This window comes from Anolis sagrei, chromosome Y, assembly GCF_037176765.1.
Source record: "Anolis sagrei isolate rAnoSag1 chromosome Y, rAnoSag1.mat, whole genome shotgun sequence".
NCBI classification, from domain to species: domain Eukaryota; kingdom Metazoa; phylum Chordata; class Lepidosauria; order Squamata; family Dactyloidae; genus Anolis; species Anolis sagrei.
The window spans coordinates 14273193-14382991 of NC_090035.1; the positions used below are offsets into that span (position 1 = coordinate 14273193).

The following is a 109799-nucleotide window of genomic DNA, read 5'->3' on the forward strand; positions in this document are numbered from 1 at the left end:
ATAGATGTAGGCCAAACATCAGGAGAGAGTGCTTCTGGAACATGGCCATACAGCCCAGAAAACTTATACCAACCCAAATCACTTAATTTTTTTCCCAACCTTTTTCCCCTATAGAGGGACTCTGATCGAGAGGCACAGCTTCTCATTTATTTATTTTATTGTGGGTGTTGTTTTAAATTATTATTTTACTTAACATATATTTACGTTTTACTGGGTTGTTGTAGGTTTTTTCAGGCTATATGGCCATGGTCTAGAGGCATTCTCTCCTGACGTTTCGCCTGCATCTGTGGCAAGCATCCTCAGAGGTAGTGAGGTCTGTTAGAACTAAGGAAAAGGGGTTTATATATCTGTGGAATGACCAGGGTGAGACAAAGGACTCTTTTCTGCTGGAGCTAGGTGTGAATGTTTCAACTGACCACCTTGATTAGCATACAATGGGCTGACTGTGCCTGGAGCAAACTTTTGTTGAGAGGTAATTAGATGTCTCTGCCTGCTTCCTCTCTGTTGTGCTTTTGCAATTTTAGAGTTTTTTTAATACTGGTAGCCAGATTTTGTTCATTTTCAGGATTTCCTCCTTTCTGTTGAAATTGTCCACATGCTTGTGTATTTCAATGGCTTCTCGGTGTAGTCTGACATGGCTGTGTAGTCTGACTATCAACCTCAGGCCCCTTCGACAATACATTTACGTTTTACTTACATTTACATTTCATATGCAATCCAATCATCTTATCGCATCACCTATATTATTACCGTTAAGGTAAAGGCTGTCCCCTGACATTAAGTCCAGTCAGTCTGACGCTGGGGTGTGGTGCTCATCTCCATTTCTAAGCCGAAGAGCCGGTGTTGTCCATAGACACCTCCAAGGTCATGTGGCTGGCATGATTGCATGGAGCGGCGTTAGGCATATGTCTATTTTTGTCCTGCCTTCATATCTGCAATGGAGAGGCAAAGTGCATCACAGCAGTTTAAGAAAAAACACCTTATTTATTATTATTCAAATCTCTAGCGTATAAATATTATTATTATTATTATTATTATTATTATAGTTGTTGTTGTTGTGTCAGGAGCAACCACTCCTGTTGTGAGAGAATTGGCCATCTGCAAGGATGTTGCCCAGGGGACGCCTGGATGATTTTTGAGGTTTTATCAACCTTGTGGGAGGCTTCTCTCATGTCCCCGCATGAGGAGCTGGAGCTAATAGAGGGAGCTCATCCACCTCTCTCCAGATTCGAACCTGCGACCTGTCGGTCTTCAGTCCTGCCGGCACAGGGCTTTAGCCCACTGCGCCACTGGGGGCTCCTAATATTAAAATAGAGATTGAGCATACAAGGTGGTTAAAATCCCTTGAAGGACGATTTCCCTGGCTGAGTGCTATGGGATCCTGGGAGTTATAGTTTTGTAGCCTCCACTGTGGGAGAGGGCCAAAGTATAGATCCCAGTTTAATGTGTAGATCAGGCATGTGTAAACTTGGGCCCTCCAGGTGTTTTGGACTTCAACTCCCATCATTCCTATCAGCCTCAGGCCCTTTCCTTTTCCCCCTCAGCCGCTTAAGCTGAGGGGGGAAAGGAAAGGGCCTGAGGCTGATAGGAATGATGAGAGTTGAAGTCCAAAACACCTGGAGGGCCCAAGTTTGCCCATGCCTAGTGTAGCTGCATCCTCAGTTTACAAAAACATGCTTTAAGCCTCCAAGGGGAAATAGAGCACTCTTGAGCATGCGCAGAAGAGAGACGCCTTTACCTCTCGCAGGGTCATGTGACTGCCACCTTCGGCTGGATCAACATGGCGGCCAGACGTCTCGCGTCGGTCATGTGACGCTCCGCCAGCCAATGGGGAGACGCCTTGTTGCGAGAGAGGCCTGTCACCGCTGCTGAGGGCAGAAAGAGAGAGAGAGACGAGCTGCTGTTCAGGCCGCCTCAGAAGTCTTCCTCTTCCGCCGGGCCTGCTTCTCTCCTCTGCTTCCTCCCCGGGATGTTCTGAAGGGGCCCCGGCCTTTCGTCGCGCTCCCAGGCCGGCCTCGCGCTGGGGCAGCCGCCGCCTCACCTCAGGTAAAGAAGGCCGACCAAGAAGGCCTCTCTTTCCAGGAAACATACAGGGGCCCAAGTATATATGCGTGTGTCTGTGTATGAACATGTTTTTGTGTGCCTGTAGATGTTTATACACACGTATATATCTGCATAGGCCTATAGATAGATCATTAACAATATGTAATCCTGGTATTATGATTATTACACAGAGGCCTATAGATAGATCATTAACTATGTATAATCCTAGTATTGTTGTTATTACACAGAGGCCCATAGCTAGATAGAATCCTAGAGTTGGAAGAGACCTCATGGGCCATCCAGTCCAACCCCCTGCCGAGAAGCAAGAAAATTGCATTCAAAGCACCCCCAAAATAATAATAATATTATAATAATACTTTATTTATACCCCGCCACCATCTCCTCTCTGACCTACAAGAAGCACTACCTGAACATCAAACAAAAAGTGGGTGCTAGAAACAATATCATACGAAAGCTGACTGGCACAACCTGGGGATCACAACCAGATACAGTGAAGACATCTGCCCTTGCGCTATGCTACTCTGCTGCTGAGTACGCATGCCCAGTGTGAAACACATCTCGCCACACTAAAACAGTGGATGTGGCTCTTAATGAGAACAGACTGCGTTCTGGCACCACGAGATGCAGAGCCAATCTTAAGAAATGGGGCTACAAAGTTGAATCCACGACATCCGAGTGTGGAGAAGAGCAAACCATGCTACTCTGCTGCTGAGTACGCATGCCCAGTGTGGAACACATCTCACCACACTAAAACCGTGGATGTGGCTCTTAATGAGACATGCTGCATTATCACAGGGTGTCTGCGTCCTACACCACTGGAGAAATTACACTGCTTAGCCCAGGGGTCCTCAAACTGAGGCCCGGTACCCGGCTCTTGCTCAGGGTCAACCTTAGTCTGAAATGACTTGAAAGCACACAACAATAACAACAACAACAATCCTATCTCACAAGCCAAAAGCAGCCCCACGCTTTCTATTGAAATACTAATATGTTTATATTTGTTAACATTGTTCTTCATTTCATTATATTGTTTTTAAGTGTATTTTGCACTACAAATAAGACATGTACAGTGTGCATAGGAATTCATGTTTTTTTTCCAAATTATAATCTGGCCCTCCAACACTTTGAGAAACTGTGACCTGGCCCTCTGTTTAAAAAGTTTGAGGACCCCTGGCTTAGCCGGTATTGCACCACCTGACATCCGCCGGGAAGTAGCAGCCAATAGTGAAAGGACCAAGGCAGAGACATCTCCAGCTCATCCCCTGTTTGGGTATCAGCCAGCACGTCAACGACTTAAATCAAGAAATAGTTTTCTTAGATCTACAGAGACACTCGCTGGAACACCTCAGCAAGCAAGAGTTCAAAAGTGGCAGGCTCAAACCCAGCACCTCAATCCGTGGGTGATACCAGATGAGAGACTCCCCCCTGGGCACACAGAAGACTGGGCGACTTGGAAGGCGCTGAACAGACTGCGCTCTCGCACCACGAGATTCAGAGCCAACCTCAAGAAATGGGGCTACAAAGTGGAATCCACGACATGCGAGTGTGGAGAGGAGCAAACCACTGACCACCTGCTGCAATGTAACCTGAGCCCTGCCACATGCACGATGGAGGATGTTCTTGCAGCAACACCAGAGGCACTCCAAGTGGCCAGATACTGGTCAAAGGACATTTAATCAGCTACCAAGTTTGCAAAATTTGTGTTGTTGTTTTTTTATATATATCTGATTGTTTGTTTTGTTCTGTTAGAAATGTAATACAATGTTCTGGTTGCGGATGACACGATAAATAAATAAAAAATCTCCTCAAGGGACTCGGAGCGGCTTACGTGAGGCCAAGCCCAACAACACATCAATAAAACAAAAAGCAATAAACAAAAACAATAAATACAATACAATTCAAGGAGCTATATTGGCTGCCGTTCATTTTCCGGTCCCAATTCAAGGTGCAGGTGCTTACCTACAAAGCCCTAAACGGTTTGGGACCCGCCCACCTGCGTGACCACATCTCTGTATATGAACCCACACAATCACTCCGTTCATCTGGAGAGGCCCTTCTCACGATCCCTCCTGCGTTGCAAGCGCATTTGGTGGGGACGAGGGACAGGGCCTTCTCTGTGGTAGCCCCCCGACTCTGGAACTCTCTCCCCAAGGACATCAGACAAGCTCCAATGTTGGCAGTCTTTAGGAAGAACTTGAAGACCTGGCTGTTTCAGTGTGCCTTTCCAGAATAGGAAACCCCCAGCATCATGTCCCAAACACACTTTGTTAGAGATTTAAGATTGCCTGCACATCACATCTACCCTAAAATCCTTACATTTTACCTGTCATGTCCAGCACTTTTAATTTTTATTCATTACATTTGGCCCGGCCCTAGTTTTAACTGTGTCATGATGTTATTGTTTAATGTTTTATTGTTATTGCTTAATGTTTTGGTTTGCTTGAGTTTTATTGTGTATTTGTTATGCTGTTGTTTTATTGAGGGCCTTGGCCTTCGTAAGCCACACCGAGTCCTTCGGGAGATGTTAGCGGGGTACAAATGAAGTTAATAAATAAATAAATAAATCACATATAAACAATAACCAATAAACAGTAACACACAAGGAATTGAAAACCTATGGCCGGGTCAAATGTAATAGTTTAAAAATAAAAAAAAATAAACTCTAGGCATGAACAAGGTAGGATATATCTGGTATAGGTTTTTAAAAGAGAGATGAGGGAGTGCAGTCAATCCTAAACCAGTAGTAAAGTGCATTCTGAGGACATATTGCTGGGAATGATGGCCATCCAGCCTCTGCTTAAAAGCTTCCAAAGAAGGAGCCTCCATCACACTCTGGGGCAGAGAGTTCCACTGCTGAACGGCTCTCACAGTCAGGAAGTTCTTCCTAATGTTCAAATAGAATCGGGATTAACCATTTGTAATCCTGATATTATTACACTTGTGAGTACATACATGTACCTATAGACACAAGAAGAATTGTGAATCCAAAGCATAAATGTAATCATAAATGCACACGTGAGTGCAAACACATACATGCAGAAAAATAGCAATAGGGGCATGTGGGCACAAACACACCAGTGTACACAATAATATTAATAATAAATGCACATGTGAGTCCAAACACACACACACACACACACACACACACATATATATTATACATACACACACAGAATAATAACAATAACAATACAGACATAGAATCAGAGTTGGAAGAGACCCCATGGGCCATCCAGTCCAATCCCCTGCCAAGAAGCAGGAAAATCGCATTCAAAGCACCCCCAACAGATGGCTGTCTAGCCTCTGTTTAAAAGCTTCCAAAGAAGGAGCCTTCACCACACTCAGGGGCAGAGAGTACCACTGCTGAACAGCTCTCACAGTCAGGAAGTTCTTCCTAATTTTCAAATGGAATCTCCTTCCTTGTAGTTTGAAGCCATTGTTCCGTGTCCTGGTCTCCAGGGCAGCAGAAAACAAGTTCGCTCCCTCCTCCCTATGACTTCCTCTCACATCTTGATCCATGGCTATCATGTCTCCACTCAGCCTTCTCTTCTTCATGCTAAACATGTCCAGCTTTTTAAGCTGCTCCTCATAGGGTTTGTTCTCCAAACCTTTGATCATTTTAATCGCCCTCCTCTGGACACATTCCAGCTTGTCAATATCTCCCTTCAATTGTGTTGCCCAGAATTGGACACAATATGTATGACTACAAACACATATATACGGTAAAGGTTTCCCCTTGACCTTAAGTCTTGTGGTGTCCAGCTCTGGGTGGTGGTGCTCATCTCCAATTCTAAGCCGAAAAGTCAGCATTGTCCATAAGACACCTCCAAGGTCATGTGGCTGGCATGACTGCATGGAACGCCATTACCTTCCCACAGAAGGTGGGATCTACTCACATGTTTTTGAACTGCTTGGTTGGCAGAAACTGGAGCTAACAGTGGGAGCTCACCCTTCTTCCTGTATTTGAACTACCAACCTTTCAGTCAGCAAATTCAGCAGCTCAGCAGTTTAACCCACCGTGCCATCTAGGGACCCAAACGCATATATTTGTAATAATAAATACACATGTGAGTACACATAAATATATACACAAGAAGAAAGTGTTTTAAAGTGTTATTTCCTGTTTCATTGGACAGTCCTTAATTTGAAAGTAGTTGTTCATCTCTAGAAACTTCGTTTTTGTGGCTGCCTCAAACTAGGTTGAATTGGTTGAGGCTCTGTGAGATATTTATTGAAAAGCTAGAGTAAAGTGTGCTGCAAGATGTCCCCCACCACAAAAACAAGGTTTATGCAGTTCAATAAACTTTTTCCATGTTTTTTATGATAGAACAAATTAGCACATAACATTTATAACCCAGGAACAAAAATCGTGTTACATGGTGTAATCCATATATTTGTACTCACAAAATGTATATGAACAAGCTGAAAGATTGCGACAGTAAAGGGGTATCCTGAAATGACCAGAATACGTTGAAGGGAGATTTGCAGCAACATGAAATGCACAGGGCATTGGCCTATTGATCCATTGTGGCTTAGTCCCATTCTTTTCCCTTCCGGAGGCCAAGATTCAGGTTTAGCCATCCAGGGCCGTGTTGTTAGAGGCAGAACTCAGGCCCCTCTTCTCTGTTTCTTGCAATGCTGCTACTATGTACCATTTAAAAGTGTAGAATCAGTAGGAGTCTAGGTCCTACATGGAGGGAGGACATAGTCCCTCTCTACTGTGCTTTGGTCAGGCCTCACTTGGAATAATAAACCTGGTCAAAGCAATTCAAGGAGGAGAAGGACAAGGTGGAAGGTCAATCAAAAATGGTCAAAGAAAACCAAGACCTATGAGGAGACGCTGAGGAAGCTGAGTAGGTTTTGCTTGGAGAAAAGAAGGCTGAAAGAAAGGGACATGAGAGCTGTGTGTAAATATTGGAAAGGATGTTATATTGAGGAGGGAGACTAGGACACAATGGAGACTAGAACGTAATGGAACAGTGGATACAAATTGCAGGAAAAAAGATTCCACCTAAAGGAACTTTAGGTAGAATCTAAAGCTGTTTCACAGCAGAGTATACTACCTTTGAGTACAATGAAGGCGCCTTCTCTGGAGGTTTTGGCCATCTGTCCGGGGGGCTTAGACGCTGTCTGACTGCATGGCTGGGTGGCTCTTGGGGTCTCTTCCAACTCTACAGTTCTGTTCTTTCACCATTAATGCTGCTTTGGCAGTTGGGAACACAAGAAGCGGTTTTGCAGTGAGATTAAAGCAGGCAGTGGCAGATGAAGGATTATGGCATCTCCTGAAGACTCTTGAGCAGTGGTTCTCAACCTGTGGGTCCCCAGGTGTTTTGGCCTACAACTCCCAGAAATCCCAGCCAGTTTACCAGCTGATAGGATTTCTGGGAGCTGAAGGCCAAAACATCTGGGGACCCACAGGTTGAGAACCGCTGCTCTTGAAAATTGGCATCTTTGTTGGGACAGGAGTCCTTCATGGAGAATCAGAGCTCTTTTGAAAGCCATAGCAGTTGCAGTTGACTTCTGCTCCAAAGCCAAAAGAGATCTGGTCAGAGCATAGCCAAGTAGTGGTCAGGATATCAGGAGGCGGTGCCCATTCCTTAGTGTGACCACCTTCTTCTTGAACACATTAATCTAATATTAGAATCCAACTGGCCACATCGGATACCAGAGGAATTGGGTTCAGCCTATTGCTTCAGACCTCTACAAAACACAGGGAGCCTGAGCAACAAGGTGGCGAGCAAAGTGATCACAAAGAGGCAAATGAGGAATAGAACTACTAATTAATTTAACCAAATGCTGAGCCTAAAGACTGGAAGAAGGTGTCATTAATGGGTTAAGCAAGAAGGTGGCATGGATAAAGTAGAAAATGGAGGAGGCCTTTGTGCTCCTTAACAGCAGTGCTTCCCGTACTCTTAGGCTTCTGCGGCCACTGTTTGTGTTACTCTTCTTGCCCAAAGACATTAAGTTTTGATAGGGAGATACTGGTTTGTCAATATATTTGCTGTATCTGATGGTATTCTATCCCAGAGTTAATTGTCCTCATTCCTTAAATAATTAAAAGGTTGGCTTCTTTTTTCCAGCTTGAACTTTGGACCTTGAACAGTTAGACATCTGCATGTCTGTCGAGCCTTTTAGTATCGAGTGTCATACATTCTTAAGTGTTTGAGGTGTTTGTGTTGAGAGCAAAAAAGTTTTCACAGCTGCGAGTTTGGAAAGACCCTCAACTCCTCGGGGAGGGAACTTATCAATGAAAGTACGATCAAAATGTGTAAGGAGCAGCGCTGGTTTATATACAAGGAAGCATGGCTAGGATGTGAGGGTTGCTCTGCTTGGGGATTTTAGATTAAAATAAATCCACAGCAGATGGTCCGGCAATTAATTGAAGTTCCTAGAAACGAGTCAAGATGAGGAGCACTGTTAGCTCTCTTCCTGTGCCCTGGGGAAACTGGTCCCAGAGAGACTCTGTGCCCTTTGCTTTTCTCAGATCTGTCCATCTTGAGTTAAACTTTTCTAGAGCAAGGAAGACTGAAACACAGATGGGAAAACATTCTGCTGCTCTCTGTCTCAACACTGTGAACTTGTCTGTTGCTTGCCATGCTTAAAATGGTAGCAAAATGATCCTGTTATTTAGCTCCATCAGTAGTACATGGGTCAGAAGTGTTCCCTCATTTAGTGGGAGCTCTGGAGCAGGGATGGGAAGGGTTTTGTGTTTTCTTTCCCCAAAGTATGCAGTTAGGTTTGGCCTCCTGCTTTTCCTCATCTAGCTGGATGGCTCTTATTTTCTGGTCTCCTCTGCAGGTGTGAATGACCGAAGAGGTGCCTCCGACGGCACTCAGTGAGATCTACCTTCGCCTCCTGTGCCATGATGACATAGATACTGTCAAACAGCTCTGTGGCGACTGGTTCCCAATAGAGTAAGTGACTCTTAGGGCTCCCGCAGCTTTGCAGTGGCCCCTTTTGCATCCATAGAATTAATTTGAAAGAGACCCTAAGGGCTGGCCAGTCCAACCCTCTTTTGCCATTTTGCCAAAGACACCATCCAAGCCCTCCCAACAGACAGCCACCCAGCCTCTGCTTAAAAATCTCCAGAGAAAGAGAGTCCACCACATCCATATAGCATCTTATGAGTTCCCTTTGTGAGTGATATATTTTGAAAAATTGAGAGATTTCTATAGAAAAAAGAACGTAACTGAAAACATTGGCCTCTGTCATTGGCATAAGTCTGGCTGATATATTCCTGTGTTTTTCTTCCCAGGTACCCTGACTCATGGTACCGAGACATCACCTCCAACAAGAAGTTCTTTTCCCTGGCAGCCACCTATCGGGGCACGATTGTGGGGATGATAGTTGCTGAGATCAAGAGCCGGACAAAAGTACACAAAGAGGTAGGTGGAAAGCCCTCACCCCGTCCTCAGCTTCATCAGGAGCCTGGATTGAGCAGCTTTGCCTTGGTTTTGGGGGTGTTAAGCCTGGTAGGTAGATGCCCCCCACCCCAAGTGCTGTGTATTGACTACATCCTTTTCTGCTGGTTTCCCCCCTTTAGGATGGTGACATTTTAGCCTCTGGTTTTCCAGTGGATACTCAGGTTGCTTATATTTTAAGTCTAGGAGTGGTAAAGGAATTCCGGAAACATGGCATAGGTAAGAGTCTGTTCAGTACTTTTATCTCACCTTCAGACAGACAATGTAAACAAGAGGCTGTGGCAACGGCATTCTTTGCAAATGCAACACTTGCTGTGATGTTAATACTTGGTTCTAAGGGTGGTTCAATCTTTGCTGGCTGGGAAGAACACGTTAGCGAAACATAACTATCCACCTGCCATTCCTTCTTCCCTCCCTGCGCCAGGTTCCCTCTTACTTGAGAGCTTGAAAGAGCACATATCGACCACTTCCCAGGACCACTGCAAAGCCATCTACCTGCATGTCCTCACCACTAACAACACTGCGATAAACTTCTATGAAAACAGAGACTTTAAGCAGCACCACTACCTTCCCTATTACTATTCCATAAGAGGTGTTCTCAAAGATGGCTTCACCTATGTCCTGTACATCAATGGCGGGCACCCTCCCTGGACAATCTTATATCCTTTGCTGGCAGTCTGGGAGGGTTTTGCAAGTGCCAAAGTGGGGGGTATCCATTGGTCAGAACTGTCCCCAGATTAGTGCCCTGTGCAGCAGGCCCATTGTTGTGTATATAAAGGAAGGGCTGTAATGGGAACTCCACTACTAGCCATAGGAGGCCTTTCTGTGTTCATCCTGTGGCTCCTTAACAGCAGTGCACCGATTACCTCCAGCACATCGGTTCGACCCTGGCCAGTCTGAGTCCCTGCAGCATTCCCCAGAGGATCTACCGTCATGCCCAGGGCCTCCTCTGCAGCCTTCTGCCCTGGTCGGGCATTACGGCAAAGAGCGGCATCGAATACAGCCGGACCATGTGACACCAAGGTAAGGTTGCAGTGGATTCCTGAATTCATAAATAATAGTAATCCATTGCCCCTGCCAACACTCTGATTTTGTGGTCACTAAAATGACCCCAAATGGGATTCATTGTTCAATGTGGAAACAATCTCATGGGGCAGAAATCGGTGCAGGTTCATGAGGGGTGGAACAGGTGCAGCAATGTCTTCCTCCCTCTAAGGCATTTGGTTAAGAGGAGGAACCATTTCTATCTTTTGGGGTTGTTTGCTTGGTCTGTGGGACAGAATGTGGGGTTTGAAATGGGAGGCACTGATTGGTGGGGAGAGGAGCGGCTTGTCTGCCTGTGGTACCAAAGAGTGGTTCCTTTGCAGGTGGATTATTCCCAGCATTGCTGCAGCTGCTGCATCACTCTGGGGCTCTGCACACTGTAAACATGCCCTGCGACTCCAGATGCCCCCCACCGACCGACCAGGATGCTGCCTCCCGCTGCGCCACCCCAACTCCCCCATTGCGATGGTGTTCCTCAAGGGCCGCCATCCCACGCGGTCAGTCCCTGAGCCGGCCATTCTGCAGGCCTGAGCTTGGGCTGAGGACATGTGTGGTGGAAGGAGAAGGACTGAGTCTGTGGACAAGAAGGAGAGTGGCAGAGTGGCCACAAGAAATGCATCTTCTTTCTGACTTTCTGTCTCTCCTTCTGTCTTTCTGTCATCTTCCCTTTCTTTCTTTCTTGGCATAGAAGTTGTCGCAGGGCCTCCAACAGCTCCCCGTGTTTCTTTTTGCTGCTGAGAGGCCGGGAGGCTCTCCCCTTCCACCTCTCCACCTACTTCTGCAAATCAAGCCCCTGATGCCCAGGGAATGAAATTGCTGTTTCATAGTGAAATACGTTATGTGTGTGTATATGCATCGGTATACACAGTGTACAGGGTATCCTGCCTTTGCTCTGGGCTGGAAGGGGAAGTGCCGGGTAGGCACCCATGTCTCTGAATGGCCTTGGGCTCCCCGTCATCCTGTGGAACACCCCCCTCCACCCAAACTGGGAAGTCACACAGGGCAACCCTGGGCTGGCTGTGGCTCCACTGGCCTTTAGGAGGCCCCTTCCTCCAGCCCTCCAGGTTTGCAGTAATGCTCTGGATGTGGTTTGCCTTTTGCTAAACAGACCACGCACAGATTGAAGAATGGCTGAGCCTGAATCCCATGTGCAAGCAGGACAAGCATAGCATTTAAAGGTCTTATCATGGCAGGAGGAGGCCAGGTAACAGGGGAACCCCTCCTTCTCACCGTCAGGCTGGCCTTGTTTTCCTCCCTGTATTGGTGGTCCTCCTCCAAGTCCTGCACCTTTCTCTTTTGAAAGCAGCTCTGTTTTTCCCTAGTAGATCTAGAGACTTCTCTTTCTGGTGGGAATGAGGGATCCTGCCATTGTATGGCTTAGGAAAAAGGGCTCTTATGGTCCTTAAAAGGAAGGAAGCCAGCAAAGGGCAGTAGAAGCATAAACTAGAACTGACTCAACTGAATAGTGCTGGTCAGAGCAAGGGGTACATCCCAGGTGATCTCGCTCCCTCTCCAAAGAGGGCCTTTAGAGGATGATCATCGTGGCCAGGTTCCTCCGCTGTTGTCCCTTTGAGCTGCCTCATTTAGGACAGAGCAAGGCTGTTGCAAGCCCCCACCCCTCCCCAAATGCCCTGAGACCCCCTTCCCTGCCTGCATTTGAGTCTCCTTTTTGCTTGGGAGTGTCTCGAGTCTGATCAGTGCACCCTGCTCTTTGGGTGGCTTTGATCACTCGATGCCCCTTCTCCTCGCTGCCTCTTGCCCTTTGGACCCCTTCCAACAAGAAGAGAATGGTGGCTTCAGGAGGAAAAAGGGGGCAGACACCCCTTTCGGAGGAAAGGCCCCCTTCTCCCTGGTGCCACCTGCACGCCTGCTGTATCCCCCCCCCCCCCTATTTATTGACGAGCGACCGTCATCCAGTCACTTTACATGTCTTTGATTAAAAGGTTTTGTTTTGTTTGGGATGTTGCTCTGGTCTCATTCTTCCGCCTCGCACGGCGTGTCTGCCTTTGGGAGGTGTGGCCTGGTAGCCAAAGGAGCCTCGTGTTCTCCATCAAAAGAGGGTGCTCCTGGGCATGTGCAGAGCTTTTCTCCAGGGGTTGAGTGACAGATCCCACCAGCCCCGAGAAGTACACAGCAGCAGTGAGGAACACTGGGGGATGTAGTCCAAGGACATCTCGACGAAAGGATTCCCAAACACAAGGAACAAACATTGCAAGGATTCAACCTATGTAGTTTTTTGAGGAAAGAGCAGAAGGAGCTGAGCTGTATCCTGAGAAGGGCAGCTAAGATGGCCAACCGTTTGGACACTTCGAGGCCTTGTGAGGAAAAGAACAGTGGAGGAATGTTGAGTTTGGAGAAGAAAAGATGGAGGAAGGACCGAAGGCAGAGGGAGCTTATCCTCAGGTGAGACCTTGAGCCAAGGCAGTCCGATTGCAAGGAAAGATGTGAGGAAGGACTTTTGGGCTGTGAGATTCACCAGAGAGTGGTGGGCTCCATCTTTGAGGGTCTTTCAGCAGAGTAGCTAGGCAGGTGCTTTTAGCATCTCCTGCTCCCTGGCCAAATCAATAATGTCAACAGCAAGGGGAACAGGCCTCCTAACGCGGCAGGTGGTAGCTGGCGCAGTCTCTTTCTAATGCCCCCCTTGCCTTGCATGCCAGGAGAGGAGCCAGCTGGCAGCTGAGGCAAATGGGTCCCAGGACGGCCAATGAAAGGAAAGGGGGGTGGGGCATGGGGGCCATGCTTTGTTGCCTGTCGCCACCTCCTTCAGAGCCTTCCAGGCGAGGAGGAGGACACACACCTTCCTCAGCAAGAGCTACCCAGGCAGGCAGGGAGAGAGGTAAGCTCTGCAGAGGGGAAGTACTTTGCAGTTGAGGGGAAGAAGAGGGTGTGTTGCAAGAGTTCAGTGCTGGAGTCTTGGCTAGCAGGGCCACCCTGTCCCATAGTGCAGCCTTCCCTCCTTGTCCAGTTAGTCATGGGGTTTATTTGTGTGTTGTGGTCAGACTGGGAGAAGAGGGGCCTTCAGTTAACCATCCCTGCCAGAGGGTGCAAATGGGTCACGCAGAGATGGCACCCAAAGAGTGTCTTTGTGTAGGGTTCCCTGGGGTTCTCTGTCACATGCTGTTGTCTTTCTCTCCCTAAAGGCCCTCTCTGCCTTTTCTGTCAGAGGCCGTGGGCCTCCCCCAGGTGGGCTCAGGTTGCTCCTCTGCCATAGGGAGTGTAAATATGACCCCCAGCGGCTGCCACCTGGATACTCTCTGAAAGAGGATCACAGGGGACCCTGGGGGCCTGTCACCCGAGATGCCTGCAAGGGCTGCTTGATGAAAGCCAGAAGGGTCTTTTTGTTGTCTCTGGCCCTTGGAGCAGGGGGGCCGCTCACGGAGCCCCTTCCTCTTTGCTGCAGCTGGAGAGGAAGCCAAAAAGGGCAAGATGTCTCTGCCCATCTCCCCTATGCTCTGGAGGAAAGAGCCTCAACGGAGGAGACAGAGGAGGCGGAGGCCACAACGAGACCTGCACCCAAAGCCTTGGAGGGACACAGCAGTAGATGACAGCCTGACCAGCCTGCAATGGCTCCAGGAGTTCTCCATCCTGACGGCTGACCCAGAGAAACCCACCATGTCTGAGGGAAAGGGGCCCCCAAGACGGCAGCAGCAGCAGGAGGCCCCTGAGGCTCCGTCCAGCCTTCCGGAAGGGTCCCCAACCTCCCCTGGGACAGGCCCCCCTGCCTTCTGTGGCCCTCATCCCCCTCCACAGGCCCCCCTGGACTTCCGGACAGACGGACGAGCCAAGCCCCCCTACTCTTATGCCACCCTCATCTGCATGGCCATGCGGGCCAGCAAGGGCTCCAGGCTCACCCTGGCCGCCATCTACGCCTGGATCTCTGAGAACTTTGCCTTCTATCGCCTGGCAGAGCCCAGCTGGCAGGTGAGGGAAGCAATGGGGTTCTCCCAGGGGGTTCTGGTATCCCTGGGCTGCCAGGAGGGTCCCTGGGGGACAATTTGGGGTTGGGAGGGGACCCCGTGCCCCGAAGGAGAAAACTGCCCTCAAACTGTGAACCTGTCCCCTCTTCTATGTTCTCCTTTCCTGCCTTCCCTTCCTTTTCTTTTCCCCCTTCTTCCTCTTCCCCTCTCCCTCCCTCCTTCCTTCCCTTTCTCCTTCCCATTTTACTTCCTCCTCCCTCTTTATTTTCTAAGCTCCCTCCTTTTCCTTCTCTTCCTTCCACTGCTTTCTTCGCATTCTATTTCCCCTCCTTCCTTTCTGTCCTTCCCTTTCTTCTTCCCATTTTACTTTTTCTCCTTCATTTCCTAAGTTTCCTTCCTTCTCTTCCTTGTCTTGCATCCTTCCTCTGCCTTCTTTCCATTTTTATTTTCCTACATCTCTCCTTTCCTGTCCTTCCCTTCTTCCCATTTTACTTTTTCTCCCTTTATTTCCAGTTTCCTTCCTTCTCTTCCTCCCACTTCCTTCTTCCCATTCTATTTCCACTCCTTCCTTCCCTCCCTCTTTCCTTTCTGTCCTGCCCTTTCTTCCCATTTTACTTTTTCACTCTCTTCATTTCCTAAGTTTCCTTCCTTCTCTTCCTCAAATCCTTGTCTTGCATCCTTCTGCTGTCTTTCCATTTTTATTTTCCCTACATCCTTCTTCTTTGTCTTTCCCTTCTTCCCATTTTACTTTTTCTCCCTTTGTTTCATTCCTTCTCTTCCTCCATTCCTTCCCTTACATCCTGTCTGCCTTCTTTCCATTTTTACTTTCCCTACAGCCCTCCTTCCCTCCCTTCCTCCTTCTGTCCTTCCCTTTCTTCCCATTTTACATTTGCTCCCTCCTTCCTATTGATTTCCTAAGTTTCCGTCCTTCTTTTCCTCCATCTCTTCCCTTCCTTCTTTCCTTCCCCTGCCTTCTTTTATTCTGCTTCCCTTGCCTCCTGCATTTTCTATAGTTCTTTCCCTCTTTTCCTCCCTTCTTTCCTACCTTCTGTCCCCTTTGAAGGTAGCCATCCTTCTTCCCTTTCCATTCTTTCTTCTTCACAGAACTCCATCCGCCACAACCTCTCCCTCAACAAGTGCTTCCAGAAGGTTCCGCGGAGGAAGGACGAGCCGGGCAAAGGGGGCTTCTGGCAGATCCACCCGCAGTTTGCCCACCTTTTTGCCGATGACGGGGTTTTCCATCGCAGGCACCGCATGCCGGCCCTGCCTTCGTCCGGCGACCCCTCGAACCTAGCGCCCAAGCCTCCCTTGGTGGCCCCTTGCCCTCAAGCCAGGCCCCCTTCCCCTCCGGAGGCCCCCGCTCTCGCCAGGGACCTTGGCTGGGGGGCTGTGTTGGAGCCCACCAAAGAGGCAGGCAGCTTGGAGGACCTGGAGCTGGCCGCTGCCCTGGACTCACTGGCCGAAGAAGAGGACAACCACGGCCAAGAAGAAGAAAGGGGCCTGGCCCAAGCCTTGACTCTGTGTCCCGAAGTTTGGGGGGCAGAGGAGGAGGAGAGGGCCACAGAGCAAGGGTCCCGGTGGGCTTTCGAGGTGGGCGCCTGCTTCTCCGAGGGGTTCCTTTCTGGGATCCAGCCCTGGGAAGGGTGAGCACTGTCTCTCCCCAGAGAAGGGGACAGGGGCCCAGAGCTAAAGCATTTCTGCCTGAGAAGACAGCCCTTGAATCATGCCAGGGCATGGAAACAGACCCAGCCTCTTTCACTCAATGCAGAAGACACTCACGTCCTATCTACACTGCCATATAAAATCCAGATTATCTTCTTTGAACTGGATCATATGGCAATGTAGAGTCATTTAATCAAAGCAAACAATGTGAATGGTCTCTGCTTTGATAATCTGGATTATATGGAAGTATAGAAGGGGCGTCAGTAGCCAGCGCTTGCAGCTTTAATGAAACCTGGAGGAGGCATGGGCTTCTAAATGGGTCAAGGATCCAGAAGCCTGGGGCAGCTCAAGGCACAAGCTGAAAGAGGCAGCAATCACCCCGAGGGAGCTACCTTGACTTCTCCTTCTCTCCCTTCCATCTCCAATTCGCTTTCCAAATCTGGATTTCAGCAGAAAACTCTGAATAAACATAGGCAAGGTTCAGTCTGAGTGTACTGTTTGAGTTTCTTTGGCATTTCATGAGCTCCCTTGAATGGATACTGCAAATTGAATTGGATGCAAGATTGTACAAGATTGTACTGGCAGGTGAGCAAGGAGACGCTCTCCCCACAATGCCAGGCAAGTTTGGGCCTGTAAAGCCTTGGGCAAGGCCAAAAAGGACCAACGGCTGGAGCGGTCGCATTGTCCTCCACAACCGTTTTGTCCCTTTGAGGAAGCCAGGTGCCTCAAAGGAGGGAGACTGGCTTGCCCATTCCCAGTGTAAATGGAAACAAGAGATACAGACTCCGGCCCGTAATAATACTTAGTACTTTATACGTAGCACATTTCAAATGTCCAGAGCACTTTACAAACATCACCAAAATATCCCCTTGCTATATAATAGGTCAGTTATGGCCCCTAAAGGGAAGACAGGAGGCTGGAAAGAGGCTGGTGCCAACCCCAAAGGGCCCAAGGCAGCTGTGGGACTGCGGAGCATCTCGGTTCAGGGGTCAACCCTGCAGCCTTCTCTGACTTGAGTGAAAAGCCTGTGACCCCCAGATGGGAAGTATGGGAGCTGTAATCCAAGAGAGGGGCTGCCTGGTTTTGCAATGAGGAGAGACACCTGCCTTCGGAGGAGAAAAATCGGGGAACGAACAAGGCACCAGGCAAAGGACTCAAGTCATGGAGCAGGGCTTTCTGCCAAAGGGGTAATAGATTTGCCCCAAGCTGCCTTGTGCTGCCCCATAGCCATAAAAGGGCACCGGTTTGGTCAGACAGGCACCTGGTTATTTGGGGGGGGGGGGGAGGGTTCTGGCACAGAAAAGGCAGCCCCACAGGAGCAAAGGGGTTGTTGCCCCGTGGGTTGCTTGTGGGTTAGGGAGGAATGCTGAGTGCTGCAGCAGCAAACCCAACACTTTTGCAAAGTTGGAGGGCAGGGCGGGCATTGAAAAGGGAGGTCTATTTACAAAGGGATTTTCACTGCATCGACCCCCACCTCTACCAAGGAATGGGGAGAGGAAGCAGCGCATTTGGAGCATGCAAAACTGTCAAAAGAAAGGCAAGGAGAGAGATGGAGCCCACCAAATGGAAAGGGAACAAGGTCTGTCTTTGAGTATCTGGGAAGAATTCTTCTTCATTGGTAGAATGGAAAGAAGGAAGGAGGGCCCATCCAGGGCAGCAGAGAAGGAGGTTTGGCATTGCGCCCACCCCCCCTCCTAAACCAGGTGCTCAGGAGGAGGACGAGGAGGAAGGCTGTCCGAAGAGGAAAGGCTGCCCAGGATGGCCACTGGTCCCACGGCCAGAGAGAGTGCCGGCGAAGTCGGAGGACCCTGGAGGGAGGGAGGGAGGAAAGAGGGCAGGAGGGGTCAAACTTCCTGGTGAATGCCCCCCCCCCCAACATACACACACACTTGACCCTCCTGCTCTCAGTGTTGCCCATGTGAGGCAAGGCAGGGTTGCAGAGATTGCAGGATTTAGAAAGGGGTTTAGAAAGAGGAGAGTTTGTCCTGACAAAGCAAGACACAGTGCCCACCCCCAAAGGGAACCTTTGCACACCAGAAAGGGAGACCTACCAGCTTATTCCTCTATGCCAACAGAGCAGGAGTCCGGTCCGAGGGCTGCCCAGGCCGGGCAGAGAGAGAGAGGTGGGGGGGAAGGAAGGAAGGAGGACAGGGAGAGAGTCAAGAGAGGGAGAGCATTTAGAAGAGACAGACACCTCATACACAAAGAGACAGAAGCACAGACACAGGGCAGTGCTTGGAAGCAGAGGGGCTGCCGTTGGGGTGACACTCACCCACCCCATAATTCCTTTGAGTGAGCCCTTTCCAGGGCCTTGCGAGGGAATCTCCCCATGTCTGGTCAAAGCAAGGTAAACCAGCTGTGAATAGGGGTCCTTGATGACCACAGCAGGATGTGAATCTGAGGGTTCAGTCTGTGCCCCGAAAGCTCTGTGTGTGTGTGATGGGGAAGAAGAATGGGAGCTGCTGGAGTATGAGGGACAGAGAAAGTAAGGCCCCATCTAAAGGTAAAGGTTTCCCCTGACATTAAGTCTAGTTTTGTCCGACTCGGGGGTGGTGTTCATCTCCATTTCTAAGCCGAAGAGCCGGCATTGTCCGTAGACACCTCCAAGGTCATGTGGGCAGCATGACTACATGGAGAGCCAGATTGGTACCTATTGATCTACTCACATCTGCATGTTTTTGGACTGCTCAATTGGCAGAAGCTAATAGCGGGAGCTCACCCCTCTCCCAGGATTTGAACCGCCAACCTTATAGAATCATAGAATCGGAAGAGACCTCATGGGCCATCCAGTCCAACCCTCAGCCAAGAAGCAGGAATATTGCATTCAAAGCACCCCTGACAGATGGCCATCCAGTCTCTGTTTAAAAGCTTCCAAAAAAGGAGCCTCCACCACACTCCGGGGCAGAGAGTTCCACTGCTGAATGGCTCTCACAGTCAGGAAGTTCTTCCTCGTGTTCAGATGGAATCTCCTTTCAATCAGCAAGTTCAGCAGCTCAGCAGTTTAACCCACTGCATCTCTAGGGAGCCCAAGGCCCTATCTATACTGCAGTATAAAATCCAAATTATCTACTTTGAACTGGATTATGTAGCAGTGTAGACTCATATAATCCAGTTCAAACCAGATTGATCTGGATTATTTGATTTGATACTCTGGATTATATGGCTGTGTAGATCCATCGTAAGAGAGCAAAGGGGGGGGGGGGGGGAACAGCCTGGTGACTGGCCCTCCAAGCCACACACGAGCCCCTGCCTTCCCAGGCTGTCCCCTTTCCTCATTACCTGGCAGGTAGACCTCGGTGGGCAGCTCACTCTCCATCCGGGGGAGGCTCCTGGCCTCAGAGGCGGTACTGATGCTGACGCTGCTGCTACTGCTGCTCTCCTGGATGATGTCCTCCACAGAGGGGGGCTGGCTCTCTGAGATGCAACATGGCAATGCTCAGCGCTTTCGGATGCACAGGAGCCCTCCAAACATCAACCCGCTTCAAAAGGGCATCAGTTGCAACTCCTCCCTTTGCCCCAGGGACCGGGATTTGCTCCTTGCTCACTCCGCTGCCCAAGCTCTCCTGCCCCATTGGGCCTGATGCAGGTAGGGGGCTTTCTGTGCCATAAAGGGAGAGGAGCACCACCCCAAACACCCCGGAAAGGACATGCAGGATGGAGGACCCTCCTGCCCCCTCTGCACCCCTCCAACAGGCGGGTCTCACCTTGCTGCAGCGAGTGCATCTCCTCTGAGTCGTCCAAGGTCAGGCTCTGGAAAATGGATTCTGAGAGTTATGCCCCCCTTTCGGATACAGAACAGAATTCACAACAGCTGGCAAATCCACAAGCACACGGCAAGAACCGCTCAAACCACATTTTAAAAAATGCCCAAAACAAGGAAAATGGCAAAATACACGGAGGGAACACCTGGAGACATTGGCCCAGAGAAACTGCCCCTTTAGGCCATTCTACACTGCCATAAAATCCAGATTATCAAAACAGATAATCTTGATTTTATATGGCAGCGTAGAAGGGTCCTTAGACATGGGAGAAGTGGAGCAAATGGGCGACTGGGGCAGAGGGGAAGTGGTGTGCCAGACAGCTGAGGGGGGAACATACCTCCGGGGAGCTGCCTTCGCGCAGAACCAGTTCTGTCCCTGTGGCAAGAAGAGGAGGAGGCTGGAGGTCCGAGTCTTCGGAGAGCTTCTCCTCCTCATCCTCCTCATGGATTGGCGAAGAGGGGGAGCGGAGGGTGCTAAGGAAGAAGACAACAGGGAGAGCATTGTACTGCTGCGGATCTCATGCAGACACCCCAAAAGCCTTTCTTTCCAGGAGTCAAGGCATCCCTTATGGAGAAACACTCTCATCTTAGCTGCTTAAGACTCAACCTGGGCCCTTGCTGAACTCAGCTGTTTCCCCAGCACATCTGGTAGCACATCTGATTAATCACTAGCAGCAATAAATAACTGATGACCAAAAGGTGGCAAGTTCGAAGCCTGAGTCAGGGTTGAGCTCCTGACTGTTAAATAGCCCAGCTTACTGTTCACCTAAAACAGTTGTGCGGTGAGTAGAGAAATTAGGGATCGCTTAAAGCTGGGAGGTTAATTTATGACACCATAAAAATGCCGGAGAGCAAGGTGGAAATGCCACGATGAAAAGTGGCAGGGTGGATGAAGCGACAGCTCCCCCCTGTGGCCAGAATTGAGCAACATCCAGGATCCGAAGTGGAAGAACTGCTCTTGTATGTCAAAAACGGCACTGAATGTGTGCATTGTGATCCGCACTGAGTCCCCTTTGGGGCGAGAAGGGCGGAATATAAATACTGTAAATATATAATAAATAAATAAATGTGGCCACCGCCCAGCCCTACAGAATCCCATCTGACAGAGGGGTGAAGGGAGTGAGCCCAAAGCCTCCAGTGCAGAGCCAGATACTGGGTTCAGGGGGGTGGGGGAGAGCGGGCTGACCTGTCAGGGGACTTGCTGCGCTTGCTCTTCTGGTGGCCGCCCTCTGGGGCCCGGTCCAGTGACCCCAGAGGCCTCCCGGAGAGGGGCAGCCCATCCAGGACCCCTGTGTATGTGATCTCCTCATAAAGCGGGGCCGAGGGGATGGAGGGTGAGGCCGAGCGCAGGCCATTCAGGGCTTCCAGAAGAGAGATGGGCTCATAGCCCGGAGGGATGTTGTCTGAACACTGCAGAGGGAAGGAAAGAGGAAGATGGTATTGGGCAAGTGGGCTTATAAATGGACAGCAGAGTAGCTTATCAGCAGAAGTGTGAGCTAGCACCAGTAGCCCAAAGTGGTAAAAAGAACAAAAACACAGAAACCAATGTTACCTCTTCCATAGGAGGCTTTCCTTTGTAGTAAAATAATATAGTTGCACTATTTACAATAACAAGGTTTCCGCAACACAAATAAAGTCCTTTATACTTCCTTCTTTGCTTCCATGCTGGGCTCTCACAGAGCTTCCTCTCAGACCAAAGTTACACAGCTTATCACACAGTAGCCTTTTACATACAGCAGCCTTTATACTGGAGCTTTCTCACATGAGGCATCTCTCACACAGAGGTTTACCTCACACTCCTCAGGATGACACTAGGGACCTCATCACACTAGAGAATTAATCCACTTTAAATCTGATTTCTGCTTCCTGCAGAATTCTGGGGTTTGTAATTTAGGGAGGAGCCTTTAACAGCCTCACTAAGCTACAAACTTTAGAATTCTGCAGGAGGCAGAAACCCGATTTAAAGTGGATTCATTCTCTAGTGGGAAGAGGTCCTAGCTTTGGCCCACTAATTCTAACAGGCTTCGGCCTACTCACTCTCCTCATGACAACGCTAGCTTTTGCCCACTAACGCTAACAGGCTTCGGCCTACTCCTTCTCAGGACGACACTAGCTTTGGCCCACTTACTCTAACAGGCCTCGGCCGATTCATTCTCCTCAAGATGACACTAGCTTTGGCCCACTTACTCTAACAGGCTTCGGCCTACTCATTCTCCTCAGGACGACGCTAGCTTTGGCCCACTTACTCTCAGGCTTCGGCCTACTCACTCTCCTCAGGACAACGCTAGCTTTGGCCCACTTACTCTAACAGGCTTCGGCCTACTCACTCTCCTCAGGACAACGCTAGCTTTGGCCCACTTACTCTAACAGGCTTCGGCCTACTCACTCTCCTCAGGACAACGCTAGCTTTGGCCCACTTACTCTAACAGGCTTCGGCCTACTCACTCTCCTCAGGACGATGCTAGCTTTGGCCCCCTTACTCTAACAGGCTTCCGCCTACTCATTCTCCTCAGGACGACGCTAGCTTTGGCCCACTGACTCTAACAGGCTTCGGCCTACTCATTCTCCTCAGGACGACACTAGCTTTGCTCCACTAACTCTAACAGGCTTCGGCCTACTCATTCTCCTCAGGACAACGCTAGCTTTGGCCCCCTTACTCTAACATGCTTTGGCCTACTGACTCTTTCAGTGCTTGACTCACACATTTGTAATCAAAAATACCCAATTAATTTTTAATATTTCTGACAGATGGCTGGGCTCAGCACCAACTGGAGGCACCAGGGAGCCCCAGGATGAAGCCCTGCTCCGCCTCGCCAAGGCCCCTTACTGACCGAATGCTCATCATGGTCCAGGGTCTGCGCCAAGACGGGGCTGAAGGAGAGTGGGGAGAGGGCCCCTGGCTTCTTCCGGACCGCACGGATCTGTAGAAGGGCCCGGAAGGCTGTAAAAGGAAAACCAAGAGAAAAGGTCCCCTTTGAGACCCAAACTTTTCCCTGGAGAATCGCAATAGGAGGCAAGGAATGGCACCCCAAATTGATGGTCTTAGGTGTCAGGGCAAAGGGATAGGGACCTGATAGGAGCACAAGGTTTGCAGGGCCGTTTTCCTCGAAGCAACATAAAAGGGGGCCAACTCCAAACACCCGTCCCACCGTTATGCCAAGATTCTGCATCCCTTTGGCAACAGGAATGGGACCAACGTAGCAAAGGTTTCTTTCCTCAGTTTACCAAGGAGTAACTCTGGACCCTTCCACTAGTGCTAGGCCCTGCAGGGATGGGCTGCTAATCCCAGGCAGAAGGGGCTTTGGGGGCAGACCAGAGCCCCACAGCAGCCGCACTTACGTAGGCGGCAGATGGGGCAGTTGTTGGCCTGGTAGCGCAGGGTGTCCGCACAGGAGTTGCAGAGGCAGAGGTGCCGGCAAGGCAGGATGAGGGTGTCCCGCAGGTCTGAGAGGCAAACCACGCACTCATTGCTGTTGTCGCTGTTCTCGTCGTCACAGGGCTGCAGAGAGGAAGGGAGGTCACTGAACCGGCTGGCCTTTGGAGACCGCTCAGACCTTGGTAGGCCGAGAAAAGGGCGGCCGACCTCTCCTCCTCCTCACCTTCGTTTCCTGGTTGTTCTTATTCTCGATGCCATAGATCTCCTGAAGGAGGTAACTGACCCTGTCCACCTAGAGAAAGCAGGAGAGGGGAAGCCAACACTGGAGGCGATCCTTCCTATCTTCATGCATTGAGGAAAGGATTCAGGGTGAGGAAACTAAGCATCCCTACCCACCATGGTCAAGCCCGGGATTTCATCCAGGGCAAAGCATTTTCCCATCCAAGGGAAAAGTCAGAGGCATACAGGCCCAGCTGAGGCTCCCAGTTGCAGGGACTGGGAACTTTAAACAATGGCCTAAATCTAGCACTGAAACAAGAAGAAATGGAGCTCCTGTGGAAATGGCTGCCAGGATTCGGGGAAACGAAGCCAGGACTTACAATCTGCTTCTGCTTCAGGGGCTTCACAGAGAAACTTCCATCGACATGCTAGTGAATGTGGGGAGAAGGATGAAGAAGATTAGCTCTTCTGTAAGGAGACATGTAAATGCCATCGATGTGTTGGGACCTGATGCTGTGTCCCTTTAAAAGGCAACCCCAGAACCCTTAGGGTCTCTTTCTAATTAGGCACTAAGAGACGAGGAGATCAAAATACAATGGATTTTTTTTGTACAGATCTTTCTGCTGGATCAGAAAAAGAAGTGCCACACCTGAGATTGCCTTACCTTCTCAAAGGCCGCCAAGAGGATGTGAGCATGGCCGGTCACTTCCACAACCACTGAAAGAGAAGCAAAGGCCCCTAAGCAAAGGACTGGGCAACCTCTGAGAGAAGAGTCGGCACTGCCAAATGCAGGGATGCCCACCCAAGAGCTAAAGGCAGAAGGCCAGCCGCTTACCATCACCTTCGTCCACCACAGCCTGGATAACCACAGGGAAAATGCCCCGGTCCAGGTCGAAGTTCAGCTAGAAGGAAGAGTGGGCAAACAGTCACATAAGCCAAGCTCCTTCCCTCCTTTTTTCCAGTGAGGCAAACTGGTGCTTTGCTCAAGAAAAGGGAGAGGATTCTGAGAAGAATGCAGAGCCCTTAACAGGGTGCAAACTGCATATACAGGGGAGGAAGCATAACTTCCTTTTTTAAAATGAAGAGTATAAGGTTTTGTCCTGACACAGTTCAGTTGCCATCATGCGCTGGAACAGTGAGGAGCATGCTTTTGCTGTTGCGGCCTACTTTTCGAGCGGATTTGGAGTGGCCAGCCCATTCTCCAGATTTGGCCCCTTGTGATTTTTTTCTATGGGGTTTTTTGAAATCCTGTGTTTATGTGAACCGTCCAAGGACCCTACAAGATTTGAAGACCAACATCCAGGAAGAAATTGAAGACCAACATCCAGGAAGAAATTGCCAACATAACGCCTGCTATGCTGGCAAGAGTCATGACAAACGCCAGAAATCGGTTTACTCAGTGTATGGAGAATGGAGAATGGGGGATGTCACCTACCTAATTTGATCTTCAAAACTACGTAAAACAAAACTTTAGGTATGCGCCTACATTATTAAAAAAAAATCTGATTCATATAATGGGTTTTATTAAGTTTTGAAAAAAGAAAGTTATGCTGCCTCACCCTGTATATGGGCCTTACCCACTCAAGATAAACCCCAGCTTCACCTGTGAGCAACTTCCCCCCAAGCGCTTCTGCATTAAAACTCTCTCAGAGGAATCATATTTGAGACACCCTGAACCCATAGTGTGAAAGAACAATTATCAGAAGGGTCTGAGATAAAGGCCATAATGAAGCAAGAACAGTTCAGAGTCCCAAGGGGGGGGGGGGGGGTCTTACCTCGTCGTCTTTCCAATCAGAGAAGTCGATCTTGAAGGAGGGCAGGGAGAACTGCTGGCTGACCCCGCGCTTGTAGTGGACTGTCTCAGACTGCAGGGAGGGGTTCTTGGTGCTGTAGCTGGAGAATGGAACGGAGAGAGAGGAGGGAGTAAATGAGGGAGAAGGGAGGGAGGGAGGAAAAGGGGGAGGGAGGGAGGAAGGAGGAAAGAAAGGAGAAAGGGAGAGAAGGGAGGGAGGAAGGAAGGAAGGAAAAGGGGGAGGGAGGGGGAGGATGGAAGGAAAGAAGGAAGGAAAACAAGAGGAAGGAAGGAAGGAAGGAAGGAAGGAAGGAAGGAAGGAAGGAAGAAATGAAGGAGGGAGGGAGGGGGAAGGAAGGGAGGAAGGAAGGAAGGAAGGAAGGAAGGAAGGAAGGAAGGAAGGAAAAAGGGGAGGGAGGGAGGAAGAAAGAAGGAAAGGAAAGAGGGAGAGAGGGAGAAGAGGGGGAAGGAAGGGAGGGAGGAAGGAAAGAAAAGGGGCAGGGAGGAAGAAGGAGGGAGGGAGGGAGAGGAGGGAGTGAATGAGGGGGAAGGAAGGGAGGAAAGAAGGAAGGAAAACGGGACGGAGGGGGTTAGGAAGGAAGACAATCTCCATCACCAAGATGCAACCTCCACAGACTCCCTTCAGTCCCTCTATATTGCCTTGACCAAGTGTGAACCCTGGCCAACCCACTATGAAGACTTACACGGCCATCCCACTCACAAACTCCTCTGTTGCCTGGCAGTAGATGGTAATGGCAACTCTAGCATCAGCATCGAAGGTGAACTCCAGGCTGTAGAGGGCCTTCTGCTTTCCGTTTTCTTCAATGGGCCGATCTGTGTCTTCCTTGTACCTGCCCAGGACAAGACAGGCTCAGGATCAACACATAGATCCATTTAAATTAAAAGTCCATATAAGCAATGTCTCTGTCCTGAGCAACTTGGAGCAATATCAGCTTTCAAAACCTGTTACAATATAAAATCACACATCACTCAGACAACACATATTTTACGGAATAAGGCTGGTGTCGGTTGATGGAACTATTCAAAAGAATATTTGGAAGGCAGATGTGTTTATGTACACAGTCATTTTAGCAATACTGTATTTTTCTGATCCTAAGAATCACCTTTTGCCTCATATAAACATCTCTAAAAATGTGGTGCGTCTTAGAATTGCAGGTGTATCTCATATCTTTCTGTTGGCGAATTGGGGTGCACCTTACAATCGAGTCATCTTACAATGGATGAAATGTGGTATTTCTATAGAAGTGATTCCTGACCTTTGGTCTTCCAGGCATTTTGGATTTCAACTACCAGAATTCCTGACAGTCTCTGGGAGATGAAATCCCAAAGGACCAATGTTAACTTGTTCCACAGCAACCAAGCCAAAGCCTCCTGTGCGGAAAAGCCCCAAATGCCCCCTCGGTTGCCCCCAAAATGACCCAAAGAGCCCAAAGCTGTACCTGACCAGGCGAAGGGAGTCCTTGCGGATGTTGACCAAACTGCGCAGGGTCTTCACTGGTTCGTGAGGTGCAGGGGTCACATAGGGAAACTGGAAGGGAAGAGGCCCTTGAATTCGAAGGTCATGGCAGACAGGAAGAGGACCCAGGGAGGAGAGGGAACTCAGCCCTAAGGACCTGAAGCTGGCACCACCTCAATGCTCTCTCTGTAATTTGCCCTTCCCTAAATTTGTCTTCCCTAAATGTGTTGGACTACAACTCACACCAGACCTACCCAAGACAAATCTTATTGTTATTATTATTATTATTATTATTATTATTATATTAAGTATTTATTCCATGCCTCTCATTTTGGCTCAAGGCAGGGCACAACACAGCTAGATATACCTATATAACCACATATTAGAACATAGTTAAAACACAATAATAAAACATGCAGATATTGAAATGCATGTGACTAAAGTTAAAACACCATCAGCAGTGGATGTGATTTAAGAGACATTGGCTGGATCTACATCGCCATGTAATCCAGTTTCTGAATCTAGATTATCTGCTTTGAACTGGATGATAAGAGTCTACACTACCATATAATCCAGTCCAAAGACAATAACACAAGATGGTCACTGAAAAACTAGAGCAAAATGTGCTACAGAATGTCCCTCCTGCAAAGACATGTGATAGAACCACTTAGGAAATGACATAACCCCGGGGAAAAAATTGTATTACATAGCGTAATCCAGATTCAGAAACTAGGTTATATGGCAGTGTAGATTAAGCCATAGTTGCAAATGATTGGGGCAGGCCTTCCAGAAGAGAGAGGCCTTTGATTGTGGGCAGGAGGGCCATTGGGATCCAACACACTTGAGAGGAGGCTGCTATTAAACTGAGACCCAACAGGAAGTACCTGCTCCATAATTTCTGCTGCATTTAAAGACTTGCAGGGCTCCATACCCAGTGCCATATTCCCCCCGCCCCACAATCCAGAGGAAGGAGGTGATCAGTGTGAACAGAGGCTCATGCTCTTGCCTGGACAGGGCGGTTCCCCAGGAAGTTCAGGTCCATGTTTTCCCCAAAAAGGTACCCCTCTGGATGTGGCGTGTCAAACTTCTCTCCCCCCATGAAGAAGTGGCTGGCAAAGTAGTTCCCTGCAGAAAAAGACCCCCCAAAAAAGAAAGTCTCCTATATTGCTTTTAAAGGAACATTTTAAATAACAGATTTATGCAAGAATAACCTCATGACATTTATATATAGCTTGATTCCTCTCCAAGGAATACAAGAAATAGTATGTTATTGTGATACTAGCCGTCCCCTGTCACATGTTGCTGTGGCCCAGTCTGTGTATATGTGTTTTGTGTGTGTGTGTATGTTTGCGTGATATATATATGGTTTTGCACATGCATTGTAATGTAATTTTTGTTTTTTGGCTTTTTAAGTCTCTTCTGCTATATTTTCAGTGTTTTTGTGAGTGATAGTCATTCCTTGGCCTGATAGGTGTATTGTGTCCAAATTTGGTGTCTGTTCGTCCAGTGGTTTTTGAGTTATGTTTATCCCACAAACGAACATTATATTTTGTTTATATAAAAATTGTCATCATTGGGTTGTTAGGTGTATTCTGTCCAAATGTGGTGTCAATTGGTCCAGTGGTTTTTTAATTATGTTAATCCCACAAACGAACATTACATTTTTATTTATATAGAAGTACTAGCCATCCCCTGTCATGCGTTGCTGTGGCCCAGTCTGTGTATATGTGTTTTGTGTGTGTATATATGTGTATGAACACATCATGCGATGTGCGGGGCTTGATGAATGCAAGGCTGGGGTGAAAATTGCTGGAAGAAACATTAACAATCTTAGATATGAAGATTACACCACTTTGATGGCCAAAAGCGAGGAGGAGCTGAGGAGCCTTCTAACCAAGGTGAAAGAAAAAAGTGCAAAAGCCGGGTTGCAGTTAAACATCAAAAACACCAAGATTATGGCAACAAGAATGATTGACAACTGGAAAATAGAGGGAGAAAACTTGGAGGCAGTGACAGACTTTGTATTTCTAGGTGCAAAGATGACGGCAGACGCCGACTGCAGCCAGGAAATCAGGAGACGCTTACTTCTTGGGAGGAGAGCAATGACCCATCTCGATAAAATAGTGAAGAGTGGAGACATCAGACTGGCAATGAAGATCTGCATAGTTAAAGCAATGGTATTCCCCATAATCACCTACAGATGTGAGAGCTGGACTATATGAAAGACTGAGTAAAGGAAGATAGATGCTTTTGAACTGTGGTGCTGGAGGAAGGTTCTGAGAGTGTCTTGGACCATGAGAAGATCCAACCAGTCCATACTTCAGGAAATAGAGCCCGACTGCTCATTGGAGGGAAGGATAGTAGAGGCCAAGATGAAGTCCTTTGGCCACATCATGAGAAGAAACGAAAGCTTAGAGGAGACAATGATGCTGAGGGAAATGGTAGGAAAAAAGAAGAGAGGCCGACCAAGGGCAAGATGGATGGGTGGCATCCTTGAAGTGACTGGCTTGACCTTGAAAGAGCTGGGGGTGGTGACGGCTGACAGGTACCTCTGGCGTGGGCTGGTCCATGAGGTCACGAAGAGTCGGAAACGACTGAACGAATGAACAACAACATATGTGTATATGTGTGTGTATATGTGTGTGTGTGTAGTTTTGCGCATCTGTTGTAATGTATTTTTGGGGTTTTTTTTGGCTTTTTAAGTCTTTTCTGTTGTGTTTTCAGTGTTTTTATGAGTGATGGTCACTCGTTGGCTTGATACGTGTATTGTGTCCAAATTTGCCCTGTGGTTTTTTAGTTATGTTTATCCCATTACATTTTTATTTATATAGATATAAGAACTAACTACATTTCTTTCGAGTAAAGAACTGGAGCTACTCTAACACCCATCTCTTCTAAGGTTTCAAAGAGGGGGAAAAATACCAATCACTACATCTCTCCGGACACACAAGCAGAGAGAGAATTTAAAGCACACATCACATACTTTCCATACTAAAGAAGTGTCAGAAGGCAGATACAAAATACTTGCAGTGGATAAGTCTCCATTTCTAAACAAGCAATCAGAATGAGAGCAGGAACAGAGACGAGAGCAAATAGATACATTCCCTTTACTGTCATACAGGAGATTGTATTGTCGAAGGCTTTCATGGCCGGAATCACTGGGTTGTTGTAGGTTTTTCTGGGCTATATGGCCATGTTCTGGAGGCAATTTTTCTCCTGACGTTTCGCCTGCATCTATGGCAAGCATCCTCAGAGGTAGTGAGGTCTGTTGGAAGTAGGAAAAATGGGTTTATATATCTGTGGAATGACCAGAGTGAGACCAAGGACTCTTGTCTGCTGGGGCTAGCTGTGAATGTTTCAGCTGATCACCTTGATTAGCATTCAATGGCTTGGAAGGGCCTGGGGGGAATCTCTTGTTGAGAGTGATTTTATGTGCCTGTTTGTTTCCTCTCTGTTGTTTTGCTGTTGTAATTTTTGAGTTTTTTAATACTGGTAGCCAGATTTTGTTCATTTTCATGGTTTCTTCCTTTCTGTTGAAATTGTCCACATGCTTGTGGATTTCAATGGCTTCTCTGTGTAGTCCGACATGGTGGTTGTGAGAGTGGTCCAGCACTTCTGTGTTCTCAAATAATATGCTGTGTCCAGGTTGGTTCATCAGGTGCTCTGCTATGGCTGATTTCTCTGGTTAGAGTAGTTTGCAGTGCCTTTCATGTTCCTTGATGCGTGTCTGGGCGCTGCGTTTGGTGGTCCCTAGAACACAACCACCATGTCAGACTACACAGAGAAGCCATTGAAATCCACAAGCATGTGGACAATTTCAACAGAAAGGAAGAAACCATGAAAATGAACAAAATCTGGCTACCAGTATCAAAAAACTCAAAAATTACAACAGCAAAACAACAGAGAGGAAACAAACAGGCACATAAATCACTCTCAACAAGAGATTCCCCCCAGGCCCTTCCAAGCCATTGAATGCTAATCAAGGTGATCAGCTGAAACATTCACAGCTAGCCCCAGCAGACAAGAGTCCTTGGTCTCACTCTGGTCATTCCACAGATATATAAACCCATTTTTCCTACTTCCAACAGACCTCACTACCTCTGAGGATGCTTGCCGTAGATGCAGGCGAAACGTCAGGAGAAAAATTGCCTCCAGAACATGGCCATATAGCCCGGAAAAACCTACAACAATACAGGAGATTATTTGAATACTAACTTCTCCTCATTGAGGACTTGAAACTTGGGAGAGTGTGGGGTTGAATTCCAACAGTTATCACAATACATTTTGCAACTGGAATGTCCATAGGCATTTATTGTCATGGCATTTCGACTTAAACAATTTGCACGCAGGCTTCTGCACCATCACATTTTTTGTATATGGAATTTGCATATGCAATTCTTCATTAAGATAGGGGATAGAGCAGGAATGGGCAAACTTGGGCCCTCCAGGTGTTTTGGACTTCAACTCCCACAATTCCTAACAGCCTACCGGCTGTTAGGAATTGTGGGAGTTGAAGTCCAAAACACCTGGAGGGCCCAAGTTTGCCCATTCCTGCTCTATCCCCACCTTTTTAAAATATCAAAATGCACATTTCTGCACCTGAGATTTGCATATGCAAATCTGCCCCGCACAGATTTGCATACGCAACGCCTTCTGGGTGTCCTGTCAGTTGGGGAGGGGGGAGGGGGTGCTTGTCCACTCAAGACAAATAAAGCCTCACCGGACTTGGGCGGGTACCGATAGGCCGAGTTGGCCTGGATGTCGATGTCCTCCACGCCGGCGATGCGGCGGCTGAGTAAGGAGCCCATGGCCGACGACGACGAAGAAGGCAAAGCGGCGGAGAAGGAGAACTTCCGAGGCTCCCCGAAGGCTGGCTCTCCCTTCGGCCAGGCCTGTGTAGGCCGTTCCCGCGCGGGGCCTCACGGGAAAGCGAGTCTTCAGCGCCTTCCTCGGCGCTTTCCTCAACGCAGCGCCTCGTGACGTAGGACTACCATACCCACAAGTCACCGCGGGGGCGTCCGTCTGGCGTAAACAAGACACCACCGGGAGGTAAGGGGAATTCGGAGGAGGCGTGACCTATGCCTGCTGTCAATCAAAGACGCAGCTTGTGGACTTCAACTCCCGGCAGCCTTTGCTAGTTTGTCCAATGGTGAGGAATTCTGGGAGTTGAAGTCCAAAACATTAGAAGAGCTAGGAAAGCAGTAGCACAGTGCAATAGGCAGCTGTGAAGTATTACAACCTCACAACCTCTGAGGATGCTTTCCATAGATCAGTGGTTCTCAACCTGGGGTCCCCAGATGTTTTTGGCCTTCAACTCCCAGAAACCCTAACAGCTGGTAAACTGGCTGGGATTTCTGGGAGTTGTAGGCCAAAAACATCTGGGGACCCCAGGTTGAGAACCACTGCCATAGATGCAGGCGAAACGTCAGGAGAGAATGCTTCAAGAACATGGCCATATAGCCCGGAAAACCTGCAACAACCTTATTATTGGAATGGTTCCTATATTACAATTTTGGGTCTTTGTGCTTTTAATTCTTGATTGTTATAGTTTTATGATTTTTTAAAATTTATTTTAATGCTTACATATTTGTATGTTTATGTTATGGACCCCCTGGTGGCACAGCAGGATAACCCACTGAGCTGCTGAACTTGCTCTTAATTTTGTGCTTTTAATTCTTGTGCTTTTAATTCTTGATTGTTATAGTTTTATGATTTTTTAAAATTGATTTTAATGCTCATTTATATTGTATTTGTATGTTTATGTTATGGATAACCTGCTGAGCTGCTGAACTTGCTGACTGAAACGTCTCAGGTTCGAATCAGAGAGCGGCATGAGCTTCTGCTGTCACCCCCAGCTTCTGCCAGCCTAGCAGTTCGAAAACATGCAGAAGTGAGTAGATCAATAGGTACCGCTCCAGCGGGAAGGTAACGACGCTCCATGCAGTCATGCCAGCCACATGACCTTGAAGGTGTCTAAGGACAATGCTGGCTCTTCGACTTAGAAATGGAGATGAGCACCACACAACAGAGTCGGACACAATTGGACTTCATGTCAGAGGAAAACCTTTACCTACCTTACCCTTTGCAATTACTCTCCAAAATATAGATACAAGTGTAAAATGCATTTAATATATTATAATATAATGTAATATAATATATTGTATATACATATATTTATAATATTATAATGTAATGCAATATAATGCTAATAATAATATATTATAATTATATATATTTATATGACATGTAATATTACTAATAATATTACAATATAATGGTATAGTACAATATAGTAATATATAATACTGATATTGTGCTATGCTAATAATATAATATATTTATTTATTTATTTATTTATTTATTTACGGCGCTTATATGCCGCCCTTCTCACCCCGAAGGGGACTCAGAGCGGCTTACAATATATATTTTCATACAATATATTATATTATTAGCAAAGTACAATATCAGTATATATTACTATATTGCACTATACCATTATATTGTAATATTATTAGTAATATTACATGTAATTAAATATATATTTATAATTATAATATTGAATTATTATTACTAGTATTATATTGTATGTATATATATCTTTTAAGTTGTTCTGAGTCCTCTTCGGGGTGAGAAGGGCGGCATATAAATGTTGTAAGTAAATCTATATAAATAAAAATGTAATGTTTGTTTGTGGGATTAACATAGCTCAAAAACCACTAGGCAAATTGACACCAAATTTGGACACAATACACCTATCAGGCCAACAAGTGACCATCACTCATAAAAACGCAGTGGAAGATATCAATAGGTACTGCTCTGGTGGGAAGGTAAGGATGTTCCATGCAGTCATGCTGTTTTTAATATTGTTTTAATATTTTTAATATTTTGATTGTACTGTGGTTGTTTTTATGATGCTAACATCGTATGATGCTTTTGTTAGGCTGTCCTGTGTCCCTCTTCTGGGGGAGAAGGGCAGGATATAAATATAGGAAATAAAAAATTATTATTATTAATAATAATGACCTTGGAGGTGTCTACAGACAATGCCGTCTCTTTGACTTAGAAATGGAGATGAGCACCACCACCCAGAGTCGGACACAACTAGACTTAATGCCAAGGGGAAACCTTTACCTTATGTTTATTTTTATTATGGCATTGAATTGTTGCCAGTTCGGAAGCCGCTCTGGGTCCCCTTTGGGGTTGAGATGCAGTAAATAAATAAGAACCCATCGAGACAGAGGGACAGAAATGACCACAAGGCCACTTTGAAAAACAAATAACTCAGTTTTATGGATCCACATTTCTTCACTCAACACATTCTTCTTCTATTTACAGTCATAAAGAGGGGGGACGAGGGGCCTGTAGTCCAAAAAAGGAGGCCCCTTCTCATAGGCCGGACATCCCTCCGCCATTGGGGATGTGGGTCTGGCTGAAGCTAGTGGTCAAGTGGCCATCCAGGTTCTCCAGGTTCAATCCCGGCGGATGCTCTCCTCGGCGGCGGCCCCCGTTTGGAGTGGTCCCGATCCGGCGGAGAGAAGAGGCTGTTAGAGAGAAAGAAGGAAGGAAGGAAGCAGACCCACAATTCCGTCTTTGGGCCTTCATATCCTCAGGGTCAAGAGGGCAAAGGTTACGCAGCAGAAAAGGAAAGAGAGGCTGCAGCCATTTGCTCTTCCCAAGCCAACTGGGAAGGGCTCTACTCTACTTCCTCCAGACCAGGCATGAGCAAACTTAGGCCCTCCAGATGCTTTGGACTTCAACTCCTACAATTCCTAATAACCGGTAGGCTGTTAGGAATTGTGGGAGTTGAAGTCCAAAACACTTGGAGGGCCCAAGTTTGTCCACACCTGCACTAACATCATGCTTTTACTAACAACATGGATGGAGTGTACCGGCATTGAATGTTTGCCATTTGTATGTTGTGCTCCGCCCTGAGTTCCCTTCAGGGTGAGAAGGGCGGAATATAAATGTTTTAAATAAATTAAATAAATAACAAGACTAAAAACAAAAATATCCAATTTAATAAAAACAAATAAACACTAAAAATAGAATTGAACATAGAAGCCAAAACAAACTATAGTAGCTTGCTTTGGCCTGATCAGAGAAGGAAGTGTTTTATGTATTTTAATACTATTTATAATACTATTCATTTATACTAGTTTTCATTCTTTATTTGTTTTATTATTATAGTATTTGTTTGTAATAGTCCTAGGTTTAATTTTGATTCAAGTTTTAGGTTCTTTAGGCTTCAAATTGTTTGATGTATTTGAGGCTCTTTCCAGAAAGTAAACATGACATATAAATATAATAATAATTAATAGTATGTAGTAGAATATACAGCAGCAGCAACAAGACTCTTCCCTCTCCCTTAAGTTAGGCCCATCTAGACTGCCATTTAATCCAGTTTCTGAATTCATATTATCTGCTTTGAATCGGATTCCATGGCACCGTAGACTCATATAATTCAGTTCAAAGAATTTATTATTATTTATTATTTATTTAGACCATTTCTACCCCGCCCTTCTCACCTCCGAGAGGGGACTCAGGGCGGTAACACAGGCAACTATTCAATGCCAACAGTATCAAAACAATAATAAAAAACAGCAATATAAAATCCATTACATAACAATTAAGCAGTGATATTAATTAAAATTACATAACCACAAAGAACAGATCACAGAATCACAGGTCATAAAGATGGATTCAGAAACTGGATTCTATGGCAATGTAGGTCCAAGCCTTTACAGCAGTGGTTCTCAACTTGTGTATCCCCAGATGTTTTGGCTTTCGACTCTGAGAAATCCTAATCGCTGATAAACTGGTTGGGATTTCTGGGAGTTGTAGGCCAAAACACCTGGGGACCCACAGGTTGAGAACCACTGCTTTACAGAATGGAAAAGACTTTTGCCCTTTGCAGCAATGAAAGCAAACTGAGGACAAAGAAAGAGAGAGGAACTGGGTTGTTTTTAAAAGAGCTGGAAAAGTGGGAAGGCAGAGGATTAATGAAAATGAAGACATTATTATTATTATTATCATCATTTATATCTCACTTACCTGCATAAGGTGAGGCGCTGACATCTGCAAAGGCCGAACGTGCTCTCTCCATCCGGGACAGTGGGCGGCGCACCTTCACGGCTGAAAAGGACATAAAATGGGGGCAATCCTCCATAGGGCAAAGATCAAGGGCGTACTCCTTAACATTTCCCAAATTAAAACTGAAAGCAAGAAGAAGCTGCAATAGTCTGCTTTTGGGAAGGACAAGACTACAGAGTCAATTCAATGCAAAGGCGCATTGCAATGTTTGGTGGCACAGTGGGTTAAACCTCTGTGCCAGCAGGACTGAAGATTGACAGGTTGCAGGTTCGAATCCAGGGAGAGGCGGATGAGCTCCCTTTATCAGCTTCAGCTCCTCATGCAGGGACATGAGAAAAGCCTCCCACAAGGATGATAAAAACATCAAATCATCCTGGTGTCCCCTGGGCAACGTCCTTGCAGACAGCCAATTCTCTCACACCAGCAGCGACTTGCAGTTTCTCAAGTCGCTCCTGACACAACCAAAAAAAAAAAAAGCATTGGAAGGAAGTTGAGGACAAAGTAGGGTGGGGGGAGGGAATAGGAATGGAGCGTGCAGGAAAGGATCAACCAGAGTGTCCCAGTTAAGTGGAGGAAGTGGGAAAAGACGGGAGGCAGGTGCAATATAAAAGAGCCAGAGTTGGCTTTAGTTGAAAAGAGAGCATAGGGAATGGACTGTGACGTGAAACATCTGCAGCATCCTCAGTGAACACACCTGTAAACTCCCTTTGGATGGCCAGGGCCCGCTCCGTGGCCTCAGTACCCAGTCGCCCTTTGTACAGGACGCCATTCACGCCAAGGATGTCCACTTCGGTCTGGAGGGAAAGAGAGACAGTGAAAAATCCAGGTCCCTCCCTTGGTTTCTCTCCCTTGGGGACCAGCAGCCCCAGCCCTTGGTCACTCTCTATAGCTCCAAATGTAGAGGCAGCCAACTTCTGAGCTCAAAACCTGAGAAACATTATCTCGTTATTATGATTATTATTAAAAAGGACATCGGTTTGGAGGGAGAAGAGAGGCAGTGAAGGGTTGAGAGAGGTCCAAGCCCCAACCCTGCACCCCTTTGATCAGGAGGAGGATTGGGAGCATCCATTCAATTACTGGAGTATTGTGTGGTTTCCAGACTGTGTGGCCATGTTCTAGCAGTATTTTCTCCTGACGTTTCACCTGCACCTGTGGCTGGCATCTTCAGAGGATGTGATGGTAGTCAAGCGAGTGAACTATATATATAATGTCCAGGGTGAGAAAAAGAACCAATGTCTGTTAACCAAAAATAAATGGTGCAATTAGCAAAACTAGATTTGTTTGTATTGAGTGGTATCCATTGAGTCGCCTGTTAAGGGCTGAAAAATGCAGTATAGAAATAAAGCAAATAAATAAATAATAATAAATAAATAATGTGAGAAACCATGAGGATAGCATAGTCAATTAGAAATTTCCTGAGGGCTGAGAAAAGTGGTATATAAATGTAAATAAGTAGCCTGTCCTTTGTTCCCTTTGAATAGTGTCTGGGTGGTATTCATTAGTCACCATCTTGATTCTAGTGTTTTTCAGTACTGGTAGCTAAATGTCATGGTTTCTTCCTTTTGGTTGAAATTGTCCATATGTTTGTAGATTTCACTGGCTTCTTTATGAAATCTAACTTAAGTGGTTATCAGAATGGTCCACAATTTCTTTGTTCGCAGTTGACATCGTGGGGGGCCCTGGACCGCCTCTCCGCACCCCCTCCCAGCCATGTCCCACCCTGTGATCTTCCCTTTGGGTCTCACATGGTCGTAGGTGAGAGCTGAGGGGTCTCCGTAAGGGAAGACGGTGCCCAGGTCCTGGGAGCGGGAGATGCGCTTGAGGGTGCAGGACTGGTGGTGGGCCTGGCACTGCCAGCAGGTCTGCACAGGAGCCGCTCCAGAGCCCACTTCAGCTGATTCCAGATCCCTGAAAAAGTCACAAAAGGCCTTTAGGGCAGAGGCGTCCACCTTGCAGCCTTCCAGGCGCTTTCGACTTGGGCTCCTGGAATCGCTGGCTATTGAATCAGCTGGCAGAAGGGGCTGAGGTGTGCATTATATTCAATGGCACATTAGACTCGAGTCAAGATGGGTATTTAGAGGATGGTGGCCTCCTTTTTCCCCCACTTTCTTCCTCCCAAACCACGGCTGTTCCCTCTCTTACTTCCTCTGCGGTCGAGCAAGGTACTCGTAGCCGTTGGCGCTGGCCGGACGGGGTCTCAGGGGCACCTTGCGGACAGTGATCATGTGCCTGAAAAGGACAAGAAGCAGGAGAGTGGTGACCCATGGCATCATGCCATCCCGCCAGTCCCATTTATCCCAATTAATGCCCCTTTTGAAGTGTCCTGGTTGCTCTGCCTTCATTCCCCCCTTGGTCCCCAGCTGCCTTCAGTTGCTGCAAACTGAATGCAAAGTGCAAAAAACGACCATGGGAAAAGGAAAGGGAAGCACTTCCTCCCATCAAAACTAGCTGCAGCCTCTACTGGCTTTTCTATGGGACTTTGAATCCAATCTTGCTATGTCAGTGCCAAGGGTCACCCTCAATACTCACGGCCCGGTTGCCATGGTCACTGGCCGGTCACAGGAGATGCACTTCACTCTCTCAAAGAGCTGCCTGCAATAATAATAATAATAATAATAATAATAATAATAATAATAATAATAGAAACATGCAACTCAGATGCCAATAATAATAATAATAATAATAATAATAATAATAATAATAGAAGAGCCATGTAACACAGCTGCCAATAATAATAATAATAATAATAATACAAAAGGGTAACTCAGTTGCCAATAGTGATGGTAATGGGTTGTTGTAGGCTTTTTCAGGCTATATGGCCATGTTCTAGAGGCATTCTCTCCTGACATTTTGCCTGCATCTATGGCAAGCATCCTCAGAGGTAGTGATGATAATAATAATTTAATAGAAGAATTGTGCAACTCAGTTGCCAATTATTATTATTATTATTATCATGTAATAAAAGAACCATGCAACTCAACTGCAAATAATAATTTAGTAGAAGAATTGTGCAACTCAGCTGATGATAATAATAATAATAATAATAATAATAACAACAACAACAACAACAATAGAATAGGAAGAATCATGTAGCTCAGTTGCCCCCAGGAAGCTGACTAGGCCCACTTGGCCCCTTAAGAGTCAAGCTGTTGGTCCGTCTGATAACCCAAAATGGTCAGCTTTCCGCAATGGTTCTTCCTCAGCCCTACTTGGAAATGCCTCCTATAGGACACCCGTTGCTTCCATTTTAGGGGGCCCTTAAACCTATTCCCTTTAGAATGCAAACACCCATAATCTCCCCAAGTTTGGAATGCAACACCCAGGATTTATGTGCCCATTTGGCTCCATAAGAGTCAGGCTCTTATCCACCCCAAATGGTCAGCTCTGATGAGGCTTTGCAAGGCTCACTTCTTGAAACCGGCAGCACTGTCGGCATCGAAGCGGGGCCCTTCACTCAGGAACTTCTTGATGAACCTCCAGACTTCCTCCAGCTGCTGGCTCAAAGGGTCCAGGGCCATGCGGTCTAACTGGAAACGTCAAAAACCCAGGAAGGAAAGAGAGGCAGGCAAGGACAGGCAGAAGAAGGGGCGTTACAATCCTGTAAGAACCTCCAATGCAATGCAATGCAATACGAAGGCATACCCCCTTCCAAAAAAAGCCCTGCTGACCATGCAATGCAGTGCAAAGAACCCCACACTTGAGGAAAGCTCTGCTGCCCATACAATGCAATTAATTGTAAAGAGGCAATGCTCCAGTGCCCATGTAATGCAAAGGCAGACACCCCCCCCCCCAGTAAAGTCCTGCTGCAAATGCAATACAATGGTGGACACCCCCCCCCCCCCCCCAAGCCCCACTGCCTAGGCTGAATGACCCACCTTGCAGTCCATATCAGTGAAGAGCTTCTCCAGGGCCTTCTGCCAGTCCTTGTCCTGGAGGGACATCTTCTGCAGCAATTCCTGCATCATCTCGCTCAGCTGAGTTGTGGCTGACTTCAGCTCTCCATGGTTGACCTTAGCCTCCAGGGCACTCTTGTCTGCTTTCTGGGGTCACAGTCATCATAGTGTTAGACAGGACCTCAAGGGCCCATCCAGTCCAACCTTTTTTCACCAGGACACTATCCTATCTCTCCCAACAGATGTCCACCCTGCCTCTGATTGTGGGATCATAGCTTTGGAAGGGACCCCAAGGAGTCCTCCAGTTCAACCGTATTCTGCCAAACAGAAAGACAACACCCAAGTCCTCCCGACGGAGGGCCAACCAGACTCTTCTTAACAACAATAGAACCATAGAATTATAGATTCAGAAGAGATATCACAGCCAATCCAGTTTAACCTTCTTATGCTAAGCAGGAAGACACAATGCAAGCCTTCCTGACAGATGGCCATCCAGCCTTTCCTATGCTGCTGCTTCTTCATCATCACCATAACATAGAATCACAAATTCGGAAGAGATCACCCAGTCCCAGTAATAACAACAACATAGAATCATAGGTTTGGAAGAGATCCCACAGCCAATCCAGTTTAACCCTCTTATGCTAAGCAGGAAGGTACTCTCCAAGCCTTTCCAACAGATGGCCATCCAGTTTCTGATTATTATTATTATTATTATTATTATTATTATTATTCTATAGAACCATAGGTTCAGAAGAGGTCCAATATGCCATCCAGTCCTAATAATAATAATAATAATAATAATAATAATAATAATATAGAATCATAGATTTGGAAGAGATTCCAAAGGGCCTCCAATCCATTTTGGCCAAGCAAGAAGACACCATCCAATCCCACCATCCAATGCTTGAAAACCTTCCAGAGAAAAAGGCTCCCACAATTCCACTATATTTCACACAGAACAACAGGTGAAGAGCTCTTTATAGCACCTGAGGAGGCTCACTTTGGGGGCCTACCACATTCATCTCCTCCTGGATCAGGGCTTTGTCCGCTTTGGTGATGTCCAGCTGCTCCAGCATCATGCGCATGGCCTGAAGGGAAAGGCAGAAGCCACGTGTCAGACCTCTGAGGATGTGCCTTTATCCCATATCAAAAGCCCAATAGCCCTGAACCCCACAGAAAGGGCAGAAATTGAGGACAACGTTGAGTGTATTGACAACACTTGGTTTCTTTCCATTCAGGAGACAAGGAACAGCCAACTGTGAGTTCTCTAGAGTACACTTCGGACTATAAGTCCTAAGATCCTCCTTGACTGTTGGCCATTGAGGCTGAGGATTCTGGCAGCTGAAGTCCATCTAGAGGACCACCTTGAGATGTCAACAGGCCTGCGAGTCTGTCCTCATTTGGAAGTCTGAACTTCCAAAGCCCTCTTGACTCCAACTGACCCAGATTTTGGCTTGTTCTCTGAAACTTTGCACTGAAATCAATAGGACTTCTGCTGTGTTCATAACCAATAAGGAGGCCCAAGTAGAAGTCCATAACCAAGAAGGAGGTCCAAGTAGAAGTCCATAACCAAGAAGGAAGCCCAAGTAGAAGCCTTCATGGTCCCCCAAATGCCTCCCCCCAGGAAAGATCTCCCTTTGGGCTCTTTTCCCCATGGAAGTCCCCCTTGAGGTGTCACCCACCTCCATGTCGGAGGTGCTCTTGGCCAGGCGGTCCACTCCTCGCTGCAGCTTCTCATAGTGTTCCTTCAGCTGCTCCACCTGCTCCATGGTCCCTTTCAGGGACTCCCGCCTCTGAGGAAAGCAAAAAGGAAGGGAAGCACTGCAAGGTCCATCATCCATGGTGCTACCCCATGCCCTATATCCCCATCCGACTCCGTGTGGACCTTCCCAAGTCTCTGCCTGGCATCCTCAATGAGGACTAGAACTTTGCAGAAGATGATGTGATCAATCAATCAATAATAAATTGATAGAGCGATACAAGCTGTCAAATGGGGATGAGACAACAGGAAGTGAGAGGAATCTTCCCCTCAAAAGGAAGGGAAATCCACTCCTGAAAGTTATTATCATGGGGAAAAGGGGTCTCTGCTGAAGCTTTATCTCTAATCCTTTACCACCAAGTTCTCACTAAAAGTGAAGGTAAATCTTCTGAACAACACAAATATCACAGGGGTGTTAACCCCTTCCCTATGCCATTCAAAGCCTATCTATCTATCTATCTATCTATCTATCTATCTATCTATCCATCCATCCATCCATCCATCCATCCATCCATCCATCCATCCATCTATCTATCTATCTGGCTGGAATTACAGTTAAAAATGTCCTTGTTCCAACATACAAACAAATGCAACTTAAGAGCAAACCTAAAGAACCTATCTTGTTCCTAACTTGGGGACTGCCTGTATATACTGCTGACATTACTGTTTTTATCGTTTTAATCAATGTTCTATTTATTGTTTTAATTGTTGTTTTATTGTGTTTGTTATATGTAGCGGCATTGAATTGTTGCCAAGTGTAAGCCATCATGAATCCCCCTTCGGGGGTTGAGAAGGACGGGGTAGAAATGCTAGAAATAAATAAATTATGTGTGTGTGTGTGTGTGTGGATAAAGATAGATAGATGATAGATAGATGATAGATAGATAGATAGACAGAGAGAGAGATAGAGAGATAGATAGATAGATAGACATTTCTTCAGTTTGCCTACACATTGAACTTTGAATGCAGATCTTGCTGTTCAGTATATGTAATTATCATGTACAGTACACTCTCTGTTAACCAGAACTCTCAAACAATCACCAAAATCAAAGAAATCGTACTACATTCACAAAACTGTTTTTATAATATTGTCAAACTATGTTGCATGAAGTCTAACTTGTCTTTATTTATCTTTATTTGCTTTTTTTTAACAATGGTATTTCAATATTTATTTTAACACTGCTAACATAGTGTGAGTTAGGACTGTTTTTAATTGTAACTCTCAAGCAACCAGAATCTACATTTATCCGGGATCATCTACTGATCCCCATGGATGTCGGTTCAGAGCTACTATTCCAATATGTGTCTACCTCAGCCCTGTTGACTTGTAAAAGCCTTCTTACATTTAATGTTTTAACTGTTTGCTATTATTAGATATAGTAGTAGGTCTAGTCATGTCCAATTCTGGGGGTTGGTGCTCATCTCCATTTCTAAGCCGAAGAGCCAGTGTTGTCCATAGACACCTCCAAGGTCGTGTGGCCAGCATGACTGCATGGAGCACCGTTACCTTCCTGCCAGCATGGTACCTATTATCTACTCAGATTTGCATGTTTTCGAGCTACTAGGTTGGCAGAAGTTGGTGCTAACAGCGGGAGCTCACCTTGCTCCCCGGATTCAAACCGGTGACCTTTCGATCTGCAAGTGCAGCAGCTCAGTGGTTTAACCTACTACACCACCGGGGGCTCCAGATCTAGTAGTAAATATGTCCTAAATGTTTGGTTTATATATTTAAATTTCTAAGATTGTTATTTTTGAGTGTTCTATAAGTACACCTGATGTTGTTTATTTTACTGTTTATGATTTGATCTGTTTGTTATGTTATGTCGGCATTGAATGTTTGCCAATTTTCTGTTGTAAGCTGCCCTGAGTCCCCTCTGTGAGATAGGGCAGTATAGAAGTAAAGTTTTATAATTTTATTATTTATTATAGTGCAGGAATTAAGCAAAAGTCAGGTTTGCAAGGCCTCCAGTTTGTGGCCTGCTTTTCGCATGGATGGTGCACACAATACCAGGCCAATACCTGTTTTAATGTTTGAAATGTGCCCTTTCAGTATATTTGTAGGTTTTCAATTGTATTGAAATGCTTTTAATATATATTTTTACTTATTTTATCATGATTCAATACATTTGTTATACTTTTAATGTAAGTTGCATTGAGTCTCCTTATGGAGAGAAAAAGTGGGGTGTAAATAAACATAATAATAATAATAATAATAATAATAATAATAATAATAGAGGAAGACATGGACTCCTTTTCCATTGTCCCCAAATCACCTGCTCCTCCTGCAGCTGCATCCTATCCATTTGCTCCATCAGCAGCTTCAGTTCGGTCGTCATATCTGGAGCAGCTGGAGCGGCTGGGAAGAGAGGTAAAAAGAAGAGGCAAATAGACCTGGGCTGGGGCAGTCTGCTGGGGCAGAAGCAAGGGCTGCCTCTGGGCATGCACACAGGGCCTGCTCACCTGTAAGCCCCAACTGCTGCTTGAGCAGCTCCTCCATCGCCTGGATCTGGGCCTCGAGGGCCTCCTGCTTCTCTGGCAGCTGGACCAGGGTAGCCAGTATCTCCTGGGAGGTCGTCAGGCGGTCTTCCTTCTCTTCATCCGGGAAGCTCTGCAACAACACTCTTTCCCTCGCATTTGCAGGCCCCTCTCCCCAATAGGACGCCAAGGGGGCAGACTACACCTCCCAGCATCCCCTGGCAAGCGTATTTAGGAAGGGATCCTCCCCATCTGAGGAAATGGCTGGGTTTTGTATTGCACCTCCCGGCATCCCCCAGCATACATTACACTATGTAACATGATTTTTGTTCCTGGGTTGTAGATGTCATTATTTCCTACATAATTGGTTCTATCACAAAAACATAGGAAAAGATTATTAATCTGCAAAAACTTCGCAGATTAATACACACATTTTGCAATGAATATCTCTTCATAGAGTCTCAACCAATTCATCAGAGTGTGTGGCAGCCACCAAAACGAAGAGGTTTCTGGAGTAGAACAACCACTTTCTGTTGGAAAAACTAACAATCTTGCATGCACAGTGAAATGGCTCTGCAGTCTCTATGGTTTTTGTGTAACTTAACTCTCTTGCCTTGTCAGGTTTTATGACCTACCTACCTATTGTTTGCCTCTAAAATATCTATCTGTTTGCCTGCCTCATCTACCTACCTACCTACCTACCTATCTGTTGTTTGCCAGTCTCATCTAACTACCTACCTACCTATGATTTGCTTGTCTCATTTATCTGTTTGCCTGCCTCTTCTATCCATCTACCTACCTATCGTTTGCCTGCCTCATCTACCTACCAATCTATTGTTTGCCTATCTCATCTATCTGTCTATTTGCCTGCCTCATCTACCTACCAACCTACCTACATATTGTTTGCCTGTCTCATATAGCTATTTGCCTGCCTCATTTACTTACCAATTTGCCTGCCTCATCTACTTACCAATGAGCCAACAATGTGATATGGCGGCAAAAAAAGCCAATGGGATTTTGGCCTGCATCAATAGGAGCATAGTGTCTAGATCTAGGGAAGCAATGCTACCCCTCTATTCTGCTTTGGTTAGACCACAACTGGAATATTGTGTCCAATTCTGGGCATCACAATTCAAGAGAGATATTGACAAGCTGGAATTTGTCCAGAGGAGAGTGACTAAAATGATAAAAGGTCTGGAGAACAAGCCCTATGAGGAGCGGCTTAAGGAGCTGGGCATGTTTAGCCTGAAGAAGAGAAGGCTGAGAGGGGATATGATAGCCATGTATAAATATGTGAGAGGAAGCCACAGGGAAGAGGGAGCAAGCTTGTTTTCTGCTTCCCTGGAGACTAGGATGCGGAACAATGGCTTCAAACTACAAGAGAGGAGATTCCATCTGAACATGAGGAAGAACTTCCTGCCTGTGAGAGCCATTCAGCAGTGGAACTCTCTTCCCCGGAGTGTGGTGGAGGCTCCTTCTTTGGAAGCTTTTAAACAGAGGCTGAATGGCCATCTGTCAGGGGTGATTTGAATGCAATATTCCTGCTTCTTGGCAGGGGGTTGGACTGGATGGCCCATGAGGTCTCTTCCAACTCTTTGATTCTATGATTCTATGATTCTATCTATTGTTTGCCTGCTTCATCTATTTGCCTGCCTCATCTATCTACCTTTCGTTTGCCTGCTTCATCTATCGATCTATTTGCCTGCCTCATTTACCTACCTACCTACCTACCTACCTATTGTTTGCCTGCCTCATCTACTTACCAATCAATTGTGTGGGCGTTGATTGGTCTTTCGCCTCTACTCTTTACAGAGTGACCATCATCTGTTTCCCGCTATGTAGTTTTGCATGCCACTTGGTCACCTTAGGCCCATGCTCTAAAGCTAGAGAATGCTACCTTTTATATCTCTATTTTTGGATTGTACTTTAGAGCTACTGCAACAAAGTTTACCTGAGTGATCTTTCACTCAAGATTTCATGAATAAACTACTTTTGATTGCATCAACCAATTGATGTGGAGTCTTTTGTTCTCTGGCGGCTCTTAATGCATATTCCTTTGTTTAACTCTGCCTGTGTTCTTCCTTTTGAAAAGCAAGCTGTCCTATCTCATACCTCTGGCTCTCCCGTTGTGTTTCACTCTGTGAATGTAATGCCTCTAGACCAGGGGTCCTCAAACTAAGGCCCGGGGGCCGGATGCGGCCCTCCAAGGTCATTTACCCAGCCCTCGCTCAGAATCAACCTAAGTCTGAAATGACTTGAATCACACAAAAACAACAACAACAACAATTCTCTCTCATCAGCCAAAAGCAGGCCCGCACTGCCCACTGAAATACTAATAAGTTTATATTTGTTAAAATTGTTCTTCATTTTAATTATTATATTATTTTAAGTGTTTTTGCAGTACAAATAAGATATGTGCATTGTGCATAAGAATTCATTCATAGGTGCTCTTACTGCCTACTACAGGGAAAACCAGCTGATCCCTAACCCATCTAAAACACAGACATGTGCCTTTCATCTCAAGAACAGAGAAGCATCCTGAGCTCTGAAGATCACCTGGGAAGGAATCCCACTGGAGCATTGCAGCGCACCCAAATACCTGGGAGTCACTCGGGACTGTGCTCTTACCTACAAGAAGCACTGCCTGAACATCAAGTAAAAAGTGGGTGCTAGAAACAATATCATACAAAAACTGACTGGCACAACCTGGGGATCACAACCAGATACAGTGAAGACATCTGCCCTTGCGCTATGCTACTCTGCTGCTGAGTATGCATGCCCAGTGTGGAACACATCTCATCATACTAAAACAGTGGATGTGGCTCTTAATGAGACATGCCGCATTATCACGGGGTGTCTGCGCCCTATACCACTGGAGAAATTACACTGCTTAGCCGGTATTGCACCACCTGACATCTGCCAGGAAGTAGCAGCCAATAGTGAAAGGACCAAGGCAGAGACATCTCCAGCTCATCCCCTGTTTGGATATCAGCCAGCACGTCAACGACTTAAATCAAGACATAGTTTTCTTAGATCTACAGAGACACTCGCTGGAACACCCCAGCAAGCGAGAGTCCAAAAGTGGCAGGCCCAAACCCAGCACCTCAATCCATGGGTGATACCAGATGAGAGACTCCCCCCTGGGCACACAGAGGACTGGGCGACTTGGAAGGTGCTGAACAGACTGAGCTCTGGCACCACAAGATGCAGAGCCAATCTTAAGAAATGGGGCTACAGGGTGGAATCCTCGGCATGCGAGTGCGGAGAAGAGCAAACCACTGACCACCTGCTGCAATGCACCCTGAGCCCTGCCACATGCACAATGGAGGACCTTCTTGCGGCAACACCAGAGGCACTCCAAGTGGCCAGATACTGGTCAAAGGACATTTAACCAACTACCAAATTTGCAAAATCTGTGTGTGTTTTTTCTTTTTCTTTTTAATCTGTGTGTTTGTTTTGCTCTGTTAGAATTGTAATACAATGGTATGGTTGCTGATGACACAATAAATAAATAACGTAAGTGATGCACACTTAAACAGAAAATATGTAACACTTTCAAACCAGGAAAAGATTTTGTTACATTGTGTTATTGGGATGGAGTGGAAACAGGGCATTAGAAAGGTTCCTCCAAATCTTGGGAACTGGCTCTCTTTTGGTACTGCACCACGATTGAGATTGGAGAGTAAATGGTGCATTGGAAAGACCTGTTTTGGACTGCACCTCCCAGCATCCCCCAGCCATTGTTGTTGCGGATGGAGAGGAAATGGTGCATTGGAAAGGATTCCTCCTTATCTTAGGGAATAGGTCTCTTTGGAACTGTACCTCTCAGCATCCCTCATCCAACATTGGAATGAAGAGGAAACTGTATATTGGAAAGAATCCCGCCAGACCTATTTGGGACTGCATCTCCCAGCACCCCCCAGCCAAGGTTATAGGGATAGAGAAGAGATGGCAAGGGTCCCTCTAGATTGTGCCTCCCAGCGTCCCACACCTTGCCAGTCAGCATCTCACACAGGGCGCTCCAGTGGACCAGGTCCGAAGTATCAGTGGCCTCTGTAATCTTCACCTTCTCTTCAACCTGAAAGAACAAAAGAAAGGGGCTTTTTTCCAAGCAGAAGTATGAACTTTGTAGTACCCTCCCAAAAGCCCTTTGACCCCTTCTCAAAGGTTTTGCCTGAAAATCTGCTCACCCTTTCTCCCCGGAGCCCTTCTAACATCACAGCCTTCAGGTCCAGTTGCTGGAGCCGCTCCTTCATTTCCTCAACACCGAGCTAAGCAGGAAGGACAGGCTCTGAGCACGTGCAGAGTGCAAGTTCTCGACCCAAACTTTAAAGACAGATATGAACACAAGATGCAGCACTTCAGACAGCGCAAACTAAATCCCGGAGCGGATCCCCGGCCTTCACTCACATTGGTGAAGTTAGTCTTCAGCAGCCCCAGCTCCTCCTCCACATTAGTGGTTGCTGCCCGAAGGGAGTAGATGTTGCTCAGGAGATCCTGCAAAGTGTTCATGGCCTAAAAACGGGGAGAAGAGGAAGGAGAGAAAGGATAGACTTGGTTGAAGGTGGGATTGGAAGCAAAGGAAGGAACCAAGAAAGGAACCAGAGTTGGGTCGATAGGCCCATTATATTATTACACTATGTTACACTATTCATCCATCCATCATCTGCCTGCCTCATTTCTCTCTCCATCTATCATTTGCCTGCCTGATCAATCAATCAATCAAGCTATCTAGTAGCTAGCTATCTGCCTGCCTCATCTATTTATCTGTTTGCCTGCCCTATCGATCTAGCTATCTATTTATCATTTGCTTGCCTCATCTATTTGCCTGCTTCATCTACCTACCCATAGGATTGCCTGCCTCATTTACCTATATACCTATCTACTTACCATTTGCCTGTCTCGTGTTTATCTATCATTTGCCAGCCTCATCTACTTAGCTGTTTGCCTGCCTCATTTATCTAATAATAATAATAATAATAATAATAATAATAATAATAGTAAACTTTATTTATACCCCGCCACCATCACCATGGGGACTCGGGGCAGCTTACATAAGGCCAAGCCCAAACAACAAATTACAGCAAAATAAAACCAAAAAGGAAAACAATAAACAACATCATAATTACATAAAACATATGAATACATAACAATATAAAATTACAGTAAACACAATCATGGTGGCAATAGGCAGGCTACATGTAATGATTGAAAGAAAACTAATTAAAACTCGGGTGTGATAAAGGAGTAGCAGGTTCTTTGCGGAGGGGGGCTCATTAAAACAGAAGTTGTGGAATCAAACTTTCCCATAAGGGGAGAGGGATGTAGACTCCAATGACAAAGCGTTGAGGCTAAGCAATAGTGTGAGGTTGTATACCTACTTATCAAAGGCCTACCTACCTGTTTGTTTGCCTATCTCATCTGTTTATCTATCATTTGCCTGCCTCATTTACCTTCATACCTACCTGCTTACCTACCTATCGTTTGCCTGTCTCATCTATATGTCTATCTAGGTATCATTTACCTGCCTTATTTACCTATTACACTAGCACATTTTTGTTCCTGGGTTATAAATGTAATTATTTCCTAATTGTTTTTGGGTGGCCACAAACTAGGTTGAATTGGTTGATACTCTATCACAGTGGTTCTCAACCTGGGGGTCGGGACCCCTGGAGGGGTCGCGAAGGGGTGTCAGGGGGGTTAGCAAAGACCATCAGAAAACACAGTATTTTCTGTTGGTCATGGGGGTCTCTGTGTGGGAAGTTTGGCCCAATTCTATCATTGCTAGGGTTCAGAACGCTCCTTGATTGTAGGTGAACTATAAATCCCAGCAAGTACAACTCCCAAATCTCAAGGTCTATTTTCCCAAAACTAGACCTTTTACATTTGGGCATATGGAATATCCGTGCCAATTTGGTCCAGATCCATCATTGTTGGAGTCTAGAGTGCTCTCTGGATATAGGTGAACTTCAACTCCCAAACTCAAGGTCAATGCCAACCAAACCCTTCCAAATTTTTCTGTTGGTCATGGGAGTTCTGTGTGCCAATTTTGGTTCAATTCCATTGTTGGTAGGGTTCAGAATGCTCTTTGTTTACAGGCTAACTATAAATCCCAGCAACTACAACTCCCAAATGGCAAAATCAATCCCCCCGCCTACCCCACCAGTATTCAAATTTGGGCATACTGGGTATTTGTGCCAAATTTGCTCCAGTGAATGAAAATATGTCCTGCAGATCATTATTTACATGGCGATTCATAATGTTAGGGTTATGGTTGGGGGTCACCACAACATGAGGAACTGTATTAAGGGGTCACGACATTAGGAAGGTTGAGAACCACTGCTCTATCAGATATGCACCATTGACTCTAAGGTGCACCTCAATTTTCAAAACCCTGAAACCAAAAAAAAAAATGTATTTGTTGGTGAATGATATGTGCAGCAACATATGTGCAGCACATATGGCCACTACAATTGCTGCCTGCTTAGAATTCCTTCAATAAACCAAAGTGACTGAGTACCAGAGCTTCCATCAATGGAATGGAAAACATTGGGATGTATCTATGCCAGTGGTTCTCAACCTTCCTAATGCCGCAACCCCTTAATACACTTCCCCATGTTGTGGTGACCCCCAACCATAACATTATTTTCGTTACTACTTCATAATTGGAATTTTGCTACTGTTATGAATCATAATGTAAATATTTGATATGCAGGATGGCCACCTCAGAGGTAATCTTCTCGGCCAAAAACACTCGCTTTCCCCTTCAGGCACGGTTTATCTTATCACAGCCTTCCCAGCTGTTTGGTTGGCCCTTGGAAGCTTCCAAAAGACTCTGAAGAGATAAGCCTTCCTTGCCTGGCAAAACCAGCAGCGAAATAAGCAAACGGGGATAAATAAACATCTCCCTTTAGAGTAGGCATGGGCCAACTTGGGCCTTCCCTCCAGGTGTTTTGGACTTCAGCTCCCACCATTCCTAACAGCCTCATGCCCTTTCCTTTCCCTTCTCAGCCTCTTCAAGGGCAGTATTTCTCAACCTTCCTAATGCCGCAACCCTTTGATACAGTTCCTCATGTTGCAGTAATCCCCAACCAGAAAATTTAATTTTGTTGCTACTTCATAACTGTAATTTTGCTCCTGTTATGAATCATAATGTAAATTATCTGATATGCAGGATGTAGTTTCATTCACTGGACCAAATTTGGCACATATACCCAATACGCCCAAATTTGAATACTGGTGGGGTTGAGAGGTGGATTGATTTTGTCATTTGGAAGTTGTAGTTGCTGGGATTTATAGTTCACCAACAATCAAAGAGCATTACTAATAATATTACAATAAAATGATATAGTACAATATAGTAATATATAATACTGATATTGTACTATGCTAATAATATAATATATTGTATGTATATATATCTTGTAAGCTGCTCTGAGTCCCCTTCGGGGTGAGAAGGGTGGAATATAAATGTCATAAATAAATAAATATTATGAACTCCACCAACAATGGAATTGAACCAAACTTGGCACACAGGACTCCCATGACCAACAAAAAATAATGGAAGGATTTGGTGGACATTGACCTTGAGTTTTGGAGTTGTAGTTCACCTACATCCAGAAAGCACTGTGGACTCAAACAATGCTAAATTTGGATCAAACTTGGCACAAATACTCAATATGCCCAAATGTGAACACTGGTGGAGTTTTGGGAAAATAGAGCTTGATGTTTGGAAATTGTAGTTGCTGGGATTTTTAGTTCACCTACAATCAAAGAGCATTCTGAACTCCACCAACGATAAAATTGGTTCAAACTTCCCACACAGAACCCCTTCGAAGGGACTTGCTGGCATGAGCTTCCCTCCAGCTTTGCACACTCTTCCTCGCCCCCACATGCACACCACACTGCCATGCGCTGGGCACACCTGCTCTCCCCTCCCAACTTAGAATGTCAGAAACAGCCCTCCCCTTGGCTGAGAGGCCTGCCAATCACAGCAGAAGGGCTTTTAGTGGGAGGATTCACCATCTGTCTCCAAAAAGGAAGAGAAGGACAGGTAGCGAGATCTTCAGCCTTCTCTGCCAAAGGGCTTCCTAAGAGCATCAGAAATATATATTTTCTGATGGTCTTTGGCGATCCCTCTGAAACCCCCTCGCAACCCCCCCAGGGGTCCCGACCCTCCGGCTGAGAAATGCTGATCTAAGCACTTAAATTGCCTTGGTTCAATGCTATGGAGTCATAGGGCCTGTAGTTTTAGAAGTCTCTGCCAAAAGGTGAGGATGCCTCTCCAAACTACAAATCCCAGGATCCCATGGCAATTCAATTACAGATGACATCCCTCAAGGAGGAGCTCCAGGTGCAGCTCCTGAGGCAGCTTCCCCTTTGGCTTTGGCTCAGGACTAAGATGACTCGTAGGATGCAAATCTAATGCCACCCTAATGTTACATTCAAGTAAATACATCAGTGTTACATTCAAGTAAATACAGAAGGGAAACTTCGAGATCTGATGGGAGTTGTAGTTGTCCATCTCCCGCTTGCCTTGGTCATGGCTGCCTCGTTGAGCTCCATCTTCTTCTGCAGCTGCATCATCTGCCACATCTCCTGGGCTGGACGGGCCTGGCCGTGGCTGCGATCCAGGAGCTCGTCTGTGTCCGGCGTGTCGTCCAGGAAGCTCAGCCGCCGTTCCAAGGCCGCCATGCGCTCCTGCAGCTGGTGGAAAAGAGAACTGGACTTCTTGGCCGGCACGATGCTCTCGGTCGAGAGGGTGCGAGTTGGCGTGCGCAGGAAGTCCAGCTCCTCAGGCGTGACCTCCCGCTTGACATTGGTCAGGTGGAGGTGCTCCAGGATGCCGTGCAGCAGGAGGTGGAGGGCATTGAAGTTGACATGGCCCAGCTCTGGCGTTCCGATGGCCAAGTTGATCAACTCCGAGAAGGAGAGGCTGCGGCTCATGGCTGTGGCTTCTCTGAGGGGCCCTTCTGGCCTTAAGGACTAAGCAATGGCAACCAGGCAGGCCTGGCTATGCGAAAGTGAAGAAGGCAAGGCCTCAGCATTCTGGTTCTTGGAAAGTTTATCCTGTTGCTAAGAGACGACGCTGTGGAACGCAAGCAAGCGGTCAAGGAGGAGGAAGAGGACTCCAGAAGAAGGAAAGGGCCAGGCAGCCAGAGCTGCAGCCACAAGGCCCAAAAGGCCACAAGGCCCCAAATCAGGAAGCTCTAGCTTCAGAGCCCTGCAACCGTCCTGTCCTTAGCAAACCCCACAAAGTCCCATTATCCCCTTTGCTTTGGAAGTGGGCAAAGAATGGACCCATTAGCTGGCATCTACATTGTTCAATGGATGCCGTTATAAACCACTTGAACTGCCACAGCTCAAGGGTTTGGAATCTCAGGAGTTGTAGTTTTCCATGACTTTTTAGCCTTCACTGTCAGATTATTGTTGTTGTTGTTGTTGTTCTATGCTCAGTGTAGACTAGGCATGGGCAAACTCTCCAGGAAAGTTCTTGGAGAACCGCAACTCCCAAGAAAGGCCTTTGGAACTGCAACTCCCAGGAAATACCTTGGAGACCGACAACTACCAGGAAAGGCCTTGGGGAACTGCACCTCCCATTGCCTTGAGGCAGGCCAGGCCAAGTGGGCTCGAGGTGTCATCCTTTTGGAGTCATCATTGCTGAAGGCAGAGGCTGGAAAGACCTTGGGGAACTGCATCTCCCAAGAAAGGTCTTTTAGAACTGCGTCTCCCAGGAAAGACCTTGAGGAACTGCATCTCCCAGGAAAGACTTTAGGGAACTACATCTCCCAAGAAAGGCATTTTGGAACTGCATCTCTCAGGAAAGACCTTGGGGAACTGTGCATCTCCCAAGAAAGGCCTTTTAGAACTGCATCTCTCAGGAAAGACCTTGGGGAACTGCATCTCTCAAGAAAGGCATTTTGGAACTGCATCTCTCAGGAAAGACCTTGAGGAACTGCATCTTCCAAGAAAGGCCTTTTGGAACTGCATCTCTCAGGAAAGACCTTGAGGAACTGCATCTTCCAAGAAAGGCCTTTTGGAACTGCATCTCCTAGGAAAAGCCTTGGGGAACTGCATCTCCCAAGAAAGGCCTTTTGGAACTGCATCTCTCAGGAAAGATCTTGGGGGAACTGCATCTCCCAAGAAAGGCCTTTTAGAACTGCATCTCCCAGGAAAGACCTTGGAGAACTGTATCTCCCAGGAAAGGCCTTTTGGAACTGCATATCTCAGGAAAAACCTTGGGGAACTGCATCTCCCAAGAAAGGCCTTTTGGAACTGCATATCTCAGGAGAAACCTTGGGGAACTGCATCTCCCAGGAAAGGCCTTTTAGAACTGCATCTCACAGGAAAGACTTCGGGAAACTGCAACTCGCAAGAAAGGCCTTTTAGAACTGCATATCACAGGAAAGACCTTGGGGAACTGCAACTCCCAGAAAAGACCTTAGGGAACTGCATCTCCCAGGAAAGGCCTTTTAGAACTGCAACTCCTAGGAAAGACCTTGGGGAACTGCATCTTCCAGGAAAGACTTTAGGGAACTCCATCTCCCAAGAAAGGCCTTTTGGAACTGTGTCTCCCAGGAAAGGCCTTTTGGAACTTTTGGAAGAGGCCTGAGGCTGTTAGGAATGGTGGGAATTGAAGTCCAAGGTCTGCCCATGCCTGGTGTAGTAGACTCCCATATAATGCGGTTCAATGCAGTTCAACTGCTGCTACGACGAGCCTAAAGGGCATTCTAGGGGTTCCAATGTCGCCTCTCCAATCAGAGGCCCTGGGTTCCAATCCGGCTCCGCTGCTCCTGCCCCTCCCCTCCGCGACAGGTGGATGCGCGCGCAGCTGATTGGTCGCCCAGCGGGGAGCTTGCCCCAGCCAGGCCCCGCCCCCTCCTTGCGAGGCCACGCCCCCTCCCTCCCTCCATCCTTGGGGAGAGAAGGAGACCGCAGAAGCGAGAGAGCGGGAGGGAGCCATCGCCGCCGGAGGGCCCTTCCTTTCCTCCTCCTGCCCTCCCTCCTTCCGACCCTTGGCTTCCGAGGTGAGATTCCCCCCACCCCCATTTGTTTCTATTGCTTGGACCCCCAGACCCCAAGGGGAGGGGGCTTCTGCCTCTGTGTGTGTGTCCGTGTGTGTGTATATATATGTCCTTCGCGCGGTGATTTCTGGGAGTTGTAGTCCCTGGGAGGCACCTGGGGGCGACGGAGGGGCCAAGGAAGGAGGGTGAGGGATGGGAAGACCCCGGATGTTGGGGCGGGGGCCACGTCTCAGAGGCACAAGGGGTCCAGAGGGTCCCAAGGCCCTGAGACCCTTGGAGGAGGGGGCGCCTTGACCCCGCCGGACTACAACTCCCATCAGCCTCGGCCGAGGAAAGATCTCGAAGAGTCCCTCCAGCTGATAACAGTCCAATGGTATGAAATCCTGGAGGCTGTCGTTGGGCAGAAGAAGCTCAAGAAAGGGCCTTGGGGAACTGCATCTCCCAGGAAAGGCTTTTTGGAATTGCGTCTCTCAGGAAATACCTTGGAGAACTGCATCTCTCAAGAAAGGCCTTTTAGAACTGCAACTCCCAGTAAAGACCTTGGAGAACCATAACTCCCAGGAAAGACCCTGGGGAACTGCATCTCCCAAGAAAGGCCTTTTAGAACTGCAACTCCCAGGAAATGCCTTTTGGAACTGCAACCTTTGAGAACTGCAACTCCCAGTAAAGACCTTGGAGAACCACAGCTCCCAGGAAAGGCCTTTTGGAACTGCAGCTCCCAGGAAAGACCCTGGGGAACTGCATCTTCCAGGAAAGGCCTTGGAGAACCATAACTCCCAGGAAAGGCCTTTGGTAACTGCATCTTCCAGGAAAGGTCTTGGAGAACTGCAACTCCCAGGAAAGACCTTGGAGAACCATAACTCCCAGGAAATGCCTTTTGGAATTGCAATTCCCAGGAAAGGCTTTTTTAGCTGCAACTCCCAGGAAAGACCTTTGAGAACTACAACTCCCAGGACAGACCTTGGAAAACTGCAACTCCCAGGAAATGCCTTTTGGAACTGCAACCTTTCAGAACTGCAACTCCCAGTAAAGACCTTGGAGAACCACACTTCCCAGGAAAGACCCTGGGGAACTGCATCTTCCAGGAAAGGCCTTGGAGACCCACAACTTCCAGGAAAGGCGTTGGAGAACTGCAACTCCCAGGAAAGGCCTTTTGGAACTGCACCTCCCAGGAAAGGGCTTGAGGGGCTGCATCTACCTAGAAAGGCCTTTTAGAACTGCAACTCCCAGGAAAGGCCTTTTAGAACTGCATCTCCCAAGAAAGGTCTTTTGGAACTGCATCTCTCAGAAAAGTCCTTGGAGAACTGCAATTCCTAGGAACGGTCTTGAAGAACCGCAACTCCCAGGAAAAGCCTTTTGGAACTGCAACTCCGAAGAGAGGTCTTCTGGAATTGCAACTCAACTCCAAGGAAACACCTTGGAGAACTGCAACTTCCAGGAAAGGCATTTGGGAACTGCACCTCCCATTGCCTTGAAGCAGGACAGCCCAAGAGGGCCCCAGGCGCCATACTTTCAAAGCATTATTTGCTGAAGCATAGCCTTTCCTGCGGAGCTCTCCCTGGTGCTGAACCTGCTTCTTTTCCCAAAGGGGCCAAGGCTAGACTCAAACCCAGGACTCTTGGGTCTCCTTGCATGCCTTTGCGCCCCATTGGCAGGTCTTTGGAGCCTGTTGGCTTGGAGCGCCCCATCTCAAAGTGTGCAGTGCTTGGGCCAAAAGAACTTGCAGTGCTGCTTCTGGAGGAAGAGGAGAGACGCAGGAATCAGAGCCATGAAAGCAACCCTTCCCGGAGTCTTGCGCTGGTTGTGTGGATGGCCACAGTTTGATGCCAAGGGCCCCCAACAAGGACAGACAGGGAGCATGGGCTGCACCCAGGAGAAGAAGCAGGGAATCATGGGATCCTAGTTGGAAGGGACCCCCAAAGGCCATCCAGTCCATCCCTCTTCTGCCATGCAGGAAGGCACTATCAGGTCTCTCCTGACAGATGGACATCCAGTCCCTGAATAATAATAATAATAATAATAATAATAATAATAATAATAATAATAATGATAGAACCATAGTATCATAGAGTTGGAAGAGATCCCAAAGGCCATCCAGTCGATCCCTCTTCTGCCATGCAGAAAGGCACTATCTGATCTCTCCTAACAGATGATCATCCAGCCTCTGAATAACAACAACAACAACAACAACAACAACAATAATAGAATCATAGTGTCATAGAGTTGGAAGAGATCCCAAAGGCCATCCAGTCCAGCCCCTTTCTGCCAGGCAGGAAGGCGCTATCAGATCTCTCCTGACAGATGGCCATCCAGCCTCTGAATAATAATAATAATAATAGAATCATAATGTCATAGAGTTGGAAGAGATCCCAAAAGCCATCCAGTCCAGCCCCTTTCTGCCATGCAGGAAGGCACTATCCAATCTCTCCTGACAGATGGCCATCCAGCCTCTGAATAAAATTAAGCCCCTGCTTAATACTACTACTACTACTATTAATAATAATAATAATAATAATAGAACATTAGTATCATAGAGTTGGAAGAGATCCCAAAATCCATCCAGTCCAGCCCTCTTCAGCCATGCACGCAGGCACTATCCAATCTCTCCTGACAGAGGGCCATCCAGCCCCTACATAATAATAATAATACATTAGTATCATAGAGTTGGAAGGAACCCCCAAAGGCCATCCAGTCCATCTCTCTTCAGCCATGCAGGAAGGCACTATCTGATCTCTCCTGACAGATGGCTATCCAGCCCCTGCATAATAATAATAATAATAATCATCATCATCATCATAGAACCATAGTATCATAGAGTTGGAAGAGATCCCAAAAGCCATCCAGTCCAGCCCCCTTCTTCCAGGCAGGAAGGCACTGTACAATCATCTCCTCTCTTATACACTCCTCCTTTCCAGAAGCCCCTTCCAGCCCCTCTCCCTGACCTCTGGGCCTTTTTTTGACCTCTGCTCTTTGGGAGACCCCAGGAGGGATGGACGCTCGGCCAGACCCTTCTTCCCATTGCTGCGGGCAGTAGCCAAATGACCAAAAGGGGCCCTTGGACATTCAGCGGAGGAGACCCCAGAGCTGGCCTTTTCCCTCAAGAGCAGGGACCATGTCTTGGGTGTCGACAAAGGCGCCTTTGTCCCGGATGGCTGAGCCAAGGCTCTGCCCAGTTGGCGGCCGCAAAGGGGTCAAGGCCTGAATGGGCGGCCTCTCATCTGCATGCAGAGCAAGCAGCAGCAGCCTCACCGCCTCCTTTTTGCAATGGCACGGACCTTTGCTGGGGGGGGGGGGGTCTTGGCCAGGGATCCCTTACAGAAGCACAGGCTGCCCCCTAATGCTGTGGCCACCCTTCTTGCTCCCTCTGTAAGTGTGTGTGTGTTTTTTTTAGCATCACGTGGTACTAATCACGTGGTGGCAGGCCCTGCTCTGTGGCAAGTGGATCTGGGGCCGCTCTCCCACCAAGGGGCAAATGAGGGGCTTGGGGGGGGGGCGGGCTTTTCTTAGCGGCTTCTTTGAGTTTGAATGGGAGGAGGGGGCTCTCCTCCAGTGGCTTCAGTCCCAGTCCCAGCCCGTTGGGTCTTCCCTTCCTCTGCCCACTTGGGCCACTGCCCACTAATTGCAGTGGGCACCTCTAGTAAGGCCTCTCAGCAAGGGAGTGGGCCACTCTGGGCACCTGGACAGTTGCCTCTTCCAGGGTACTTTCCGGGGGTATATTGTGATTTGGAGACCAATCTGGATCCTGACTTATGAGTTGTTGTTGTTGTTGTTGTCATTCTTCTTCTTTTTTGCCTTCTCTTTCTCCTTCACCATCTCCTTTCTCCTCCTCTTTCACCTTCTTTTTCTTCTTTCTCTTCCTCCTCTTCTTCATCTTCCCTTTTTTCTTTGCCTTCCCCATTTCCTCCTTCTTCTTTTCCTCCTTCTCCTTTTCTTCTTCTTCACCCTTGCCTTCTTTCTCCTTTGATTTTTAATCCCTTTGCACTTCTTTTACTCCTTCTCCTTCATCTTTTCTTCTTCTTTCCTCTCTTTCTCCTTTGCCTTCTTCTTTTCTTCCTTTTCTTCTTCTTCTTCTTCTTCACCCTCACCTACATTCTTTCTTCCTTTTGCTCACCTCCTCCTCTCTTTTCCTCCTTCTCCTTCATCTTTTCTTCTTTCTCTTCCTCTTCTTCTTGGCCTTCTTCTCTTTCTCCTTCTCTTTCTTCTTTGCCTTCTTTTTCTTCTTCCCCTTCTCTTCTTCTTTTTCACCCTCGCCTTCTTTCTCCTTCTGTTTTTCTTTCTATTTGCTTTCCTCTCTTCTTTACCTTTTTCTCCTTTTCATTCTCCTCCTCCTTCTATCCTCCTCCTCCTCTTTCATCTCCTTTTACTACTTTCTTTGCTGCTTCTTTGCCTTCTTTTTTTTCATTCTCCTCTCTTTCTTCTTTGCCTTCCCCATTGCCTTCTTCTTTTGCTTCTCCTCTACTTCTTCATCCTCACCTTCTTTCTCCTTTGCCTTCTTCTCTTCTTTTCCTCCTTCTCCTTCATCTTATTTTTCTTCTTTCTCTTCATCTTCTTTACCTTCTCTTTTCTCCTTTTCTTTCTTCTTTGCTGTCTCCTTTGCCTTCTTCTTTTTCTCCTCCTCCTCCTCTTCTCCTTCACCTTCGCCTTCTTTCCCCTTCTGTTTCTCTTTCTCCTTTGCCTTCTTCTCTTCTTTTCCTCCTTCTCCTTCACCTTCTTTTCTCCTTCTATCTTTACTTCTTCTATCTTCTCCTTCTTTTTCTCCTTCTATCTTCTCCTTCTTCCTTCCTCCTTCTCCTCCAAAAGGCCAGTTATCCCAGAATGTTTGACCATCAGCACCACCTGCTAAACCCCTGCTTTCTTCCTGCTGCTTTGCGAGCAAGGCTTTGGGACTCCAGGCCTGGATGATGGGCCTTGTAGTTCCCAGGACAGAGATTATGGCCATTTGGGAGCTCTGTCTTCTCATAACCCTGAGCATAACATAACCCATGTTACCCCTCTTTCTCCCCTTTTGCGCAGGGCTGCCAGGAAGGATGTCCAGCGACCCTCCTCCCCCATACCCTGGGGGTCCCTCAGCCCCTCTCATCGAGGAGAAGGACGGCTCCCCATTCCCTGTAGGTGAGTGGCCCCTTGACTTCCCTCTGGATGGGAGCCCCCAGGGTCACTTTGGCTTGGTTCACAATGTCCACACAAGACCTCATAAACACTGCAATGTATGGACACACTCCTCCATGCATTGTATCACAGACTCATGTAGTTGGAAGAGCCCTCTTGAGACCATGCAGTCCACCCCCTTCTGCCTTCATGCAGGAAAAGCACCACCAAAGCACCAATGACAGATTGCCATCCAGCCTCTGCTTTAAAGGCTCCAAAGAGCTTCCACTACACTCCAAAGCAGACAGTTCCAATACTGAACAGGATGGAAGTTCTTCCTAATGTTCAGGCAAAATCTCCTTTCCTGTCATTTGAACCCATGACTTCATTGAGTCCTCATCTTTGAGCAGCGGAAAGGAAGTCTGTCCCCTTCCTTATGACACCCTTTCACATATTTATGCATGGCAATCGTGTCTCCTCTCAACCTTCTCTTCTGAGGCTAAACAGACCCAGCTCTTTAAGATGCTCCTCTCAGAGGGATTATTCATGGTCTCCAGACCTTTAATCGTATTAGTTGCCCTCCTCTGGACACCTTCCAACTTAGAGTCAATGCCTCTTTTAAATGGTTTTGTCCAGAATTGGACACAGGGTTATTCCAGGCAAGGTCTGACCAAAGCAGAAGAGAGAGACTCCATAACTTTCCTTAATCTAGCCAAGGCATGTACTAACTTGGGCCCTCCCTCCAGGTGTTTTGGACTTCAACTCCCACCATTCCTAACAGCCTCAAGCCTCTTCTTTTCCCCCCTTAGTCACTTAAACTGAGGGTTTCCCCTGATATTAAGTCTAGTTGTGTCTGACTCTGGGGGTTGGTGCTCATCTCCATTTCTAAGCCGAAGAGCCAGCGTTGTCTGTAGACACCTCCAAGGTCATGTGGCCAGCATGACTCCATGGAGTGCTGTTACCTTCCCGCCAAAGCGGTACCCATTGATCTACTCACATTTGCATGTTTTCGAATTGCTAGGTTGGGAGGAGCTGGGGCTAACAGCAGGAGCTCACCATGTTCTCCAGATTCAAACCGCCGACATTTTGGTCAGCAAGTTCAGCAGCTCAACAGTTTAACCCACTGTGCCACCAGGGGCTCATTATAACTACTAGTACTATTATTATTATTATTATTATTATTATTATTATATCGTTGTTATTACTTATGGGAGCCCCTGGTGGTGCAGTGGGTTAAAGCGCTAAACTGCTGAGCTTGTTGACCGAAAGGTAACAGGTTTGAATTCCAGGAGCAGCGTGAGCTTCCTCTGTCAGCCCCAGCTTCTGTCAATCTAGCAGTTCAAAAACATGCAAATGTCAGTAGATCAATAGGTACCGCTCCAGTGGGAAGGTAACAGCGCTCCATGCAGCATGCTGGCCACATGACCTTGGAGGTGTCTATGGACAACGCCGGCTCTTCAGCTTAGAAATGGAAATGAGCACCACACCCCAGAGTCGGACATGACTGGACTTCATGTCAGGGGAAAACCTTTACCTTTATTACTTTAGAAGATGTGTTTTGTATGTATGCCAGGATAGCAATGCCCCGCCCATGGCTCTGCCAGTGACCACCTGCTGGACTTCAAGGCTTTGAAGTCCCTCATTCCCCCCAATGGCTCATTGCCCCTCTATGTTGCTGCAGCTGCAGCATTTCTGCCTTCATTGCAACTTCACAGGAGCCAGAACCACCTCCCTGGGGACCGAGGCCTGTAGATGCTGTTGTCAAGGGGGACTTCTCTCCACTGGGCAATGGGGCCTCCGTTCCCTGCAAAGAGTGGCTGACATGCCCCTTTCTCTGTCCTTTGCAGGCCAGGTGCCTCCTTCGGCCCTGCAACCACCACCACTGGACGTGGGCCCCCCTCCCTATGAGGCGACCCCCCCACAGCCGGGATTCCTGCCACCAACCCCCCTGCCCTCCGCCGAGGGGCCCATGCACCCCTATGTGGCCCCACCAGGTGAGTGAGTGGGGCTGGGCCTTTGGGTTGCAGTCCAAAGTTGTCTTTCATGCCATATAGACTCGAATCTAATGCTCACCTTTTTTGTCCAAATTACTTTGCCAACTTTAGGGTGTGTGTTAGATTTGAATAATATAATCGTAGTCCAGAGCCAAAGCAAAAGAGGAAGCTGCTTCAAAAGCAAACAGAGCTCCTATTTGAGGGATGTCACCTGTAATTTAAATATCATAGATTAATGCTATGCAATCCTGAGATTTGTAGTTTGATTTTTTTTTTGGTGTGTCAGGAATTGAGAAACTGCAAGTCGCTTCTGGTGTGAGAAAAATGGCCGTCTGCAAGGACGTTGCCCAGGGGAGGCCTGGATGTTTTGATGTTTTACCATCCTTGTGAGAGGCTTCTCTCATGCCCCCACATGGAGAGCTGGAGCTGACAGAGGGAGCTCATCCATGCTTTCCCTGGATTCAAACCTCCGACCTGTCGGTCTTCAGTCCTGCCGGCACAAGGGTTTAACCCATTGTGCCACCAGCATTCTTCAGCAGAGAAAGTTCAAGGCCTTGTAAAAACTACATGACGCCATAGCATTGATCCAGGGTAGTAAAAGTGGATTCATTCTGCAGCATAGAGGCACACCAAAGTTTTATTTTCCTTTGCTGGAAGCTTTGGTGTCCTTTTTAAAGAAGGAATTATTAGCATTCAGCCACCTTTTTGGCCAAACTACAAAAAGTGCACTTTTTGCCACTGCGTATGACATTTTGGCACAGCAAATCTTTGTTTGCTTTCAGGGTTTTGAAAATTAGATGCATGAGACTCGATTGAATATGGGAATTTGTCTGGATTGCTATGCAAATTATACTAGATGGTTTAAATATTAGGGTATAAGCTTCTAACTGTTTTTCCAAGAAGACAAGCATTCATAAATCCCAGTTCTTTTAACAAGTGGATGCAAAGCAAAGATTGTTTCTATTTTCCAGAATATCTTGTTTGTCACAGTCCCAAGTAATCGACCTTTATATGATAACTTATATGATAACTTGTGTGTGTCTTTGGAAGAGATCTCTGCACACTTCCAAGTGTCTTGCGGAAGAGCCGAACTGAGGAGAGGAAAGCCCGCTTCAGTCATGCGATCTGGTCAATTTTAAGTTGTGGATTGTAATCTGCATGTTGCCAGTGGGCTCTGACTTGTGTCTTCACTCTTGTGCATTTCGTGTCTTTATCCCTTCTTTTAATGATATTGTCTCCCATCTCGAACTGCAAGGAGAAGCGGGTAATACATTTGTTATTATTATTGGATCACAGCTTGGGAGTGATTCTTGATTCATCACTGAGCATGGAACCCCAGATATTGGTGGTGGTTAGGGGAGCTTTTGCACAACTAAAACTTGCACACCAGTTGCACCCTTACCTTGGGAAGTCTGACTTGTTCACGCTCTCATTATATCCTGAATAGATTACTGCAATGCACTCTATGTGAGGTTGCCTTTGAAGACTATTTGGAAATTTCAGTTAGTGCAACGGGCAGCAGCCAGGTTGCTCACCTGAGCAAGGTACAGGGAGCACACCCTACCCCCCATTGTGTCAGCTCCACTAGCTGCCAGTCTGCTATGGAACACAATTCAAAGTGCTGGCTAGAGCCTATAAAGCTCTAAAGGGTTCTGGCCCAGCTTACTTGTCGGATTGTATCTTCCTCTATGAACCGCCTCGGAGGTTAAGATAATTGAGGAAGGCCTTGCTCTCGATTCCACCCCTCACAAGCACAATTGGGTGGGAACAAGAGACAGGGCCTTCTCAGTGGTGGCCCCCCACTTGTGGAACTCTCTCTCTAATAAAATCAGGTTGGTCTCCTCCCTCCGTCCTTAAAGAAAAAAACTTATAACATGGTTGTGGGGCCAAGCATTTGAGCAGCAGACACAGCGATAATAATGTAAATGACTTATGTGACTCACAATGGACAGACCTCGGATTGTGACTTTGGATTTGTATAATTTTAAATGGATGGTTTGTAATCAATGTTTTAATTAATTGTTTTGATTGTAATTGTTATTATAATTGTTGTGTTTGGTATCTAATAGTTGCCGGTTGTGAGCTGCCCTGAATCCCCTCCCTCCACCGGGGATGAGAAGGATGGGGTATAAATGTTTGAAATTATTAATAATAATAATATTAATAATAATATTATTAATAATTTATTTCTAGACCACCATCTCTCCCAAACAGGGCTCAGAGTGATTTACACAGAGAGACAGGCGAACATTCAATGCCTTACAGAGGACAAACAATATCAGGAATCATACAAAATAATAACAGTAAACTCATTATTGTTATTGTTATTATTTATACCCCACTACCATCTGCCAGGGCAGTTTACAAGGCAGTCAAAGGTGCAACACATAAAATACAAAAAATGCAGAAATAGTAACATAAAACAGTTACAGTTTAATTTCAATTAAACATTGAAATAGGGACTAGGTAGCAATAAACCAAGTTAGACAATAAGCGAAGGCATGAGTGAACGTTAAACTTATATCATTAAAAGCAGTTAGAAATGAATTGCATTTAAAATGGCTAACAAGGGTGTTTATTAAAAATATATCATAGCCGTCATAGAGAGCAAATGGGTTTGCCAGCGTTCCAGTGCATTACAGCATCTTAGTCCTCCTCCTCTCCATATGCTAAAGTGCACAAATGCGTTTTCAAGAGTTTGTTTGAAGGGGAGGAGCATGGGGGCTGTTTTTATTTCTTTAGGAGGGAATTCCAGAGACGGGGAGTGATAACAGAGAAGGCCCCTTCTCGTTCCCACCAGCCGAGCTTGAGATAGGTGTAGCACTGAGAGCAGTGCCTCCTCCGCTGCCACGACCCCTTAATACGCTTCCTTATGTTATGGTGACCCCCCAACCATAAAATTAGTTTTGTTGCTACTTCATAACTCATTTTGCTGCTGTTATGAATAGTAACAGATTGGGGGAGGGGATTGATTTTGTCCTGTGGGAGTTGTAGTTGCTGGGATTTATAGTTCACCTACAATCAAAGAGCATTCTGAACTCCACCAATGATTGAACTGAATCAAACTTGGCACACAGAATTCCCATGACCAACAGAAAATACTGGAAGGGTTTGGTGGGCACTGACCTTGAGTTTTGGGAGTTGTAGTTTACATACATCCAGAGAGAACTGTAGACTCAAACAATGATGGATCTGGACCAAATTTGGCACGAATTCTCAGTATGCCCAAATGTAAACACTAGTAGAGTTTGGGGGAAATAGACCTTGACATTTGGGAGTTGTAGTTGCTGGGATTTATAGTTCACCTACAATCAAAGAGCATTCGGACCCTACCAAGGATTGAATTGGGCCAAACTTCCTACACAGAACCTCCATGACCAACAGAAAATACTGTGTTTTCTGGTAGTCTTTGGTGACCCCTCTGACATCCCCCCGTGACCCCTCCAGGGGTCCCGATCCCCAGGTTGAAAAACACTGATTTAGGGCTTTATAGGTAATGACCAGCACTTTGTATTTAGCTTGGAAGCAGACCAGCAACCAGTGGAGTTGTCGCAGCATGGGAGTCATCTTCTCACAATACGGCACTCCAGTTAGCAATCTAGCCGCCAATCTATCTTCAAAGGCAGCCCCATGTAGAGAGCGTTGCAGTAGTCCAAACGGGATGTGACTAAGGTGTAGACTACCATGGCAAAGTCTGGCATCTCAAGGTATGGGTGCAGCTGGTGCACAAGTTTTAATTGTCCAAAGGTGCTCCTAGTCACTGCTGATACCTGGATTTCCAGGTCAGTGATTACTCCAGGCTCATTCCCAAACTGTGAACCTGTGTCTTCAGGGGGCGTTTGACCCCATCCAACACAGGCTGTAATCCCGCACCTAGATCTGTCTTCCGACTGACTAGGAGTACCTCTGACTTGTCTGGATTTAATTGCAACCTGTTGGTCCTCATCCAGTCCATTATTGATAACCGGCACTAGTTCAGGACCAGGACAGCATCCTTGGCATTCGGTGGAAAAGAGTGATAGAGTTGGGTGTCGTCTGCGTAAATTTGGCGCCAAACTCCAAAACTCTGGATGATCTCTCCCAGCGGTTTTATGTAAATGTTAAACAGCATTGGGGACATAACTGAACACTCAGGCCAAGGAGTCGAACTGGAATCCCCCAGCTCCACAATGTCCCTGAGCCCCAACCCGGAGAGGCGGCCCAGGAGGATACTATGGCTGATGGTATCGAAAGTTGCTGAGAAATCCAGGAGAACCAAAAAGGACACACTTCCCTTGTCTAGTTCCCTTCGTAGATCATCCACCAAGGGGACCAATGCCGTTTCAGTTCCGTAACCAGGCTTGAAACCAGTTTGAAATGGATCCAGATAATCGGTTTCCTCCAAGAAACTCTGAAGTTGTGAGGCCACAACTTCTTATTTCATTTTCAATATGTTTTTTCAGCTATTTTTATGAATGTTGACTGTGACATTTTAATACCGTGGATATTTAATTTTGTTTTCATGTTGGTATATTTTAAATTGTAGGGAAATGCTTCTAATGTCAGCTGCTTTGCGTCTCCTTTGTGGAGGGAAAAAGTACTAAAAAACAACAATATTTGGGGGAGGGGTATAAAATGGGACATGTTCCCCTATTGCTAGGAAATGGAGACATGGCCCTATTTGCACTTACCAAGGCAGGACACTAACATCCATGAGAAACAATATTGTTGTTGTTTTTTATTAGCATCCCATTTTAGCTCTCTAAAAACCCAAGAGACTCAAAGTGGCTCACAATAAAACCAATGTGATATAAGTCAAAGCCTACAAATCGAGACAGGGACAAACAGACTGAATGTCAGATGCTGCTGATCGCAGCCTGGGGCTCCTGGATCGATTCCTGACTGGTTGGAAAATGGATTTTGGATAAACAAACAAGGCCAGGAAGTGGTCCTGTGTCCAGTTCAGAGAGATGCGGTCACTTGAGGTTGTGGCTCTGGGCTGACCAAAGCTATAGCCCAGGCATGGGCAAACTTGGAACCTCCAAGTGTTTTGGACTTCAACTCCCACAATTCCTAACAGCCTCAGGCCCCTTCCTTTTCCCCTTCAGCCACTTAAGTCCAAAACACCTGGAGGGCCAAAGTTTGCCCATGCCTGGTATAATGGTTCTCTTGTTGCACCAGGATCCTGGGAGTGATATGGAAGAGAGGGAAGCAATGAAGAGAGGCAGGTGGTTGTTGTTGTTGTTATAATATTTGACCCTGTCTTTGCTGAAGAGTTGGGTTCTACTGGTGGTTTTGAGGGAGTTCAGGCCCCTCTCTTTCTCATTCCTTCTCTTCCCTTCCTTCCTCCCCTTTTCCCTTCCTTCCTTCCTTCCTTCCTTCCTTCCTTCCTTCCTTCCTTCGTTTTTCTTTCTTTTCTTCCCACCACTTTTCCCTTCCCTCCTTCTCTTTTCTTTCTTTGCTCCTACCTTCTTTCTTCCTTTTCTTTCCTCCCCTTCTTCCTTCCTTCCTTAATTACTTCCTTTCCTTCTTGAATTCCTTCCCATTTTCCTTCTTTTCCTCCTTACCTTTCTATCTTTGCCTTCCTTTGTTTCTTCCTCTTTATATTTTCTATCCTCTCCTTCCTCTGTTTTTCTATACTTTCCCTCCTTTCCTTTACTTTTTTCTATACTTTCTGTTCCTTCACTTTTATATTTTCTTCCCTTGCTTCCGTCTTTCCTTCTATCCTTTCCACCTTTTGTTTGCCTTTCTTTCCCTCTACACTTTCCTTCCTTCCTTCACTTTCTGTCCTTCCCTCCTTCCTCTTTCTGCCCTTCTTCCTTTTCCTTCCTTCTTTCATTCCTACCTTCCCATCCTTCCTTGTCCCCCCCTTTCTTCCTCCCTCCCTTTCCGCCTTCCCTCCTTTCCTAGGTGGCTACTATGTCCATCCTGGCCCGCACCCCCCAATGGGCTACTATCCTGGCCCGGGGGGCCCCTACGCCCCGATGGGGGCCCCGGGGGCGGGGTCTACGGCGGTGCTGATGCCCTCGGTGGCAGCGACCACGGTGACCGTCCTGCAGGGGGAAGTCTTCCAGGCGGCTCCTGTCCCCACTGTCTGCCCACACTGCCAGCAGGCCATCACCACCAAGGTCAGCCACGAGGTCGGACTCATGAACTTCCTGCTGGGCTTCTTCTGCTGCTTCGTGGGGTACGTGACTGGGGAGACCGGGCTGGGCTGGACTGGCGGGGAATGGGCAACTCTTTGGGTTCGCACCCTGCTTGCGCTTCTTGGGCTCAGCTGGCCTTACCAGTGGTTCTTAACCTGCGGGTCCCCAGATGTTTTGGCCTTCAACGCCAAGAAACAGCTGGTAAACTGGCTGGGATTTCTGGGAGTTGTAGGCCAAAGCAGGTTCAGAACCAGTGTGCTGGAGCTTTCCTAACAGAGAGATCACAGGCCTTACTTACACCTTTTCTTCCTCCCTCCTCTCCATCCTTCCAGGTGTGACCTGGGCTGCTGTCTGATCCCTTGCCTGATCGATGAGTTCAAGGACGTGACCCACACCTGCCCCAACTGCAAGGCCTACATCTACACCTACAAGCGCATGTGCTAGCGAGAGACAGTGAAAGGCCCCCTCCCTCCCTCCCTCGACCCCATGCCCCCATCCTCCTCCTCTTCCTGACTTGTGTCTTCCTTCCATCACAGAGAGAGTCTCCAGGTGCTACAAAGGGGCTTCCAAGAGGGAGGGAGGGAGCTGTGGGGCCCAGGGGTCTCTTTGCAGGGTCTCCTTTCCAAAGAAAGGAAATGACCCACTCGCTGGCAGGGAAGGCCTCCTCCAGCTGTGCTTCCACTCCAATGGCACTTTCTGCACGAAAAGGGAACTCCTCTCAGCTCCGCTCTGGGTCTGCATGCAAAGGGAAGCTGAGCGGAGGACGACGCTGAGTGCATTAGCTTTTAGGGACCGAGGCCCCTCTCGCCCGGCGGCGCATGGGAGGTGGCCTGTCAGGGCTTTCATTCTATGCAGCCGGTCAAGTCCACAAAGGCTTTTGCAGCGCCTTCCCTACAGACCCGTCTTTGATTTTCCCCAATCGTTCTCAGTTCTTCCTGTTCTCCTCCTTGGCCATATTTTGCACTGTGTTTACATTCACGCAGGTAGCAAGCAGCAGATGAGGGAAATGGAGGAAGGAAAGACAGAGCCTCAAGGGAAGAAGGAAAGGAAGCAAGGAAAAAAGGGGACTGACCCCAAACCAGAAACCCCTTCTTTCCTGCTGGACGCCCTCCTTCCTCCGCTCGCCGTTTCCCTTCCTTTGGGCTTCATAGGCTGCGTTTGTAGTTCGGAAGGGAGGCTGGGAGGGGGCCCATGAGCCACTTTGCAATCAGACTTCCCCATCCCCAGCATGTACATAGAAGCAGGTGGGTTTTGGGCTTCCCTTAGGTTTTTTTATCCCCTGTGAAAAGTTCGGACTGTGACTGACCCTTGCACGCCTCTCCCCGTTTCCTCCCATTTTGCACTGACTCCTCCTAGAAAGGCCAGGGAAAACTATAGAGCCAAGAGCCAGAGGGCAGAAACTGGCACTGGAGGCCCAGCATGAGCGCCCCGCTCTTGGCCCAGTTTGACCAGTTCCTCGGCGCCGTCCTTCCCAGTTGGATCTTCCGTCCCGATTGGATGAAGGTTGTAGCCACCAGCCCATCGTCCACAATGTCTTCCGAGCCCGTCAGGAAGGATACTCCCAAGACGAGTGACCGGTCGGTTTCCATGTTAGTATGTAAATAAAAAACAAGACCCACAATGCCGTTGTGTGTGTGAAAGCGCGATCACTGGGGGAAATGATTATTTATTTTGTTGAAGGCTTTCATGGCCGGAATCACTGGGTTGTAGGTTTTTTCGGGCTATATGGCCATGGTCTAGAGGCATTCTCTCCTGACGTTTGGCCTGCATCTATGGCAAACATCCTCAGAGGTATTTGCGACATTTATATGCCGCCCTTCTCACCCCGAAGGGGACTCAGAGCAACTTACAAGATATATATACATACAATATATTATATTATTTGCATAGTACAATATCAGTATTATTACTATATTGTATTATATCATTATATTGTAATTATATTAGTAATATTACATCTAATATAAATATATAATTATAATTTATTATTAGTATTATATTGCATTACATTATAATATTATAATGTAATGCAATTACATTATATTAGTAACGATGGCTCAAAGAGGTATGGGTTGCAATGCCTTCCCATGGAACATCCCATGTTGGCAATACCATCATCCCAACGGCTTCATTGGAACCCCCGGTGGCACAATGGGTTAAACCCTTCTGCCAACAGGACTGAAGACCGACAGGTCGGAGGTTCGAATCCGAGAGAGTGTGGGTGAGCTCCCTCTGTCAGCTCCAGCTCCTCATGCAGGGACATGAGAGAATCCTCCCACAAGGATAGTAAAACATCAAAACATCCGGGCGTCCCCTGGGCAACAGCCCTGCAGATGGCCAATTCTCTCACATCAGAAGTGATTTGCAGTTTCTCAAGTCGCTTGTGACATGAAAAAAAAATGGCTGCATTTCTGGCCTCCTGATGCATTTCCTGCAACAGCACTCTACTACTTTCCCCCTCTGCACACAAAAGAGACACATCACTGGGATTTGAGACACCAAAGTATAAATTTCTCTTTATTGCATCAGAGACATTACATGGAAAACTAAACCGTTAGCATCTCCCCTCCCCACCACACCCCACCCCGTTATGTACAAGTCAGTTCCCGTTTCATAATTGTATTTTTAGAGGTTTTAGGATTACCAGGCCTGGAGGCCGATGCCCTTGTCAAGTGTGCATTTGGAAGAGGGCAAAGCTCTTGCTCCCAAGGAGACCCCCCCACACCCCCAAAAGCATAGCAAAAGGGGCAAAGGGGAGGGGCATTGGGACAGAGACCACAAACCGCCACAAGTGCACACACCCCTCACACGCATACATACATGCTCCCAAACTCTTGTCCTGGTTTTTTTTTTTTTTTTGGGAACACCTAATACGCGTGGCAGGCAGGTTTTCAGGTGCATTTGGGTTTAATGGTTCCATAGTTAAATTCCGAAGTTAAATCTCCGTTCCAGCTCCAAGTTCTTACATCTGGTACCAGGCGGCAAGTCCCACGGCCAGGAGGGCCACGCAAACCGCTATTGCCACCTGGGCCGAGGGCTGCTGCAGCAGAGCCATGGGGCAGCCACAGGGGGCCCCCGTGCCACCTATTGGGGGGCAAAAAGACACAATCAGGCCCGGAAAGAAGTCCCCAAAGGACCATACCTCCAGCCTCATAGCTGCCCCCCCCCCATTTGGGAGGGAAAAGAGGGACTCACCCGACTTGGCGGCATAAAAGGGGCACTTGCGCACGTCCCCTTTCCCATCATGCACCGGGAGGCCACCATCTTGGGTTTCTTCTGTCAACAAAGCCCCGATCTTATCCAGTTCTTCAAAGACCTGCGGTGAAGAGACATCTGATTTGCATAGAAAGCAATGGGGGATAACAAGGAGAACGCTGTCTGTACTATGTACCTCCTGCCTTGTTTTCACCTGTTTCCTAGCTCTATGGGGTTACTTCCTTTTCCCCAAAAGTCTTTTTCAGGTGGCTCCTGCCCAGTCGAGGAGAGTTACATCTGTCCCTTCCATCTGCAGTGGCCCCTCCCTCCTTCAGCCCCCAAGTCCTGCCCACCTGCATGTTGAACTCAAAGGCCCGGTTGGCCTCCTTGACGACCTCCTCCTTGGTTTCTGGGTCCAGTTCCAGGGCGTTGAGCCGGGCACGGTAGAGCTGCTTGAAGCCCTGGGCACTGGAGACATTATCAAAGGCGTAGAAGCGGAGCCCTTCCCCAGAGGCCGGCAGCCCAAGGGCCCGCTGAGCCACCTTGCGCAGCACCTGCCCCCCCGAGAGGTCTCCCATGTAGCGGGTGTACGCGTGGGCCGCCAGCAGCTCTGGCCGGTGCCGCCCCACATGGCGGATGCGCTCCACGTAGCGGCGGGTGGCCTCTGAGCAGCCCACCGCCCCCCGCCAGCCCTCGCCGTAGAAGTAAGCCAGGTCCTGCTCCAGCGCCGGCGCCCGGTGCAGCTCTGCAGGAAAGTAGAGTGGGGCGAAGGCCGGATGGTCCTTGTTGCGCTCCATCTCCTCCTCCAGCGCCGAGTAGGTGAAATACAGCGCCACCGTCCCCAGCTGCAAGGCAAGGCAATGGGCTCAAATCCCAGGAAAGGAGATTCCATTTGAATTTTATTAGGAACTTCCTGGCTGTAAGAAGAAGTGTTCAGCAGTGGAACTCTCTGCCTCAGAGTCCACTGGACAGAGGCTGGATGGCCATTTGCCAGGGCCAATTTGATTGTGCTTGTCTTGCATGGCAGAAATGGGGTTAATTAAATGGCCCATGTGGTTTCTTCCAATGCTATGATTCTAACAAGGATGGCAATGCATGCAGCAGCATCACCCCTCTTCCAACAACAAAGATGCCGAGGAATCCCCAAGATCCCTCTAGTCTAGCACCAACCTGCCAGGCAGGGAGAGGACTGTTGGGTGAGTGGGCTTATTAACAAAAGAGCCCCCTCATCAATGCACAGCTGAGTAACGTATTAGCATCAGTGTGACCCAGTACCAGTAGCCCAAAGTCATAAAAAGCACAAAAACACACAAACCAATGTTATCTCTTCCATAGGAGGCTTTTCTTTATAGTAAAAAAATATAGTTGCATTATTTACAAGAACAAGGTTTCCACCACACAAATAAAGTCCTTTATAATTCCTTCTTTACTTCCATGCTGGGCTTCTTCCTCATGCAGAGAAACAGCTTTGCTCTCACAGCCTCCTCTCACACCAAAATTACACAGGAGCTTCAATAATAGCCTTACACAGCGCCTTTAACCCAGGGCTTCTTTCACTGAAGCTTCTCACACCAGGCCTTCTCACACTCCACCTTCTCATAGACTAAGGCCAACTCACACAGTGAGGCTTGTCTCACTGACTGAGAACTTTCTCCCACAGTGGGGCCTACTACCACTCAGGCCTATTCTCCAACTGAGGCGATATCTCACACAGAGGCATATCTCACACTGAGGTGTACCTCACATTCCTCAGGACAACACTAGCTTTGGCCCACTAACCCTAACAGGCTGTAGCCTACTTATTCTTTCAGTGCTTGACTCACACTTTTGTAATCAAAAATACCCAGTTAATTTTTAATATTTCTGATAAAGACTCCTTCCGATTCCTGCTGTCAGGTGGACATTCATCCAGACTCGAACCCCTAGAACAGTGGTTCTCAACCAGGGGTCCCCAGATGTTTTTGGCCTACAACTCCCAGAAATCCAAGCCAGTTTACCGGCTGTTAGGGTGTCTGGGAGTTGAAGGCCAAAAACATCTGGGGACCCCAGGTTGAGAACCACTGCCCTAGAAGTTGGAAGAGACCCCAGGGGCTGTTCAATCCAATGTCATTCTACCATTCAAGGACACACAATCCACATCCTCCTGACAGATGTTTCCCCCAGCCTCTGATTGGGAGCAATAACAATCGCATAATCAAGGGCCACTGTATCCCTTCTGCAATAGTAAGCAGGCCCTCCTTGGCAACCTACCTTGAAGAGCTCCCGCTTGATTCTCCCTTTCAGGAACTCCTTGACAAACTGGGTGTTTTCAGCCCGGTCGTGTGCCTCCTTGGTCCCTTCCTTGAGCAGCTCAGACAAGTCGGTGGGGCTGAGAAGTAGACACAATAATAATAGTAGTAGTGTATGTAGCCTGCCTCTCCTTATAGCTCGAGGCACATCATCATTAAAACCACACCATCACAGTGTTGGAAGAGACCCCAAGGCTTCTAGCTCCAGTTCCTCAGGCCTCTCTCCAGCGAGAAAATAGGTGCATAATAACACTATGTAACAAAATTTGAAAAAAAATCTGTTCCTGGTTTGAAAGTGTTACTTCCTGTTTAATTATGCAATTCTTACTTTGAAAATATTGTATATACTAGAGTATAAGATGAGTTTTTCAGCCATTTTTTAGGCTGAAAAAGCCCCCCTCGGCTTATACTCAAGTCAAGGTTGTTTATTATTTTACCCTGTTGTTATTAGTATTAGATTTATTATTTTACTCTATTATTATTATTATTATTATTATTATTATTATTATTACTTTTACATTATTTTACCCCTTTTATTATTATTACATTTATTATTTTACTCTATTATTACCGTTTATTATTACATTTCCATTATTTTACTCTATTGTTATTATTATTATTACATTTATTATGTTACTCTATTATTATTGTAAGGATACGTAAGCACATTTACATTTACTACTCTGTTGAATTGGATGAGACTCAATGAGATATTCATTGAAAAACAAGAACAAAATGTGCAAAGTCAAAGTTTTGGCAGTTTAATAAACTTTTCCCACGTTTTCATGATAGAACATTTATAACCCAGGAACAAAAATCGTGTTACATAGTGTAATAATAATAATAATAATAATAATAATAATAATAATAATGCCTTGCATCTTATGCCCACCTGATATTATCTTCCTCCTCCTCCTCCTGGGCCTCTTCATAGGTGAGGTTCTCCATCTCCTCCAGGGGCTCGGCCACATCTGACGACATCCTGAAGGGGAACGGTTTGGGCTGCGGACGATGCCGGTCAAGCTTCCTCTCGGACTTCTGTCTACTATCCATTACAAAGAAAAGAGTCCCCATCCAGAGGAGGACATTGAAGATGGAAGACACCAAATGCTTGCTGTTGCTGTTTACCTGGGGCTACTACTTGCACACTGATGAAACACTCATCATACCACCATATTGAATCTATTGAGCGCCTCGATTTCCAAAACTCTGAAGCCAAAAAAAAAAAAAAAAATTGCTACTGCAAAATGCAGCCAAAAGTGCATTCTTTGTAATTTGGCCATTTTAAGTGCTCCCTGCTTTGAATTCCTTATTTAAAAACAAAAGGCTTCCATCAATGGAAACAAAAAATATTGGGGTGCATCTATGCTGCAGAATTAATCCACTTTAATGGTTCGGGCCCCACCTATCTACGCGATCGCATCTCCTTCTATGAACCGGCGCAAACTCTTAAGATCTCCCGGGGAGGCCCCCCTTTCGCTTCCACCATTGTCACAAGTTGGGAGATGGTTTGTTGTTCATTCGTTCAGTCGTCTCTGACTCTTCGTGACCTCATGGACCAGCCCATGCCAGAGCTCCCTGTCGGCTGTCACCACCCCCAGCTCCTTCAAGGTCAGTCCAGTCACTTCAAGGATGCCATCCATCCATCTTGCCCTTGGTCGGCCCCTCTTCCTTTTGCCTTCCACTTTCCCCAGCATAATTGTCTTCTCTAGGCTTTGTTGTCTCCTCATGATGTGGCCAAAGTACTTCAACTACAGGGAATACCATGGCTTTGACTAGGCAATGGGGAGATGGTAGCGGGATATAAATAAAGTTTTATTATTATTATAAGTATTATTATTATTATTAACTGCCTAGTCAACAAAGATCCGCCTAGTCAAAGCCATGGTATTCCCTGTAGTCACCTATGGATGTGAGAGCTGGACCTGAGGGAAGGCTGAGCGAAGGAAGATCGATGCTTTTGAGCTGTGGTGCTGGAGGAAAGTTCTGAGAGTGCCTTGGACTGCGAGAAGATCCAACCAGTCCATCCTCCAGGAAATAAAGCCCAGCTGCTCACTAGAGGGAAGGATACTAGAGACAAAGTTGAAGTACTTTGGCCACATCATGAGGAGACAGGAAAGCCTAGAGAAGACAATGATGCTGGGGAAAGTGGAAGGCAAAAGGAAGAGGGGCCGACCAAGAGCAAGATGGATGGGTGGCATCCTTGAAGTGACTGGACTGACCTTGAAGGAGCTGGGGATGGTGACGGCCGACAGGGAGCTCTGGCGTGGACTGGTCGATGAGGTCACGAAGAGTCGGAGACGACTGAACGAATGAACAACAACAACAACAATTAACTGCCTTGGATCAATGTGATGGAGTTATGGGGGATGTAGTTTGAGAAGGTCTCGAGCCTTCTCTGCGAAAGGATGCTGGTGCCTAACCAAACTACAAATCCCAGCATTCCAGGGAATTGAGTCAATGCAATTAAATGAGAGATGGGGTCCTGCAAAGAGGAGCTCCAGCTTCCTCTTTGGCTTTTGGCTCTTTTGGTTCAGTGTTGTAGTTTTGCAAGGCCTCGACCCTTCTCTCCCTCTGAGGCCCTCCAAAGTGAGACTACAACTCCCAGAATCCCCCTTTTGAGGAATCCCCTTAGACTCCGAAGGGGAAAGGAGACCCCTCCCTGCAAGAGAAGCCAAAGCAGAGCCCCCCTTTGCAGAAGCCAAAGAAAGGCCTTGTTTGTGGCTCTGCTGGGCCTCAGAGGGGGGAAAGCAAGAGGGAAAAGGCAGCCTGGTTCCCCCTTGGCCTCTCTCTGGGCCTGGCCTACCTCGCAGGGGTGTTGTGAGGACCAAGTGGGGCGCCAGGGCACTCTGCACACGCTCAGAGGCCACCCTCCTCCCTCCCCAGCACTTACCAGGACAAGGGATGCTTCTCTCAACCTCTCTCCAGCTGCCACTTCCGGTTTTGGGAGCCCCGCCTCCTCTGCGTCTCCAAACAGGAGGAGACCACGCCCCCTCCGCTTGCCACTGCGGACAAAGCCGGCTGCTCCCGCGAAGACGGAGCGGGCCGCCAGCCAATCGCCCGTCGCGCTCTTTGTGACGTCACCGCCCCGCTCTCTATTTGGGCGGGCCCTTGCTGCTCGCTCTGGCCCCGCCCACTCCTCAGCGAGGAATCAAGGAAGTGCGCATGCTCAGAACCAAGTTTTGCTTGTCTTCTTTAGGGAACATTTAATGTATTCCTTCACTGACACACTAATAACAATGTGTCCATGAAGAGCCACAATAGTTTCAAAAACCACACAAACAACCTGCAGAATGTTTTTAATTCCTGTTTCAACTGATTGTATCTCTCCAATATTTTGGAAAAAGTTGCCTTCTGGATTAGATGGTTCTGTACTATTATAGCTATGAATCGGAGACTGAATGGCCATCTGTCGGGAGGGCTTAGATTGTGGCCTTCATTGTAGATTGAGGATGCACTAGATTGAGGAAACTCTAGGATTCTATGGAGTCATATTATTGCTATCAATAAATTAATGGCCATCTGTCGGGAGGGCTTAGATTGTGGCCTTCATTGTAGATTGAGGATGCACTAGATTGAGGAAACTCTAGGATTCTATGGAGTCATATTATTGCTATCAATAAATTAATGGCCATCTGTCGGGAGGACTTAGATTGTGGCCTTCATTGTAGATTGGGGATGCACTGGGGATCTCCTCCAACTCTATAGATCCAAATTATTATTATTGCTATCAATAAATGAATGGCCATCTGTCAGGAGGACTTAGATTGTGGCCTTCATTGTAGATTGGGGGTGCACTGGGGATCTCCTCCAACTCTAGGATTCTATGGATTCATATTATTATTATTATTGCTAGCAATAAATGAATGGCCATCTGTCGGGAGGGCTTAGATTGTGGCCTTCATTGAAGATTGGGGATGCACTGGGGATCTCTTCCAACTCTAGGATTCTATAGATTCATATAATTATTATTATTATCAATAAATGAATGGGCATCTGTCAGGAGGGCTTAGATTGTGGCCTTCATTGTAGATTGGGGATCTCTTCCAACTCTAGGATTCTATGGATTCATATTATTATTATTGCTAGCAATAAATGAATTCCCATCTGTCGGGAGGGCTTAGATTGTGACCTTCATCGGAGAATGGGGATGCACTGAGGATTTCTTCCAACTCTAGGATTCTATAGATCCATATTATTATTGCTATCAATAAATTAATGGGCATCTGTTGGGAGGGCTTTGATAGTGCCTTGCTACATGCCAAAGTCTTGCACTGGATGCTATGGTTCAATATTCTTATTCTTATTGCTACCAATCAGAGATTGGCTGGCCCTCTGTTGTGAGAGTTTGGACTGTGACCTTCATTGCAGAATGGGGATGTACTGGGGACATCTTCCAACTCTAGGTTTCTCAAGCTCTATATAGTATTATTATTAAGTAGATGGGCATCTATTGGGGCTTGATGGTGCCTTGCTACATGGCAAGGACTTGGATTGGATGGCCTCTGGGGTTCCCTTCTGACTCAAGGATCCTATGGTAAGCATCCTGTTGCCCTTATCCAGCCTCAGCCATCTCTCAACATCCCGCTTGTAGCCAGGCATTAGACAGGCTCAATTCCTGTAAAGAAGTGGGTCAAAGTATCTTCATGGAGGAGAATGGTCTCTTTTTGCAAACTCACAGGGTTTATGGTTGTGGTTCTCAACCTTCTGAATGCCGCAACCCCTTAATACAGTTCCCCATGCTGAGGTGACCCCCAACGATGAAATTATTTTTGTTGCTACTTCATAACTGTCATTTTGCTATTGTTGTGAATCATAATGTAAATATCTGATCTGCAGGACATATTTTCATTCACTGGACCTGGTATAAATACCTGATACACCCACATTTGAATACTGGTGGGGTTGGGGGGATTGATTTTGCCATTTGGGAGTTGTAGTTGCTGGGATTTATAGTTCACCTACAATCAAAGAGCATTCTGAACTCCACCAACAATGGAATTTAATGAAACTTTGTCACACAGAACTCCCATAACCAATAGAAAATACTAGAAGGGTTTGGTGGGCATTGACCTTGAGTTTTGGAGTTGTAGTTCAACTACATCCAGGTAGAACCCTGAGGACTCAAACAATGATAGATTGTACCAAACTTGGCACAAATATTTAATATGCCCACATGTGAACACTGGTGGAGTTTTGGGAAAACAGACCTTGACATTTGGGAGTTGTAGTTGCTGGGATTTATAGTTCACCTACAATCAGAGTATTCTGAACCCCACCAATGATAGAATTGGGCCAAATTTTGTACACAGAACCTCCATGCCTTGAAGTTACTTGCTGGCGTGAGCTTCCCTGCAGCCTCACATGCTCTCCCTCACCCCACACATGTGCAACATGCTGCCATGCGCCGAGCACACCTGCACTTCCCTCCCTGTTTGGAGTGTCAGAAACAGCCCTCCCCTTGGCTGAGAGGCTGGCCAATCACAGTAGGAGGAGGGGCTTTTGGTGGGAGGATTCGCCATCTGTTTCCAAAAAGGAAAAGGACAGGTGGACAGCTCTTCCGCCTTCTCTGCCAAAGAGGTTCCTAAGACCACCGGAAATATGTTTTCCGATGGTCTTTGGCAACCTCTCTGAAACTCCCTCACAACCCTCCTCCCAGGGGTACCAACCCCCCAGTTTAAGAAACGCTGGTTTATGGCATAATATTAATCCATCCGATGTGGGATTTGGAAGGAAGAATCAACTGGATTCTAAACATCTTTATTGAACAGCCTTCTCCTTCACACCACCACAGAGCCTCAATGCAGGCCAAAACAACCAGGAGGCGATTTAAGATGCGTGTAAATGGACTACCTGTCAGTCACTGAGGACCACTGGTCAGTCTCTGCTGCTGCAGGGAGCTCTGGAGGATGCGGAGCTCAACATTATTTCCTTCAGAGGCTCTCAGGCCAAGTGGGACACAAGAGGAATGGACACTCCACACACAGGGTTTCCATGATAGTGGCCTTGTTCCTGTCGCTGCCATGCAGACACTGAGGGCTCCTGCGCCTGCCGTGCACATGCAATGGGAAGCGATAGGCCCTGGCTCCTGGAATTGGGGTGGGAACACTTGCCATCCTCGTAGAAGGGCCAGTCTGCCATGCAAAGGTCCAGAAGGAGCTGGGCACAGACACCCCTCGAACCCTCACTGGCCTCAAGAGTTTGAAACAAGGAACCCAACAGGAAATGCTTCCCTTCCATTTGCAGGGAAGGTACCTGACCTAAGAGAGTGACTGCAAAGGAAAGGTCACACACATCCATAGCATCCCGTGGCCACACGGCCTCTTACAACACACAGCAGGACCTCTCCTTTGGGGCCAGGAGACTGGCTGATATCAGGAACGCTTTCTGTAGCTTTGCAACCTTTGGGATGGAAGAACTTCATAAAGAGCTAAGTGTGCATTTTTAGTTTTCAGAGTTCAGGTGGCTCCCGCCAAGCAGAGGAGAGTGACATCTGTCCAAAAGAGCCAAGGTTTCACCAAGTGGAAGGGAACCCAAGGCTCCTCTCTGTAGTTCCTGGGACAGAGGTGGCCCCTCTGCATACAAGGGCAGTCGTCACGCCAAGCCAGGGGTGAGGTGTCCATCTTCCCCCTCCTCGAGGACACTGTGGCCACCGGGCAGCTGCCACTTGTGCCTAGTGGCTGGCAGAACGTTTCCCTGGAGTCAAAGAGAAGAAAAGTTGAACATGAGCAAACAATGTAATGCTGTAGCTAAAAAAAGTCAATGGGATTTTGGGAGTGTAGCGTCCAGATGCAGGGAAGTCATGGTGCCTCTCTGTTTTTTTAAAATTTTAAACCATTACATCTGGCCCGGCCATAAGCTTTTAAATCCTGTGTGTTATTGTTATATGTGATTTATATTATTTTGTATTGCTTTGTATTGTTGTTATTGCTTTTCTGTTGTGATGTGTTGTTGGGCTTGGCCTCATGTAAGACGCTCCGAGTCCCTTGGGGAGATGGTGGCAGGGTATAAATAAATTTTTATTATTATTACTATTCTGCTTTGGTTGGACCTCAACTGGAATACTGCGTCCAACCTTGGGCACCACAATTTAAGTCTTGGGTACCTTCCGGGTTGAGAAGGGCAGTATATAAATACCATAAATAAATAAATAAATATATTGACTCTAAGCTGGAAGGTGTCCAGAGGAGGGCAACTAAAATGATCAAAGGCCTGGAGACCACAAATGCCTATGAGGAGTGTCTTAAAGACACAGAAGAGAAGGTTGAGAGGAGACACGAGAGCCATTTAAAAATATGCGAGAGGATGTCATAAGGAAGAAGGAGCAGGCTTGTTTTCTACTGCACTGGAGATTAGGACTTGCAGCAATGGGTTCAAATTACAGGAAAGGCGATTCCATCTGAACATGAGGAATTTATTTATTACTTATTTATTTACAGTATTTATATACCGCTTTTCTCACCCTTAGGGGGACTCAAAGCAGTAGATAACTTCTTGACCGCAAGAAGAGCTGTTCAGCAGTGGAACTCTCTGTCTGGAATGTCCTCCCTAGAGAGATTAGATTAGACCCAAATCTCCAAACCTTTTGTTTGAGCCTAAAAACATAGCTATTTACATGGGCCTTTGATCTGGAGTAATGTACTAGGGTCATGTGATGACGTCGACCATTATTATTTGGCACTGCAGTTCATGTTTGAAGAAACCCAATGGCCCACAAGTATGACTGTGTTTTAGAATTTCTAATTTTTTTAATTTTATTGACTTTGTCTAGTCAAATTGTGTATTGTTTTGATGATAGGTAAATTCTATTTTATGTGTGCCACCTTGAATGTTTTGTTAGCTGCCCAAGTCCCTTCCGGGAGATGGTGGCAAGATACAAATAATAATAATAATAATAATAATAATAATAATAATAATTATTATTATTATTATTTGAAACACAGCAAGATGAGTCCACAGCAGACACTCTTCTGGCTGTTGTGTTGGATTATTATTATTACTATTATTATTATTATTATTATTATTATTATTATTATTAGACGCCAATGACTTAAATCAAGAAATAGTTTTCTAAGATTTACAGAGACACTCACTGAAACACCTCAGCAAGCAAGAGTCCAAAAGTGGCAGGCTCAAACCCAGAACCTCAATCAATGGCTGATACCCAATGAGAGACTCCCCCCTGGGCACACAGAAGACTGGGCGACTTGGAAGGCGCTGAACAGACTGTGCTCTAGCACCACGAGATGCAGAGCCAACCTTCAGAAATGGGGCTACAAAGTGGAATCCACGACATGTGAGTGTGGAGAAGAGCAAACCACTGACCACCTGCTGCAATGCAACCTGAGCCCTGCCACATGCACAATGGAGGACCTTCTTGCAGCGACACCAGAGGCACTCCAAGTGGCCAGCTATTGGTCAAAGGACATTTAATCAACTACCAAGCTTGCAAACTCTGTCTTTTGTATGTTTGTTTGTTTGTTCTGTCAAAAATGTAATACAACTGTTCGGTTGCCCGACACGATAAATAAATAATTATTATTGGAGTGTGATGTATGTTCTTTCTTTGGAGGCTGGATGGCCATCTGTCAGGGGTGTGTTGAGTGTGCGTTTCCTGCCTGGCAAGGGGTTGGACTAGATAGCCCATGAAGTCTCTTCCAACTCTATGATTCTATGCAAAGGTGGCCAGTGACAGAGAGCAGAAGTAGCCAGGGCTGTGCCCCATTACCTCCTGCTCCACAGCTCTGCCTTTCCCTGACAGCCTACAAACAGCTGGATGGAAAGAGAAACCCTTCTTCCTGGCTGACCTAGCCATCCCTGCTACCCTCCCAGGCCTGGAGGGAGGGCCTTTGCCAAACCACTCCAGCAAGAGGCCCTGCCTGTCTTGGACACAGCCACCTAGAGTGGAGGCTCCGGCAGACCCTTTACAGAGACCTGTCAGCTTGGAAAAGAACCCAAGGGGCTCCCTACCTCAATCAGGAGCTAAACATCCTCTTAAGTTTAGCTAGGAATCCCTGCGTGCCGCCCCCTGCCTCGGGACTCTCGGCGCCTGCCCCCGGTTCAGCCGGGCCCCTGCCGCCACCTAGGCATAAACACAGCAGAGAGCGCATCGGAGTGTGCGTCGCATGAAGAGGCCCCTATCATCCCATTTGCCTGACATCTTGCCAGAAGAGGAATGCCTGTCCCTTCCTCAGAGATCCTTCCCCATTGTGCTACTTGCCAACTTCAAGATCTGGCTCTGCTAGGCTTTGCTCTGACCGACCTGCCCACCACGTTATATTTGCATCATTCAATATTCCTGTGCATGGGATCTCTCTATACATTTTTTACTTCTATTCACTAACTTGCTGACCATACAGGGAGCATGGAATATATAAGCATGGCTTACAGGGGAAATGGCCTGGCTGCTCTGCCCACTACTTACAGTTTTATCAACATCCATGCTTTCTCTTACTATCTCCTAAGTCCTTTGGTTTCCCTCAAGTCAATCTCAGTCTGATCCTGTGTTAAGGGAGAATTGTAACACTTCCTGAGTGACGGCTTCCAAACAGGGCCCATAGAAAAGGAGGGGGGGGGGGGGTGAGATAGGTTGTAGTAATGCCCTTTCCTTGCAGACTTTGCCGGCAAGGAATGGCACCCAGTGAAGTGCAAGGCCGTGCCAAATGGCGACAAAAGGCTTCAAGAGCACCCCAGAGCAGGCCAGTTCAGAATGCACCACCCCAGCTTCCCTAAAGCCCTCTTCCTCATAACAATGTGCCGCCGGGCCTCACCAGTCGTGGTGTTCGTAATGCCATTCACGGTCCCTTCCACGTCAGTTTCGTCCTCGCCATAGCTCTGCATCAGAGCCCGCTGCCGGTCTGTCAACTTCCTGTAGGGAGGTAGGGAAGGGTAGAAAGGAAGGGGAGCTTCATGGATGGCCCAGGGAACCCTATCACACCACAAGGCAAGACTGCAGTGCCAAAGGAACACAGTAACATCTCGCTCGACTGGTGCCAAACCATACAATTACTTCATGGTTCTCTTGCAGGACCCTGACAATGCCTCTACTTACTTGGGAATCTTGATCTTGATGTGAATGTAGTGGTCTCCATAGCCGTAACTGTTGACTCTGGGAATGCCCTTCCCGCTCATCCGGATCCTCTGGTCGGCCTGGATGCCCGGCGGGATCTGCACAAACACACAAATCATGGCATTCATAGAATGATGGTGTGACGATGTGTAAGTTTTATTCCTTTGGTTATGTGTAGTTTGGACAATGGTTTAGGGATGGTAAGTATGGGAGATTATGTTTTGTTGGAGAGAGTGGCTTGATGTTAGCTAAGTTGCCATAGCAACAGGGGCGGAGCCAACCGCCTCTTCAGAGGCAGCTGTGTTTTAAAAATCCAGTCAGTGGCCGGAGAGCTGCTGAGAGGACACCGAATCTTTTGGTGGAGATTCAGGGAATGTGTCTGTAGCCAGTGTGCTATAGGGAAAAACTGAATCTCTTGGAGATTCAGGGAATTAATTGGTGACCAAAGTGGTTGCAGAGAAGGACCCGGTACAGGGGGTTGTTGATTCTGAATTAAGAATCAAGGTTTGGCTGGGTTTAAGCCTGTTGTGCCAGCTGTGAAACCTTATGAAGTGTTTGCCTGAGTTTACTCATGAAACCTTTCCAATGTATCCATCAAGATTTGTGCCTCTTTTGAAGAACAGTTATACATTGTTATACTCCTGTTAAAATAAACTTGTTACTTTTTCCTCAAGCCTTGCCTGATACAGTTCCTTATAAGCTGAACAGCCTGGAATAGTAAAGTCAGGCCAGGAAAGTAAACACTACGCTATCACTGAAACAAAGCCTTCTGTAATTAACAGTTCCTTTGTAAAGTAGTTCCTAGGCTGATATTGATCGTTGCCCAGCTTCCCTCATAGATTAGGTGGCAGTGGGTGTTTTACCACGCGCGCCTTCACATTTGGTGGCATTCGGTGGCATTAATACAGTCTTCTTTACAATTGGTGGCAGCAGTTTAATAATGGACCTCCTCACAGATGGTATTGGAAAAGACCTCATGGGCCATCCAGTCCAACCCCATTCTGCCAAGAAGCAAGAAAATTGTATTCAAAGCACCCTCGACAGATTGCTATCCAGTCTCTGTTTAAAAGCCTCCAAAGAATAGGTTGTGCTACTTCTGTTCAAGGAGCTCCACTGGCTGCCATTTATTTTCCGAGCCCAATTTAAGGTGCAGGTGCTTACTTACAAAGCCCTGAACGGTTTGGGACCATCTTACCTGCGTGACCGCATCTCCATCTACGAACCCATGCGTTCACTTCGGTCATCTGGAGAGGCCCTGCTCATGATCCCGCCTGCGTCGCAAGCACGCTTGGTGGGGACACGAGACAGGGCCTTTTCCGTGGTGGCCCCCCGACTCTGGAACACCCTTCCCAAAGATCTTAGGCCCCTACATTGGCAGTCTTCAGAAAGAACCTGAAGACCTGGCTGTTCCGATGTGCCTTCCCAAATTAGGAAATCTCCAATACCAAGTCCCAGAAGCACTTTACTAGAACTAAGATTGCTGCACACCGCACACTGCACTTGCCCTATAATGCCTTAGATACCACCTGTCACATCAGCACTTTTAATCCTGTACCCATTACTCTGGCCCGGCCCAGTTTTATTTTATTGTGTTTTAGTGTATTGTTTATTGCCTGTTGTTTATTATGCTTTAATTGTTTTAATTTGCTTAGGTTTTGTATTGTTATATTGTGTGTTTGAGGCCTTGTAAGTTGCATCGAGTCCTTCGGGAGATGCTAGCGGGGTACAAATAAAGTTAATAATAATAATAATAATAATAAGAAGAAGAAGAAGAAGAAGAAGGGGCCTCCACCATTCACTCAAACAATGCTTCATTTTCCTCAGGAGCCAGTCCTACTGAGCCCTCTTTTTGTTTTCTTTGTGGTTCATCCCCAAAAGTGTTTCTAGAAGGGCCTAAACAGAGAGGCAAAAGAGGAATTAGATTTTTAAATTTTTTAAATTTTAAATTTGTGTGTGTTGTTGTTGTCTATACGTGAGTTATATTAACTATATTGTTTATTTGCTTATTGCTTTGTTGTTTACTGATGTGTTGTTGGGCTTGGCCTCATGAAAGCTGCCCCGAGTCCTCTTGGGGAGATGGTGGCAAGGTATAAATAAAGTATTATTATTATTATTATAGTGCAAAAAGCAGTCTGGCTGCCACATACCACGATGCTGATGGTCTCATATAGCCCCGGCGACCTGGCCGTGCCCCCGAGGACAGCTTGGGCAATAGAGATGTAAAGGTCCGAGTGAATGTCTGCACCGTCCCTCCGGAAGACAGAGCTCTTCTGGACCTGCAAAGAGGAAGCCGGCTTGGCTCAGAGGTGCAGAAAGAGCAGGGCCTGAGCTGTTCCCAGGAGAAGTATAATACTATGTAACATTTCATCATTGGCTCTATCATAAAAAAATGGAAAAGGTTTATTAAACTGCAAAAGCTTTGTTTTTTTGCAGGAGGGACATTCTGCAGCACATTTTGCTCTAGTTTTTCAATGAATATATAATCAAGTCTCAACCAATTCAACATAGCTTGTGGCAGCAACAAAAGCAACAAAGTTTCTGCAGCATAACAATGATTTTCAAAGTAAGGACCGCACAATTAAACAAGAGACACTTTCAAAACAGGAACAGACATTTTTCAAATTTTGTTACATGGTGTAATTAAAGCAGGAGAGATTGCCATAAATACGCACCCGGAAGGTAATGAAAATCTCCTTCTTCCCAACCGGCATGCGCACAGTCTGACCATCCTCCACTCCTGGCACCAAAAGAAGGGCAGAAAGGTGAATTCTCCCCCCAGAATCATACCTTCTCTTCTAACTCTCCCAGAAATATGCATTTTGGAGGAACAGGAGACTGGACTCAGTCCTTACGTACAAGGGCTCGCTGTTCTGTAAAGAATAACACTTCCTAACTAATGTATTTCTCAGGCCATGAACTGAGTTGCACAGACCTGCCGGGACTGGGACCATGACCGTCTTCTTCTGCTTGGTCTGGCCGGTGCCGCGGCAAAGAGCGCAAGGGGTGGTCATTACGGAACCACGTCCGCTGCAGCGCCGGCACGTTGAGCGCATGACAAAGGGCCCCGTGTTGATTGTCTCCTATCAAAAGGAAGGTGCAGGGAAAGATGAAACAATGGGAGACAAAGCCTCCACTGCATGAGTTGATACATGAGTTGAGTGAGTCCCAAAGGCAGCAGTTGGAGAGCAAGCGGCTTCTGTCTGCCCAAGGGTCCCATCTCCTTCTGCTCTTACCATTCCTGTTCCATTGCAGTAGTGGCAGTGCTGGACTTTGGTGCCTGGCTCGTTCCCTTTGCCGTCGCACCGCTGGCAGGCGTCGTTGATGCTCACCGCAATTTCCTTGTTCACCCCTTTTGCAGCCTGATTGAACGTCAAGTCCATGACGTACTGCAAGGGAGAAAAGGGTACTTTGATTGTGCTTTTCCTGCATGGACAGGGGGTTGTACCAGATGGTTCATATAGTCTCTTCCAACTCTATTATTCTATGATTCTATGTGTGTTTGCTTGAAGCGCAATCAAAGGGCAGGTCTCGCTGAACCAAAGAAGTGGAAAACAACACACGTTTCTCTCAATTTGCTTTCCACTTTCAGTTCAGGCAAAGGAAGGGGTGCTTAACCCCTTTCTCACCAACTCCTGATGTCTTCTGCAAACCACATTCCTGTCTGCCCAGCTCCATCTCTGTGTGTTAACTCATGTTCCCTTGAAACATATCATTCCTCTCTCCTCCCAACAAACACTATCATACACCAAAGTGTATGAGCGCACACACGCCTCCTGCTTACCTCTTGGGGCTGGTCGAAAACAGTGTGAAAATCCCCAAAAGGAGACCCTGAAAACTCCCCAAAGATTTTCCGGAAGAGTTCCTCAGGATCCACCGAAGGGCCTCCTCGCCAATATTGCTGTCCAGTCCCTGCAGAGCCAGGGTCAAAGCCTGCCGCCCCGTAAGTGTCGTACTGCTTCCGCTTCACTTCGTCGCCCAAAACCTACAAAGGGAGAAGGCGAAACATACAGAAATTGACATCTTGCAAGACTCAGCTGCGAGAGCTTGGAGCCCCATTGCAAAAGAGAACCGAGAAACCTGCCACATTACCTCATAGGCTTCAGCCAATTGGGAAAACTTCTCCTTCGCTTTAGGGTCTTCCTTGTTGGTGTCCGGGTGGTACTTCTTGGCAAGCTAAGCAAAAGGTCATCAATGTGATATCAGAATAAGGATGAGATCCTTCAGCATGCTACTTCTATTTGCATCCTTGAACTTGTAATTAGTTGCATTGTGTTTACATAGTTTGGAAAATAAAATAGTTACATCACTGAGATTTTATATTATTAGGTGATCTGCATTTAACATCTTCAATTGCACTGTAGAAATTGCACCATTTATAAAAGAGAATGGGGACAACACTGAGGTTGTGTATTATTAGATGATATGTAGTGAAACATTGGATACAGCGACTATAACTCAGGGAAAGAGCTGGCTAGTCTATACTCGCTCTCGATTTTCTTAATAAAGGCCAAGTGATGCAATGCAACTAAATCTTGTTAAAATAGGAATGTCACAGGACTTTGTCTTAAATATGAGAATATGTGGAGCAAATGGGAACAGAGAAGGGTTGTATATTAAAAAAAGAATCAACTCCTGGTAAAAGACTATGGTTCTTGAACTGTGAATGCAAGACAATATCATTAGAAAGGCAACAAGGGAAGTGGAAGGCTGGGGATGGCAGTCAGTAGCATGAGAATAGAAGGACTAAAGATAGTACCCAAGTTACGAACAATAATATACATAAAGAGAGTTTTGGATGGCATAAGGAAGGATGAAAACCCCTATTGTGTTTCCTTTGCTTACTGTGTGTCCCTGTTCAGAAGATTTTACCTCACTTTCTATCCTTGGGAGAATTGGATTTTAGGAAATTTAGCTTGTTGTGGAAACACAGATTGCTTCAGTGGAGATCCCTTTTCCCCATGATAACACTATGTAACACAACCCCCCCCCCCCCCAAATGTTGTTATATAGTGTAATAGCTCTTCCATGGGTGATTTCCCTCCCTGCCCTGGGTTAGATTCCTTTCATTTCCTGTTGTCTCAGCCCAGTTCCTCACTAGGAGTCCTTTGCAAGTAGGATTTCTATAACTCGGGGCTACCTATATTCCTTGTGAAAGGCGATGCTACAGATTGGAGGGGGGGGGGGCGGCTGCAGGGTTCCCAAAGTACAAAGGGAAGTGCAGTCCAAGAGGAAAGGGGCACAAATCAATCTGCAGCACTCCCTTCCTCCTGAAACTGATACTCCTCTTCTGAGAAATGCAGTCTATCTCCAAACATACCTGGTTTTTCTTTTTGTTTTGGTCGTGTCAGGAGCGACTTGAGAAACTGCAAGTCGCTTCTGGTGTGAGAGAATTGGTCGTCTGCAAGGACATTGCCCAGGGGACACCCGGATGAATTGATGTTACCTGGTAATAGGCTTTCTTGATCTCCTTCTGGGTGGCACTGCGAGGGACCCCCAGAACCTGGTAATAATCCTCCTTGGCGCTACTGATTGAACTGGTGTGGAATGAGGCGGTGGCAGTGCAAACAAGTGGATGGGACCTCATTTCTACAAAAAAGAAAAACAGGTGTTTATCGTCACTGAGGGAAACCTCAATGACCCCAATCCTTGTGAAAATGCAATAGCCCCCTTTAAATTTGGTCACTTGTTTGTGGTCTTTCTGTGTTCATTTATCTGTGTGTTTTACTTTTGTATTTGTGTCTTGTTGTTTCTAGTAGGCCTCTAGTTGTAGGGTTGCAACAGCAATAGGTTGAATGTAAATGTTTAGTTTTAATACAGATATAATTTATTGTTCTATTAGTCCTATGCAATTACTACATTTCAGTTGTAAGACACCATCGTTTGGAAGGCGCACACTGATTTCAGTACCCCCACCAATGATACATAAGATACACCTGTGATTTATTTTAATTTTAAAGTATTTATTATTACTATATTTTTAAAGTTATTATTATATTTAAACATATTTATTATTTAACAGTATTTATTAGTATTGATTCTAAGGGGCATACCATTTTTATTATATATGGGATTTATTATATATTTTAATATAGTATAATTATATATTTTATATTACATGTAATATTAGTAATAATATCACAATATAATGAAATAGTACAATATAGTAATATATAATACTGATATTGTACTATGCTAATAATATAATATATTGTATGTATATATATCTTGTAAGCCGCTCTGAGTCTCCTTCGGGGTGAGAAGGGTGGCATATAAATGTCATAAATAAATAAATAAATAAATTTTTAGAGAAGTTTGTATAGGGAAAAAAATGCATCTTTGAATCAAATAAATATTTTTTTCTTAAATAAAAATTACTAATAGAGTGAAGCGGTTGTTTCTGTCAACAAGGGTCATGAAGAAACAGTCAATGAGAGGATTATTTTTTCCTTTGAGGAAAGGAGAAAGCTGTCCTTCCCTCTGGGACGAAGGAGGCAAAGCTGGGGTTTGGAGGAGATGTTGGATCTCTTTGGAAAAAGAGACACCCAGTGGGAAAAGCAAAGCGGATTCTGCCCAATGGTCAGATCAGTGGTTCCCAACCTTTTTTTGACAAAGGATCACTCTCAACATTAGTATCAAAAGAGTTACAAATCAGTTTTTGGTCAACGTTAGATTTGGTTTGGTTTATTTGGGGGTGCTGATTAGGAAAATTGCATTGGATAGACCACATCAGCTCTAGTTTCTGATACAGAACATATGTCATCCAGTAGTCACCATCTGCTCGCTCACAGAAAACCATACTTAATAATCTAGTACTGATGTGGTCGTAGTAATCTTTTGTGAATAGTCAGCCTTTCTCCTCCCAACATCGCCCCACTACAAGAGGGGTTCACGAGACCAGTCGCTCTTGTTGCCATATGGTATCAAGGCAACAGTGTTGTAACGGTGAGGCCGCGGATCATATTTTTGTTCTTGAGAACCACTGGGATATATAGATATCCACTGCTTCTGCCCTATTCAGGTTTCATGGTTTGGTCGCAACCTGAAAGATGAATTTGATGGAAATCTATCTGTGTATTTGGCTGCTGGTTGGAGGAAGCAGACATTGCCCAGTGTTGGATCCGGGCTCATTAGACAGGCCCCTACATTGGCAGTCTTCAGAAAGAACTTGAAGACCTGGCTGTTCCGATGTGCCTTCCCAGATTAGGAACCTCCAATACCAAGTCCTAGAAGCACTTTAGTAGAACTAAGATTGCTGCACACCGCACACTGCACTTACTTTATAATCCTACATACCTCCTGCCACACCAGCACTTTTAATCTTGTACCCATTACTCTGGCCCGGCCCAGTTTTTATAGTGTCTTGATGTATTGTTTATTGTTTGTTGTTTATACTGCTTAACTGTTTTTAATTTGCTTTAGGTATTGTATTGTTGTGTTGTGTTTTGAGGCCTTGGCCTATGTAAGCCGCATCGAGTCCTTCGGGAGATGCTAGCGGGGTACAAATAAAGTAATAATAATAATTCCTCCCAATGCCTCTCTGGGTCACAATGTGATTTTTAGCTCTGAACATGTTCCAATGGATTTTGACTGTGAATTTTTAATACTCGTATGTTCAATTCTGTTATAATGTTTATATATTTGTATATTTTAAATTGTGTGATCATACTTTTAATTATAAGTCGCTCTGAGTCTCTTTCGGGAGAGATAAAGCAGGGTATAAACATATTATTAATAATATAATATAATAATAATAATATTCCTCTGAACATGAGGAAGAACTTCCTGACTGTGAGAGCCGTTCAGCAGTGGAACTCTCTGCCCCGGAGTGTGGCGGAGGCTCCTTCTTTGGAAGCTTTTAAACAGAAGCTGGATGGCCATCTGTCAGGAGTGATTTGAATGCAATATTCCTGCTTCTTGGCAGAATGGGGTTGGACTGGATGGCCCATGAGGTCTCTTCCAACTCTTTGATTCTAATAAAAATAATAATAATAATAATAATAATAATAGCAGCCTCATATAAACTCCAGGATAGAGGAAGGATAACTGTTTTTTGGCGTCGCTTTGACTTCAATTCCCAATAGATATCTACCCTAGCCCCTCCCATCTCTCCTGGGGGCCCTGCACTCTGCACACGCTCAGAGGCACGCTTGACGTCACTCTTAGAGCCGCTAGCCCTCACCAATGCCGCTTCCGAGCCTGGGGGCCCAGACCGGGCGAGGCGCGAAGGGCCTTCCGGGGCCCCCACTCAGCCCCCGGGCCAGGCGTAGCAACAGTAGCCGCCTCTGCGCCCCGCCGCCCGCCATCATCGCCGCCGCTGCCTCCTTCAGCCAGCGTGAGGAGCACACAGCCGCCATCTTGGGCCGCCCGGCAACACTGCGCCTGCGCAAGGCGTCCCAGCCAGCCGAGGAACAACCCCTCTGCGCATGCGCGTTGGAGAAGGGGGAGTTAAAGACCAGCGGCGACCTACTGCGCATGCGCCTCCCGAACTCTCGCGGAGTTAAAGACCAGCGGTGACCTACTGCGCCTGCGCCCGCCGGTCAGAGCTTTCAAGTCCTCTTTTGCAGCGGTCAGTTCCGTAGGAGGTAGCTTGGGGAGAACAGGCGTCCTCCTGGGTCCTAGTGCTCCTCGTGTTTGCTGTTTTATTTTGCCACAGTGTAAAAATAATTCTGCAATGTGACACCACTCAACGTTACGGAGCTTTATCAGATCTTTCAGCCTTTCTCTGTCGAAGTGTGCAAAGTATACTCTCCCAGGATTTCATAACATGGAACCAGGGCAGTTGGAGTGGTCCCAAACCGCATTAAATGTAGTGTAGAGCAGGTATGGCAAGGCTGCATACTCTCCCCCAACCTTTTTAACTTGTATGCAGAACACATCATGCGATGTGCGGGGCTTGACGAATGCAAGGCTGGGGTGAAAATTGCTGGAAGAAATATTAACAACCTCAGATATGCAGATGACACCACTCTGATGGCCGAAAGCGAGAGGAGCTGAGGAGCCTTCTAATCAAGGTGAAAGAAGAAAGCGCAAAAGCTGGGTTGCAGCTAAACATCAAAAAAACCAAGATTATGGCAACAAGAATGATTGACAACTGGAAAATAGAGGGAGAAAATGTGGAGGCCGTGACAGGGTTTGTATTTCTAGGCGCAAATATGACTGCAGATGCAGACTGTGGCCAGGAAATCAGAAGACGCTTACTACTTGGGAGGAGAGCAATGTCCAATCTCAATAAAATAGTAAAGAGCAGAGACATCACACTGGCAACAAAGATCCGCCTAGTCAAAGCCATGGTTTTCCCTGTAGTAACCTACGGATGTGAGAGCGGGACCTTAGAGAAGGCTGAGCGAAGGAAGATCGATGCTTTTGAGCTGTAGTGTTGGAGGAAAGTTCTGAGAGTGCCTTGGACTGCGAGAAGATCCAACCAGTCCATCCTCCAAGAAATAAAGCCCGACTGCTCACTGGAGGGAAGGATACTAGAGACAAAGTTGAAGTCCTTTGGCCACATCATGAGGAGACAGCAAAGCCTGGAGAAGACAATTATGCTGGGGAAAGTGGAAGGCAAAAGGAAGAGGGGCCGACCAAGGGCAAGATGGATGGATGGCATCCTTGAAGTGACTGGACTGACGTTGAAGGAGTTGGGGGTGGTGACCGCCGACAGGGAGCTCTGGCGTGGGCTGGTCCATGAGGTCACGAAGAGTCGGAGACGACTGAACTAATGAACAACAACAACAGAGCAGGTATGGGCCAACTTGGGCCCTCCTGGTGTTTTGGATTTCAACTCACACAAGTGTGAATGCTGCAATTGGCCACGTTGATTAGTATTTAATGGCCTTGCATCCTCAAAGCCTGGCTGCTTCCTGCCTGGAGAAATCTTTGGTTGGGAGGTGTTAGCTGGCCCTGATTGATTTTTGTTTGGAATTCCCCTATTTTTTGAGTGTTGCTCTTTATTTATTGTCTTGATGTTAGAGTTTTTTAAATACTAGTAGCCAGATTTTGTTCATTTTCATGCTTTCCTCCTTTTTGTTGAAATTATCCACCCGCTTGTGGATTTCAGTGGCTTCTCTGTGTAGTCTGGAACATGCCCATGCCAGATGATGAGTGATCACATACTCAGTTTGGATTGCTACAAAAATAAACTGCTTGTATGGCTAATTGCACCCCAAGTAATAAACTAAATTGGTTCCAGAGTGGTTTTTGTATTAGTGTTCTGCCTCCTATTATGCTATTATTATTATTATTATTATTATTATTATCTTTATTTGTACCCCGCTAACATCTCCCGAAGGACTCGGTGCGGCTTACAAAGGCCAAGGCCCTCAATAAAACAACAGCATAACAAATACAACAATAAAACTCATAAAGCAAACCAATAAACATTAAAGCAATAACAGTAAAACATCAGATCAATATATCATGACACATTTAAAACTAGGGCCAGGCCAAATGTAATGAATAAATTAAAAGTGCTGGACATGACAGGTGAAATGTAAGGATTTTAGGGTAGGTGCTAAGGTTTCTGCAGCTGGAGGATGGGTAGAGATCTGACATACTGAGCATTGATTAGAGGAGAGCTAGACCCAGCTACACTGGGGGTTTCTGGGAGTTGTACTCTTCAAGAGCTCCCCTCTTCCAAAGTTTCATTCCCTCTTTATTTACCCAAGGGGCCAAAGCGACCTTTGGGACAGCAGTCTCCATATGCTGCCCCAGTCCTTGGCAATTGAGAATTGGCTCTGACCCATCCTTATCTCCTACTATGAATAATCATGAAGTTTAAGATCATCCGGAGAGGCCCTGCTCTCGATCCCACCGCCGTTGCAAATGTGATTGGTGGAGACGAGAGACAGGGCCTTCTCAACAGTGGCTCCCCATCTGTGGAATTCCCTCTCCAAAGACATCAGACTGGCCACCTCCCTCCTGTCCTTTAGAAGGAAACTCAAGACTTGGCTGTGGGACCTTGCGTTTAACCATTGAATAGCAGCTTGTATGAAGAAGACATAAGCAATTTCAAAGTGACAATGAATTGACCCGGATTTTAATTGGCACGTTTTAACAACTGTTTATTTATTGTTTTGTTTTAATTAATTTCTTGGTTGTTCTTATCATTATGATGGCACCGAATGGTGTTTGCTGTGAGGCCGCCCTGAGTCCCCCCTGAGGGCTGAGAAGGGCGAGGTACAAGTATATGAAATAAATAAATAAATAAACCCTTTCCTTCCCATCCTAAAAAAGAAGCCAGGATCAGGTAGCAGGTGACAGTGAAGGCCTTTTTGTTTTTATTCCGAATGCTGGGGAAGGGACATGCTAGATCAGTGTTTCGCAACCTGGTGGTTGCGAGGGGGTGTCAGAGGGGTTGCCAAAGTATTTTCTGTTGGTCCTGGGTGTTCTGTGTGGGAAGTTTGGCCCAATTCTATCATTGGTGGGGTTCAGAATGCTCTTTGATTGTAGGCAAACTATAAATCCCAGCAACTACTATTCCCAAATGTCAAGATCTATTTTCTCCAAACTCCACCAGTGTTCACATTTGGCATATTGAGTATTTGTGCCAAGTTTGGTCCACATTTATCATTATTTGAGTCCACAGAGCTCTCTGGATGTAGGTCAACTACAACTCCAAAATTCAAGGTCAATGCCCACCAAACCCTTCCAGTGGGAGTTCTGTGTGCCAAGTATGGTTCAATTCCATCGTTGGTGGAGCTTGGAATGCTCTTTGATAGCAGGTGAACTATAAATCCCAGCAACTACAACTTTCAAATTATAAAATCAATCCCCCTTCCAACCCCATCAGTATTCAAATTTGGTCGTATCGAATATTTGTACCAAATTTGGTCCAGTGAATGAAAACACATCCTGCATATCGGATATTTACATTAAGATTCACAACAGTAGCAAAATTACAGTTATGAAGTAGCAACGAAAATAATGTTATGGTTGGGGGTCACCACAACATGAGGAACTATTTTAAGGGGTTGCGCCATTAGGAAGGTTGAGAATCACTGTGCTAGAAGAAGAGGTGGAGTCTGAAGAAGAGAGAGCGAGGGGGGTCTCCCTCCTCCTTTGGCTGCTCATCTGTACTTCTTGGTCAGGATCTCAGCCACCAGGAAGAAGAAATTGTCCAGTCCGGTAAACCATACAGGTGTACTCTCTGCGCAGGTGAGTGGCCAGGACCACATGGAAGCACTTGGCCAGCATCTGCAGAGAGAGAGAGAAAGTGGGGGTCAGGGATCCGTGCACTGCCCAGAGCAGTTTATAGGAGTACGTAATGCTACAAAAATGAATTTTAAAAAATGCATCCCCAGTCTATATCTGAGTACAACCCAATATTCTAATCCTGATAAGAACCTAAGTAAGGTCCGGTGTGGAAAACGTGACCTATGGGGCAACATATATTTCCCAAATCCCACTTTGTCACCTCTTAAAAGCCCCTCTAAGCATTTAATATTGTTGTCAGCTTAGTTTTTGCATAGATGTCACTCAAAATCTATTCCAAAACACATTCAAATGGGGGTGGTTATCCCCTCATTCCCTTAAAACTATGAGTGGTGACATGTCATTCGGAACTTATTTTTGGCCTTTTCCTGAGAGTTTTACTTTGTCCTGTCTTTGGTGGCATTCCACTGGTGGACTTTGACATTTCAGGTGGCTTTCTACATTTGTTAACTTATATCCATTGGCTGTTTCTTACTGTTTGCAGATCTTATTCAGTACCTGAGTTTAATGCCTCATCGAATCTAATGAGCACCTCAAATTTCAAAACCCCGAAACTAAAAAAACTATTTACTGACAAATGTAATGCACAGCAGCAAATGCTACCCTCTTTGTAATATGCACTCATTAGAATGCAGTGGGTATATAATTCCTTCTTTAAAAACTATCATGTTGGAATACCAAAGCTTTCAGAAATGGAAAATAAACCTTGGGGTGCATCTATGCTGCAGAATGAATCCACTTTAACTGCTTTGGTTCAATGCTATGAAATCATGGAGGCTGTACTTTTACAAGCCTTGCGCTTTTTCTGTCAAAGAGTGTAGATGCCTCATCAAACTACAAATCCCAGGATTACATAGCATTGAGCTATGACAATTAGATTTCAGGTGACATCTCTCAAATAGTGCTTTGTCTTAGACTATATTAGGCGATTCTAATGTGCACCCTAATCTTGGCAAGGTAATTTGGACATAAAAGGTGAGCGTTAGATTTGAGTAAATACAGTACTACAGTAGAGTCTCGCTTATCCAACCTTTGCTCATTCTGTACTATCCAACGGTCAGCCTCCCACCTGGAGACACAGATGAGGGAAGTGGAGTGTATATTTACCTGTGCAATAATGTCCAGGGTGGAAGAAAGAAAGAACCCATGTCTGTTTTGGTGCTAAATTCATAAATACAGTAATTGTTACATAACATTACCATGTACTGAACTGCTTTTTTTCTGTTGATCTGTTGTAAAACACGATGTTTTGGTGCTTAATTTGTAAAATCATAGCGTAATTTGACGTTTAATAGGTTTTTCCTTAATCTCTCCTTATTATCCAATAGTTTCGCTCATCCAACGTTCTGCCGGCCCATTTATGTTGGATAAGTGAGACACTACTGTATATATTTTATAGAAATATGTTTTAATGTATATCTTTTATATAATTACATTTTAAAAATATACGTGTTTATATATTTTGCAATATTTGTGTGTTTTGACTGTGCTATGACCCCCCTTGAGCCAGGAATAGAGGCTGGTAAGAATTATTATTATTATTATTATCTGGCCCAGGACCTAGAACTGATGGCATTAATACAATACAAAGGTTTAATATTCTAGTTGCTTCTGGTCTCAGCTCCCATCAGGTCCAACCACCATGGCCCCCATCTCTAAGTATGATGGGGACAGATTGGGAGCGGGGATCAGACAAAGAGGAAGCAGTGGCTTCAAACTACAAGAGAGGAGATTCCATCTGAACACGAGGAAGAACTTCCTGACTGTGAGAGCTGTTCAGCAGTGGAACTCTCTGCCCCGGAGTGTGGTGGAGGCTCCTTCTTTGGAAGCTTTTAAACAGAGGCTGGATGGCCATCTGTCAGGGGTGATTTGAATGCAATATTCCTGCTTCTTGGCAGGGGTTTCGACTAGATGGCCCATGAGGTCTCTTCCAATTCTTTGATTCTATGATTCTAAGTGGAGCGTATCCCAGTCTCTTCTTCACCCCGAAGGGGACTCAGAGCGGCTTACAAGACTCAGGGCAGCTTCCAGCCGGCACATATTCAATGCCAACAATTAAACACAATAAAATACACAACAAAACAGTAATTATAAATCATTAAAATATTGAGTGAATACAATCAAATCTACTGAAAAAGACTCCATACATATACATGCAATACATGATATTATTAGCATAGTACAATATCAGTATTATATATTTACTATATTGTACTATACCATTATATTGTAATATTATTAGCAATATTACATGTAATATAAAATACATAATTATAATATCATATTAATATTAGTATTATATTGTAGGTGAGGGGGAATAGTTCTGAATAAGGACACTGATAGCCAAGGAGTGTTCACCCTTCCCTATGCAATCCAAAGCACCTGTACGTATAAGTATTTGTATGTATGGCTGGAAGGGGGCGTGGCTTGGGCGGGAAAGGCGTGGTTTAGACCGAGAGGCGTGGCTTGCTGCGGCGGGGGCGTGGCCTTGAACGAGGGGCGTGGCCTGCCCATCCCCAGCGGATCCGGAGCGAAGCCTGAACAGAGGCGGCAGAGAGGAAGAGCATGAACCGGTTCAAGGCGTCCAAATTCCGGCACGCGGAGGCCAGGGTGGCCCGAAAGGAGGTGGGCGGGGCCGGGGGGAAGGGAAGGAGGGGGCGTTGCAATGAGTCCGTCCACACTTGCAGTTCCCTCGCTACCATCCCGCGTTAAAACCTCCCTTCCTGCTTCCTCTGAATCACCCTTCCAAGGCAGGGCACCCTGGCATCCCTCAACTCAACTACAGAACCAGATAATGGCATAAAGGGGCCGACAATACATATTCTGAGGGGTGGTTTGTGGTTAAACTTGGTTGTGATTAAGCAGGGGATGGATGGACATCTGTCAGGAGGGATCAGATGATGTTTTGCTTTGTTTCAGAATAAGGTTGGACTGGGTGGCCCTTGGGGAATCCTTTCCAAGCCTAGGATTCTAGGATTCCTTCCTTCTTTGTGTCTTCCTTTTGTTGTATGGTTCTGTTATTGTTGTTGTTGTCATTATTATTATTATCAAGCAGCAGCTCGATGGCCATCTGTTGGGAAGGATCGGGTGGTGCCTTTCTTTATGGCAGAAAGGGTTGGTCAGGCTGGCCCTTGGGAGTCCCTTCCAATTATTATTATTATTATTATTATTATTATTATTATTAAGCAGGGGCTGGATGGCCATCTGTCGGGAGGGATCAGATAGTGTCTTCCTTTGTAACAGGAGATTGGTCTGGATAATCCTTGGAGGTCCCTTCCAACTCTTATGTCCCTATGGTTCTGTTATTGTTGTTGTTGCTATTATTATTATTATTAAATAGGGGCTGGATGGCCATCTGTTGGGAGGGTTCAAATAGTGTCTTCCTTTGTAACAGGAGATTGGTCTGGATAACCCTTGGAGGTCCCTTCCAACTCTATGTCCCTATGGTTCTTTTATTGTTGTTGTTGCTATTATTATTATTATTATTATTGTTAAGCAGGGGCTGGATGGCCATCTGTCAGGAAGGATCGGATGGTGTCTTGCTTTGTGGCAGAAGGAGATTGATGAGAGTGACCATTTGAGATCCTTTCCAGTTCTGTGTTCCTATGGTTCTATTATTATTATTGTTGTCATTATTATTATTATTAAGCAGGGGCTGGATGGCCATCTGTCAGGAGGGATCAGATGGTGTCTTGCTTTGTGGCAGGTTGGACTGGATGGCCCTTGGGGGTTCCTTCCAACTCTACGATCCTATGGTTCTATTATTATTGTTTTTGTTATTGTTATTATTATTATTATTATTATTATTATTAAGCCACAGCTGGATGGCCATCTGTTGAGAAGGATCGGATGGTGTCTTTCTTTATGGGAGAAAGGGTTGGTCAGGTTGCCCCTTGGGAGTCGCTTCCAACTATATTATTATTATTATTATTATTATGACTGGATAGCCATCTGTCAGGAGGGATCGGATGGTGTCTTCCTTTGTGGCAGAAGGAGATTGGTCTGAGTGGTCTTTGGGAGTCCCTTCCAACTATGTTCCTATGGTTCTGTTGTTGTTGTTGTTGTTGTTGTTGTTGTTGTTGTTGTTAAGCAGCAGCAGGATGGCCATCCATTGGGAAGGACTGGATAGTGTATTTATGGCAGATAGAATTGGTCAGGTTGGCCCTTGGGGGTCCCTTCCAACTATATTATTTTTATTATTATTATCAGGGACTGAATGGCCATCTGTCAGGAGGGATCGGATGGTGTCTTCCCTTGTGGCAGAAGGAGATTGGTCTGAGTGGTCCTTGGGAGTCCCTTCCAATTATGTTCCTATGCTTCAAACTACAAGAAAGGAGATTCCATCTGAACATTAGGAAGAACTTCATGACTGTGAGAGCTGTTCAGCAGTGGAACTCTCTGCCACGGAGTGTGGTGGAGGCTCCTTCTTTGGAGGCTTTTAAACAGAGGCTGGATGGCCATCTGTCAGGGGTGCTTTGAATGCAATATTCGTGCTTCTTGGCAGAGGGTAGGACTGGATGGCCCATGAGGTCTCTTCCAACTCTAGGATTCTATGATTCTATTGTTGTTGTTGTTGTTAAGCAGCAGCAGGATGGCCATCTGTTGGGAAGGATTACATGGTGTATTTATGGCAGATAGAATTGGTCAGGTTGGCCCTTGGGGGTCCCTTCCAACTATATTATTGTTATTATTACTATTAAGCAGGGATTGGATAGCCATCTCTCAGGAGGGATCGGATGGTGTCTTCCTTTGTGGCAGAAGGAGATTGATCTGAGTGGTCCTTGGGAGTCTCTTCCAACTATATTCCTATGTTTCTATTGTTGTTGTTGTTGTTGTTGTTGTTAAGCAGGGGGTGGATGACCATCTGTCGAGAAGGATCGGATGCTGTCTTTATGCTAGGTAGAAGGGAGTTGAACTGGTTCCTATGGTTCTATTGTTGTTATTGTTATTAAGCAAGGGATGGATGGCCATCTGTCGAGAAGGATTGGATGGTGTCTTTTTGCCAGGCAGAAGAGAATTGGACTAGATGACCCTTAAAGTCCAACTCAAGGATCCTGCCATTCAACAGAGACCGGACAGCCATCTGTCGGGGAGGCTTTGGATGGTGCCTTCCTTTATGGCAGAAGGGGGTGGGTCTGGATGGCCCTTGGGGCGCCCTTCCAACTCTACAGGAGAACACCCCACGCTTTGCTCTTTGCCCTGTGAACAGCTTTCAAGCCTTTTAGGTGCATTTCTGCAAATGGATCATTTGGGCAGAAATGGCAGCAGATGACAGGAAATGAACCTGCTGCGCATAATGAGGGCGCAAAGCCAGGCAGTGAGGGGGAGGCCGCCTGTTGCCATGACAACCTTCTGCTTTTTGCGTTGGAGGCCTGCTTGAATGCGTTAACATGCCAAAGGGTTGGTCTAGACTAGGCCTAGGCCAGCTTGGGCCCTTCAGGTGTTTTGGACTTCAACTCCCATCATTCCTAACAGCCTCAGGCCTCTTCCTTTTCCCCCTCAGCCGCTTAAGCGGCTGAGGGGGAAAAGGAAGAGGCCTGAGGCTGTTAGGAATGGTGGGAGTTGAAGTCCAAAACACTTGGAGGGCCCAAGTTGGCCTAGGCCTGCTCTATAAAGAGATATTAATTGAAAAACTAGGGCAAGATGTGTTGCAGGATGTCCCTCCCGCTTTCTGACTTTCCATCTCTCTCTCTTCCTTCTCCCAGGCCTGGATCAGAGATATCCGGGGCGCCTGCCCTGCGCCTGCATTGAGCTGCATCAAGGCCAATGGCCGCTGGATCGCCTTCAACACCGAGACCGCAGGTGAGGCCTTGGCGGTGGAGCCCCGCCCACTGACCACAGCCCCGCCCCCTCCTACCTGGCACTGCCTTTTGACCCTGGGAGAGCTGGAGCAGCAGTGGAAGAGGCTAATAATAATAATAATAATAATTTTTTTTGTCGTGTCGTGTTGAGAAACTGCAAGTCGCTTCTGGTGTGAGAGAATTGATTGTCTGCAAAGACATTGCCCAGGAGACACCTGGATGATTTGATGTTTTTATCATCAATAATAATAATAAACTTTATTTATACCCCACCACCAACTCCCCCAACAGGGACTCGGAGCGGCTTCCATGGGGCCAAGCCCGAACAACAAATTACAATACAAAAATTCAAATTACAATAAAATAAACAACATAACAATAAAGTAGAAAACATCAAAGCATATAAACAATATACACAAAACATAAAAACCAAACTCACATATATACACATATACACAAATATATACACACACAAAGCACATATCCACAGACTGGGCCACAGCAACGTGTGGCAGGGGACAGCTAGTTGTATAAAATAATAGTATTTATCATTGTGACTGGTAGGTTGGACTGGATGGCCCTTGGGGGTCTCTTCCAGCTTAATGAATGTTATAATGAAGATGATAGTAATATGATTATGGATAATATATAATCTAATTCTATCATCCTACCTGGGAGAAGTGGGTTGGGCTGGATGGCCCTTGGACTCCCAACTTTATGAATATTATAATGATAATAATAATAAGAGATAATAATGTAATATAATGTAATTCTATCATCCTGCCTGGCAGGAGGGTTGGGCTAGATAGTCCTTGGGGTCCCTTCCAATTCTGTGATTCTATAAAGAGAGGAAGCATGGCCATCTGTCGAGAGGGCTCCGATGGTGTCTTCTGCCTGGCATGAATAGGATTGGACTACATGGGCTTAGGGGACCCTTCTAACTCTAGATACACAATGCCTGGGAGTTTAATGGAGCCTCCTTCCCTAATAGAAGCTGGGCAGCCATCTTTTGGTAGAGTTTGATGATGTTTTCTTGCCTGGGATGAATAGGTTTAGAGTGGATGGCCTTTGGGGTTTCCTTCCAACTCATAGATTCTATAAGGCTTAGGTGCTTAAAGTACCATGATCTTCTCTCCCACCCATATATTGGGTCCATCCGCCACCCCTCATTTTCTAATGGAAGGATAGCAAAAGAGCTAGCTTTGGAATGTAGTTTCCTAGGAGCAGCTATCAAGAAGGCCCTGCTTCCTGCAAAGGAGGTGGGGAAGAGAAAGGGGGTCATTTGGGGTCATGGGGGGATTAGGGTCTCTGGGAAGTCCATGGCTCACCTGACCAGGTGTCCCTTTCTTCCAGGTGTGCTGGGCTTGGTGCCCTTGGAGGCCCAGAATGGAGGCAAGAGGACCATTACCCAGCTCTGCTGCCACTCAGGTGAGTAGTCTGTCGAACCTAAATACAGCTAAAAATAAATCAAAGAAGACTCCAAAAACCAACTAGGGAATGACATGTATAACCCAGAAACAAAAATCATGCTACGTAGTGTAATAATTGATAATGATGATGGCATCTTCTCAGTATGCTTTTAAGCAGATACTGGATGGCTATCTCTTGTGAGGGCTTTGATTGCGTATTTTACTTCATTTATAAATAATAATAATAATAAGGTTCTTGTGGGTTTTTTTGGGCTATAGGGCCATGTTCTAGAGGCATTTCTCCTGACGTTTCGCCTGCATCTATGGCAAGCATCCTCAGAGGTAGTGAGGTCTGTTGGAATTAGGACAATGGGTTTATATATCTGTGGAATGGCTGGGGTGGGGCAAAGAGCTCTTCTCTGCTAGAGCTAGGTGTGAATGTTTCAACTGACTACCTTCATTAGTATTTGAAGGCCTGCCCGAGCCTGGGAAAATCTTTTGTTGAGAGGTGTTAAGATGTGCCTGGTTGTTTCCTCTCTGCTGTTTTGCTGTTGTAATATTTTAATACTGGTAGCCAGATTTTGTTCATTTTCATGGTCTCTTCCTTTCTGTTGAAATTGTCCACATGCTTGTGGATTTCAATGGCTTCTCTGTCTAGTCTGACATGGTGGTTGTTGGTGTGGTCCAGCATTTCTGTGTTCTCAAATAATATGCTATGTCCAGGCTGGTTCATCAGGTGCTCTGCTATGGCTGACTTCTCTGGTTGAAGGAGTCTGCAATGCCTTTCGTGTTCCTTGATGCGTGTCTGGGCAATGCTGCGTTTGGTGGTCCCTATGTAGACTTGTCCACAGCTGCATGGTATACGGTAGACTCCTGCAGAGGTGAGAGGATCCCTCTTGTCCTTTGCTGAACGTAGCATTTGTTGGATTTTCTTGGTGGGTTTGTAGATTGTTTGTATGTTGTGTTTCCTCATCAGCTTCCCAATGCGGTCAGTGGTTCCCTTGATGTATGGCAGGAACACTTTTCCTCTGGGTGGATCTTCATCTTGACTCTCGTGTTTTGTTCTTGGTCTTGCAGCTCTTCTGCAAACAGCAGAGAGGAAACAACCAGGCACATCTTAACACCTCTCAACAAAAGATCTTCCCAGGCTCAGGCAGGCCTTCAAATGCTAATTAAAGTGGTCAGTTGAAACATTCACACCTAGCTCTAGCAGAGAAGAACTCTTTGCCCCACCCCAGCCATTCCACAGATATATAAACCCATTGTCCTATTTCCAACAGACCTCACTACCTCTGAGGATGCTTGCCATAGATGCAGGCGAAACATCAGGAGAAATACTTCTAGAACATGGCCCTATAGCCTGAAAAAACTCACAAGAACCTAGTGATTCCAGCCATGAAAGCCTTCGACAATACAATAATAATAGGAATAGGAATACAATAATAATAGGAAGAGGAATTCCAGAAGTACCTGCACAGATTTAGTCGGTAAACATATACATGTATTAAATAATAATAATAATAATAATGATTTTTTTTGTCATGTTAGGAGTGACTTGAGAAACTCCAAGTCGCTTCTGGTATGAGAGAATTGGCCGTCTGCAAGGACGTTGCCCAGGGGACGCCCAGATGATTTGATGCTTTTATCATCCTTGTGGGAGGCTTCTCTCATGTCCCCATATGAGGAGCTGGAGCTGATAGAGGAAGCTCATCCGCCTCTCCTCAGATTCGAACCTGTGACCTGTCAGCCTTCAGTCCTGCCGGCACAGGGGTTTAACCCACTGTGCCACCAGTATATATACCGGTATAATTATAGGTGATGGTTAGACATGATGAGGGCAGCAAGAATGATCTCTGCTCAAAGATGGAAAGACTCAATGTTTCCAACACAAAACAATTGGCTTAGGAAAATAAGTAAACTTGCAGAAATGAATAGACTTACTATGTTAATCAAGGAGAGATCTCTAAACTAACTTAAAGAAATTCTGGAGAACATTCATTGTGTTCCCCCAGCAAAGATGGGACCAGATTTTGCAAAACTGCTAGACTTCTCTCCAAAAGGAAGCACAGAAGTGTCCTTGGCTTCCGCTTCTTCCCCAATTCATTTCCTGAAGCCCTTGTTGCAGTTGTTGACTGCAAGGTTTCATTGAGCAACGGAGCAAAAACTGCACCGAGTTGCATGGCTGAAAATACACTCCTCCCTAAAGCTGGCTGCACTGCCGTCTCTTGTTCTTTTGCATTTCTAATATGGTTTATTCCTGTCTTTCTTCTACTCTAAGACACAATTTTTCTTATATAAAAATGGGATCCATCTTAGAAATTTATCTTAACATATTTTTTCCTTGTTGGTACTGAAATCAGGGTGTATCTGACAATCTTTAGTATCAGTAGTTTGTTTACTCTTTTTTTACATATACATGTATTAAAATATGCTAAATATTTTGACATATTGTAATATTTCAGATATCTATATAAAATATATTTAATATTTTAATATGTATATATTAAACATTTTAGCATTGTGCTGTCAAAGGTTTTCATGGCAGGAATCACTGGGTTGCTGTGAGTTTTTCGGGCTATATGGCTAGGTTCCAGAAAGAAACTCCCAGCAATATGTCCTTACATACACTTTAATAATGACTTTAGATTGTCTGCACATTTCTTCCCTCTCCAAAACCTCTATCCCAATTACACGTTACCTGTTCATGCCCAGCATTATTTTAAAATTTTTAATTATACATTTGGCCCAGCCATAGGTTTTTAAATGCGTTGTGTTTTTGTTATTGTTTTTGTTATTATATTATTATTATTATATTATATTCTCTCCTGAGGTTTCACCCACATCTATGGCAGGCATCCTCAGAGGTTGTGAGATCTGTTGGAAACTAGGCAAGTGGGGTTTATATATCTGTGTAATGTCCAGGGTGGGAGAAAGAATTCTTGTCTGTTTGAGGAAAGTGTGAATGTTGCCATTGGCCAGCATTTTTTCATGTCAGGAGTGAATTGAGAAACTACAAGTCGCTTCTAGTGTGAAAGAATTGGCCGTCTGCAAGGACATTGCCCAGGGGACACCCAGATGTTTTGATGTTTTACCATCCTTAAGAGATGGTAAAACTTCTCTTATGTCCTCGCATGGGGAGCTGGAGCTGACAGAGGGAGCTCATCCGTGTTCTACCTGGACTTGGACCTCTGGCTGGTCTTCAGTCCTGCCGGCACAAGGGTTTAACCCATTGCGCCATTGGGGACCAACTTGATTAGCCTGGCTTCAAAGTCTGGCTGGTTGCTGACTGGGTAATCCTTTGTTGGGAGGTGATTAACTGGCCCTGATTGTTACCTGTCTGGAATTCCTCTGTTTTTTTAGTATTGTTCTTTGCTTACTGTTCTGATTTTAGAGTTTTTATATTCTGGTAACTAGATTTTGTTCATTTTTAAGGTTTCCTCTTTTTTGTTGAAAATGTCCATATGCTGGTGGATTTCAGCGGCTTCTATGTGTAGTCTGACATGGTGATTGTTAGAGTGGCCCAGCATTTTTGTGCTCTCAGCCATAGTAGAGCACTTGATGAACCAACTTGGACACAGCATATTATTTGAGAACACAGAAATGCTGGACCTCTCGAACAACAAAGGATGCCTCCAGGCAGGAAGCAGCTAGGCTTTGAAGCTGCAAAGCCATTTAGTACTAATTAAGGTGGCCAATTGCAACATTCACACTTGTCTCCAACAGACAAGAGTTCTTTCTCCCACCCTAGACATTCCACAGATATATAAACCCTTCTTGCCTAGTTTCCAACAAACCTCACAACCTCTGAGGATGCCTGCTATAGATGATAATAATAATAAAAATAATAATAATAAACTTTATTTTTACCCCGTCACCATCTCCCCCAACGGGGACTCTGAGTGGCTTATATGAGGCCAAGCCCAAATAACGAATTACAACAGAGTAAAACCAAAAAACACAACAACAAACAACAACAACATAATTACATAATAACAATAAACCATATAAATATATTAGCAATATAAAATTACAATCACAGTGACAATGGGCGGGCCACAGGTGCAGAATAAAATGATTTAAAAAGATTAAAAACTCGAGTGAGATAAAAGGAGGGGCAGGTTACTTGCAAGGGGAGCTCAATTAAAAACAAGGTTTTGGAACCAAGCTTTCCCACGGGGGGGGGGGGGGGGGGATGTGTACTTCAATGGCAGAAACATTGCGGCTGAGTGATAGTGTGAGGTTGTGTACCTATTCACCAAAGGTGAATGGGCAAAATGTCAGGAGAGAATGCTTCTGGAACATGGCCAGACAGCCTGGACAACTCACAGGAACCCAATCATTATACAGTTTGTAAAGTCGGTAATTTTCCTATACATGACCCATTAAAATTAACTTTCTCCACCATCCCCACCTAAAAAAAAAAAATCATAATAATTAAAATAAAATAAAATATTTCCTCTTGATGCTAGAATAACCCACTTATGTTTAGAAAAGGAGGTGCCCCAATTTGCCTTAATGCCATCATCATATTGAGAGGCTGCAAAAAATCCCATTGCTTCCCTGCTAATCCTGACCTAGGAAATGGGGGGAATTGGGGGTCTGGGTTCCTCAAAATCAGGCTAATTGAGGGTTAGCCTCACATTAAATAGTGCGACAACATAGGACCGCTACGGCCTTAATGGCCCCTGCAAGTGACCCAATGATGCAATGTTCCATCATCATATTATTAAGGCCAATGGCAAGTATCTCTGGGAAATAGAGGCAGATGGGGAAGGAGGAAGTGGGTAGAAACACTTACTTAGGCCCATCTGCCTATATTCCCTTTTGGATGCATTCATGATGGTTCTATGGAGGAGACCAGAGTGAGTCCCACTTTTTCTTCCCTGCCTCTTGTGGGCTGGTGTATCTTGCAGGAAGTGGAAAATCTCTGTGACCTACTTTTTCTAGGCACATCAGATTCATAGAGTCGTAGAGTTGGAAGGGTCTCCTAAAGGCCATCCAGTGCTACCCCCACCTGTCACACAGGAAGGCACCATTCAACCCCACATGACAGATGGCCATCCAGCCTCTGTTTATAGAATCATGGACTCCTGGAGTTTGAAGGGTCTCCTAAAGGCCATCCAGTCTAACCCCCTTCTCCCTCTGTTTATACCATGGGTCCACAAACTTTTTAAACAGAGGGCCAGGTCACAGTCCTTCAAACTGTTGAAGGGCCGGATTATAATTTGAAAAAAAAAATGAATGAATTGCTGTTCACACTGCACGTATCTTATTTGTAGTGCAAAAAACAATTAACACAATAATTAAAATGAACAATTTTAACAAATCTAAACTTATTAGTACTTCAATGAGAAGTGTGGGCCTGCATTTGGCTGATGAGATAGGATTGTTGTTGTTGTGTGATTTCAAGTCATTTTTTAGGAGGAGCCTGAAAACGTGGTTGTTCCAGTGTGCCTTTCCAGAATAACTGAATCTCTCAGCAATATGTCCTCAAAATGCACTTTATTATTGATTTAGGATTGATTTGCTCGCCCTATCCCCTCCAAAATTTCTATCCCAGTTATATCCTTCCTTGCCAATGCCCAGCATTACTTTTTAAAATTTAAAAATTTACATTTGGCCCAGCTATAGGATTGTAATTGCTTGTTGTGTTACTGTATTGCTTATTTTTATTTCTGTTTATGAGAAATATTTTAACTGTTTTGTATTGTTTGTTTGCTATTGCTTTATTATTGATGTATTGTGGGCTCGGCCTCATGTAAGCCGCACTGAGTCCCTTGGGGAGATGGTAGCGGGATACAAATAAAGTTTTATTATTATTTATTATTTCAAACTTAGGTTGACCCTGAGTGAGGGCCGGGTAAATGACCTTGGAGGGCCGTATCCAGCCCCCGGGCCTTAATTTGAGGACCCCTGGTTTATACAATCAAAGGGTCATAAGTTTGAAAGGTCCCTTAAAGGCCATCTAGTCCAACCCCCTTCTGCAAGATGAGAGGGCATCATCCGATCCCTCCTAACAGACCCAGGCTCATAGACATTAGTAGATTCATGGAAAGAGATGCAGCTATAGAATCAAAGACTCTTAGAGTCTGAAGAGTCCCCTAAAGGTAATTCAGTTCAGCCCCCTTCTTTTAGGCAGGGAGATGCCATCTGATCCCTCCTGACAGATGGCTCTGCAGCCCCTGCTTAGAAAACTCTGGAGAAGGAGGCTCCCCAGACTCCCCTGATTCTTTGGGCATTCTTGTGAACATTGAGGCGGGATCTCTTTTCCTGCCATCCGCATCTATGGTTGCATTGTGCTCCAATCCCTGGGACAGCAGCAGAAAAGGGACCCTTCAATGGGCCCACCTTTCCAACATTTGAACCTGGAAAGGAAAATATTGACTGTATGCAAAGATGAAGTACTTTGGCCACATCATGAAAAGACAGGAAAGCTTAGAGAAGACAATGATGCTGGGGAAAATGGAAGGGAAAAGGAAGAGGGGCCGACCAAGGGCAAAATGGATGGATGGTATCCTTGAAGTGACTGGATTGACCTTGAAGGAGCTGGGGGTGGTGATGGCTGACAGGGAGCCCTGGTGTGGGCTGGTCCATGAGGTCACAAAGAGTCAGAAGTGACTAAATGAATAAACAACAATATAGCCCTTGCA

At 46.2% G+C, this 109799-nt stretch overlaps 8 protein-coding genes across 13 annotated transcripts in view; 4 read left to right on the forward strand and 4 right to left on the reverse strand.

Moving 5' to 3' along the window:
- The first annotated feature begins 1775 nt into the window (after positions 1-1775).
- On the forward strand, positions 1776-12490 carry LOC137095501 (N-alpha-acetyltransferase 60). Its single transcript, XM_067462246.1, has 7 exons — positions 1776-2046; positions 8863-8978; positions 9320-9449; positions 9608-9704; positions 9910-10144; positions 10345-10508; positions 10853-12490. Exons 2-6 carry the CDS (start codon positions 8869-8871, stop codon positions 10499-10501), a joined length of 729 nt encoding a protein of 242 aa, XP_067318347.1. The 5' UTR covers positions 1776-2046; positions 8863-8868; the 3' UTR covers positions 10502-10508; positions 10853-12490.
- Positions 12491-13115: 625 nt separating this feature from the next.
- LOC137095502 (forkhead box protein J1.2-like) lies at positions 13116-16602 on the forward strand. The gene is given in 4 exon segments (XM_067462248.1): positions 13116-13385; positions 13893-13945; positions 13948-14450; positions 15551-16602. Coding segments are annotated over 4 exon segments (1251 nt in total). The 5' UTR covers positions 13116-13233; the 3' UTR covers positions 16094-16602.
- A 299-nt stretch (positions 16603-16901) lies between these two features.
- On the reverse strand, positions 16902-31662 carry LOC132782068 (E3 ubiquitin-protein ligase MGRN1). Of its 2 annotated transcripts, XM_060786732.2 has the most exons (17): positions 31453-31662; positions 27739-27857; positions 26716-26804; positions 25960-26106; positions 25239-25356; positions 24299-24365; positions 24128-24180; positions 23844-23891; positions 23468-23536; positions 23208-23367; positions 22700-22809; positions 21055-21278; positions 20207-20342; positions 19813-19858; positions 19388-19522; positions 18160-18204; positions 17828-17916 (listed from the first exon to the last, which is right to left on the reverse strand). In XM_060786732.2, the coding sequence occupies exons 1-16, from the start codon at positions 31538-31540 to the stop codon at positions 18164-18166; spliced, it is 1650 nt and encodes a 549-aa protein (XP_060642715.2). In that variant the 5' UTR covers positions 31541-31662; the 3' UTR covers positions 17828-17916; positions 18160-18163. The 2 variants fall into 2 exon arrangements, with proteins under 2 accessions (XP_060642714.2, XP_060642715.2); XM_060786731.2 differs by lacking the exon at positions 18160-18204 and having other exon boundaries at positions 16902-17916.
- Positions 31663-33996: 2334 nt separating this feature from the next.
- Positions 33997-44295, reverse strand: LOC132780702 (uncharacterized protein C16orf96). The gene is made up of 12 exons (XM_060784437.2): positions 43935-44295; positions 43748-43830; positions 41398-41508; positions 40729-40803; positions 39698-39862; positions 39231-39349; positions 38352-38414; positions 37965-38051; positions 37568-37730; positions 36517-36616; positions 35784-35864; positions 33997-34273 (listed from the first exon to the last, which is right to left on the reverse strand). The coding sequence occupies exons 1-12, from the start codon at positions 43969-43971 to the stop codon at positions 34119-34121; spliced, it is 1239 nt and encodes a 412-aa protein (XP_060640420.2). The 5' UTR covers positions 43972-44295; the 3' UTR covers positions 33997-34118.
- Positions 44296-54839: 10544 nt separating this feature from the next.
- Positions 54840-69801, forward strand: LOC137095364 (cell death-inducing p53-target protein 1-like). Its single transcript, XM_067461960.1, has 5 exons — positions 54840-54976; positions 59987-60085; positions 61909-62055; positions 67945-68221; positions 68513-69801. Exons 2-5 carry the CDS (start codon positions 60001-60003, stop codon positions 68622-68624), a joined length of 621 nt encoding a protein of 206 aa, XP_067318061.1. The 5' UTR covers positions 54840-54976; positions 59987-60000; the 3' UTR covers positions 68625-69801.
- Positions 69802-70669: 868 nt separating this feature from the next.
- Positions 70670-76665, reverse strand: LOC137095419 (heme oxygenase 2-like). 2 transcript variants are annotated; one of them, XM_067462079.1, is made up of 6 exons: positions 76557-76665; positions 74556-74708; positions 73626-73743; positions 71729-72220; positions 71376-71496; positions 70670-71264 (listed from the first exon to the last, which is right to left on the reverse strand). In XM_067462079.1, exons 2-6 carry the CDS (start codon positions 74642-74644, stop codon positions 71143-71145), a joined length of 942 nt encoding a protein of 313 aa, XP_067318180.1. In that variant the 5' UTR covers positions 74645-74708; positions 76557-76665; the 3' UTR covers positions 70670-71142. The 2 variants fall into 2 exon arrangements, with proteins under 2 accessions (XP_067318180.1, XP_067318181.1); XM_067462080.1 differs by having other exon boundaries at positions 74556-74705; positions 76557-76631.
- Positions 76666-79407: 2742 nt separating this feature from the next.
- On the reverse strand, positions 79408-92132 carry LOC137095331 (dnaJ homolog subfamily A member 3, mitochondrial-like). Of its 2 annotated transcripts, XM_067461844.1 has the most exons (12): positions 91912-92132; positions 89176-89318; positions 87822-87905; positions 87514-87714; positions 86966-87118; positions 86665-86812; positions 86405-86469; positions 85880-86008; positions 83715-83830; positions 83434-83531; positions 82634-82745; positions 79408-80359 (listed from the first exon to the last, which is right to left on the reverse strand). In XM_067461844.1, the coding sequence occupies exons 1-11, from the start codon at positions 92084-92086 to the stop codon at positions 82639-82641; spliced, it is 1419 nt and encodes a 472-aa protein (XP_067317945.1). In that variant the 5' UTR covers positions 92087-92132; the 3' UTR covers positions 79408-80359; positions 82634-82638. The 2 variants fall into 2 exon arrangements, with proteins under 2 accessions (XP_067317945.1, XP_067317946.1); XM_067461845.1 differs by lacking the exon at positions 82634-82745 and having other exon boundaries at positions 91912-92131.
- A 6294-nt stretch (positions 92133-98426) lies between these two features.
- The window catches only part of LOC132782061 (mitochondrial import inner membrane translocase subunit TIM16-like), a 78679-nt gene continuing 67306 nt past the window's right edge, over positions 98427-109799 (forward strand). For 2 of the 3 annotated variants that reach the window (XM_067461703.1, XM_067461701.1), the window contains exons 1-3: positions 101204-101339; positions 101645-101741; positions 103094-103168. In XM_067461703.1, the coding sequence (XP_067317804.1) occupies positions 101208-101339; positions 101645-101741; positions 103094-103168 (304 nt within the window). In that variant the 5' untranslated portion in view covers positions 101204-101207. Of the gene's footprint in view, positions 98565-101203; positions 101340-101644; positions 101742-103093; positions 103169-109799 lie in introns of those variants that run through there. The other variant, XM_067461702.1, reaches the window with a different exon arrangement.

Bases quoted from the DNA above. Each gene is read 5' to 3' on its own strand.
- LOC137095419 (XM_067462079.1), bottom strand. From the start codon at position 74,644: ATGTCGTCAGATGTGGCCGAGCCCCTGGAGGAGATGGAGAACCTCACC. The intron at 73,744-74,555 runs GTGGGCATAAGA...TCTACTTCTCAG, and splicing joins GAGGAGGAAGATAATATCAG to CCCCACCGACTTGTCTGAGC. The intron at 72,221-73,625 runs GTAGGTTGCCAA...CTTGCCTTGCAG, and splicing joins TCAAGCGGGAGCTCTTCAAG to CTGGGGACGGTGGCGCTGTA.
- LOC137095331 (XM_067461844.1), bottom strand. From the start codon at position 92,086: ATGGCGGCTGTGTGCTCCTCACGCTGGCTGAAGGAGGCAGCGGCGGCG. The intron at 86,813-86,965 runs GTAAGAGCAGAA...TCCTTTTGATAG, and splicing joins ACTGCAATGGAACAGGAATG to GAGACAATCAACACGGGGCC. The intron at 83,831-85,879 runs GTATGTGGCAGC...GTGTTTGTGCAG, and splicing joins ATGAGACCATCAGCATCGTG to ATCCCGCCGGGCATCCAGGC.
- LOC137095501 (XM_067462246.1), top strand. From the start codon at position 8,869: ATGACCGAAGAGGTGCCTCCGACGGCACTCAGTGAGATCTACCTTCGC. The intron at 9,450-9,607 runs GTAGGTGGAAAG...TCCCCCCTTTAG, and splicing joins GGACAAAAGTACACAAAGAG to GATGGTGACATTTTAGCCTC. The intron at 9,705-9,909 runs GTAAGAGTCTGT...TCCCTGCGCCAG, and splicing joins ATTCCGGAAACATGGCATAG to GTTCCCTCTTACTTGAGAGC.
- LOC132780702 (XM_060784437.2), bottom strand. From the start codon at position 43,971: ATGGAGGAGCTGCTCAAGCAGCAGTTGGGGCTTACAG. The intron at 40,804-41,397 runs GTGGGTGACACC...CTTTCCCTTCAG, and splicing joins AGAGCACCTCCGACATGGAG to GCCATGCGCATGATGCTGGA. The intron at 35,865-36,516 runs GTGTGTTCACTG...TGTCCTTTTCAG, and splicing joins CATCCAAAGGGAGTTTACAG to CCGTGAAGGTGCGCCGCCCA.
- LOC132782068 (XM_060786731.2), bottom strand. From the start codon at position 31,540: ATGGGCTCCTTACTCAGCCGCCGCATCGCCGGCGTGGAGGACATCGAC. The intron at 27,858-31,452 runs GTGAGGCTTTAT...CTTTTTCTGCAG, and splicing joins TCGGTACCCGCCCAAGTCCG to GGAACTACTTTGCCAGCCAC. The intron at 19,859-20,206 runs GTATGTTCCCCC...TCCATTTTCCAG, and splicing joins GCGAAGGCAGCTCCCCGGAG to AGCCTGACCTTGGACGACTC.
- LOC137095364 (XM_067461960.1), top strand. From the start codon at position 60,001: ATGTCCAGCGACCCTCCTCCCCCATACCCTGGGGGTCCCTCAGCCCCT. The intron at 60,086-61,908 runs GTGAGTGGCCCC...TGTCCTTTGCAG, and splicing joins CGGCTCCCCATTCCCTGTAG to GCCAGGTGCCTCCTTCGGCC. The intron at 62,056-67,944 runs GTGAGTGAGTGG...CTCCTTTCCTAG, and splicing joins CCCCTATGTGGCCCCACCAG to GTGGCTACTATGTCCATCCT.